General features: G+C 40.7%; 4 protein-coding genes across 5 annotated transcripts; 1 reads left to right on the forward strand and 3 right to left on the reverse strand.

Moving 5' to 3' along the window:
• Positions 1-11465: 11465 nt before the first annotated feature.
• LOC150029533 (uncharacterized) lies at positions 11466-11825 on the reverse strand. Its single transcript, XM_090295708.1, has one exon. It carries the CDS (start codon positions 11823-11825, stop codon positions 11466-11468), a length of 360 nt encoding a protein of 119 aa, XP_090151834.1.
• Positions 11826-17495: 5670 nt separating this feature from the next.
• On the reverse strand, positions 17496-74461 carry LOC150029534 (uncharacterized). The gene is made up of 5 exons (XM_090295710.1): positions 74284-74461; positions 53747-55122; positions 18493-18680; positions 17777-18405; positions 17496-17610 (listed from the first exon to the last, which is right to left on the reverse strand). Exons 2-5 carry the CDS (start codon positions 55017-55019, stop codon positions 17496-17498), a joined length of 2205 nt encoding a protein of 734 aa, XP_090151836.1. The 5' UTR covers positions 55020-55122; positions 74284-74461.
• LOC137815534 (uncharacterized) lies at positions 72323-74140 on the reverse strand. The gene is made up of 2 exons (XM_068618651.1): positions 74042-74140; positions 72323-73201 (listed from the first exon to the last, which is right to left on the reverse strand). Exons 1-2 carry the CDS (start codon positions 74138-74140, stop codon positions 72323-72325), a joined length of 978 nt encoding a protein of 325 aa, XP_068474752.1.
• A 9816-nt stretch (positions 74462-84277) lies between the features above and the next one.
• AT-IE (histidine biosynthesis bifunctional protein (HISIE)) lies at positions 84278-87586 on the forward strand. Of its 2 annotated transcripts, none has more exons than XM_068615933.2 (6): positions 84278-84443; positions 84632-84790; positions 86126-86371; positions 86469-86564; positions 86660-86808; positions 87079-87586. In XM_068615933.2, the coding sequence occupies exons 2-6, from the start codon at positions 84653-84655 to the stop codon at positions 87293-87295; spliced, it is 846 nt and encodes a 281-aa protein (XP_068472034.1). In that variant the 5' UTR covers positions 84278-84443; positions 84632-84652; the 3' UTR covers positions 87296-87586. The 2 variants fall into 2 exon arrangements, with proteins under 2 accessions (XP_068472034.1, XP_068472035.1); XM_068615934.1 differs by having other exon boundaries at positions 84280-84518.
• Positions 87587-144179: the final 56593 nt, after the last annotated feature.

Below are 144179 nucleotides of genomic sequence, written 5' to 3' on the forward strand. Positions count from 1 at the left end.
GAAGGACCCAAGCCCTCCTTATATAGGAGAAGGACCGGTCAAAGAGTACACAAGGTCCCTTCCCTATTACCTATTCTAGCGCCTATAGTGAAGACATGAAGAATTAACTTCTAGAAAATTCTAAACTAATGCCTAAAGATGCTTTACAACAGATGTATCTTAAGGTTTCCCTCTAAGCACCTTCCTAAACACTATTCTATATTATTTACAATTTTATAAAGAGAGATATTTAATTGAAGCCCATTCTTGAAAGCTTGTAGACTTCTTTGGCTTTAGGCTTAATCCTCTCTTTATTTTATGTCTTCTTTTAATTTTGAAAAGACTAGAAGGAAGAACTTCAAATGTATAGGTGAATGACCTCTTCCTTCATTAATAAAAGCCTCCTTTATTTGATTCTCATCACAATTTTAACTCATGAAATTGTTTATCAAAGATATCATAAGTGTTTAAATCAATAAATAGACCTTAGATTGTAAAAGAAGTATTAAACATATCAAAACACAATTTTAACACAGGAAATTGTTTTTCAAAGATATCATAAATGTTTCCATCAATTAATAGACCTTAGATTGTAAAAATTATATTAAACATAACAAAAAACAATTATAACACATGAAATTGTTTTTCAAAGATATCATAAGTGTTTCAATCAATTAATAGACCTTAGATTGTAAAAGAAATATAAAACATATCAAAACAAAATTTTAACACATGAAATTGGTTTTCAAAGATATCATAAGTGTTTTCAATCAATTAATAACAAAAAGAACAAGTTGCAAACATTTAGTAAGTAATACGCTTGTTTTAAATAGTTAAGATACTTTTAAACTGTTATTATACACAACATTGACTTTCTTATAGTTTTCTAGGTTCTAAAACCTTAGATTTTAAATGAAATATTTATTAAACATATGAAAACACAATTTTAACACATGAAATTGTTTATCAAAGATATCATAAGTGTTTCAACCAATTAATAGACCTTAGATTGTAAAAGAAGTATTAAACATATCAAAACACAATTTTAACACATGAAATTGAATTTCAAAGATATCATAAGTGTTTCAATCAATTAATCGACCTTAGATTGTAAAAGAAATATTGAACATATCAAACAACAATTTTAACACATGAAATTGGTTTTCAAAGTTATCATAAGTGTTTTCAATCAATTTATAACGAAAAGAACAAGTTGCAAACATTTAGTTAAGTAATACGCTTGTTTTCAACAGTTAACATATTTTAAAATATTATTATACAGAACATTCTCTTTCTTATAGTTTCCTAGATTCTAAAACCTTATACTGTAAATGAAATCTTTATTAAACATGTACCGCCCGAGTAGTCGGAAGTGATGACGTGGCAGCAAGCAATAGTATAGGCATGTCGAACGGGACACCTGGCTGGCAGAATGGAAGGAAGTCGGGGGGCTCGTGTAGTCGCCAGTCATTAAGTTGGCGTGCTCCGATCTCTAGCATACCTAAACCGGCGGTCACCAGGTTTGTGATGAAGTCGCCGGATGCGAACCCAGACGACCAAGTGATCAAAGATCGTCGAAAGGAGGACATCGCCGAAGGCTCAGGGAAGCTTGTTCCAGGCTTTCGAAACAGAGGATGAAGTCGTCAGATGGTCATTCCCTAGCTAGCCGGAGGTTGAAGTCGAGGAACAGCTTACCTGGGCATGTACGATGAAGCAAGTGAAGTAGATCATGATGGCGGCCGGCGAGACCACAGGGAAGGTGTGTATGAAGACACCCGTACTCGCCACGCAGAAGAGATCACACTCCAAGGCAGTTATGCGCTGAGTTGTTTCCTGCATAAGTAACTTAGCCGAAAGCCTGAAGAGTAAAAGGTGACGCCCAAGTCAAGGATGCTCCAGATGGTGACACGTGTACAGCTGGATACGAGCCACGTGTCCAGATGTGTAACTGTCAGGAGAGAGAAAATGCACAGGTATATAAGGAATCCTAACGAACTTCTGAGGTACGCACGTTTTAGAATACTTCTTTTACGCTTGCGAGAACTTAAGTACGCTGAGAGAGAATTTTGCACGGTTCCTGAAGTTCTTAGTTTTCTCTTAGTATTTTGGTGGTTTAGTCGCTGACTTGGGCGTCGGAGCGTGATCGGCCGCAGCGGCGCCGTTCTGTCTTTTGCAGGTTCTTGAGGTGAATCCAGGCGAAGGACGGAAGCTAACACGGCGCAAAGTCGATCCAGATTTGACGAGGCAAGGCTCTTGCGTCCTGGTCAACAGGCAGGATCATCAGGCACCCACCGTGGGGCCGTGTAAAACCTGTTCCCATCCACAGCGTGAGTTCTTGGAGTTTCTGCAGTTTCTGTGCGGTTGTGTGCTGGTGCAACCATCTTCCGCCATTCATTCAAGCTTTGTTCGGTAAATTCGTGTTTTCCACCGTTCGTTCGATGTTTTATTCGGAGAGTTGAGGTTTTTCCCCGTTTGTTTGAGTTCTTGTTCGGTGAGGTGAAGTTTTCCGCTGTTTACGCGAGTTTCAATCGGTGAGATCGAGGCTTCGCCGTTCGTTCGGATTTTCGACCGGTGAATCAGAGGTTCGCTCTGCGAAGGTCTTTGCTGTTGAGATTGCATTCTTGAAGTTCTTTGGAGTTCACGAAGTTCTAACCGGTTGACTGTTGGATCGATCGTTGCTGAAGGAGGTTTTGTTCGTCGCTCGTTGTGGTCTGCTAAGTTTTCATGAGAAAGATGAGAAGCAATCGTTCAAGTCCAGTTGTGCCAGTTGCTGCTGAAGGCGCCATGACTATGGCGCAGATGGTGGAGATCATGCGTGCGCTGCAGGCGAATGTGGAGGCCTCGCACATAGAGCAGGCAAAGATGCATGAGGACCTAGTCACCTCTCAGGCCAGGAATGAAGAGCTCAGCAGAGTGACTGAGGAGTTGCGCCAGGCTCTTCAGGAGCAGAGAGGGCGCCCAGTCGTTGAAGAGGTCGCACCGTCGTCGCCACCTCGTGTTTTCCCCATGCCATTTGCTCAAGTGATCACAGACACGCCGATCCCTGCGAGTGCGGTACCCGTGAAGGCTACTTTCACCGGCGTGGAGGATCCCTGAGGCACATCTCACCACGTTCCACACGCAGATGATGCTGTCAGGAGGCTCGGATGTTGTGTATTGCAAAATGTTTGTTAGCACGCTCCAGGGAACAGCGTTGGAATGGTTTGTGAGCCTGCCTACAGGTCACATAACCAATTTCTAGCAGTTTTCGAAGCTTTTCGTCGAGCAGTACATAGTGAACAAGGCGCCACCTAGGGTGTCTTATGACCTGTTCGACATAAGGCAGTACCAGGGAGAGTCCCTCAGGGACTACTTGAATCGCTTTGGGGCGCAGATGGTCCGCTCGCCAGCCAAGGACGAAGAGATGCTGGTATACGCCTTCAAAAAGGGCGTGCTGCCGGGACCTTTCTGCGAGGCACTGATCATGGCTCACCCTGCCACGTTTGCTGAGGTTAGGCGACTAGCGGTGGCCCACATCGCCAATGAGAGTGACGTCGCCAAGAAGAGAGGGAGCATGGCCCCCGCTAGGCCACGTGCCCAGACCAGGATCCAGCCACAGAGGGTGTTGGAGACAGCGGCGGCCAAGAGGGATCAAAGGACCCCCCATCCTTATGATCCAAGGAAAAATAAGGGCAGGGGCCCAGGGCGCCCCAGGGAGTACAATCGCCCGCCAAAGCATAAGTTTGTCATGGGGTTGGCGGACCTGATCGCCATCCCCAATATAGCAGCCAGGCTCAAGGCACCCGAGAAGGTGGGCGACAAGGTGTTGGGACCAAAACCAGACGCCTGGTGCGAATTCCACCAGGGGTTTGGTCACACCGTCGGCTCATGTTTGGCATTGGGATACCAGCTCGATGACCTGGTCAAGAGCGGTTTCCTGAATGATTACCTCCTGGACAGGAGGACGGGGGGCGCGTCGAGCTCCCAGCCGGCAGGTAGTGAGGCTCAGCAGCACGAGATGCCCACTCACGGAGAGATCCACACCATCGCAGGAGGTTTCTCGGGTGGTGGATGAACTGCGTCACAGAGGAAGAAGTATGCGAGGTCTGTGATGACGCTGGACATGTTCGAGGACCACTCGCCAGATGTGGACATCACGTTCACAAGGGAAGATCTCAGGGACGTTGTGCCTCATGACAACGATCCTATAGTCATCTCGCTTGTCACAGCGGGGAGGAAGGTCCACAGGGTTCTGGTGGACCAAGGAAGCTCGGCAGATGTGATGTTCTGGCCGACCTTCACACAGCTGCAATTGCCCCTTGACCAGCTGAGGCCCTATGGAGGGTGCTTGTATGGGTTCGCTGGCGATCAGGTGGAGGTCAAGGGGTACATAGAATTAAGAACTACATTCACGGATGAGGCGGGCTCGAGGACGGAGAAAATCAAGTACCTCGTCGTGAATGCTCCCTCAGCATATAACATTCTGTTGGGAAGACCAACACTCAACAGAATAGGAGTTGTGCCCTCGACCCGGCACATAAAGGTGAAGTTGCCGTCGATGGAGGGGGTGGTGATCACCATCAAATCTGACCAGAAAGAAGCAAAGAAATGCTATGAGAATAGCCTCAAGAATAAGAGGTCAGTGAGTTACATCACAACGACGCCGCCTCCCGGTGTGAAGCCCAGGCCAACAGGATGGCGAGTTGTTGATGCGGCGATGGAGGTGGTCGCCGGAGGTGATGTCACCATGCTGGATGCTGAGGCTGAGGAAGAGAGCGTCGATAGGGAAAAAGAGGTGAGGAACCGCCCAGAGGAAGCAAGGGAACTGGGAATCGCCAGGGCTTTTCAAGCCTTTTCAAGCCTTTTCATGCTAATTTCTTGAAAACCAATGTCTATCACTGCTATAGAGACTTATCTATCAAATATATACAATAAATTGATGCAACTACCACAAAAAAACTACTTTCAAGTCTTTTCATGCTAATTTCTTGAAAATCAATGTCTATCACTACTATAGAAACTCATGTATCAAATATATACAAAAAATTCATTCAACTACCACAAAAAAACTAGTTTCAAGTCTTTTCATCGTTATTCCTTGAAAACCAGTGTTTATCACTACTATAGAGATTCATCTATCAAATGTATACAATAAATTTATGCAACTACAAAAAAACACTAGTTTTGAGCCTTTTTCATGCTAATTTCTTGAAAATCAATGTCTATCACTATTATAAACTATCTAAAGACTCATCTAGCAAATATATACAATAAATTCATGCAACTACCACCAAAAAAAACTAGTTTCACGTCTTTTCATCTTAATTTCTTGAAAACCAATCTTTATCACTACTATAGAGACTCATCTATCAAATATATACAAAAAAACTCATGCAAGTACCACAAAAAAACTAGTTTCGAGTCTTTTTCAAGCTAATTTTTTGTAAATCAATGTCTATCACTATTATAAACTATCTAAAGACTCATCTATCAAATATATAGAAGAAATTCATATAACTACCACCAAAAAACAAGTTTGATATCTTTTCATGCTAAAGACCAAAAAACAAATGTCTATCACTACTATAGAGACTTATCTATCAAATATATACAATAAATTCATGCAACTACCACAAAAAACTAGTCTCAAGTCTTTTCATTCTAATTTCTTGAAAACCAATGTTTATCACTACTATAGAGACTCATCTATCAAATATATGTAATAAATTCATGCAACTAGCAAAAAAAACTAGTTTCAAGTCTTTTCATCCTAATTTCCTGAAAACCAATTGTTAGAATATATGGCCTTAAACGAGAGGGGGGTGAATTGTTTAAGAATTTTCGGAAACTTTTAAGCTTAGAATGAAAATTCTTCAAGGAAACCTTGATTAAGAATTCAGTTTTTCCAAAACATAAAGCAAAAGCACAATACTGGAAAAACAATCGGTTGTTTTACCGAAACAATCTGTTGTTTATACCAAATATCAATTTACAAAACTGAATTTAAAGAGATAGGGATAGAGAGATTTGTACACAGTTGTTTATACTGGTTCACTCCAAAACCAGAGCTACATCCAGTCTTCTCAGAACCCTGAGGAAATCCACTAAGCAACCACACCTTGATCACTTACACAACAACCAAGAGAATGACCTTGAACACCTCAAGAAACACACTCTCCTTGGTCAACACTAAGATTGTTGATCTTAAACCCCTCAAGAACACACAGCCAATCTCAGCAAACACAGAAACAAAACTTGTACAACAGAGTACAAGGATTACACTTGTTACAGAAGATAATCTGAAATCTATACAAGCAAAATCCTATTCCAACACTTTGATCAATCACAAACTCTTAGCAATCTCAGCTCTTTGAAAAACTCAAAAACTCTTAGCAAAAACTTATCAAAGATTCTTAATTGTCAAATCTATTTTTCTCAATTTATTCAAAGATGTAGTTTGTTATCAAATCTTAACAAACTCTTAAATTGCATTTTAAGATTGGTCAAAGCATTTAATGACTAGAGTGTAAGCAGTTAAAACATTTAAAGCTCAGTCAAAGGTAAAACAGTTTTTCTGTGATGGTCCCAAAACAAACAATCGGTTTTTTCTTCGAATCAATCGGTTGTTTTGGTACTTAACAGTTCAACCATTTTAAAAACAATTTTCAATCTTTTTCTCAAAACACCTAAGTACAAACAATCGGTTGTTTCGACAAAACAATCGGTTGTTTTAACTTAGTTTGAAAACATTTTGCTTTCACAAAGATTGAGATGCTTATGCTTTAGATTTAATCAAAGGGTGGATTACAACATCCAAACTACCCCAAAACTAAGCTAAACCAGCACAGCAACATCAAGCACAGCAGAGGCTTCAACATCCTTCAAAGGATTTGGATTCTTCAAAGCTTGAACATCGCTTGATTCAACACCAATCTCTATCACTACTATAGAGACTCATCTATCAAATATATATAATAAATTCATGCAAGTACCACAAAAAAACTAGTTTCCAGTCATTTCAGGCTAATTTATTCTAAATAAAGGACTATCACTATTATAAACTATCTAAAGACTCATCTATCAAATATATAAAACAAATTCATACAACTACCACCACAAATTAGTTTCAAGTCTTTTCATGCGAATTTTTTGAAAACCAATGTTTATCACTACTATGGAGACTCATCTATCAAATATATACAATAAATTTATACAACTACAAAAAAAAACTAGTTTCGAGTGTTTTTCATATTAATTTCTTGTAAATCAATGTCTATCACTATTATAAACTACCTAAAGACTCACCTATCAAATATATACAATAAATTCATGCAACTACCACAAAAAAACTAGTTTCACGGTTTTTCATGCTAATATCTTGAAAACCAATGTAGAGACTCAACTATCAAATATATACAATAAATTCATGCAACTACCACAAAAAAACTAGTTTCAAGTCTTTTCATCCTAATTTCTTGAAAACCAATGTCTATCACTACTATAGAGATTCATCTATCAAATATATACAAAAAACTCATGCAAGTACCACAAAAACACTAGTTACGAGTCTTTTCAAGCTAATTTTTTGTAAATGAATGTTTATCACTATTATAAACTATTTAAAGACAAGTCTATGAAATATATACAATAACTTCATGCAACTAGCACAAAAAACCAATTTCAAGTCTTTTCATGCTAATTTCTTGAAAACCAATGTCTATCACTGCTATAGAGATTATTCTATCAAATATATACAATAAATTCATGCAACTACCATAAAAAACTAGTTTCAAGTCTTTTCATGGTAATTTCTTAAAAACCTATGTCTATAACTACTCTAGAGATTTACGTATCAAATATATACAACAAATTCATGCAACTACCACAAAAAAAATGAGTTTCAAGTATTTTCATGCTAATTTCTTGAAAACCAATGTCTATCACTACTATAGAGACTTATCTATCAAATATATAAAATAAATTCATGCAACTACCACAAAAAACTAGTTCCAAGTCTTTTAATTCTAATTTCTTGAGAACCAATGTCTATCACTATTATAAACTATCTAAAGACTCATCTATCAAATATATAGAACAAATTCATATAACAAACACCAAAAACAAGTTTGATATATTTTCATGCTAAAGACAAAAAAACCAATGTCTCTCACTACTAAAGAGACTTATTTATCAAATATATACAATAAATTCATGCAACTACCACAAAAAACTAGTCTCAAGTCTTTTCAATCTAATTTCTTGAAAATCAATGTCTATCACTACTATAGAGACTAATCTATCAAATATATAAAAAAAAAGTCATGCAAGTACCACAAAAAAACTAGTTTCGAGTCTTTCCAAGCTAATTTTTTTAAAATCAATGTCTATCACTATTATAAACTATCTAAAGACTCATCTATGAAATATATACAATAAATTCATGCAACTAGCACAAAAAACTAGTTTCAAGTCTTTTCATGCTAATTTCTTGAAAACCAATGTCTATCACTACTATAGAGATTTATCTATCAAAAATATACAATAAATTCAAGCAACTACCACAAAAAAAAACTAGTTTCAAGTCTTTTCATATTAATTTCTTGAAAACCAATGTTTATCTCTACTATAGAGACTTATCTATCAAATATATACAATAAATTCATGCAACTACCACTAAAAAACTAGTTTCGAGTCTTTTCAAGCTAAATTCTTGTAAATCATTGTCTATCACTATTATAAACTATCTAAAGACTCGTCTATCAAATATATACAATAAATTCATGCAACTTCCACAAAAAAACTAGTTTCAAGTCTTTTCATGCTAATTTCTTGAAAACCATTGTCTATCACTGCTATAGAGACTTATCTATCAAATATATACAATAAATCCATGCAACTACCACAAAAAACTACTTTCAAGTCTTTTCATGCTAATTTCTTGAAAACCAATGTGTATCACTACTATAGAGACTCATCTATCAAATATATATAATAAATTCATGCAACTACCACAAAAAATATAGTTTCAAGTCTTTTGATCCTTATTTCTTGAAAACCAATGTTTATCACTACTATAGAGATTCATCAATCAAATATATACAATAAATTCATGCAATTACAAAAAAAACTACTTTCGAGTCTTTTCAAGCTAATTTGTTTTAAATCAATGACTATCGGTATTATAAACTATCTAAAGACTCATCTATCAAATATATAGATCAAATTCATACAACTACCACCAAAAAACTAGTTTGAAGTCTTTTCATGCTAATTTCCCTAAAACCAATGTATATCACTACTATAGAGATTTATCTATCAAATATATACAATAAATTTATGCAACTACCATAAAAAAGTAGTTTCAAGTCTTTTCATCTTAATTTCTTGAAAACCAATGTTTATTACTACTATAGAGACTCATCTATCAAATATATACAATAAATTCATGCAACTACAGCAAAAAAACTAGTTTCAAATCTTTTCATCGTAATTTCTTGAAAACAAATATTTATCACTACTATAGAACCTCATCTATCAAATATATACACTAAATTCATGCAACTACCACAAAAAAACTAGTTTCGAGTCTTTTCATGCTAATTTATTAAAAACCAATGTCTATCACTACTATAGAGACTTATGTATCAAATATATACAATAAATTCATGCAACTACCACAAAAAAACTAGTTTCAAGTCTTTTCATGCTAATTTATTGAAAATCAATGTTTATCATTACTATAGAGACTCATCTATCAAATTCATACAATAAATTAATGCAATTACAACAAAAAACTAGTTTCAAGCCTTTTCATTCTCATTTCTTGAAAACCAATGTTTATCACATTATAGAGACTCATCTATCAAATATATACAATAAATTCATGGACTAAGGTTAAGGACTTTGAACTGCTTGAAGCTAAACTGTGGGCGGTGTTGGTCAAAGTCTCTGCAACCAAAGACGAGGAGTTGGCCTCCCAAGCTGAAAACTTCGAGGCAACAGAGGAAAAGCTAGTCCAAGAGCCTACGACTGCGTTCACCGATGGGTTTGCTGATGCCGTTGCCCAAGCGACCTGCGCGAACCTAGGAATCAACGTCTTCGACTGCAGTTCTTTCAATGAGATAGAGGATGGCAAGATTGTGCCTCTAAAGGCTCCAGAGGATTAGCCTCTTTTTGTACCTTTGTTAAACACTACATATGTACATAATTGTCTTTTCTTAACTTTATAACTACTGTGAACCCCTTCCATATATTCTGAATATAATTGATCTCTGTAATGATTTCATTCTCTTATGCATTATTTTCTGCTTTTACTGCTTTCGATAACTTGTGTTTACGCTTCACTGACCATCGCCTTTTCTTGCTCTGGTCTGCGCTTTCTTTTTGCTCCTCGAGTTTCTTCTGCTTCTTTGACTTGTAATAATTTCAACTTGCTCTTTGCCTACTCTTCTTAGACCCTGAGGCACTTACTGCCAAAGGTATTACTGGCCTCATCATCGTTTGAAGATGAAGGAGGACTCATCTCTTCTGTGGCCTCGACATCGCTCGAGGGCGAGGAGGGCTTATCTCTTCTATGGCCTCGACATCGCTCGAGGGCGAGGAGGACTTATCTTACCTGCACTGGTTGTCCACGCTCAAGGAGACACCTGCTGAATGCGAGGTCGTATCATCCTCAGCGTGTCTAAACACTTGGGACAAAGTCACACTTTGGTGCCCACGCCTAAGGAGAGGCCTAATACAGCAGCGTCGTATCGTCCTCGGGGTGTCTAAACACCAAGGCAACTTAGCCCTTATCTTTGCGCACTTGGTGCCCACGCCTGAGGAGAGACATGCTGAGAGTAGTGTCGTATCATCCCCGGTGTGTCTAAACACCAAGATGACCATGGACTTTGGTGATTATGCCCAAGGACAAGGTTTCCCTAAGGATGGTGCTTCTCCTACATGACGTGTCTCTGCACCAAGTCACCTGGCTCTACACTGCTCCAAACTTCCTCACTGCTCGACGCCCACACTCGAAGGAAACGCCCCCCGCCACTTCCTTGCGAGGTGTCTAAACGTCGAACACTGGGGCTAGTCGTTCTTACCTGGGGAGGGTGCGTCCCGAAGGAATTTGTTAACCCCTGCTCAGGGACTAAACGCCTAGATTTTAAACTTTATTATACGTACCTTACAAACGTGTCACCCACGCCCGGAGAGTGTGCTCCCGCCACTCCCTTTGGGGTGTCTACACATCCAAGCTGGCTCGTTCGCTTAGTGTCCATGCCCAGAGGAGATATCCACGTCCCTCCAACTGAGGTGTCTAACACCAAGGAGGCGGGTTCGTTTCTTAATGAATCACGCCCCTTCCCTTTAGCGTTTCTTTACAATGCGAGAAAAGGAAAGATGAGACAATGTATTCTTGAACTTCTTTTTTACTTGGGTTACCTCATTAAAAAATCCCCGAGAGGGAAAAAGAGTGTCCCCTTTTAAACTGTGTACTACATAGTGTTTTTAGCTGAAATAAAACTTTAAATTGGCTGCGTTCCAGCTGCGTGGAATGGGGCCTCCTTCCAGAGTCTCAAGGGTCTGGTCCACTTGGGAGACAACTTGTTCTCCAACTCATAGGGATGAGCCTTCCGCATAACCAGGTCAGCCACTTGGAACTGCCGCGGCTTCACCTTAGAGTTGTACTCATGCTCCACTTTTCTCTTCACGGCTTCAGCCATTATTCTCGCCTCTTCTCTGGCCTTGTCCAACAGGTCTAGATTCACCCTTCTTTCCTCGTTGGACTCCTTTGCCACAAAGCTTTGAAAATGGGGCGAGCTCTCGTGAATCTCTACCGGGATCATGGCATCTGACCCATATACTAGGCTGAACGGCGTCTCCATGGTGGAAGATTGAGGCGTCGTGTGGTAAGCCCACACAATCCTTGGTGCTTCTTCCGCCCACGCCCCTTTAGCTTTCTCAAGTCTTCGCTTCAACCCCCTCAACAAAATTCTGTTCGCGGACTCCATCTGTCTGTTCGTCTGGGGGTGTTCGACAGACGCGAACACCTGCTTTATGCCTACTTCCGCGCACAACTTGCTCATTTGCAGGCTGGCAAACTGAGTGCCATTATCTGAGATGAGACGCCTCAGCATACCGAAGCGGCACACAATATTCTTCCACACAAAGTGTTGCACCTTATGTGCAGTAATCTGTGCCACTGGTTCTGCTTCTATCCACTTCGTGAAGTACTTGATGGCGACTATCAAGTACTTCATCTGCCTTATCGCCAAAGGGAAAGGCCCCAGAATGTCGATTCCCCATGTGTGAAAAGGCCACGAGCTATAAATCGACCTCAGCTCTTCTGGAGGCGCCTTGTGCCAGTCAGCGTGCATTTGACACTGCTTGCATCGCTGGGCGTATCTCGCACAATCTTCCCTCACCGACGGCCAATAAAACCCTGCGCGAATCACCTTAGAAGCTAATGATCTTCCTCCTACGTGGCTTCCACAAATCCCCTCGTGGAGCTCTGACATGATCCTCGTACACTCGTTGCTGCTTACACATGTCAGAATAGGGTGCGTGAACCCATGCCTAAACAGCACTCCATCGAGGAGGACGTACCTTGTGGAGTTTCTCTTTATCCTCTTGCCCTCTCCAGGCTCCGCTGGGAGAATCCCATCTGCAATGTATCGCCTATAAGGCGTCATCCACGTATCCCCTTCTTCCAAGGCACACACCTGCGCACAATTCTCTTCTTCGGGCGAGGCCGCCTAAGCGCTGACGCGGGGGCCCTCGCCGTGTCTTGAATCAACGACCGATGACTCCTTGGCTTTCTTCTTGACGTGCTGATATGGAGGATATCCACCCTATTATCTGCCACAAAATTTCGCGGCGCCTTGAGGGTTTCCCGGATGACTGTCCTCTGCCTTCCCCCTTGCCTGAGCTAGCCAGCTTGGCGAGCAGGTCAGCACGGGCATTTTGCTCTCTCTGGACATGCACCAGCTCAAACACAGCGAAAGCTCCCTTCAAGACTTGGACGTACCTCAGATACGCAGCCATCTGCGGGTGCTTCGCCCTCAGTGGCGATGTGTTCCATAGCACGACGCCTTATCTCAGCAAAGGTTCGGGGCGACTTCGGATGATCGACTCACAGAAAGGCCCAGGGCACATTCCCTTTCTGAACGCGTAGACGATCATAGGCTCCTCCGTGGTGCAACCCTTCACCATTTGCGCTCCGAAGCGATTGATGTATTCCTTCAAGGTTTCGCCTTGATACTGCTTTACGTCAAACAAGTCGTACGAAACTGGTGGTGGAGCTCTGTTTGCTAGGTACTGCTCCCTGAACAGCTGTGAAAGATGTGCGAAGGAGGTGATATGGCCATCTGGAAGGCTGATGAACTAGTCCATGCCCATCCCAGTCAACGTGCTCATGAAGAGCTTGCATCTTACAGCGTCGGAGCCGCCTACCAGCATCATCTGCGTGTGGAACACAGTGAGATGCGCTTTGGGATCTTCCATTCCCGTGAAAAGTCACTTTAGGACCTACGAACGTGTTAGGGATCGACTGCGAGAACGGCGTAGAGAACTCCCTCGGTGGAGTGAAACACTTGTGCTCATCTGCATCACGTAGCCCTAAGATGTTGCGCAACCCGCGGCGCAACTCCTCATTCGTACGGCATAGCTCTCATTTCTCGCCTGAGATGCCACGAGATTCGCCTGCATGCGCTCTTGCTCAAGCTTTGATGCCGCCATTGCTTCTTGAAACCTTGCATCATATCCATGACATGGTGCATGGTCATGTCTCCGCTCTTAGCGCGCGTCGAACTTTGTCTCGTTGTCCTCATTTTCAGCGGTTTTTTTGAAATCTTCAGGCTGTTACGGTGGTTCTTGACAAACTCTCTGGTGGAACCGAACGAAATTGCAGACGAACGTGAAACTGAAGAACGAACAGTTGAAAATTCAAGAAAACAAAGAAAATGATGGGAACAGAACTGGACTGACGAAACAAACGGTCAAAACTGAGCTCGATCGGAAAACGATCGGTGGAAATAAAGTAAACTACCAAAGAACCACGACCAACAGTGTATCTTCAGCAAACTTCAAACAAACACGAACAAACGGTGGAAACTGAGCAAACTTCCACGACGAACGGTGAACTGAACTAAACTTCAACAATCGAATGACGAAAACTTGAACTGAACCGAAAGCAATCGGTGAAACTGCGTAAACTTCCCGATGAACGGTGGAACTTGGAAGATTCTTGAAAATCTAACTCGAAAACTGCAACTGAACTCCTCAACAGTTGAGGTGGGACTAATGTTTTAGATCTGCCCCACGGTGGGCGCCAAATGTTCCTGCCGGTTCACCGAGAAAATCTTCGTGCATTGCTCTGACTCGCGAACAAGGACTCCTTCGTCTTAACCTCAGATCTCCACCCTACTCCGCCGTGAATACTTGAAATGAAGTGAGCAAAAGGGTGCCCTCGCGGCCGTTTGAACTTCGACTATCAAGTCAGCAAGCAAGAAACATCAAACACCTCCGTATTAGAGCACCATAACTGAATGCTCTGAAGGTGTGTAACTGAATCGTAGCTAACTTTTTCTCTCTCCAACCACTCGTGCGTACAGTGAGTAAGCGAGCGAATGATTAGAGCGTGTGTAAACTGTGTAAAGTGTCTAATGCGTAAAAACGTCTAAGTAATTAAACGTACCTCACTAAGCTTTCAGAAAGGCTTATATACCTTGAGTTTCAGTGCTTGCTGCCACGTGGCTTATCCGACTTAAGCGCAACTCCACGTGGAAGGCCTTACGACGCTGTAACCCAACTTAGGGAAATTCCAGCGTGTAAGTCTTCCTTCCTCGAAGTACATTCGGCGAAGGGGGTGACTCTCTGGGTGCCAACTCATGCGCCCCAGCCTCCAGTCACTCGCCCCGGGGAGTGTATCTACCTTCCTCTCGTACCACGCACATGGTTCACCCCTGGGCGTGCCCCTCTGCTGGGTCGTATTTGTCCCAGGGATTCTCCAGAGGTGGCGTGGGTACTTCACGAGTCAGGTTACTCCCTACTAGTACTGAGAATATGGCTTTGAAGCCACCTTTCTCTTCTCTTTATTACTGTTTTGAGGTACCGAGGTCTGAGGCCTCCTCGTCCGTACCGTGGCCTCTTATTGTGCCGCCCCCTCCACGGTCTTCCCTACCCGTGGGTATCGGGGGTTGACATTATCGACGCCTCATCCTAGCGATGCCTCAACCTGGCTACACCCAGTGCGGTCAACCTATTAACTTTCTTCCTTAGGGCCCCTTGGTGGGTCCCACCATATGTTTGACTTTGACTTTGGTCAACGCCCGGGGACGGGTCGGTACATACCTCATCAAAGACAACATGAATTGATTCTTCTATAGTCATCAACCTCTTATTGTAGATTCTATATGCATGACTTGTGAGAGAATACCCTATGAAGATGCCAAGATCCGCTTTCTCATCAAACTTCCCCAAGTTTTCCTTTCCATTGTTGAGAACGAAACAACTGCAGCCAAAAACTCTAAGATGATTGATGTTAGGCTTCCTCCCATTGAATAGTTCATATGGAGTCTTCATCAGAATGGGCCTAATAAGCACTTTATTCATCACATAACAAGACGTGCTCACTGCATCCGCCCAAAAGTACTTAGGAAGAGATGATTCACTGAGCATTGTCCTTGCTAGCTCTTCAAGAGACTTGTTTTTCCTTTCTACCACACCATTTTGCTGTGGAGTTCTTGGAGCGGAGAAGTTGTGCAGAATCCCCACCTTCTCACAGAACTTGCTGAACTTCTCATTTTGGAATTCTCCTCCATGATCACTTCTAATAGAGCCTATGTTGCAGTTCTTTGTATTTTGTAACCTTCTTGCTAGCTTCTTGAATGCCGAAAAGGCATCACTCTTTGATTCCAAGAAAAGAGTCCAAGTGAACCTAGAAAAGTCATCAACAATAACATGAGCATAATAATTTCCACCAAGACTCATAGTTCTTGAGGGTCCAAAGAGATCCATGTGAAGAAGTTCAAGGGGTTTTAAAGAAGAAACAACATTTTTTATTTTAAAAGAACTTTTCACTTGTTTCCCTTTTGGCACGTTTCACAAATGTGATCCCTCTCAAACTTGAGCTTTGGTAGCCCAATCACAAGATCCCTTGAAATTAGCTTGTTCAAGTGATTCGTGTGAATATGAGTAATTCTTCTATGCCAAAGCCAAGATTCATCTTGCTTGGTTAGAAGACATCCAATTGAACATGGTGAAGAGATATCTAGAAGATACACATTATTTACTCTCTTACCTACCAACATTACCTCTTTTGTGTTGGGTAGACAGATTTCACATGTGTTTGACTTGAACATCACTTGATATCCCTTGTCACATAGTTGGCTAATGCTCAGCAGATTATGCTTTAGACCTTCTACATAGAGCACTTCATGGATGACCAAGATGTCTTTGTCTTCTATGGATCCTCTCCCAAGAATCTTTCTATATTGTTGTCCCCATAGGTGACATGCCCTTCTTGCTTAAAGGAGATGCTCAGGAACTTTGATGTGTCCCCTGTCATGTGCTTGGAGCATCCACTGTCCAAGTACCATTGTTGCTTGCTCTCCTCCAAGGTTTCCTACAAAGAAGATTTTCAAGTACAAATGTTTTGTCCCCTTATGAATGTGGGTCCATTTTGTTTATATTCATCAATTGAATCTTTATTGCACTTAGGAATCCACTTCATAAAGCCTCTAGGAACAACAGATTTTCTGATTTTACAGAACCTCACCGAATGACCTCTTTTCATGCAATAGAAGCATGTAACAATCGGTTGTTCCGATGGTCCAATCGGTTGTTTTTCTAATTCCAGTTACATACCACCAAAACCAACAAAACAAACCATGTCCTTATATAAACTAAAAAAAAAAACTTTAGTAAACTAACCTCATACACTCCATTGGTTCCAAACACCAATCAGAATAGGAGAAAGAAACTGACCGGGAATTTGTAGACACCCAGGACCACACCTTTACTTGTACCAATGCAAAAACTTCAGATACATCTGCCACTCCTCCTTTGAAAATTAAGCGATTCCTGTGACTCCAAATTTCACTAACCACCCCTACCCAGATTGTGTTCCAAACTACCAGACCCGTCTCAGAAGAAAAGCTCAGCCTAAACTGATCAAAGTTCAGCTTCGGCTCAATGTGAGACACAAACAGAATCCCAAGCCATCTGTAGCATAAACACCAAACTCGCCAAGCAAAATTGCATCCAAAGAACAAGTGACTACCAGACTCTTCCTCATTCCCGCAAAATACGCACCACAAACTTTCTAACTACACCCCTCTTCTACTAAGATTAACCCTAGTAGCAAGCTTATTTTCCAACACCCTCCAAGCCAAAAGCCATGCTGAAGGAATTGCCTTGGACCCCCATAACTTACAGAAAATCGGCGAAGAAACCACCTCATTATCCTTCCTAATAAGGTTATACGCAGAGCTGACCTAAAAAATTGGAGACCCCCAACCTTCCAAATCCATTTATCAACCTCACCTGGGACAACCTCAACCCCAAGCAGGAGCTGGCTCAACTGATCCGTCATCGGATTCTCCCATTCGAAAAACGACCTCCTCCAATCGAGCTGCCAAACCATCTTCCGTTAGTCCAAGACCCCACCTCCTGCAAATTTGAGTCTTTGTTAGAGCTGATGGAGAAAAGTCTAGTATATACACTCTTCAGCGCCTCCCCCTTCAACCATCTATCCTTCCAGAAAAAGATATCCTTCCCATCGCCTACTTTCCACTCAAAATTGTCTTCGAAACTTCTCCCCCAACCCTCTAAAGACCAAACTTCCTTCAGATCTTTCCACCAAAGAGAGCAATTTCTACCTTTACCTTCCTCTCCCAAACCTCTCCAACCGCCGTACTTAGAAAAAAGGACTTCCTTCCAAAGGCCTACCTCAACCGAACCCAATCTCCAAATCCACTTCCCCAACAAAGCCAAGTTGAACTGCTTTGGATGTATGATTACAAGCCCCCCGAACTCACGAGGCTTACAAACCAAGTTCCAGGAAGCCCAAGCAATCTTCCTTCCATCTGCGCCCCATCCCCAGAGAAAATCCCTTTGAATCTTGATCAACTTCCTTTCCACCCCAGAAGGCAATTTGAATAACGACATAAAGAATAACGGAATAGCAGAAAGCACAGACCTTATCAGACAAATCCTCCCAGCCATCGACAAAATTCTTCCCTTCCACCTGCTTAATCTGGCCTGCACTTTCTCAATCACTTCGTTCCAAAAAGCACCGCGCTTATGACTTCCTCCAACTGGCAAACCCAAATAAATGAAAGGAGAAACCATCGTATCACAGTTAAGAATCGCTGCGAAACGCTGAAGTATGACCTGGTCCATCCCCGTTCCTCCGATCCTACTCTTCGCAAAGTTAACCCTTAACCCAAAAGAGAGCTCAAAACACTGCAAAATCGCCTTGATATTAAAAAAGCTTTTGGTATTTGCTTCACAAGAGAAAAAGGTGTCGTCTGCGTATTGTAACATATTTACCTTTACTTTATCCTTTCCGACCTCCAAACTGTCAATCAACTTCTTCTCTTCTGCTACCCTTGTCACTCCTGCTAACCCTTCTGCCACAATAAGAAAGAGAAAAGGGGCAAGCGGGTCGCCCTGACGAAGACCCTTTCTAGGAAAGAACTCTTTAGTTGGACTCCCGTTAACCAAGACAGACACCGAAGCTTTTGTGGGTTAAAATCCAATCCAGCTTTTCCAAAAACACAGTTTTGAGATGCCAAGACACTCTAAAAGTTGGATTGACCTTTAGAAAGCTTATCCACAGTTTTAACAAGATAGTGAACCTTATTTTCAAGATTTTCGCAAGAGTATTACATTTGCAAGAGGAGTTTCTGTAAATGATTTCAAGGTTTCCAAAATCTATTTTTGATTTCTTGGGAATGGAAGAATCAATGGCTAGTGTTCATGTGGGTAATTGCTCAACTAGAATAAGCTTGAGATTTCCAAACATTTGGTCGATGAACGATGCAAATGGCATTGCGGGCCGAATTTGGAGCAACAAAATTGTGGGGGATTCTGGTTATTTCAAGAGGATTGTTTTTAAAAGTTTTCACGACAGTAGAGTTGAAATTTCTGGCACAAAGTATGAGTATGGCCTACTTGATAGAGTGAGGAAGATGAGCCCAAGGGAGCGAGGTATCCAGATGTTTATTCCGCGGACATGAGATTTGACATGTCCGTTAGAATCTCTAAGAGGAGAGTGGCATGGGGTTATTGATGGCATTGAGCTCTTCTCTTTTGTGGTTTTTGGGTGGTTTGCGGAAGCTTAGTGGTTTTTTGATGGATCAAGGCCCTCCTAGGAGGTGTGGCTGCCTTGAAGGTGCATGAGAGTAGGGAAATTGAGGGAGGTTCGGCCAGCCCCCTTTGGTAGGTGAAGGATTGAAGATTAAGACCTAAATCTTGGGCAAGGGAGTAAAGTATGGCTCAAGTTTGGCAGCATAACAATACTCAATTTAATCTTGAAATTACATGAGGTAGGCTCCTCCTTTTATAGCCTAAGGAAGACCGTAAATAGCAAAGTAAATAAGAAGCAAATGTAACCTAAATGACATGCAAATGAGAAGCACATGGAGGCACATGGAGCACATGGCCTCCTAACCTTCACATGGTCGGTCCTAGATTAGTGGTAGGTTCTAGAAAACCGTAGCTAATCTAGGTTAATCCTTTCTTAATCCTAATTTGCAGAATTTAAACAAAGGTTCACAATGCTATGTTATTTGCACCACAATTAAAACTAGGCTACACTTGATGGGCCTTCTTGGAACATATATAAATATGTCTCCCTTCCATCCGTAGCTTGATCGAAATCTTCTTCCACTCTCTTGGACATGGACCTTGTGATTGGTCCTAAACGCTCTTGCCCTTGTCCTAGACGCTCTTGCCTTGGTCCTAGACGTTCTTGCCCTTGTCCTAGACGCTCTTGCCTTGGTCCCAGACGCTCTTGCCCTAGACGCTCTTGTCCTTGTCCTAGACGCTCTTGTGGTTGCCTTTCATGGAAGGTTGTGCTTGGCCCTCTTCCATCATCCCCTCCCCCTTGGAAAGGATTTGTCCTCAAATCCAAATTGTCTTCGTCTTCATTGGTACCTACATAAACATGAAATGCATCTAGAACAATGTCTTTGGACATCCTTTCTCATGTGTGGCCAATAAAATTTTCCTTTCAAAAGATCAAGGGTGATCCGATCGGTCATCGGTAGTCGATGACGTCAGCATCAGAGAACTACGTGGACTATTCGCAGGGTGACACGTGGGCTAAGTGGCAAAGAGGTAGGGGGACGACCGCCAAGAGAGGTGATCGGTGGTCAGTAACCAAGTTACCACCGACAGATCAGGCGGTAGAGAGGTCGGGGGACAGATCACCCAGAATGGTGATCGGTGGTCAGAAGCCAAGTGACCACCAGCAGACCAGTTCCCAGACTCGCGCCTGGAGGCAGAGCGCGAGTAGCGAATAAACACTGATCAGTCATCGGGTGTATTGTCATCGGGGTCTCGTGTTACACGCAGTTAAACTGGGACTAAGGTTCCCAGCGAGAGCGTTACGCATGGACCTCGCATGAGCACACCTCAAGGAACCATGCACGAGAGTGGCCTGAGGGAACTAGTAAGCCAGTCAGTGACTGGTGATTCCCTCAACCCATTACGTGCGTGTCATCCAGAAGGGTAAGTCGCCTACACAGAGAGTAACGTTCGGTGAGTGCGCCTAGACCAGCCACACCCGACGTCCACTCCTAAGAGTGTGCAATTTACCCAGATAAGAGAAGCACCCTAAGTTACTCCGCAAGGGCGTAGCTTAGGCGGACAAGGAGAGGCGCTAGAGCCCTTCCAGTAAGTGACACGCGTGTGGTTAGATGTGAGTTGCAGGCCTCCACGTGTCACCATCTGGGAGGGGTGCGGTCCAGACAAAAGAGCACTCCGTACCGCTAAAGGTACAGACAGGTGCAGCCAAGCGCAGACATGTGCAGACTCTCACGCTCCCCATTGCTGATTCTGAAGGTACGCTTTCTCTGAAAAGCATGACAGGGTTCTGACACATGCCAGAAAAGCATAACAGAATTCTGTTATGCCCAGGAGCAGGGAAAGAGAGATAAAAGGCAGAATCGGAGTGAGAGTAGGGGAGAGAGACAAAAAAATAGAGTGCAAGTTCTACACACACACATTTTGCTAAGTTTCCAGTTTCTGGTGGTTCTGTTGAACTAACTTGATCGTCGGAGTGCAAACGGCCGCTAGAGGCGCCGTCTGTGTATTTTGCAGGTCACATCTTGAAGCCATCTGAGAGAGAGAGTTCAGAAGGTGATTCTTCAGGAGACGCAGTCGCGAAGACAGGGCGGAAAGTGTTACGAAGCGATTCACCCACGTTCAAGTTGCCGGCAGGATCATTTGGCGCCCACCGTGGGGCCCGAGTGAATCGTTGTCCCATATATACCACAGTTTTAAAGCTCACCAGAGTTTTATCAGTTTCTCTGATAGAGAAGATGCCTAGAAACAGACAACCATCGCCTGCGCCATCCGCTGATGAAGGAGCTGTGACAATGGCGCAGGTCCTGGAAATGGTGCGCACGCTGCAGGATAACGCAGCAGCGTCGAAAGTCGAACAAGAAAGGATGCAGACGGAGTTGGCCGCGTCGCAAAGCAGGAACGACGAACTGAATCGTGTCAACGAAGAGTTGAGAAGAACGCTGCAGGCGCAGAGGGAGCACGTTGTTGACGAAAGGGTGTCTAGGCAGCCTTCACCTCCAAGGGCATTTCCCATGCCATTCTCCCCTGAGATTATGGGAACCATGGTGCCTTCCAACCTGGTGGGGGTAAAAGCGTCGTTCAAAGGGGTAGAAGACCCGGAGGCGCATCTGACGGCATTCCACACCCAGATGATGTTGTCTGGGGGCTCAGACGCTGTATATTGCAAGATGTTCATGAGCACACTGAGCGGAATCGCCATGGAGTGGTTCGTGAGTTTACCGGAAGGGCATATCACGTCGTTCTCTCAGTTCTCGAAGCTCTTCATTGAACAATACATCGTCAACAAGGCACCTGCAGTGGTGTCCTACGACCTGTTCGACGTGCGCCAATACCAGGGGGAGTCACTGAAAGACTACCTCAACCGTTTTGGAGCACAAGTGGTTAGACTACCCAGCAAAGATGAAGATATGCTCGTGCACGCATTTAAGAAGGGAGTGCTGCCTGGCCCTTTCAGTGAGTCTCTCATCAGGAGCCATCCCAGCACCTTTGCAGAGATCCGACGGCGTGCGGTGGCGCACATAGTGGCAGAAACAGAGGTTTCTGAGAAGAGGGGAAGTGCTGCACCACCCAGACCGCGTGGAGGGCAAGGAAAACCACAGCAAGCGAGGGTGCATGAGGCCAAAGAGGGGAAGAAGGTGCGGGAAAAACCTCGTCCCTATGCACCAGGCAAAGACCAGAGTAAGGGGCGTGCAAGGGAGAATAACGCACCCCCGAGATACAACTTCATGGTGGGGTTGGCGGATCTCATCGCCCTTCCCGCCGTAGCAGCAAGACTACGAGTACCAGAAAAGACAGACAAGGTACTCGGAAGGAAGAAGAATGAATGGTGTGAGTTTCATCAGGCCTTTGGGCATACACTTCATTCCTGCTTGGCGCTGGGACACCAACTGGCAGAGTTGGTGAAGTCTGGTTTTCTAGCAGATTACCTGCGTGAGCCGCAGGGTGATCGCGCGTCAGGATCCCAAACTGGAGAGCAACAGCATGAAGTCCCTGTGCATGGGGAAGTGCAGACGATCGCTGGAGGCTTCTCTGGTGGGGGATGCACAACTTCACAAAGAAGGAGATACACTCGATCTGTGATGGCGGTAGATGCAGTGAATGAGAGTCATTACCCTGAGGTGGACATTGTCTTCAGGAAAGCTGACCTACGAGACGTTGTCCCGCACGACAACGACCCTGTGGTCATTTCTCTCATCACAGCAGGAAGACGGGTGCATAGAGTACTCGTAGATCAAGGAAGCTCGGCGGATGTCATGTTCTGGCCAACATTCAACAAGCTACAATTGTCCCCTGATCAGTTGAGACCGTATACTGGTTGTCTCTACGGTTTTGCAGGGGATCAGGTAGAAGTGCGGGGATACATCGAGCTGAGGACAACGTTCACTGACGGAACGACAGCCCGCACGGAAAGGATAAAGTACCTGGTGGTGAACGCCCCTTCTGCGTACAATGTCCTGTTGGGGAGGCCAACGCTCAATAGACTGGGCGCAATACCATCGACAAGGCATATGAAGTTGAAGCTGCCGTCGATGGAAGGGGCCGTGATAACCATCAAGTCGGATCAGGCTGAGGCAAGACGCTGTTATGAGAACAGCTTGAAGCAAAAAATAAGTGTGTGCCATGTCACCACAAAACCACCACCAGGCGTGCGTGAAGAGCGATTGGCGGTCGGGGAAACACAAGGCGCTCAGAGGATGGAGAACGCCGCGGTGGGGGGCTCCCAGGTAGCCCAAGTTGAAGAAGAAGAGGAAGGCGCGATCACTCCTCGCGAGTCAGGGATCGCGAGAGCGGTCATTGCCAGTGAGAGAAGGCCCCACCCAGCTGAAGGATGGGTCGAAGTGGACATCGGGGGAAGAAAATTCAAGTTGGGGGAATCCCTCATTGAAGAAGAGCGAAGGCTGATCATGGGTGTGATTGAGAAGCACATGAATGCCTTTGCATGGTCAGCATCCGACATGCCAGGAATCGACCCCGATTTCCTCTGCCATCGTCTGTCGATGGATCCCATGGTTCGACCTGTGCGTCAGAGGAGAAGGAAATTCAACGAGGAGAAGAGGAAGGTGATCCACGACGAAGCGCAGAAGCTCCTTGCCGCAGGGCATATCAGAGAAATCCAGTACCCCGAGTGGCTAGCGAATGTGGTACTGGTGCGGAAGGCAAGCGGCAAGTGGAGAATGTGCGTGGACTTCACTGACCTCAATAAGGCGTGCCCCAAGGATTCTTACCCCTTACCCAGTATAGATTTTCTAGTCGATAGCGCCTCGGGGGGAAAGCTACTCAGCTTCTTGGACGCTTTCTCAGGGTATAATCAGATCAGGATGCACCCAATGGACGAATGCAAGACCGCGTTTATGACGGAACGGTCTTGCTACTGCTACAAGGTCATGCCATTTGGGTTGAAGAATGCGGGGGCTACCTACCAGCGGCTCATGGATAGGGTGCTCTCGCCCATGCTGGGAAGGAACGTACACGCCTATGTAGATGACATGGTGGTTACGTCCCAAGAGAAGGAGCATCATGCAGCTGATCTGGAAGAGCTATTCACCACCATTGCCAAGTATAGGCTGAAGCTCAACCCTGAGAAATGCATATTCGGTGTGGAGGCTGGGAAGTTCTTGGGTTTCCTCTTGACAGAGCGAGGAATCGAAGCTAACCCGGAGAAGTGTGCGGCGATCATGGCGATGAGGAGCCCAACGACGGTGAAGGAGGTGCAGCAGCTCACCGGTCGCTTGGCAGCACTGTCCCGATTTATGTCTGCTGGTGGGGAGAAAGGTCACCCATACTTCCAGTGTCTCAAGCGCAACAGCAGATTTCTCTGGACGCAGGAGTGCGAGGAGGCCTTCATTAAGTTGAAGGGATATCTGGCAAGCCCACCAGTCTTGCGAAAGCCCCAGGTAGGCATCCCTCTCCGTCTATACTTTGCCGTTACGGAGAGGGCAGTCAGTTCAGTCCTGGTGCAAGAGCAGGACCAGGCCCAGAGGCCTGTTTATTTCGTCAGCAAGGTGCTGCAAGGCCCTGAAACCAGGTACCAGGCCCTCGAGAAGGCTGCTCTGGCGGTGGTATTCTCAGCCAGAAGACTCAGGCATTATTTCCACAGCTTCACAGTGGTGGTGATGACTGATCTGCCTATCCAGAATGTATTGAAGAAACCTGATGTGGCAGGAAGGATGGTCAAGTGGGCAGTAGAATTGTCGGAATTCGATATTCAGTACGAGCCCCGAGGACCGATCAAGGGGCAGGTGTTCGCGGACTTCGTAGTCGAGCTATCATCCATCGCGACACCTGCAGAAGGGCTAGATTTCCGATGGGTGTTATCGGTGGATGGCTCCTCTAATCAGCAAGGAAGCGGCGCTGGGGTCATCCTGGAAGGGCCAAACGGAGTACTGATCGAGCAGTCCCTCCGTTTCGCCTTCAAAGCTAGCAACAATCAGGCGGAGTACGAAGCCCTGATCGCGGGAATGTTGCTAGCAAGGGAAATGGGAGCAAGAAATCTGCTGGCCAAGAGCGATTCGTTACTGGTCACTGGGCAGGTTACGGGGGAGTTCCAAGCAAAGGATCCCCAGATGGCAGCCTACCTGGAGTATGTGCAGCTCCTGAAGACGTCCTTCACTGAGTTTGAGTTAGTGCATGTGCCAAGAGAGCAAAATGCCCGAGCAGACCTGCTTGCCAAGCTGGCCAGCTCAGGCAAGGGGGGGAAGCAGAGGACTGTCATTTAGGAGACCCTGAAGGTGCCACGCGCGTTTGTGTCAGACAACCAGGTGCTTCATGTATACAAGTCAATGGAGCGTCTAACGATCGGTCATCGGTCGTTGACTCAAGAGACGCTGAGAGCGCCGAGGGTGAGATCGCGACCCTCAAAGATCGGTGAGTCGATGGAGGTCCACGCGGAGAAGGAACCCCACACCTGGATGACGCCATACCGGCTATAGTTAGAAGATGGTGTACTCCCGCTCGATCTGGCATAGGCAAAAAGAATAAAGAGGGGTTCAAGTAAGTTTACTCTCATAGATGGAAGCCTATTTAGATTTGGATTTTCTCACCCTGTGCAGATCTGTGTACACGGCGAGCAATGCACCAGACTCATGTCTGAGCTGCACGAGGGGGTATGCGGAAGCCATGTAGGTGGTCGCGCTCTGGCAAGTAGAGTACTCCGCGCGGGGTACTACTGGCCAAAGCTGAAGGAAGATTGCATAAGGTTTGCTCAGCGATGCAAACAATGTCAGCTGCATGCAGATTGGCACAAGGCACCTCCTGAGGAGTTGAGGTCCATCCATAGCCCGTGGCCATTCCATACATGGGGGATTGACATCCTAGGACCTTTTCCCCTGGCGACAAGGCAGATGAAGTTCCTCATTGTGGCCATCGAATATTTCACTAAGTGGGTGGAGGCAGAGCCAGTTGCACACATCACCGCACAGAAAGTCGAACACTTCGTCTGGAAGAACATCGTCTGCCGCTTCGGAATACCCAAGAGGCTGGTTTCCGACAATGGCACCCAGTTCACTAGTCATCAGTTGAGGAAGATGTGTGAAGAGCTAAAGATACAACAGGTTTTCGCTTCAGTGGAGCACCCACAAACAAATGGGCAGGTGGAGTCAGCAAATCGAGTGCTGCTCAGGGGGCTGAAGCGAAGGCTAGACAAGGCCAAAGGAGGCTGGGCAGAGGAGATCCCCAGAATTGTGTGGTCTTATCACACCACCCCACAGTCCAGCACCCATGAGACACCCTTCAGCCTTGTCTATGGGACAGACGCCATGATTCCTGTAGAGATACAGGAAAACTCCCCCAGATTCTTGAACTTCGTTGCTGAAGAGTCCAATGAAGAGCGTAAGGTGAATCTGGATCTGCTAGACGAAGTGCGAGAGGAGGCCAGAGTCAGTGCTGAAGCCGTGAAGAGAAGAGTAGAGCGGAGGCACAACTCTAAAGTGAGGCCCAGGCGCTTCCAGGAAGGTGATTTGGTGATGAGAAAGGCGCATCAGAATGACATGCAGAATAAGTTATCCCCAAAGTGGACAGGCCCGTACAGAGTGGTGGAGACATTAGAGAACGGAGCCTATCGCCTAGAGACTTTGGAAGGAGGAGCAATCCCCAGAACGTGGAACGCCACCCATTTAAAATTTTATTTCAGTTAAAATTGTACAGTAATGGCGTTCTCATGCTAAAGGACACATGCTTTGTTTGTGGTGGAAACAGTTGAACAGACAAGGGGGCACTCTTTTCCCTAAAGAGGGTTTTTAACGAGGCCACCCAATTAAAGGAAAATTTCCAGCATATAAAGTGTGCTCAAGTATTAAAGTTAAAATCCCCCTTGCCCCAGGTGCAAGTGCAGGTGATTGGTTAGGCCCTACTTGCCCTAGGCGCAAGTACTGGCACCGATCTAAGTCTTCCTCACCCCAGGTGTGAGCGCAAGCAGAAAGGTTTGAAAAGCCAGGGGTGCTAGTAAGACCAACAGAGGGAAAGGAAAGGTTTTGACAAAACGTCCTTACCCACTTGGCATGCACCAATATTGGCCCAGTAAAACTCTCAGTCAGAAAACCTTTCTCACCCCAGGAGTGAGACAGGGAGTGAGCGACTCAACCCGCCAAAGGGTGATGACCTCGGGGAAAGGGAAAGGGGTTAGCGAGAAACACTTCCTTTTCCCCAAGATGAGGCCTCACTTTGAGCAATCGATGTCAAGGTCCTTTATGCACTTAGCGCTAGAGCGACAGAGAAAGCTACGTAAGGACTAAAGAGCGATCACCGATGAGTCGTCAGTAATTGGCTAGTAGTACAAAGCAGCGCACGAGGACTGTTAAACACCAAGCTGAGGGAATAGCCAGTCGAGATCAAGCAGATCGCGCTAAGCCTGAGTTGGTTAACACTTAGTCGTGCGCAAAGAGTAAGAGAAGCAGATCGCGCTAAGCCTGAGTTGGTTAACACTTAGTCGCGCGCAAAGAGTAAGAGAAGCAGATCGCGCTAAGCCTGAGTTGGTTAACACTTAGTCGCGCGCAAAGAGTAAGAGAAGCAGATCGCGCTAAGCCTAAGCTGGTTAACACTTAGTCGTGTGCGAAAGGAAAGGTAAAGCCCCAGATCGCGCTGAACCTAAACTAGCTAACAGTTAGTCGCGCACATAAAGATCAGTGGAGTCCAAAGAAAATACAAAGAGAAATTGAGCAATTGAATCCGAGATATATCACCAGAGATGTTCATACAATTGTTAGTTACAAAGAGTTGAATGGTGCAGAAACATAAGGTGACAGAATGAAACTTTGTACAGAAGAAGTCAAAATTACAAAGGGGAAGAGATTCAGGGAGTAGGAGGCCTAAGTTTCCCATCTACCACCGAGTGATGAATGCTGAATTGCGCAAGGTCCAGGTCTGGGAGGACGCAGCGGACTTGCTCGAGCGCCAGCTCGAATCCATCAATGAGGGAATCGGCGCCCACGTTCATCAAGTCCTCTTTCTCCGCCTCCAGACTTCGCCTCGAAGCCTCTGCAGCATCCCTCTGCGTGGTAAGGGTAGCAAGGGAGGAGGCAGCCTCAGACAGCTGGCCCACTGCCTCCTCAAGCTTCTTTTCGGCGGCAGCAGTTGCCTCCTTGGCGGCCTTGAGCATCTCCACCCGCTGAGAATCCCGTTGGCGTAGGGAGGAGTTCTCAGCCTGTAACTCCTCCACCATCTGACTCCGTTCGAGCAAAGAGGAATTCTCAGCCTGTAACTCTGCCACCTTCCAGTCCAGAGGACCAACAGTCTGCCCCATCAAGATCTCCATCTTGATGGTCTCCTGGACCTGCAGCAAGTACTCCCTCCTGGCCTTCTCCACCATGCCTCGCATCAGCTCGACAGACCCCTGAGCGGCTTCAAGGTCACTGTGCAGCGACTCGTTGTCGTGCTCAAGTTCCTTCACCCTTTTCTCCAGGGCTTTCTGCCTGCGATGCTGGGTGGAGAACTCCAGCGAGAGCACCACCTGCTTGGCAAGGTGTGCGTCTATCTCCTCCCCGCTCCAGTCGACGAGCTCCCCATTGCTGATGTGCTGTCGCACCATGGAGATAACTCTACTGAAGTTCTCATGGTTGGCTCCAGTGTTGCTCGGGCGCGATCCAGACCCACCATGTTCAGCATTGGCGGTGGAGATCGTTATTGGAGGCGGGGCGCACTCGTTTTGAGCAGAAACACCCCCAGCAGGGTGAGCGGATGGACCAGGTGATTGGCCTGCTGGGGGGGAAGTTGGCGGTTGAGAGATTGGGGGCGATTTTTGGCCAGGAGAAGATGGGCATGCGGGTTCTGGGGCAAGTCGAGTAGAGGGAGAGGGAGGTGGTGAACCTTCCTCTACCTCTACCACCTCTATCCCTCCAGGCTGGAGAGACGAGACCCCCTCAGCCACTGCTTTCTTCCTCTGGCGGTGAATGACGGGGGAGCCTGAGCTTTCCTCTTCCACTGAGGCAGCAGCAGCAGCAGGTACCAGCGAAGAAGCCTTCACCAGTCTTTTCCTTTTCTTCCCTTGCTCAGGGCCTTCGGCTGGCGCGACCGAGAGCGGAGGGGCTTCGATTGGCTCAGTGGTGGAAGAGGAAGAGCCAGTCCCTTTGGCCGCTCGGCGTTTAGCGAGCTCCAACACCGCCAACCTCCTATCTTTCCCTGACATTGAATCTGCATAGGCAAGAAAGAGGGAAATTAGACAGCTAAGAGACGCGAGCAAGGTGAAAAGTATAAGAGCATGCATGAGGAGGTATAAATGTCCTAAGGGGCGGCAGAGAAAGAGCTACCTATATATTTCTTCAGGGAAACCACATCAAATTCATCCTTGATGAGGCGAGCGGAGTCATACTTGGCCCCTAGGAGTAGCCCACACAGCTCGCGCTCGTAGGGGGCCATGGTCTCGAGATCCTTGGGTTTTTTAAATTGAACCTGGGGAACCCAGTAGAGGGGGTACCCCTCGAGCAGATGAGGGCTTTGTGGGGTGGCAGATATCATATAAAATCTGCCCTTCCAGTCTTTGAAGGACTGCTGGTACAGGCCCAGAAGCACCCGTCCAGCAACCCCGTTCAGGCTGACCCAAAACCTATCCCCTGGTTTCTTCGCCTCAAAGAAGTAAAGGAATACCTCCACCGAGGCGTTGTGCCCAAAGTGGTTGCACAGGATCTGGAACGCCCGGATGAAGGCCCAGGCGTTGGGGTGGAGTTGGCAGGGCGCGACATTCAACTCCATCATCAGCTCTTTCTCGAAGAAGGTGAAGGGGAGTCGCAGCTTCAGCCTTTTGAAGATCGCGGAGTAAACGAAAACGAAGGGCACCCCATTGGTGGCCCTGTCGTCAGCGCAAATGGGCATCCCTCGGGGAGGGATGCGGACGCGGACGTGGAAGTCGTTTTCCCTGTCTATGGAACACGAGGGTTCGTCCGGGTCGTGGCTCAGAAGCGAGTTAAGATGGTCCTCAGGTAGCAAGATGGACGTTTCAGATAGCAACGCCAGAGGGGCCCAGTCATAGACCTTGGCGTTGTCATGGAATGAGGTGACAACAGGCGGTGGCGAAGCTGGTGCACTCGCGGAGGGCTGTGCACCAGAAGAAGAGGCAATGACACGAGCGGTCTGCTTCAAGCGAGCCATCGAGAGATAGCTGCAATGGAGGAAAACGAAGGGTCAGAAATAGAAAGGGAGAGAGTGATGGATGGTTCGGTGAAAAACAGAGAGAGGGAGTGAGGAAGAAATGCCCAGGTAAAGGAGAAAGAAGGGGAGGCAGAAGTCAAAGCGGAAACATGAGAAAAACCCTAGCGCGGGTTGAGAAGAAGAAAACAGGGAAGATGGATGCATGATGACTAGAATGATAAATACAATCGGTAAAGATGGCCAAAAAGGGGCCAGCGAAAAGAAAAACCATACCTTTGAATGATCGTAAGAGTCAAGGATCACAGAGAATTTGAAGAAAGATGGGTGCGCGGAAGAGAGGTTCGCAGAGAGTTTGGGAGTCAAATGAAGAAGATGAAGGAACAGTGGAAGGGCGCGCCAATTTGAATAAAAGAAACGCTAGCGACGCACAGCGCTGGCCGTTGATGGGGCCACGTGTCGCGAGATTAAGAAAGGAAGTCCAAACGTTAAAGAAGCAGCACGTGAGGTGGCACGTGAGGCGGCCCCACTTGCCACGTGGACTGAGGGCACGACCACTTAGTCTCTTCGCTGAGAACGAGTTCTCGACTCGAGACTGGGGGGCTTGTGATCCGATCGGTCATCGGTAGTCGATGACGTCAGCATCAGAGAACTACGTGGACTACTCGCAGGGTGACACGTGGGCTAAGTGGCAAAGAGGTAGGGGGACGACCGCCAAGAGAGGTGATCGGTGGTCAGTAACCAAGTTACCACCGACAGATCAGGCGGCAGAGAGGTCGGGGGACAGATCACCCAGAATGGTGATCGGTGGTCAGAAGCCAAGTGACCACCAGCAGACCAGTTCCCAGACTCGCGCCTGGAGGCAGAGCGCGAGTAGCGAATAAACACTGATCAGTCATCGGGTGTATTGTCATCGGGGTCTCGTGTTACACGCAGTTAAACTGGGACTAAGGTTCCCAGCGAGAGCGTTACGCATGGACCTCGCATGAGCACACCTCAAGGAACCATGCACGAGAGTGGCCTGAGGGAACTAGTAAGCCAGTCAGTGACTGGTGATTCCCTCAACCCATTACGTGCGTGTCATCCAGAAGGGTAAGTCGCCTACACAGAGAGTAACGTTCGGTGAGTGCGCCTAGACCAGCCACACCCGACGTCCACTCCTAAGAGTGTGCAATTTACCCAGATAAGAGAAGCACCCTAAGTTACTCCGCAAGGGCGTAGCTTAGGCGGACAAGGAGAGGCGCTAGAGCCCTTCCAGTAAGTGACACGCGTGTGGTTAGATGTGAGTTGCAGGCCTCCACGTGTCACCATCTGGGAGGGGTGCGGTCCAGACAAAAGAGCACTCCGTACCGCTAAAGGTACAGACAGGCGCAGCCAAGCGCAGACATGCGCAGACTCTCACGCTCCCCATTGCTGATTCTGAAGGTACGCTTTCTCTGAAAATATTGCTAAGGAAGGTGGCGACGAGAACCCTCAACAAGCCCCCCTGGTGCCTCTCCAAGCCGCAAACCTTTCCCTCGAGGTCACGAGGATGTGGGAACCTCTGACTGCTAAACTGAAGAACATAGCGGAGGACATCCCATCGATTATAACGAGGGCTGTGGAGAGCTCCACCAGGAGGCTTCAAGACGATCTCTACAACCTCAAGACCGAAAACAGCACAATGAAGGTTGAGGTGGAGAAGGTGGCCTTCAGCCTAACGCTCGCGGAAATGGAACATTCCCGAGTAGAGGATGCCCTAAGTACCGAGCTTAGGCTTGCGCGCAAGGAAGCTGCTGACCTTCGCCGCAAAGTCCATGAACTTGCCCAAGAAAAAGTTGAACTTGAAAGCAAAATCGTGCCTCTGCGCACCAAGGCGAGCGACCTGGAAGCTCACATTCAAGCTAATGCCGATAAGGTACAAAAACTGGAGCAAAGGTCAATCGACCGTGAAAAACTACTTGGGCAAGTGGAAAAAGCAAGGGATGACGCCATGGCTGATCTCACCGAGGCGAACAAGGAAAAAGAAAAGATGACTGCCGAGTTGACCCGAGCTCAAGCGGAATCCGAGAAGGTTGCCGACGACCTTCTTCATGCTCAAGAGACCAACAAACAACTCCGAAAACAGGTCGAAGAGCTGGAGCAACAGAACAAGGAGCTTAAGCAACAGATTGAAGAATTTCAAAGGCAAATTGAAGAACTTAAGCTAAGCTCCGCTCAGATTCTGGTTGCTGGATTTGATGCCGCTCGGGAACAATTCGCATGCCTATTCCCTGATCTCGACCTCAGCATGGTGTCGTTAAACAACGAAGTAGTAGATGGAAAGGTCGTTCCCGCCGAAGGCTCAACCAATTCCACCCCATCTGCTTCTTTATAAATTCACTTGTGTTTACCTTGTAAAAACTCTTGCATATGTGTTTTGAACAGTTACTTATTTCAATAGCGAAACTTGGATATTCTTTCTTCTGACTTCTTTTGAGCGCTTTCACCTTCTTTGTATGTTTAACTTTGCCGAGTCTAACTTAGCGATTTTGCAAACACGACCTTTGGCGTAACTGCTTCGAGCCGATTCAAACTTAAGCAACGATCGCTTTAAACAACTTGTACCCTTGAGGCACTAACCTGATCATAAGAAAAGTGTCCAAGCAACGAACTGTAACTCAATCGCGGTTCAAACAACGTCCCCTTCGACCTGCTTTATCAAACAAGTCTTTCAACCCTCTCGCCGTCGCTTGAACTTTTCCCGATCGCCAAAACCTCTTGGTAACACCAGCTTTTCCCAGCCTCGTGCTTTGGAAGTCATTTCTTTATCTGGGCAGAAATGCCCTTTGGGATCTTCCTTTACCCCCCTGAACTTCAGAACTGAAGACCGGCTGGCTAGGCGTTCTCTTCGAACCTACCTTAGCCACCTTTCAAGCTTCTTCCGCCCTTTTCGCCATACCTGAACTCGTTCAAGACGAGAAGGATTTTATCTTGCCTATACCCGCATATAAGCGAGAAGGTCTTTAACTCGCCTGAGCTCGCACAACGGCGAGAAGGACTTTATTTGATGCCTCAACTTGCCCAGGGTGTACATCTCCTCCCCCTGGATGCACTGAGGATCTTTTCTTTCTCTCGCCTGCGCTTGCTCAACGGCGAGGAGGTCTTTAATTGGCCTTGGCTCGCACAACGGCGATAAGGACTTTATCCGGTGCCTCAACTTGCCCAGGGTGTACATCTCCTCCCCCCTGGATGCACTAAGGACCTTTCTCGCCTGCACCCGCTCAACGGCGAGGAGGTCTTTAACTTGCCTCTACGTTGCCCCGGGAGTTACATCTTCTCGCTCCCAGAAACACGGAGGACTTTTCCTCTTTCTCGCCTGCACTCGCTCGACGGCGAGGAGGTCTTTCGTCTGGTGCCTCCGATCGCCAAAAAACGATGAGGACTTTAAAAACTTAACTGGTGCCTCTAATCGCCGAAAAACGATGAGGACTTTAAAAACTTAACTGGTGCCTCTAATCGCCGAAAAACGATGAGGACTTTAAAACTTAACTGGTGCCTCTAATCGCCGAAAAACGATGAGGACTTTAAAACTTTTTTAGAAAGCACGCGATATACATATTTTCTTGCCTTAGATCATGTACAAATGACAAGGTCTTTCTTCAAACTTTCGAAAATAGCACACATGCAATTTGGAAACACCTTATACTTCGAAAACTCTTCTTTTATTGGGCGGCCTCATTAAAAACCCTCCTTAGGGAAAAAAGAGTGCCCCCTTGAAACTGTTTTAACAGAGACATTGCAATATAACATTTGTGTTTGTCTTTACTTACAAAGCTCTTAGCTATAGTACAACTTCAGGTGTGTGGCGTTCCAGGTACGAGGGATCGCCCCTCCTTCCAGCGTCTCTAAGCGGTAGGCTCCGTTCCCGAGTGCCTCGGTTATTCTGAACGGTCCAGTCCACTTGGGTGATAGTTTATTCTCCATCTCGTACTGGTGGGCCTTCCTCATCACCAGATCGCCGTCTCTAAACTGCCTTGGCATCACCTTAGAATTGTACCTTCGCTCGACCCTTCTTTTCACCGCCTCAGCCTTCAGCCTTGCCTCCTCCCTGACTTCATCCAGCAGATCCAGGTTCAGCCTTCTCTCTTCATTCGAGTCTTCCTCTACGAAGTTCTGGAATCTCGGCGAGCTTTCCTGGATCTCCACCGGAATCATGGCGTCACACCCATAGACCAAGCTAAACGGGGTCTCATGGGTTCCGGACTGCTCGGTGGTGTGGTACGCCCAGACTATACGGGGCACCTTCTCAGCCCAACTTCCCTTGGCTTTCTCAAGCCTTCTCTTCAAACCTCTCAACAACACCCGATTAGCTGATTCCACCTGGCCATTCGTCTGAGGGTGCTCGACGGATGCAAACACTTGCTGAATTCCAACCCCTTCACAAAGCTTCTTCAACAGGTGGCTTGCAAACTGAGTCCCATTATCTGACACCAGGCGCTTAGGCACTCCAAACCGGCACACGATGTTCTTCCATACAAAGCCTTCGATCTTGTGTGCGGTGATCTGGGCCACTGGTTCTGCTTCAATCCACTTGGTGAAGTACTCAATCGCCACTACCAAGTACTTCATCTGCCTGATCGCCAGTGGAAAAGGTCCCAGGATGTCGATTCCCCAAGTATGAAACGGCCAAGGGCTATAGATCGACTTCAACTCCTCGGGAGGTGCCTTATGCCAATCGGCGTGCTGCTGGCACTGTTTACAGCATTGGGCATACTTCTTGCAATCTTCTCTCATGGATGGCCAATAGTAGCCTGCACGGAGAGTCCTCGCGGCCAGAGCTCGACCCCCGACGTGACTTCCACATATTCCTTCGTGGAGCTCTGCCATAATTCTCGTGCACTTCTCGCCGTGTATACATTCCAGGAGTGGGTGAGTGAATCCAAACCTGTACAGATCACCATCAATCAATGTATACTTGCTGGAATTTTTCTTTACCTTCCTAGCTTCTGCTGGATCTAGCGGGAGGAGGCCATCTGCCAGGCACCGCTTGTACTGCGTTATCCAAGTGTCTGGCTCATTGGTGGCGCAGACCTGCATCACGTCCACCTTCTCTCCTCGACAAGCTCTAACTTTCGGCGATCTCAGAGTTTCTTGCGTCAAAGACTTGTGGCTTCTCGCTGCTCTCTCCGTCGACCTGCTTATCTGAAGGACCAGGTGATCTGCTACAAATGCCCTCGGCGTCTTCAGAGTTTCTTGAATCACTGTCCTCTGCCTACCCCCCTTGCCTGAACTGGCGAGCTTAGCAAGCAAGTCAGCTCGGGCATTCTGTTCTCGGGGCACATGTACCACTTCAAAAGAGGCAAAGGAACTCTTCAATTCCTGCACATACGCCAAGTAAGCCGTCATTTGTGGATCTTTAGCCTGGAACTCGCCTGTTACTTGCCCTGTGACTAGCAGCGAGTCACTCTTAGCCATCAACACTCTGGCTCCCATTTCCTTAGCCAGCAGAATCCCGGCGATCAGCGCCTCATACTCTGCTTGATTGTTGCTGGCTTTGAAGGCGAATCTCAACGATTGTTCGATCAGCACGCCGTTGGGTCCTTCCAATATTACTCCAGCACCGCTACCCTGCTGGTTCGATGATCCATCCACCGAGAGTACCCAACGGAAGTCGTCACCTTCAACCCGCGTTGCCTCTGATGAGAGCTCGACTACAAAATCTGCAAAGATTTGCCCCTTGATCGGGCCTCGGGGCTCATATTTAATGTCAAATTCTGACAACTCCACTGCCCACTTCACCATTCTTCCCGCAACGTCAGGTTTCTTCAAGACCTTCTGGATGGGCAGGTCAGTCATCACCAGTATTGTGAAGCTGTGGAAGTAGTGGCGCAACCTCCTCGCCGAAAACACCACAGCTAGCGCAGCCTTTTCCAGGGCCTGATATCTCGTTTCTGGGCCCTGCAACACCTTGCTCACAAAATAAATAGGCTTCTAAGCCTGATCCTGGTCCTGGGCGAGCACCGCACTCACCGCCCTCTCAGTCACCGCGAAATACAACCTGAGAGGGATTCCCGCCAGTGGTTTGCACAGAACCGGCGGGCTCGCCAGATATTCCTTCAGCTTGACGAAAGCCTCCTCGCATTCTTTCGTCCAAGCGAACTTGTTATTGCGCCGCAGACATTGGAAATAGGGATGTCCCTTTTCTCCACTTGCTGACACGAAGCGAGATAGGGCTGCCATCCGACCCGTCAGCTGCTGGACTTCTTTCACTGTAGCAGGGCTTCTCATCGCCAAGATGGCGGCACACTTGTCCGGGTTGGCTTCTATTCCTCTTTCAGTCAAGAGAAAACCCAAAAATTTTCCAGCCTCCACGCCGAAAATGCATTTCTCCGGGTTGAGCTTCAACTTGAACTTGGCGATCGTCGTGAACAATTCTTCCAAGTCTGCAACGTGCTTGCTTTTCTCCTGCGAGGTCACGACCATGTCATCGACGTAAGCTTGCACGTTCCTTCCCAGCATCGGTGCAAGTACTCGATCCATCAGCCTCTGGTACGTGCACCCCGCGTTCTTCAGCCCAAACGGCATCACCTTATAGCAGTAGCACGACCTCTCCGTCATGAAGGCTGTTTTCTCTTCATCCATGGGATGCATCTTGATCTGATTATAGCCCGAGAAGGCATCCAGGAAACTCAGCAGTTTGCACCCTGCAGCACTATCAACCAGGGCATCAATGCTTGGTAAAGGATACGAATCCTTTGGGCAAGCCTTATTCAGATCGGTGAAATCGACGCACATGCGTCATTTCCCGTTGCTCTTCTTCACCAGTACGACGTTCGCCAACCATTCAGGGTACTGGACTTCCCTGATGTGGCCTGCAGCGAGGAGTTTCTGGGTCTCGTCCTTGATCGCCTGCCTCCTCTCTTCATTAAATTTCCTCCTTCTTTGTCGCACCGGTCTCACCATGTTGTCCATCGCCAGATGATGGCACAAGAAGTCGGGATCAATCCCGGGCATGTCCGCAGCGGACCAGGCAAACGCATCCAGATGCCGTTCAATCACCTTGGCGATCTGGTCCTGGAGATCGACCTCCAGAGATCTTCCGAGCTTGAAAACTTTCCCCCCGATCTCCTTCTCGAGCCACTGCTCGACGGGTTTGGGCCTGGATTCTCTGGCGATCACCGCCTTGGCGATCCCCAGTTCCCTTGCTCCCTCAGGGCGATTCCGCGCCTCTTCTTCCTCCAGGCCAGCATTCCTCTCCCCCAGCTCAGCATCTACCATCTCTACGTCCCTTCCGGCGGCCTCCTCTATTACCGGCGGTCTGGGCTTCACACCGGGAGGCGGGGTGGTCTATACATAGCTCACTGATCTTTTATTTTTCAGGCTATTTTCATAGCACTTTTTCGCTTCTTTCTGATCAGACTTTATCGTGATCACCACCCCTTCCATGGACGGCAGCTTCACCTTCATGTGCCGAGTCGATGGAATTGCGCCTATCCTGTTAAGAGTGGGCCTTCCCAACAGGATGTTATATGCTGAAGGGGCGTTTACGATGAGGTACTTGATTTTCTCCGTCCTCGACCCAGCCTCATCGGTAAACGTGGTTCTCAGCTCAATGTACCCCCTGACCTCCACCTGGTCGCCAGCGAACCCATACAAGCACCCTCAATAGGGCCTTAGCTGGTCAAGGGGCAATTCCAGCTGCGTGAAAGTCGGCCAGAACATCACGTCTGCCGAGCTTCCTTGGTCCACCAGAACTCTGTGGACCTTCCTCCCTGCTGTAACCAACGAAATAACTATGGGATCGTTGTCATGAGGCACAACGTCCCGAAGATCCTGCTTGGTGAACGTAATGTCCACTTCCGGCGAGTGATCTTCAAACATGTCCACTGTCATCACCGATCGCGCATACTTTTTCCTCTGCGATGCGGTGCATCCACCACCTGAGAAACCCCCTGCAATGGTGTGGATCTCCCCGTGGATAGGCATCTCGTGTTGCTGGGCTTCTCCACCTGCTGGCTGGGAACTCGACGCTCCCCCCGTCCTTCTATCCAGCAGATAGTCATTTAGGAACCCGCTCTTAACCAGATCGTCGAGCTGGTATCCTAAAGACAAACACGAGTCCAGGTTATGGCCAAAGCACTGGTGAAACTCGCACCAAACGTCCGGCTTTGACCCCAGCACCTTGTCGCCCACCTTCTCGGGCGCCTTCAACCTAGCAGATATGTTAGGGATAGCGATCAGGTCCGCTAGTCCCATGACGAATTTGTGCTTAGGCGGGCGATTGTATTCCCGGCGTGCTGGTTGTTGGCGTGCTGGCGGTTGGCGCGCTTGGCTTCTTCCCTTATTTCTCCTATCGTAAGGATAGCGAGTCCTTTGGTCTTTTCTGGCCGCCGCTGCCGTCTCCAGCACCCTCTGTGGCTGGATCCTGGTCTGGGCGCGTGGCCTGGCGGGAGCCACGCTGCCTCTCTTCTCGGCGACTTCGCTCTCGTCGGCGATGTGGGCCACCGCAAATCGCCTGACCTCAGCAAACGTCGCTGGATGAGCCCTGATCAAGGCCTCGCAGAATGGCCCTGGCTGCACGCCCTTCTTGAAGGCATAGACCAGCATTTCTTCATCCTTGGCTGGCGACCTGACCATCTGTGCGCCGAAGCGATTGAGGTAGTCTCTGAGGGACTCCCCATGGTACTGCCTTATATCAAACAGATCATAGGACACCCTGGGCGGTGCCTTGTTCACAATATACTGCTCGACAAAGATTTTCGAGAATTGTTGAAAATTAGTTATGTGGCCATTAGGCAGGCTCACAAACCACTCCATCGCCGTTCCCTGGAGCGTGCTCACGAACATCTTGCAGTAGACGGCGTCCGACCCTCCTGACAGCATCATCCGTGTGTGGAACGTGGTCAGATGAGCCTCTGGATCCTCCACGCCAGTAAAAACAGCTTTAACCAGAACCACGCTCGTGGGAATTGGCGTGTCGGTAATCGCCTGAATGAAAGGCATTGGGAAAACACGAGGTGGCGTCGACGGTGCCACCTCTTCAGCTGAAGAACGACCCTGCTGCTCCTGAAGAGCTCGACGCAGCTCCTCAGCTACCTTGCTGAGCTCCTCGTTCCTGGCGCGAGAGGCGACCAGGTCTTCATGTATCCTTGCCTGCTCCACGCGCGAGGCTTCCACAGTCGCCTGCAACGAGCGCATCATTTCTGCCATCTGCGCCATGGTCATGGCGGCGTCGCCTTCAGTTGCGACGGGAGCCACGGGACTGGAACGATTGCTTCTCATCTTTCTCATTAACTTCAGCGAGCCACAGAAATACGGCAAATAACACTTCAACCACGAACGAATCAGCGATCGATCGGAGAAGACTCAAGAAACTGTGCAAGAACCCAAGAACACCGCAAACCTTCGCAGAAAACCACCAAAGAACTCGAACTTCCACCAGACAGATTGCGCGCAAGCAACAAAAGACCTCACTCCACCGATTGAAAGACAAACGAACGGCACAAAACACAAACTCACCGAACGAAACTCAAAGAAACTGCAAACGACGGTTGCACCAGCACACAACCGCGCAGAAAACCTCGAAAACTTCCACGAACTCACACTGTGGATGGGAGCACGTTTTACACGGCCCCACGGTGGGCGCCTGATGATCCTGCCTGTTGACCGGAGCGCTGGAGAATGCCTCGTCAAAGGATCGACGTGCGCGCCGCTTCTCACTTCCGTTCCTCCTCTGGATCTATCTCAAGAACCTGCAAAGAAACGACACGGCGCCGCTGCAGCCGATCGCACTCCGACGCTCAAGTCAGCGACGGTATCACCAAATACTAAGAACTGGAACCGTGCAAACTCTCTCTCACAAACAGCTCTGTCACTCGCAAGCGTAAAGTGTATGAACTGAACGTGCGTACCTTAGAAAATCTGTTAAGAACTCTTATATACCTGGTGGTTTTCTCTCTCCTGGCAGTTACAGAATTGGACACGTGGCTCGCATCCAACTGTACACGTGCCATCATCCGGAGGCTCCCTGACTTGGCGCTGTTTCTACTCTCATTTTGGCTAAGTTACCTATGCATGGTACTGCCCAGTGCATAGCTAACTCAGGAGTGCGATCTCTACTGAAACTGGCGAGTTCGGGCCTTCATACACCTTCCCTGTGGTCTCGCCGGCCGCCCTCATAATATGCTTCTCTTTCATCTTTGGCGATGTGCTTGTTCTGGCGATCTCCGACTGCCTGGTCGCCTGAGTCTACATCTGGCGACTTCACCTTTCAACCTGGCGATCGCCTATTCTGGTAAACTGGAAATCGGAACACGCCAACTTAACAATCGGCGACCACACGTGCCTCCCGACTTCCTTCCCATCTGCCAACCTGGCGCCTTGTCAACACGCCTATACTGTAGCAGGATGCCACGTCATCACACCCGTCCACCAGGGCGGTACAAGATTTGATTCTGAAATTTGATATGCAAGATATTCACGATCTTAGCTAAAATCTGGCTTTGGAATCACTCAAAACGCATGAACCATTTTTTTTTAATAAATTTTTCAATTTCAGTGTTCAGTTACGCCAGCTGTAGCGCCTCAGATTTGCACACATATTTGACTCTTTTCAGCTAATTATTTTTTTGTCTTTTCTGTAACACTTCAAACTTGCATATTCCAGAGAATCAAAATTTTCCTAGAGTGAAAATATTTTTCTAGAACAAAACAATCAGCACAGAGAATGTGAAACAGGGGATTCTAGAAAAACTGAAAAAAACAGCAAGATACCAAAATTTAAACACAATGGAATTGAGAAAAGGAATTTGTGTAAGATCTAAACACAAATAGGAACTCAAACTAAAATTAAAAAGGCACCAAAAGATCAAATGAACAGCAGATTCAAAGCAAAAGCATATACCCAAAATCAAGAAACAATCAAGCCAATCAAAGGACTACTATGAATTGATAACATTGTGGATGAACATGACTTGACAAAACATATATGGATTCAGAAATTAAAGACTCAAAGAGCATAATATGAACCAAATTAAAAGTTCAATAAAGACTCAAAAACCTAAAAGAAAACAGCAACTCAAAGGTGTATGGAATCCTATCACAATTTGCACAAGAAATTGTTCAAGATCAATTGAACAAAGTGCACCAGTTGGATCTTCCAAATAGCACACCAAAACAAATTAAAATATAAAAAACAGCAGGACAATTATGGAAATAAGATGAACAACATGAAATAAAGAAGAACTAAAAATGAAAAGACCAAGAACAACTCATCTTGAAGAACCTAAGCTCATGATACCAAATGATGGCAAATTTCATGAAGGTCTTCTTGAATCATGTAAGAGATGGTGCGGAAGCAATGGATGAGTGTGTGCAAGATCCTCCTAAGAGTGATGTTGATCTTGAAGGTGCATGATATGTATGAACAATGGGATGTTCGGCCAGCCCAAGGAAAGGTGAAGGATGTGAAGTTTAGAGCCTAGAGTTCTAGGAAGAAGCAAAGCTTGGCACAAAATGGCAGCATAACTTTACTCATAATAAACTTGAAAATACAAGGTGCAGGCTCCTCTTTTTATAGGCTAAAGAGGACCATAATGCAACCCTAATGCTAATCAAAATGAAATGCAAATTTACATCACATGGAGCACATGGCCATGTGGAGAATCCTTCTAGAAAGTGACCAAATCTTTAGCAAATCTAGGTCAAGTCTCATGGAATCAAGTTTATGCTATTTACACCACAACTAATACTAAGCTACCCCTAATGGGCCTTCATGTAGCATAAACAAATCTGCATGGATTCGCTTGGCCATGGGCTTAGCAATTTGGTCCTAGACGCTCCTTTCATTGGCCTAGACGCTCTCCACCTTGGGCTACACGCTCCTCCCCTTTGGCCTAGACGCTCCTCCCTTAGCCCTAGACGCTCTTGGTTTGGTTTTGGATGCTCATGTCTTGGCTTTTGTCTTTCTTGTGAAGTTGTGCTTGGCCCTCTTCCATCAGAGCCCACTTAGGAATCTTGCTATGTTGGTTTCTTCTTCCTCTCTAATACATGATTTCATCATGTAAAGCTCCATTTTCTGCCTATACTCTTCTACACTCATATTTTTTTGTTGGAGTCTTTGGAGCTTGTCCATTAACTCCCTATGGTAGTAGGAGGGTATATGGCGACGTCTTAGGGCTCCCCTAAGGTCATTCCAATATTCAATGGGAGGTTCCCTATGAAGACGTCTATCTCTCTCTAGAGAGGTCCACCAATACATGGCATTTCCTTGAAAGCTAAGGGTAGCTCAGGGCACTTTCCTTTCTTCACTCAGCCTACGGCAAGCAAAGAGTTGTTCTACCTTCATCTCCCAATCTAGTTATACTTCTACGTTTTCTTTACCATAGAAGTGAGGTAGGTCTACCCTAACCTCCCTTGGGCTTTCTTGCTCTCTTTGACTATTTCTTCTAGGGGGTGGTTGGCAGTAATCATTGATTCTAAGGCTTTCCTCCCCTAGAGACTCATTATCTTTGGAGTGAGATGCATGAGTATGTGATTTTTTTGAATTTTGAGACTTCTCTTCCTTTGCTCTAGTCAATTCATTGATTTTAGACTCATTCTCCAATTATCTATATGAAATTAATTGAACGTCCTTTGCAAGTTGTTTCAAAAGAGATTTTATGGACTTCACATCACTTTCAATAGACTTTGAGGAGTGAGAAGACATGACTAGTGTTGAACCTTGTGATGTTCAAGTTTTGAAGAATCCAAATCCTTTGAAGGATGTTGAAGCCTCTGCTTTGCTTGATGTTGCTGTGCTGGTTTAAGCCTTGTTCTGGGGTAGTTTATATGTTGTAATCCACCCTTTGATTAAATCTCAAGTATTAGCATTCTCAATCTTTATGAAAGTAAAATGTTTTTCAAACTAAGTTGAAACAACCGATTGTTTTGTCGAAACAACCGATTGTTTTGTCGAAACAACCGATTGTTTATACTTAGGCGTTTTGAGAAAAAGATTGAAAACTGTTTTTGAATGGTTGAACTATTAAGTACCAAAACAACCGATTGATTCGAGGAAACAACCGATTGTTTGTTTTGGGACCATAACAGAAAAACTGTTTTTTGTTTGACTAAGCTTTAAATGTTTTAACTGTTTACGCTCCAATCATTAAATGTTTTGACCAATCTTTTAATGCAATTTAAGAGTTTGTTAAGATTTTATAACAAACTACATCTTTGAATAAATTCAGAAAAACAGATTTGAGAATTAAGAATCTTTTGACAAAGTTTTTCTAAAGAGTTTTTCAAAGAGCTGAGATTGCTGAGAGTTTGTGGTTGATCAAGGTGTTGGAATAGGATTCTACTTGTATTGATTTCAGATATTCATTTGTAACAAGTGTAATCTTTGTACTTTGTTGAACAATTTGTTTCTGTGTTTGCTGAGATTGGCTGTGTGTTCTTGAGGTGTTCAAGATCAGCAATCTTAGTGTTGGCCAAAGAGAGTGTGTTTCTTGAGGTGTTCAAGGTCATTCTCTTGGTTGTTGTGTAAGTGATCAAGGTGTGGTTGCTTAGTGGATTTCCTCAGGGTTTCTAAGAAGACTGGATGTAGCTCTGGTTTGGAGTGAACTAGTATAAACAACTGTGTACAATCTCTCTATCTCTAACTCTTTAATTTCAGTTTATTTGTTGTTTGCTGGTATAAACAACCGATTGTTTCTACGAAACAACCGATTGTTTTTCTGGTATTACAGCTTTTGCTTGCTGTTTTGGCTAACTGAATTGTTGAATCAATTGGTTACTGAGATAAATGCATTCTAGTTTTGAAAAGTTTGCGAAAACCCTCTTTAAACAATTTAGCCCCCCTCTAGTTTAAAACCATCTTTTCTAACAAGAACTTTGTGTATAGAAATGCTTTATGATCCTGCCTGTTGACCGGAACGCTGGAAACTGCCTCGTCAAAGGATCGACGTGCGCACCGCTTCGAACCTCCGTTCCTCTTCGAGATCCACCTCAAGAACCTGCAAAGAAACAGAGCGGCGCCGCTGCGGCCGATCGCACTCCAACGCTCAAGTCAGTGACGGTATCACCAAATACTAAGAGAACAAGAACCGTGCAAATCCTCTCTCACAGTCAACTCTTCAACTCGCAAGCGTAAAGAGTATAAACTGAACGTGCGTACCTCAGAAAGTTTGTTGATAACTCTTATATACCTGGCTGTTTTCTCTCTCCTGGCAGTTACAGACCTGGACACGTGGCTCGCATCCAGTCGTACACGTGCCATCATCTGGAGCCTCCTTGACTTGGCGCTGCTTCTACTCTCATTTTGGCTAAGTTACTTATGCATGGTACTACCCAGTGCATAGCTAACTTGGGAATGCGATCTCTACTGGAACTGGCGAGTTAGGGTGTCCTCATACACCTTCCCTGTGGTCTCGCCGGCCGCCTTCATAATCTGCTTCTCCTTCATCTTTGGCGATGTGCTTGCTCTGGCGATCTCCGATGATTAGGTCGCCTGAAACTACATCTGGCGACTTCATCTTTAACCTGGTGATCGCTGATTCTGGTAAGCTGGAGATCGGATCACGCCAATTTAACAACTGGCGACTACACGAGCCCCCGACTTCCTTCCCTCTTGCCAACCTGGCGCCTTGCCAACACGCCTATACTGTAGCAGGGTGCCACGTCATCACTCCCGACCACCAGGGCGGTACACAAGCCCCCCAGTCTTAAGCGAAGACTTGTCTAGCGAAAAGACTGAAAAAGTCACGTCAACACCGGTCTACGTGGCACTGACGCAGAATTCCAAGCGGTTGTACCTTCTGCTGCTCTGACGCTCCACCAAACCCCTCACTCATCGTTCGACGCGTGGCTTCATCAACGGCTCTCTTCAGTTGCCGTTTGCGCTTCCTAATCCCATTTCGAAAAAACCCTTAAACCCATTTTCACTCAACACTGTTCCATCACTTTCCCTCGCATTCACGAACGCTCTAACTTCCTTCTGCGAAAAACTCTCAGCGCTCTCCAGCATTCTGAATCACCATCAACCTTCATCGTCTTCCTGATCATCAAAAGGTACCTACTTTCCTTCTTCTGCTGGTTTTCCTTGCATTTTAACCGATTCGCATCATCCTATAACTGCCTGGTGCATACGCTGTGGGTTGTTTTTCCATTTCTCCTTCTGCGTAACTTAGGGCTTCGTCAATCGTCGCAACGAACCTATATTCGTTCGTTTTTCACCTTCCTTCTATGATCGAGTCAGCCTCTGTAACCCCTGATCATTTTTCCTTTCTTCTTCCTTTGCAGCTGCTACCATGACTCGCACAAAGATCACCCCGAATCCTCCTTCTTCATCACGAAACCTCCCTTCACAAGCACACGACCCACCACGAGTTCGTGGCGCTTCATCTTCGCAGGCTGAGAGGCCTGCGTCTTTCCGTCCTGTCCTGGCCCAGGCGACTCCACCTATCGCTGGAGGAGCCCCCGTTCCCCTGCCAGACTTCAAAACTTTGTATCCCTGGGCCAACTCGACCCTTCTGAGGGAGACATCCTCTGTGAACACTGCGGGAGCAGTTTTGCGGCTGACTAAGGGGGACGAGATTCATCAATCGTTTCACAAGGAGCACGACGAGAAGATGATGGTGCTGCCTTGCCCCCCCGATCTGCCTGTTTGTGCTGATGACAAAGTAAGCGCCGACGGGCCCTTCTGCTTTGTCTATACGACTTTATTCAAGAAGGTCAAGCTCAAGTTCCCTTTCACCCGATTCGAGAGGGAACTTCTTACCGAGCTCAACATTGCTGCCGCCCAGCTCCACCCCAACAGCTGGGCGTTTGTTCGAGCTTTTCAAGTGATGTGCGACCACCTGGGGTTGCCCGCATCGGTGGACGTGTTCCTATTCCTCTTCGAAGCCAAGCACCCAGGAGACCGCCTGTGGGTCAGCTTGAACGCGATTGCTGGGAGGTCCATCTTTGCTATCTTCCAGCAATCCTACAAGGACTGGAAGGGGAAGTTCGTCCAAGTGCGCACGAATGACAAGGACGCCTCCCTTCTCGACGGCTTCCCCTTGTACTGGGTGGACAAGGGGAAGAAAGAGTCCAAGAGCTGTTTCAGGAGACCTAGAAGTCCTGACAGCATGGGAGCATTGGACAGAGATCTCTGTCTCTTCTGGAAGAGGGTGGCAGACGCCAACATTACTTTCCTTACCACCACCTTGATCTGCTTCGAATTCTACGAAGACCAGCTAGAAATTCGAATAGGTTAGGACATTAAAAACTATTGTTTAAATACTGCTTCTGTTTAACTGTTTCTGGGCGTCTTGCGCGTTATGCGCAAAACTTTGGTTTTATCTTTCCTGCACATATCATCTGCTTGTGTACTACCTTATGCACTTATTTTTTCCTTGAGTTGACCCATGCATTTTCGTTCCATGCAGACAACATGTTGGGCAAAGGCATGCTCGCCCGAAACCATGGGTTGGCGACGGGTTCGCAAACGGTGCCCAACTCGGTGGTGGAGACAGCCATCGTCCAAGGGCGATCACCTCCCAAGGAACCTACCCAACGCAAGAAATTTGTCCTCAAGAGACCTAAAAGGAAAGCCCCTCAGGTGATCCACGAGGAGGAGGAAGAAGATGACGAAGCCACCGAAGACGGTTTGGTCTCAAAGAGGAAGAGGGTGGCACCTTCTTCACCGCCTGCTCCCCCTCCTCTTCCAACATCCACACCTCCATCGACGCCTGCTCCTCCTCCATCATCGCCACCCCCACCGGCTCCTGCCTCACCAGTCCAAGCGGTCCCACTGGCCACTGCGCCACCTGCAGCTGAGGCCCAAGAGCCAAACTTCCTGGAGGACCCCCCAAGCGCTTCTACACCATATGTGTCAGCTGGAAGGGGTCCCCCTTCAAACGCTTCAGCTGCAGAAGATGCTCCAATCGGGGATGAGGTTGCTCATACCTCTCCGATTCTGATCACCGAATCCTCGATTCCGTCGCCACGCCGAGAAGCAACTACTGAAGAACCCGCTAAGGAAGGTGGCGACGAGAACCCACAACAGGCCCACCTGGTGCCTCTCCAAGCAGCAAACCTCCCTTTGGAGGTCACAAGGATGTGGGAGCCTCTAACTGCCAAGCTGAAGACCATAGCAGAGGATATCCCGGCGATCATAACCAGGGTTGTGGAGGGCTCAACCAGGAGGCTCCAAGACGACCTCTTCAACCTCAAAACCGAAAACAGCACCATGAGGGTCGAGGTGGAGAAGGTGTCTTTCAGCCTGACGCTCGCAGAAATCGAACACTCCCGAGTGGAGGATGCAATGAACACCGAGCTCGGGGTGGCGCGCAAGGAGGCCACTGACCTTCGCCACAAGGTGCATCAACTTGCCCAAGAGAAGGTCGAACTGGAGAGCAAGATTGTGCCTCTTCGCGCCAGGGCGGTTGACCTGGAGGCTCTCATGAAAGCTGACGCCGCTAAGGTGCAAAAATTGGAGCAGAGGTCGATCGACCGAGAGAAATTACTTGGGCAAGTGGAAAAGGCGAGGGACGACGCCATAGCTGATCTTGCCGAGGCCAACAAAGAGAAGGGAGAGGTGGCTGCTGAATTGGCCCAAGCGCAAGCGGAATCCAAGAAGGTTACTGAAGACCTTCTCCAGGCTCAAGAGACCAACAAACAACTCAAAAAACAGGTTGAAGAGCTGGAGCAACAGAATAAAGAGCTGAAAGAGGAAACTGAAGACCTCAAGAAGCGGATTGAGGAACTTCATAGGCAAATTGAAGAACTCAAGCTAAACTCTGCTCAAATTCTGGCTGCTGGATTCGAAGCTGCGCGGGAAGAATTTGCTTGCCTATTCCCCGACCTGGATCTCAGCATGGTGTCGCTGAACAATGAAGTGGTGGATGGAAAAGTCGTTCCTGCTGAAGACTAATCAATTCTTCTTCATCTGCTACCTCTTGTGCTTTCCCTTGTATTATAACTTGTAATAAACATTTATGTCCCCTCGTATATATGCTCTAAACTGTTATTCATTGCTATCTGTTAATGACAAAGGTTTGCGCTTTTCCCTTTATAACTTCTTCACTCGCTTCAACTTTCCTTGCTTGTTTAATTTCAAAGAAATGACTTAGGAAAACGGTAGGTACAACCTTTGACTTAACCGCTTCGGATCACTTCAGCCCTAAGCAACAAACACTTAACAATTCGTAACCTTAAGGCAATTAACCTTATCGTAAAAATATCCTTCAAGCAACGAACTGCAACTCAGTTGCTGGCTTAAACATGCTCCACTCGACCTGCTTCATCAACAGGTCTTTTAACCTTCTCGCCGCTGTTTGAACTCTTCCCGATCGCCAATTGGTGACATCAGCTTCTTTCTAGCCTCATGCTTTGGCCATTGTTTCTTTGCATGGGGGCAGAGACGCCTTTTGGGATCTTTCTTTACCTGCCTGAACTTCAGAACAAAGACCGGTTGACGAGGCGTTCTCTTCGAACCTACCTTAGCCACCTTGCAAACTTCTTCCACCCTCTGCACCGTACCTGAACTCGTTCGAGACGAGAAGGATTTTATCTTGCCTAAGCTCGCATGTAGGCGAGAAGGTCTTTAACTCGCCTGAACTCGCTCATCGGCGAGAAGGTCTTTAACTCGCCTGAACTCGCTCATCGGCGAGAAGGTCTTTATCTTGCCTGAACTCGCTCATCGGCGAGAAGGTCTTTATCTTGCCTGAACTCGCTCATCGGCGAGAAGGTCTTTATCTCGCCTCTACATTGCCCCAGGGGTTACATCTTCTCGCCCCCAGAAACACGGAGGACTTTTTACTGGCGCCTCTACATTGCCCCAGGGGTTACATCTTCTCGCCCCCAGAAACACGGAGGACTTTTCACTGGTGCCTCTACATTGCCCCAGGGGTTACATCTTCTCGCCCCCAGAAACACGGAGGACTTTTACTCTGGTGCCTCTACATTGCCCCAGGGGTTACATCTTCTCGCCCCCAGAAACACGGAGGACTTTTACTCTTCCTCGCCTGCACTCGCTCGACGGCGAAGAGGTCTTTATCTTGCCTCAGAACGCGCGAGGGCGTTGAGGTCTTTCATCTGGTGCCTTCGATCGCCGAAAGACGATGAGGACTTTAAAACTTTAACTGGTGCCTCCAATCGCCGAAAAACGATGAGGACTTAAAAACTTTAACTGGTGCCTCTAATCGCCGAAAAACGATGAGGACTTAAAAACTTTTTAGAAAGCATGCGATATATCTTTTCTTGCCTTAAATCACGTACAAGCGACAAGATCTTTCTTCAAAACTCTTGGAAAAAAGCAGACATGCAATCTGAAAACGCCTTAAAATTCGAAAACTCTTCTTTTATTGGGTGGCCTCATTAAAAACCCTCCTTAGGGAAAAAAGAATGCCCCCTTTCAAACTGTTTCATCAGAGACATTGTAATATGACTTTGTGTGATGTGATTCCAATAGCCACATAGAACAAGATTCTTGACATTTTTAGGAATCACCTTGAGCTGGAAAATATAGAGGCACTTTCTTAGAGTTGGATCATGGTTCTAAGTCAAGAACTCACCAATAACAAGTACCAAATCCCAAACTCATTTGGATGAACCAAATATTGTCAAATTGAATCAACAAAGGAATTTAAAAAGAGAAGACCGAACAGAATTAAAATCTAAATCAATTGTACCGAACAGAATTAAGAAACAAAACAGAATATAGGTGCTGGAAATTGGAAGAACCGAAACTAAAACAACTCAAAACACAAGGCAACATGAACAATTGAAGAAGAAGAAAGGAAGGAGAAGAGAATGCTCATGAAGATGGAGGAATGGTTGGATGATCACGCCACTAGAAGTATGGATGCTCCTGGATGAGTGTGCAAGCCGCCACTTGAGGAAACCATGGTCCTTCAAGATAAGACTAGAGTAGAAGGCTCAAAAGCTCTCCAAATGCTCACTCCAATTTTGAGTATAGTTTCTTTAGATAAATTCAAATCTGAATTTTACAAGGAAGGCACCTCTATTTATAGCCTAAGGTGCTAAAAAAGAAAGCTAAAACAATTCAAAATTCCCTCCCAAAACAAACTAGAACCGGCGCTTATTTGCAAAGCAAGGAAGGTGTGATCCTTTCCTTCACTTTGGCACCCCCTATTCTACTTCTACACCTATCTACTAATACACCCCCCTAAAGCTCCTAACTAAAGCCTAAAAGATGCTATAACAAAAGAGGTTTCTAAGGTTTCCCTCTAAGCACCTTCAACTAAAGACACTACAAAAAGAGAAAATAAATGTCCTCTAGCTCCCAAGGCTTTGAACATGCTTCTTGTAATCCTTTGAGGTGGACTTTGACCTCCATGGGCGTCCTCCATTTGTGCCTCCACCTCTTCTTGAGCTTGATGAGTGGCCTCCATGTTCTCTTGGGCTTGATCTCCATCATACTCCCCGAGTTGGAGAGAATTCGACCACGAATTCTGGAGACCTACAGAAAAAGGAGTTAGATCGCTGACATTAAAAGTATGACTACCTAAGAATGTATCAGGCATATCTAACTCATAAGCATTGTCATTAATCCTCTTGAGGACTTGGAAAGGTCCATCCCCTCGAGGCATTAGTTTGGACTTCCTTTGAGTAGGAAAACGATCCTTCCTCAAATGAAGCCAAACCCAATCGCCCTCATCAAACAACAATGCTTTTCTCCTTTTATTGGCAAGTTCAGCATACTTGCCAACCTTCTTCTCAATTCTCTTCTTGATGTCTTTATGCAAAGTTTTCACAAAAGAAGCCTTTTCATCCCCATCTTTGCACAAGACATCTTCAAGAAGGGGAATAGGAAGAAGATCAAGAGGTGTTAGGGGATTAAACCCATAGACTACCTCAAAAGGAGAATGAGAGGTGGTAGAATCTACTACTCGGTTATATGCAAACTCAACATGGGGTAGTAAATTCTCCCACACTCTAGGATTCCCCGAAATAAAGCATCTCAATAGTTGTCCCAAAGTTCTATTCACCACCTCGGTTTGACCATCAGTTTGTGGGTGGCAAGTGGTAGAAAATAAAAGCTTAGTTCCAAGCTTGCCCCACAAGGTCTTCCAAAAGTGACTCAAGAACTTAGGATCTCTATCGGACACTATAGACCTAGGAATCCCATGCAAGCGAACCACTTCTTGGAAGAAGAGGTTTGCAATGTGGCATGCATCATCCACTTTGTGGCAAGGAATAAAGTGAGCCATCTTTGAAAAACGATCCACTACCACAAAAATGGAGTCCTTTCCCTTTGATGTCTTGGGTAAGCCTAAGATGAAATCCATAGATATATCTACCCAAGGCATTGAAGGGATAGGAAGAGGAGTATAAAGACCATGGGGATGCATTTTAGATTTAGCTTTGCGGCAAGCTATGCATTTATCACACAAACTATGAACATGTTTATGCATATGAGGCCAAAAGAAATGTTCATGCAACACATCCAAAGTTTTAGCAACCCCAAAATGTCCCATTAAGCCCCCCTCATGAGCTTCTCTAACAAGAGATAATCTAATAGAGCATTGGGGAACACAAAGACGTTTTCCCTTAAAAAGAAAGCCATCTTGAATAAAAAAGTCTTTGTGTCCTCCCTTAAGACACTCTTGATAGAGGAGAGAAAAATCAAGGTCATCATGATAAAGTTCCTTAATGTGATCAAAACCAAGATATTGAGAGGTTAAAAGATTTAGCAAGGTGTATCTTCTAGAAAGAGCATCCGCCACAATATTTATTTTGCCTTGCTTGTGTTTGATCACATAAGGAAATTGCTCAATGAATTCCACCCACTTAGCATGCCTCTTGTTAAGTTTGTTTTGGCTTTTCAAATATTTAAGAGATTCATGATCACTATGTATCACAAACTCTTTGGGAAAAAGATAGTGTTGCCAAGTAAACAAAGCCCTAACAAGTGCATATAATTCCTTATCATAGGTGGAATAGTTGAGATGACTTCCCTTCAATTTCTCACTAAAATAGGCTATGGGGTGGCCCTCTTGAAGGAGAACAGCCCCAATACCTATGCTTGAAGCATCACACTCAATCTCAAATGTCTTAGTGAAATTAGGAAGGGCCAAGATGGGAGCATTAGTCAATTTTTCTTTCAAAGTATCAAAAGCATTTTGTTGTGCTTCTCCCCAATGAAAGACCACATCCTTTTTCACTATGTCATTGAGTGGTGCGGCAATGGTACCAAAGTTTGGGACAAATCTTCTATAGAAAGAAGCAAGCCCATGAAAACTTCGGACCTCATTCAAAGATTTCGGTGTAGGCCAATTTTGAATGGCCACCACCTTTGTTTTGTCCACATGGACCCCTTTACAACTCACAACAAACCCTAGGAATTCTATATGATCAAGAGCAAACATACATTTAGCAAGGTTAGCATACAAATGTTCCTTCCTAAGGGTTTCCAAAACTTGCCTAACATGCAACCTATGGTCATTCAAAGATAAGCTATAAATGAGAATGTCATCAAAGTAAACCACAACAAACTTACCAATGAAAGGTCTAAGAACATGATGCATGAGGCGCATGAAGGTACTTGGTGCATTAGTTAAACCAAAAGGCATAACTAACCACTCATATAAACCAAAGTTGGTCTTAAAAGCCGTCTTCCATTCATCACCCGGTTTGATACGGATTTGATTGTAGCCGCTTTTAAGATCAATCTTTGAAAAGATTTTAGAACCATGTAATTCATCCAACAAATCATCTAGTCTAGGTATGGGATGCCTATACTTAATGGTTATGTTATTTATGGCCCTACAATCCGAACACATTCGCCATGTGCCATCCTTTTTTGGCACTAAGATGATAGGCATAGCACAAGGACTCATGCTATCTTGCACCCACCCTTTCTCAATCAAAGCCTCAACTTGTTGGCGAATTTCCTTGGTTTCACTTGGATTGGTCCTATATGCGGGACGATTTGGTAAAGAAGAGCCCGGTATCAAATCAATTTGGTGCTCAATCCCTCTCAAAGGTGGAAGTCCATTTGGAGGATCTTGAAACACATCTTTGAACTCCTCTACCAAATTTTCCAAGCAATGAGGACTATCAACAAGTGATTCTATGCTAAGAGTTCTAGGGATGGCTAAAAAAAGAGGATGATGAGCCACTAATTCCCTTTCAATGTCACGCCTAGACACAAGGAGTGTAGGCTTAGAACTCTTATCTTTTTTATCTTTTTTATCTTTTTCACTCTCCCTCTTTTTCTTCATGATAACTTGGTCCTCATGGACTTCTCTTGGAGAGAGGGATTTTAAAGTAACCTTGTGACCATGGAATTCAAAAGATAATTTGTTGGTAAAGCCATCATGTAAAACTTTTCTATCAAATTGCCAAGGCCTTCCCAAAAGAACATGAGTGGCTTCCATGGGCACAACATCACATAATACCTCATCTTTGTATTTTCCAATGGAGAAATGGATGAGGACTTGTTTATTAACAATTATTTCTCCTACTTCACTAAGCCATTGTAACTTGTAGGGCTTTGTATGAGAGATAGTAGGCAATCCAAGCTTATCTACCACTCTTGTACTAGCCACATTTGCACAACTACCCCCATCCACTATCAAGGAACAAATGTTGTTTTGAATAAGACATCTTGTATGGAAAATATTTTCCCTTTGACTTTCATCAAAAGGTTGTGAAACTTGTCCAAGAAGTCTTCTCACAACTAACAAGTCCCCTTCAAGTGGACATTCGCTCTCTTCCTCACTAGATGTATGAGAATGCAATGAATGCTTTGGAGAATCCGAATCATGCTCACTAACTACAATGCCCTCATGCATGTACATACTTCGTTTGGAAGGACAATTTGCAGCAATATGACCATAACCCATACATTTAAAGCATTTAGTGTTAGATGTTCTAGTGGGAGACTTAGGTCTAGAAGTTGATGGCTTAGATTCCTTGGGTTTGAAAGAAGAATCTTTGGAAGGATGTTTAGAAAAAGAAGTTTTGTTTCTCCAAGACTTGGAGTAGTATCCATCATTGGAAGCATTTTTAAAAGAGTTTTTCTTAGCAAGTTGGGCTTCCACCTTCATTGCAAGATGAACTAAAGAGCCCAATGATGAATACTCTTGTAACTCAACAATGTCTTGAATATCCTTCCTAAGACCACTCACAAACCTAGCAACCATGGCTTCTTCACTTTCTTCTAATTCAATTTTAAGCACAAGCGTCTCAAACTCCTTATAATATTCATCCACATTTAGCGTGCCTTGTTGAAACCGTTGGAGTCTCAACATGAGGTCTTTCCTAAAATGTGGGGGCACAAACCTAGCGCGCATATGATCCTTTAAAGAGTTCCAAGAGTCCACGGGAGGACCCTTGTGATAGATAATGTCCTTTACAATTCCATGCCACCATTTCATGGCATAATCACTAAACTCTAGGGTGGCTAGCTTGAGCTTATGCTCATCTTGGATCTCATGGATCTCAAAAATTTGTTCACACTTAGCCTCCCAATCTAAATACACATTTGGATCACTAGAACCATTAAAACAAGGTAGTTTGACCGAAGGAAGCTTGGACTTTGCATCATGGTAGAAGCCATTGCCGTAGTGAATTCTTTCCCCTTGGTGATGATGTCTTTGTCCATAGACTTGGGGTGGAGGTCTCCTTCTCCTATGCTCATCTTCACGGCCAACATCATTTGAAGAAGCTCTTGAAGATGGTCTATGAGAATGATGTCCATCATGGATAGAAGGAGATGGTCTAGTTTGTTGGACCTCCATCTTTTGCAATTTCTCCTCCAACCGTCTAATTGTTCTTTGAGCTTCATGTAATTCACCAATAATTGAAGCTTTGGAAGGAGAATTCTGCTTGTAGGATGCATCACTTGAAAATCCAGCCATTTGTAATTAAAAACAGCAAACACACAAAAACAGCAAACAAGTTAAAAATTAGCAAAAAAAACAGTGAGCTGTAATGAAACTGCCGAAGTGAACTTAAGGCTGAAAAAGATATCACTCTCAAAGAAATAATGTTCTTGCTCCAATCTGATCTTGAGGCCTTGGAATCCTCAAATGAAATATGTCAAAGCAAGCACACCAATCTTAAGAGCAAACCACCACAAAACCAAAGAAACAATAAAGACAAACAAGAAAAGGTATAAGCAAGGAAAAGGTAATTGCAAAAGGAATACTATATGTAAGACAAACTCAAAGAGTAAGAATGAAAGAAAATCAAGAAAATAAAGAACTCAATGAGAAAAGTAGGCACACAAAAGAATACCTAAGGAAAAGCACTAGAGTAGATGAAGAAAAACAAAAAATTTAGCTACTGGAAAAAAAAAAAAAATTATGCAAACTGTGTTTGATATTCACTGATTTAACTGGAACGTTGTAGAGCGAACTGGATTATGAAATTTATACCACAGAAACTTCAAGATGTTAACTCAATAATGGCACTGGAATCAATTAAAAACAGTAAGCCAATTGAGAGAAATAAATTTTTTAAAATCACTGCCAGATTACCGTATTTTTTTCGGCAGGAATGTACACTTTTTTTATTTTATTTATCATTTTTTGTGTACTTCATATTTTTGAATGATTCTTTTTTCTATTATTTTCTAACACTTTGAATATCTCAAATCCAGAATTTCAGAATTTTACAGTACGTAAATCAGTTGCAATAAGGAAAAACAGTAAGCACTTTTTTCAGAAACAGAGGAATCCTAATAGGAATAAAAAAACAGGATGATGAACTAGCAAAGACATAATAGAAAATGATGTATTGGAACTTGTATAGGTCTAGAATACAAGTATGAACTCAATTCTAAAAAGAAAATGCACAAAGGATCAACATCAATTCAGAAAATTATATGACACCAAAGCAAGAAACAATCAAAACAATAAAAGTACTACTAGAAGTAATGACAAATATGGAAAAACATGACTAAGACAAAACTTGACATGATTCAAAAATTAAAAGACACAACACAAATTGTAACAAGTGAAAGGAAGCTTAAGGTAAACTCTAGGAAGGATAATGCCATTCCAAAAGAGCAACCATACTCATAAGAATTATGAGTGCCATAAACCTTTCCACAAACACTTGGAGCAAAAGAAAAACAGCAACAATACTCAATTAAAATCCTAAAACAGAAACTTAAATTGCAAGAAAATTAAAGAGCTCTTGAAATAAAGTGCACACAACTCAACAATTAAACAAGAATGAACCTAAGACTCATGATACCACATGATGTGATTCCAATAGCCACATAGAACAAGATTCTTGACATTTTTAGGAATCACCTTGAGCTGGAAAATATAGAGGCACTTTCTTAGAGTTGGATCATGGTTCTAAGTCAAGAACTCACCAATAACAAGTACCAAATCCCAAACTCATTTGGATGAACCAAATATTGTCAAATTGAATCAACAAAGGAATTTAAAAATTGAAGACCGAACAGAATTAAAATCTAAATCAATTGTACCGAACAGAATTAAGAAACAAAACAGAATATAGGTGCTGGAAATTGGAAGAACCGAAACTAAAACAACTCAAAACACAAGGCAACATGAACAATTGAAGAAGAAGAAGGGAAGGAGAAGAGAATGCTCATGAAGATGGAGGAATGGTTGGATGATCACGCCACTAGAAGTATGGATGCTCCTAGATGAGTGTGCAAGCCGCCACTTGAGGAAACCATGGTCCTTCAAGATAAGACTAGAGTAGAAGGCTCAAAAGCTCTCCAAATGCTCACTCCAATTTTGAGTATAGTTTCTTTAGATAAATTCAAATCTGAATTTTACAAGGAAGGCACCTCTATTTATAGCCTAAGGTGCTGAAAAAGAAAGCTAAAACAATTCAAAATTCCCTCCCACCGGCGCTTATTTGCAAAGCAAGGAAGGTGTGATCCTTTCCTTCACTTTGGCACCCCCTATTCTACTTCTACACCTATCTACTAATACACCCCCCTAAAGCTCCTAACTAAAGCCTAAAAGATGCTATAACAAAAGAGGTTTCTAAGGTTTCCCTCTAAGCACCTTCAACTAAAGACACTACAAAAAGAGAAAATAAATGTCCTCTAGCTCCCAAGGCTTTGAACATGCTTCTTGTAATCCTTTGAGGTGGACTTTGACCTCCATGGGCGTCCTCCATTTGTGCCTCCACCTCTTCTTGAGCTTGATGAGTGGCCTCCATGTTCTCTTGGGCTTGATCTCCATCATTGTGTTTGTCTTTACTTACAAACCTCTTAACTATAGTACAACTTCAGGTGTGTGGCGTTCCAGGTGCGAGGAATCGCCCCTCCTTCCAGCGTCTCTAAGCGGTAGGCTCCGTTCTCGAGCGCCTCGGTTATTCTGAACGGTCCAGTCCACTTGGGTGACAGTTTATTCTCCATCTCGTACTGGTGGGCCTTCCTCATCACCAGATCGCCTTCTCTAAACTGCCTTGGCATCACCTTCGAGTTGTATCTTCGTTCGACCCTTCTCTTCACGGCTTCAGCCTTCAACCTCGCCTCTTCCCTGACTTCATCCAGTAGATCCAGGTTCAGCCTTCTCTCTTCATTCGAGTCTTCCTCTACGAAGTTCTGGAATCTCGGCGAGCTCTCCTGGATTTCCACCGGAATCATGGCATCACACCCATAGACCAAGCTGAACGGGGTCTCATGGGTTCCTGACTGCTCGGTGGTGTGGTACGCCCAGACTATACGGGGCACCTCCTCAGCCCAACTTCCCTTGGCTTTCTCAAGCCTTCTCTTCAAACCTCTCAACAACACCCGATTAGCTGACTCCACCTGGCTATTTATCTGAGGGTGCTCGACGGATGCAAACACTTGTTGAATTCCCACCCCTTCGCAAAGCTTCTTCAACAGGTGGCTTGCAAACTGCGTCCCATTATCCGACACCAGGCGTTTAGGCACTCCAAACCGGCACACGATGTTCTTCCACACGAAACCTTCGATCTTGTGTGCGGTGATCTGGGCCACTGGTTCTGCTTCAATCCACTTGGTGAAATACTCAATCGCCACCACCAAGTACTTCATCTGCCTGACCGCCAGCGGGAAAGGTCCCAGGATGTCGATTCCCCAAGTATGAAACGGCCAAGGGCTATAGATCGACTTCAACTCCTCGGGAGGTGCCTTGTGCCAATCGGCGTGCTATTGGCATTGTTTGCAACACTGGGCATATTTCTTGCAATCTTCTCTCAGGGATGGCCAGTAGTATCCTGCCCGGAGAGTCCTCGCGACCAGAGCTCGACCCCCAACGTGGCTTCCGCATATACCCTCGTGGAGCTCTGCCATGATCCTCGTGCACTTCTCGCCGTGTACGCATTCCAGGAGTGGGTGAGTGAACCCAAACCTGTACAGATCGCCATCAATCAATGTGTACTTGCTGGAATTTTTCTTTACCTTCCTAGCTTCCGTCGGATCCAGCGGGAGAAGGCCATCTGCCAGGCACCGCTTGTACTGCGTTATCCAAGTGTCTGGCTCATGGGTAGCGCAGACCTGCATCACATTCACCTTCTCTCCTCGACATGCTCTAATTCTCGGCGATCTCAGAGTTTCTTGTGTCAAGGACTTATGGCTTCTCGCTGCTTTCTCCGTCGACTTGCTTATCTGAAGGACCAGGTGATCTGCTACAAATGCCCTTGGCGTCTTCAGAGTTTCTTGAATCACCGTCCTCTGCCTACCCCCCTTGCCTGAGCTGGCGAGCTTAGCAAGCAAGTCAGCTCGGGCATTCTGCTCTCTGGGCACATGTACTACTTCAAAGGAGGCAAAGGAACTCTTCAATTCCTGTACGTACGCCAAGTAAGCCGCCATTTGTGTGTCCTTAGCTTGGAACTCGCCTGTTACTTGCCCCGTGACTAGCAGCGAGTCACTCTTAGCCATCAGCACCCTAGCTCCCATCTCCTTGGCCAGCAGAATCCCGGCGATCAGCGCCTCATACTCTGCTTGATTGTTGCTGGCTTTGAAGGCGAACCTCAGAGATTGTTCGATCAGCACGCCGTTGGGTCCTTCCAATATGACTCCAGCACCGCTGCCCTGCTGGTTCGACGATCCATCCACCGAAAGTACCCAACGGAAATCGTCTCCTTCAACCCGCGTCGCCTCTGATGAGAGCTCAACCACGAAATCTGCAAAGATTTGCCCCTTGATCGGGCCTCGGGGCTCATATTTAATATCAAACTCTGACAACTCTACCGCCCACTTCACCATCCTTCCCGCAACGTCGGGTTTCTTCAAGACCTTCTGGATGGGCAGGTCAGTCATCACCAGTATTGTGAAACTATGGAAGTAGTGGCGCAACCTCCTCGCCGAAAACACCACAGCCAGCGCAGCCTTCTCCAGGGCCTGATATCTCGTTTCGGGGCCCTGCAACACCTTGCTCACAAAATAGATAGGCTTCTGAGCCTGATCTTGATCCTGGGCGAGCACCGCACTTACCGCCCTCTCAGTTACAGCCAAATACAACCTGAGAGGGATTCCCACCAGCGGTTTGCACAAAACCGGCGGGCTCGCCAGATACTCCTTCAGTTTGACGAAAGCTTCCTCGCACTCTTTCGTCCAAACAAACTTATTATTGCGCCGCAGACACTGAAAATAGGGATGCCCCCTTTCTCCGCTAGCTGATACGAAGCGAGATAGGGCTGCCATCCGACCTGTTAGCTGTTGGACTTCTTTCACCGTAGCTGGGCTCCTCATCGCCAAGATGGCGGCACACTTGTCTGGGTTGGCTTCTATTCCTCTTTCAGTCAAGAGGAAACCCAAAAACTTTCCAGCCTCCACGCCGAAAATGCATTTCTCCGGATTGAGCTTTAACTTGAACTTGGCGATCGTCGTGAACAATTCTTCCAAGTCTGCAACGTGCTTGCTTTTTTCCTGCGAGGTCACGACCATGTCATCGACGTACGCTTGCACGTTCCTTCCCAGCATTGGTGCAAGTACTCGATCCATCAGCCTCTGGTACGTGGCCCCCGCGTTCTTCAGCCCGAACGGCATCACCTTATAGCAATAGCACGATCTCTCCGTCATGAAGGCTGTCTTCTCTTCATCCATAGGATGCATCTTGATCTGATTATATCCTGAGAAGGCATCCAGGAAACTCAGCAACTTACACCCTGCAGCACTATCGACCAGGGCATCTATACTTGGTAAAGGATACGAGTCCTTTGGGCAAGCTTTGTTCAGGTCGGTGAAGTCGACGCACATGCGCCATTTCCCGTTACTCTTCTTCACCAGCACGACATTTGCCAACCATTCAGGGTACTGGACTTCCCTGATGTGGCCTGCGGCGAGGAGTTTCTGCGTTTCGTCCCTAATCGCCTGCCTCCTCTCCTCGTTGAACTTTCTTCTCCTTTGTCGCACCGGTCTCACCAAATTGTCCATCGCCAGATGATGGCACAAGAAGTCGGGATCAATCCCGGGCATGTCCGAAGCGGACCATGCAAACGCGTCCAGATGCCGCTCAATCACCTTGGCGATCTGGTCTTGGAGCTCGACCTCCAAAGATCTTCCCAGCTTGAAGATCTTTCCCCCGATCTCCTTTTCGAGCCACTGCTCGACAGGTTTTGGCCTTGATTCTCTGGCGATCACCGCCCTGGCGATTCCCTGTTCCCTCGCTTCCTCAGGGCGATTCCACGTCTCTTCCCCCTCCAGACCAGCATTCCTCTCCCCCAGCTCAGCGTCCACCATCTCCACGTCTCTTCCGGCGGCCTCCTCTGTTACCGTCGATCTGGGCTTCACACCGGGAGGTGGGGTGGTTGTTACATAACTCACTGATCTTTTGTTTTTCAGGCTATTCTCATAGCACCTTTTCGCTTCTTTCTGATCAGACTTGATCGTGATCACCACCCCTTCCATGGACGGCAACTTTACCTTCATGTGCTGAGTCGACGGGATGGCGCCTATCCTGTTAAGCGTGGGCCTTCCTAACAGGATGTTGTATGCTGAAGGGGCGTTTACGATGAGGTACTTGATTTTCTCCGTCCTCGACCCAGCCTCATCTGTAAACGTGGTTCTCAGCTCAATGTACCCCCTGACCTCCACCTGGTCACCAGCGAACCCATATAGGCACCCTCCATAGGGCCTTAGCTGGTCAAGGGGCAACTCCAGCTGCGTGAAAGTCGGCCAGAACATCACGTCTGCCGAGCTTCCTTGGTCCACCAGAACTCTGTGGACCTTCCTTCCCGCTGTAACCAACGAAATAACTATGGGGTCGTTGTCATGGGGCACAACGTCCCGAAGATCCTGTTTGGTGAACGTAATGTCCACTTCCGGCGAGTGATTTTCAAACATATCCACTGTCATCACCGATCGCGCGTACTTCTTCCTCTGCGATGCGGTGCATCCACCACCCGAGAAGCCCCCTGCAATGGTGTGGATCTCCCCGTGGATAGGCATCTCGTGTTGCTGGGCTTCTCCACCTGCTGGCTGGGAACTCGACGCTCCCCCCGTCCTCCTGTCCAGCAGATAGTCATTTAGGAACCCGCTCTTGACCAGATCGTCGAGCTGATATCCCAAGGACAGACACGAGTCCAAAGTGTGGCCAAAACATTGGTGGAACTCACACCAGGCGTCCGGCTTTGACCCCAGCACCTTGTCGCCCACCTTCTCAGGCGCTTTCAACCTAGCAGATATGTTAGGAATGGCGATCAGGTCCGCTAGCCCTATGACAAACTTGTGCTTAGGCGGGCGATTGTATTCCCAGCGTGCTGGTTGCTGGCGCCCCTGGCTCCTCCCCTTGTTCCTCCTGTCGTAAGGATGGCGAGTCCTCTGGTCCTTCCTGGCCGCCGCCGCTGTTTCCAGCACCCTCTGCGGCTGGATCCTGGTCTGGGCGCGTGGCCTAGCGGGAGCCACGCTGCCTCTCTTCTCGGCGACTTCACTCTCGTCGGCGATGTGAGCCACCGCAAGTCGCCTGACTTCAGCAAACGTCGCGGGGTGAGCCCTGATCAAGGCCTCGCAAAATGGTCCCGGCTGCACGCCCTTCTTGAAGGCATAGACCAGCATTTCTTCATCCTTGGCCGGCGATCTGACCATCTGCGCTCCAAAGCGATTCAGGTAATCTCTGAGGGACTCCCCATGGTACTGCCTTATATCAAACAGATCATAAGACACCCTGGGCGGTGCCTTATTCACGATGTACTGCTCGACAAAAATCTTCGAGAACTGTTGAAAATTGGTTATGTGGCCGTTAGGCAGGCTCACAAACCACTCCATCGCCGTTCCCTGGAGCGTACTCACGAACATCTTGCAGTAGACGGCGTCTGACCCTCCCGACAGCATCATCTACGTATGGAACGTGGTCAGATGAGCCTCTGGATCCTCCACGCCGGTAAAGACAGCCTTAACCGGAACCACGCTCGTGGGAATAGGCGTGTCGGTAATCGCCTAAACAAAAGGCATGGGGAAAACACGAGGTGGCGTCGACGGCGCCCCCTCTTCAGCAGAAGAACGCCCTTGCTGCTCCCGAAGAGCTTGACGCAGCTCCTCAGTCACCTTGCTAAGCTCCTCATTCCTGGCGCGAGAGGCGACCAGGTCTTCATGTATCCTCGCCTGCTCTACGCGTGAGGCTTCCACAGTTGCCTGCAACGAGCGCATCATCTCTGCCATCTGCGCCATGGTCATGGCGGCGTCGCCTTTAGCAGCGACAGGCGCCACGGGGCTTGAACGATTGCTTCTCATTTTTCTCATGAACTTCAGCGAACCACAGGATGCAGCGAACAACACTTCAACCACGATCGAATCAGCGATCAATCGGAGAAAACAGCGCGAAACTGCGCAAGAAAACTCAAGAACACCGTAAACCTTCGAAGAAAACCACAACTTCACCAGAAACCAACGCTTCCCCGCGGACAACCAAACGAGCGAAAGAACTCGAACTTCCACCAAACAGATTACGCGTAAACAGCAGGAAACCTCACTCCACCAATCGAAAAGCCAAATGAACGGTGTAAAACGTGAATTCACCGAACGAAACTCAAGCAAACAGCGAACGATGGTTGCACCAGCACACAACCACGCAGAAAACTTCGAAAACTTCCAAGAACTCACGCTGTGGATGGGAGCAAGTTTTACACGGCCCCACGGTGGGCGCCTGATGATCCTGCCTGTTGACCGGAACGCTGGAAACTGCCTCGTCAAAGGATCGACGTGCGCACCGCTTCGAACCTCCGTTCCTCTTCGAGATCCACCTCAAGAACCTGCGGCCGATCGCACTCCAACGCTCAAGTCAGTGACGGTATCACCAAATACTAAGAGAACAAGAACCGTGCAAATCCTCTCTCACAGTCAGCTCTACAACTCGCAAGCGTAAAGAGTATAAACTGAACGTGCGTACCTCAGAAAGTTTGTTGAGAACTCTTATATACCTGGCTGTTTTCTCTCTCCTGGCAGTTACAGACCTGGACACGTGGCTCGCATCCAGTCGTACACGTGCCATCATCTGGAGCCTCCTTGACTTGGCGCTGCTTCTACTCTCATTTTGGCTAAGTTACTTATGCATGGTACTGCCCAGTGCATAGCTAACTTGGGAGTGCGATCTCTACTGGAACTGGCGAGTTAGGGTGTCCTCATACACCTTCCCAGTGGTCTCGCCGGCCGCCTTCATAATCTGCTTCTCCTTCATCTTTGGCGATGTGCTTGCTCTGGCGATCTCCGATGATTAGGTCGCCTGAAACTACATCTGGCGACTTCATCTTTAACCTGGTGATCGCCGATTCTGGTAAGCTGGAGATCGGATCACGCCAATTTAACAACTGGCGACTACACGAGCCCCCGACTTCCTTCCCTCTTGCCAACCTGGCGCCTTGCCAACACGCCTATACTGTAGCAGGGTGCCACGTCATCACTCCCGACCACCAGGGCGGTACACTTTACTTTAAGAAAGATGAGGAAAGCTAATGAAGGTAGTTTTCCAGGTAAGAGAGGTGAGTCACAATGGACTACTTAAATACCAAGTCTTTGCCTTAGCCAAAAACTATCCCTCAAGATCTTCACACAAATCTTTCTTTAGGTAAATTACTTAAAACACAATGAGGATGTAGAAATCAAATTTTATGCAACAAAAACAATGCAAGCTACCTAACAACTAAAACAATTTATCAAAGCTTTAAACAAGGCTAAGCAAAAGCAATCAAGCGAAACTAAGCAAAACAATTGGCGTAATGAAAACAATTAACAAAAGTTAAACTAGAAAGCTTAAACTAGTCATTCCTAGGTGAGGCTTCTTAGACACTTTGAGCTTTCGAAGACACACTCACCGTCTAATTGCGTGATTAAGCTACTTATTAACAAGAGTAAATTGCAAAGAAATTAAGTTGCACAAGTTAAAGTGCACTCCCATGACTTGTTGTTGCTCTTCTTGGTTGTGCCCTTCAAGGTGTATGGTGTAGTTTGGTATTGTGTTTGTTGTTATCCCTTGCCTTGATCCTCTTTGATTCAAGGAATTAAATTCTTCAATACAGTACCTATTAAGTAAAGCTAGACTCTCCTCAAGTCAAATCCCACTCAACAAGCACCAATTGATATTTATCCACCAACAAATTTAGAGGTCAAGAAAAGAAAGCAAGAAACAATTAAAATTTTAAAACAGCACCACTGCAATTGGATTTAATAATGTGACACAACTATAAGGAGTTCAGAATGAATTGGACAAGCAAATAAAAATAGGCACTCAAATCATGGATGGCACACAAAAGGAACCTAAAGATTGGCACTAGAATTGATTTGAAAAACCAAAACAGCACCACTGAAAATATTGTGGTCCAGAAAGCGTGACTTAAAATGATTTATGTTGAGCTTGCTATTTTGTATTTGTTTCTAAAAATTTAAACACAATCAACTCAGTTTCTTAACAAACTATTGGCGTTGGTTTCACTCCAATCACATGCGCCAATTAATTATGATAATTTTTCCAAAAACAGTGTCCAATTACCGCCAAGTGTAGCGCCAGAATGCACACTTCTTTTGTATGATTTATTTTTTTTTTCTATTTTATTTTTTCAACTGATTCTGTGCTAACACCTCAAACTATTGAAATCCAGAGGCTCATATTTTTCTTATGATTTATTTAATTTTCATAAAACAAAACAGCTAAAACAGATTTGTGAAAACAGAGGATTCTGAAATCTGGAATCAAAACAAAAAAATATACTTCAAAAACACAATGGAATTAATGTGATGGAATTTGTGTGGATCTAGCACACAAATATGAACTCAAACTAAAAAGAAAAATGCACCAAAGGATCAAATCAAAACAGAATTCAGATTAAGCACTCAAATCAAAACAAGAAACAAAAAATTCAAGAAAAGTACTACTAAGATTTGTTGACAAATTTTGGAATCACATGACTTGACAAAACTTATAGATTCAAAAAATAAAATGACTCAAACATATTAATATGAACCGAATAGAATTTCAATCAAGACTCAAACAACCTAAAAAATAAAAAATAACAACACAATGTACCAAGAATCCTACACAAAATTGAAATAAGATGCTCAAGAACAATTTGAACAAAAACTACCGATTGAAATGCATAGAATAGCATTCAAATAATATTAAAAACGTAGAAACAGCAAGACAAGATGAACACAAGATGAACAACATGAAAATAAGAAGAACTCAAGCAGAAAAATGAAAAGAGATACTTATCTCTTGAAGACCATAGCTCATGATACCAAATGATGGCATTGAGCGCTTCTCTTTTGTGGTTTTTGGGTGGTTTGCGGAAGCTTACTGGTTTGTTGATGGATCAAGGCCCTCCTAGGAGGTGTGGCTGCCTTGGAGGTGCATGAGAGTAGGGAAATTGAGGGAGGTTCGGCCAGCCCCCTTTGGTAGGTGAAGGATTGAAGATGACCTAAATCTTAGGCAAGGGAGTAAAGTATGCCTCAAGTTTGGCAGCATAACAATACTCAATTTAATCTTGAAATTACATGAGGTAGGCTCCTCCTTTTATAGCCTAAGGAGGACCGTAAATAGCAAAGTAAATGAGTAGCAAATGTAACCTAAATGAAATGCAAATGAGAAGCACATGGAGGCACATGGAGCTCATGGCACATGGGAGCACATGGCCTCCTAACCTTCACATGGCCGATCCTAGATTAGTGGTAGGTTCTAGAAAACCGTAGCTAATCTAGGTTAATCCTTTCTTAATCCTAATTTGCAGAATTTAAACAAAGGTTCACAATGCTATGCTATTTGCACCATAAATAAAACTAGGCTACACTTGATGGGCCTTCTCTGAACATATATAAATATGTCTCCCTTCTATCCGTAGCTTGATCGAAATCTTCTTCCACTCTCTTGGACATGGACCTTGTGATTGGTCCTAGACGCTCTTGCCCTTGTCCTAGACGCTCTTGCCTTGGTCCTAGACGCTCTTGTCCTTGTCCTAGACGCTCTTGTGGTTGCCTTTCATGGAAGGTTGTGTTTGGCCCTCTTCCATCAGTTATTTTGTTCCATTGGTTGTCAATGACCAGATCCAACAGTTGAACTCAGACGGAACCTTTCCTTCTTCCAGTTCTACACCCCCATCTAATTCTCCAAATTCTAGCAGCACTTGCTTGTACAATGTTAACTACAAAATCAGCATGAATCTACTACCTAATGCCAGGTTAGGTGCATAGAAGTCTATGTTAAACACAACAACAAATGTAACTGAGGTTGTTAATGTTTCAGCCGAGGGAATTTATGATGCTGAAGCTGGAAGCTTATGTATGGTAGGTTGCAGAAATCTTGGCACAAACACTATAAAAAAAATCACTTTTAGTGACCACCAAATTTTGTCACTAAAAGTACTATAATTGGTCGCTAGACATATATGCGACCGAATCGACCACCAAATAAAGATGGAAGCAAAAACCCTAGTCGCAAAGCATCTAGCGACCGAATTATAAAGTGGTCGCAAATTTGCGACTAAAATTTCGGTGGCTAACTCGGTCGCAGACAATTTAGTCACCAAAATTTAGGAACCAAATTAGCAACCACCATTTTCGATGGCTAAATCGATTGCAGAAAATTTGGTCACAAAAATTCAGAACCAAATTAGAGACCACTATTTTCGATGACTAAATCAGTGGTTGAAATAGAAGGTGATAACGACCACCTTTTTCGGTCACTAATGATTAAAATATTTTTGTTAATTACAGTGACCAATTCTCTTTCGATCGCTAAACAAGAACTTTGTAGATATAGTCACCAAATCAGTTTCGGTGGATATTTTTATATATATTATTAATACCTATTTAAAATACATTACTATCTTTCTTTTGAATTTTAACTTTTAGTTCTTAAAGGAATTAGGTTATTGAATTTAAAATTATATTTACAAAGTAAACCTATGGTTTTTACTTTACATTAATTTCAATTATCCATAAAACTTAGGGTTAAACTAAAATGATATAGATTATACTTGAAGAGAGACTGAGGTAGAAGAATGTAGACAAAAATATTTAAATATATACATGATGATTAATTATTAATTAATTGGTAAACAACTTTGATGTTAATGTTTTGTATGAATAAAATATTCCTTTTATTCTTCATTGTAACTCTCTTATTTTTTTTATTTTTTAGCTTTTCTTTGTTATGTTCTTGGTTAAGTTAAAAAAAAAATTGAAACAGTTTATTTCGGCACATTGAAATATTCAATTGTAACATATTTAAAAACTAAACTAACCATTTTATATATCTTGCTAGAAACAAAATACAAATCATTTGTTTTCGGTGAAATTTATTATAGTTAAAAACAAATTCTTAGTGTAAAAGAAAATAAATATTCATATATGTAAAAAAAACTTATTTAGACTAACAATCTGAAATATTTTCAATTTTGAATGTTACATTTTTATAAATAAAGCACAAATACATTAAGTAAACTTATGCAGTTATTTTACTTTCAACCATTAAACTTAATATAACAACGTATTTTATATATATAAATTATCAAGTCATTGATTACTCATATAACATATATAAGTCATTGATTTACTTCACTTTAGAAATATAAAACTTTAATAAAAATATTAAGTAAAGCATAAATTAAAGAAATAAAACTTAAAACCGTACACTATGCATATTCTTCAATCTACTTCTCAAGTTTCTCAAAATGATGCATGTAGGTGCACACCTAGTGAGTGAATGAAACTAACCTTTCCTCATTATTTTATTTATATAACCCATCCTTCTTTTCCACTTTTTGGCATACATTTGATTCCATCTAAATAAATAATTAATTAAATAAGTAAGAAAGTAACCTCACCCGTCAGTTTTCCTAACCTTGTGTTCTGCATATATCCCTATTTCCGAATTCATTCACGTTAGGCCAATTTTTTTTTTTTTAATCAGCAATAAATTAATAGAATAAAAAGAGACACTTAAGGGGTGTCTCAACCCTTATACATAAAACCTTCATAGTTTAAACAAACCCTAAACAAACAGCAATACAAAGCAGAGTTAAGGGAGCACTTAACACTAGAAAACATAAACTATAAAGGCTTCCCAAACCACAAGAATTTGATTAGCACATACACCAGCAGAAAACGGACTGTTAGAATATGAGAAAAGAGACCCCCTCCCATCCCTTTACAACATGACAAAGCCATCTACATCTTAATTAGGACCAAAAAAACCCACGGTAGTCCCAGTCACTATTGTAGGCAATACCCAGGTTTTCTTACATCATAACTACTGCGCATTGGTGATGACCTTCAGAAGCAATGTTGGCCATTTGAATTGCATCTGTAACACCTCAAGACACCTGTGATGCTTGAGGTTGTTTTGGCCAAAGCAAACACGATCCAGATACACACATACCTCCTTCATCCTAAATCTATTTCCTGAATATCTCAACTTCATTTATCCCCGCCGAACAGCATGCCGAAAACCAAATGGACTTAGGCTTCAACTTCCTTGGATCGTCGCACCTTCCATCAGAGTGACTTGATAACCATGAAACAAACATGCTTAGCACATCCTAACAGCACCCATTAACAGGTCACCCAAACCAGCACAGCATACAAAACTTAGCCCCTAACAGGGTCACCCAACCTATCATAGCACATCCTAACAGCACCCACCAAAGCTTCATGTCCTGACAGCTATCATCCCCTACCTCAACCAAACGTCAACCGCACCTCTGCTCATCCCGCCCACAGATGATACAGCTGGGATAGCCAGTTGCATAAATCAAGCTTTAAGCCACACCCGAACTCCACACTGGTAAGAAATCTGCATACCAGCAGCCAAAACCTGCACACCTGTCCAGACACAAAGACGCCAACAAGAAAACCAAAGACTGACAGTCCCTACTTAGAAGCCTGGGTAGTATACCGAGCACCCTCCCCTTACAACCGTTACCTCTAGCTAGAACCAGGACATCCAGAGACCACACAGAACCTTCACAATTCCACTTTTCATCCATATTGAACACCAGACACCAAAACTCAGTACACCCCCTGTTCCCACCTACATTGACTTCAGCTAACATCTGAATAGGGACGACTTCATTGAACAGATCCCCTCTCATGCGTGCCTACCTCAGATATCAGTATACAAGCTCTTGCCCTCCAATTAGCAGCTTTGCATGCACACACCAGGATTGAGAACCCAATCCGAAAAAGCATAGGTGAAGGAGTTTGTCCCAAACTTCAGCTTGAGCCACACTGAGAGTTGGGCTAGGTGAACAATCTCTTCTACATCAGTTGTCCCCTGCTTGAACACCACCAAATTTCTTTGGTCCCACATACTTCTAACAATAGCAACCCAAACACCCTTCCATATCTGATTCTGTTTGACACTCAAATGGGGCAGATAGAAACTCTCAAAGTGTGTTGAAATATCCTTATGCTGCACAAATGTAATGCCAAACCATCTGAAACAGAGTATCCATACCTTCTGCGCATAGGCACATTCTATAAAGAAGTGTTGTGTTGTTTCTTGTGTTTCTTTGCAGAACACACACAGAGAAGAACTTACAGCCAATCCTCTCCGAATCAGATTGTCATAGGTTGGAAGTCTCTCGATCAGGATTCTCCAAGTTGTATACAACGCTTTAGGGACAGCTATAGCTTGCCAGAGTGAAGGGAAGATGTCCTGCACTTCATTATTTGCTAAACTGCACAATATAGAGTAGGCAGACTTCACAAAAAACTCACCATCTTGTTCTCCATTCCACATCAAAACATCATTTCTATCTTTGCGAGGGGTCTTTCTCATAATAAGGCTATGCAACTCTTCCTCCATCGCACTTTCCCACGTGAACCTGAACCTTCTCCACCTTAGCCTCCAACTCCACCCATTATCCTCCCAAACACCCATTTCTCCCAGCACCTTACCTTGGTCCAACGAAACCGAATACAGCCTAGGAAACAGCACTTTGAGCTTAAGGTTCTCCACCCAAACATCTTCCCAGAACCTGACCTTATCCCCTGCTCCAACATTCCAACCAATCGATTTGTGGAACCATCCTGTCCCCTCCCCCTCACCAGTAGCCCTAGATAGGTCTTTCCACCACCAAGAGTAGTAGTTATTAGACACTTCATGTCCTACTCCCTCCCTATCATACTTAGAAACTAGGATCTCCTTCCATTTCCCTTTTTCCTCAATCAACATCCTCCATTTCCATTTTGCTAGTAAAGCACAGTTAAACGTTCTAATATCCTTGACTCCTAAACCCCCTTCCTCCTTTGGCTTGCACACAGTGTCCCAGCTGACCCACGAAATACGCTTATTTTCCGCCCCCCATGCCCATACAAACCTCCTCTGAATACTTGCAATCGTCTTGCATACTGACACTGGCGCTTTAAATAAGGACAAATAGAACAAAGGAACAGATGTTAGGACCGATTTAACCAAGCAGACTCTACTTGCTAGTGACAAGCATTTCCCCTTCCAGGCACTAAGTCTAGCTTTAACTTTATCCACCACTAGCTCCCAAAATTGCGTTCTCCTAGGATTCCCACCTACTTTTAAGCCCAAGTACTTGAAGGGAACCTGCATTAAACCACAAATGAGACTTCTAGCGTAGGTTTCTAACGAGCTCATACCAACCTTGATACCTGCCAACTTAGATTTATGGAAGTTGACTTTGAGACCAGATGCCAGCTCAAACATCCTAAGAATTGCCTTAATGGTAAAGACATTAGAGAAAGAGTCTTCACACATAAAGAGTGTGTCGTCCGCAAACTGCAGCATGCTACACTCTATCTCATTTCTCCCCACTTTCACTTCTCTTAAAAGGTTTTCCTTAGACGCAGAGCGTACTAGGCCCGCCAAACCTTCCGCCACAACAAGAAATAGGAACGAAGCCATGGGATCTCCTTGCCACAGACCCCTAGTCGGTCTAAACTCCTCTGTCGGACAACCATTGACCAGAACAGATATTGTTGCTGATTCTAAGCAGCCTTGCACCCACTTAATCCATCTCTCAAGAAACCCCAATCTATTTAACTTATCCAACAGGAAACTCCACCTGACCGAGTCATATGCCTTTTCGAAATCCACCTTCAAGAACACACCCCTCCTCCGCCTTCTTCGTACATCTTCAATCACCTCATTAGCCACCAGAACACTCTCTAGTAGCCCCCTACCTTGCATGAAAGCGGATTGGTTTTCGTCAATGACCATTGGTAGAACAATTTTGATCTGATTCGACATGACCTTAGTTATAATCTTATACATGGCTCCCACAAGAGAAATAGGTCTGTACTGATCAATTGTGGTTGGATCCTTTACCTTTGGGACTAGAGCAATAAAGGACGCATTACACCCCTTCGGAAGGATCCCTGTCTCATGAAAACTATGAACTGCTCCCATAACATCTTCCTTTAGGGTCTCCCAGTTGGCTTTAATGAAGTTAAAATTAAAACCATCTGGACCCGGGCTCTTAGTCCCCTCACAATTCCACACTGCCTCCCTGACTTCCTCCTTGGAGAACACCTCAATCATCCTCAAGCTTACCTCTTCAGGGAGAGATTTGAATTCCACAGCTCCAAGCCTCACTCCTAGATCAGGAGTAGCCTTAAATCTCTCCTCAAACACTCGCTTTACTTCCCTTCATACTGCCTCCAGTTCTTCACACCATTGATTATTTAACTCAACTTTTTAACTTCATTCTTGATTCTTCTCCATCTGATAGTAGTGTGGTAGAATTTAGAGTTAGAGTCCCCATATTTGAACCAGTTCGACCTGGCTTTTTGTCTATAGAGGGATTCCATCTTTTTCTCTACCAATTTTTGCTGGCTTACAAGTTCCAATCTTCTCAACTTTTCACCCTCCACCAAGTCAGATACGCCATCCTTGACATCAAGAACCTCAATCTCCTTCAAAATCCTGCGCTTTTCGTCCTCAAGATTCCCAAACACACTCTTATTCCACTCTTTGAGATCCAACTTTAAAAGTTTGAGTTTCTCTTTAACTTTGGTTATATTGTCGCCCTGCACCTCATAAGATCCCCATTTACCCCTCACCAAATCCTTAAACCCGGGCTCTAGAAGCCATGCATCAATAGATTTGAAAGGTTTTAGGCCCCAATCTTTACTCCATGATTTCACCACTATTGCACAATGATCCGAAACTTCCCTTGTTTGTATGTATTGCTTGCTCATAGGCCACACTTGGAGCCACTCTTCAGATACCATAATTCTATCTAGCCTACTTTTTGCGGATCCATTTGCCTTAAACCAAGTGTACTTCTTACCCACTAAAGGCAAATCCTCCATAGAATTGCTTCCAATGAAATCATTAAAGTCCCTGATTTCCTTTTTGTTGTTTGCATTTCGTCTAATGCCTTTCCTTTCCGCAGCGCATCTGACTGCATTAAAATCACCACAACAGCACCACACCTTATCCTGGTGGATACTTCTAATAACAGACACATCCTCCCATAAAGCCACCTTTTCACTCGGATTACAGGCAGCATAGACGTTAATTATGATACAAGAACCACGTTTAGCCAAAATGAATATTAACTTTTAAAACAAAGACATCATGAGAGGCAAACTAACACCAGCTCGACTTATTCCCTATCTATACCAAACATGAAATAAATTCCCCAAACCCAACAATCTTATAACCGAACAAAATTATACTATGAGTAAATTAAATGTTATATTAAATATATTTTTTAAAATGATAATTAAAAATCACTAATTATGGAATGTAAAAAATGGTTATTGTTAAATTACCTATATATTAAATGCTCACGTGCACAGATCCTCACCTAACAGTTTGTTCCAATTAATTTACACTTCTGAGTGTGAGTATGGATTGGAAGAAATAGTAGTCATCTAAAATCCTTTTATTTCTACTTTCCTGCCTTACATCTGTGTATTAATCTAATCCCTAAAAGATTCCAAAATGAGAAACTCTCAGCAGTTTTTTTTTTCCTCAGATATTCTGCTTCATATTATTCAGTTTTCAACATCAAGTGCAACAAAATCCACCATTGAAGCATGCAAGGAGTCAGTTTCAAATTGTCAGCTAAAATCATAATTGTATCAAGTTTATGAACTTCCTATACTATTCAACAAATCAATTGAATTGTCAATTCCAACCAGTATTATAGGAAAATTAAAAGTGAAATTTGCACCAAATAACTAATGATTTTCACACTATAATCAAAGGCTTGAAAAAAAACAACAAACACCAGCTGCTGTAGGTTTCTAAAAACTACAACATTCAACAATGAACCAATTCACCGATTCAAATACTAAAATTTGCACCGAAATTAGTATTCTATTTCAACAGCCCAAGATTGAATCAATTATGCAGCGAACCAGCACTCAGATGCAAATACACTAATTACAAACAAGATTAGATGTGCACAAATCCCTTTCCTTCGTCACAAGCATTGAAAACAACACCACCGTACTCGCTTCCACCACCTCTCCAACCTTCAACCTCACCATTAAAACACGCAACGCAACAAGAAAAATCTATTTGGTTTCAAAACAAAAAAAAAATGTGAAAACACAAAATTTGTTTTATATATAATCTTCAGTTACAATATAAATGCATAAATCGTATCAAAAGGCATAAATCACATACTAACCTAGACAATCACAAAGACAGAGTTGAAGGCAATGCAAAGCAACACCGTCGAAGATCGTTGTGTCGTGCGCCTAGTTGTTCATTCTCATTCTCTTTCTAGTAACATTTTTTTTAAGAAGAATGAAGAAAAGTGGAAAAATGAAGAATGAGATAAGCGAGAAGCGAGAAGCTGAAACAATGGCAACTAAATATAACAAGAGAGAAAATGAAAAAAATGAAGAATGAGAGAAGCGGGAGGAAACAAAAGAGGGGGAAAATTTGGATTTTTTTCTTTTAATTTTAATTATAAAAAATAAATGTTATTATTATTATTATTAAAATAAACAATTACATTTAGCGACCAAAAGAAATTTGGTGGCTAAAAAATAAACGTATTTGGTGGGTGATTCGGTGGCAAAAATAAATAATTATATTTAGCGACCAAAAGAAAATCGGTGACTAAAAAATAAATATATTTAGTGGCTAAACAATTATATTTAGCAACCGAAATAAAATCGGTGGCTAAAAAATAAACATATTTGGTCGCTAATTTAGTCGCAGATATATTTTTCCCAATTTATTCAAAACAGCCACAACTTTAGCGACCAATGATTTTGTCACTCTCATGTTCGGTCGCTGATTTGGTCGCAAAACTAACTATCATCATTAACAATTCATTCGGTCGCAGATTCGACACTAAGAATATTCGGTGACTATTTCGATCACAAATTGCGACCACATATTTTCAGTCGCTGAATTCGGTGACTAAATTGTTATTTTCTTGTAGTGAAAGAACGAAATACCATAAAAAAACTTCTCTGGATTGTGAGATTATAGTCAAGTTTCAGTTCCCTCCACTTGATACAAACAAAAATGGAGATTACATTAAAGGAAGTATAGTAAGCACACGAGAAAATTCAGATCCTCTCTACTTCAAACAGTTGGATGTGAATTCAGCTGCATTTTACACCGCCGAAGCATCACGAACCTTAAAAAAAGTAGATGTGGAGGTCATAATGATTCTAGTTTGCACCACACTAGCATGTGTTGTTGTGGGTTTGCAACTCTACCATGTGAAAAGAAATCCTGATATGGTTTCCTTAATCTCCTTTGTCATGTTATTGATTCTTACTTTGGGAAATATGGTACCCCTTGTTCTGAACTTTGAAGCCCTTTTTGCACAAAATCATGACAAGAAAAGCATTTTGCTCGGAAATGCTTGAAGTAAAGGAAATTTTTGTACGGCTAATTGTAATGGTGGGTTTCTTGTTGCAAATCCGTCTCTTGCAGCTAATATGGTCATCAAGAAAGGATGATACAAAACAAATGGACCTTTGGATGGCTGAGAAGAAGGTTTTCTATGTGATTTTTACCTTACATGCAGCAGGGTTATTGATTACATTTCTTGTACACCAAAACAATACCTTTCATGGTGATGTAGTGTCTTCTTCTGGTCTTTCACAACTTCATACCTTTTGGGAGAACTTGAAATCTTATTCAGGTTTGGTACTCGATGGCTTTCTCTTGCCTCAAATTTTGCTAAATTTGTTCAGGAATTCCAAGGGGAATGCTCTTTCTTGTGCATATGATCTCTTTGAGGCTCTTGTATATGTGGATGGCTCATCCTTATATGAGGATAAGATTGCAGACTATTACTCCACTGCTTGGGATATAATCATTCCTTTGGTAAGCCTTTTGTTTGCTGTAATCATCCATTTGCAACAACGGTTTGGTGGTTGTGATGGAAGAGGGCGAAGCACACCCTTCCATGAATGGCAAGAGACAAGTCAAAAACGTCTAGACCCCAAGGCAAGAGCGTCTAGACCATCCAAGACCAAGCTAGGAGCGTCCAAGACCAAGCTAGAAGCATCTAAGACCAAGCTAGGAGCGTCTAGGACCAAGCTAAAAGCGTCTAGGACAAGAAGACTTGGATCAAGCTATGAATGGAAAAGGGGCTATTAATATATATTCCGTGAAGGCCCATCATGTGTAGTTTAGCTTTAATTGGGGTGTAAATAGCATAGCCATGTGGACAAGTGTTTAAATTTTCTGCACATTAGAATTAAGGAAGCATTAACCTTGATTAGCTAAAGGTTTCTAGAAGCCTTTACTAATAAAGGACCATGTGCACCCATGTGCACCCATGTGTTTCACATTTTCCATTTCATTTGGCTTACATTTGTGTAGCATTTAGGTCATCAAATCTGGTCCTCTTTAGCCTATAAAAAGAGGAGCCTACACCTTGTATTGGCAAGATTAATGAGAGTAAAGTTATGCTGCCAACATTGTGTCATACTTTGCTTCTACCTAGTTTCTAGGATCTAATCTTCATCTTCATCACCTACCATAGGGCTGACCGAACCTCCCTCTTTCCATACACTTCATGCACCTTCAAGATCACCATAGCTCCTAGGAGGATCTTGCACATTTCAATCCATGGCTTCCGCACCATTTTTCACATGATTCTAAGAAGAGCTTCATGAATTTGCCATCATTTGGTATCATGAGCATAGGTTCTTCGAAGATGAGTAGTTCTTGGTCTTTTCATTTTGATTTCTTCTTTATTTCATGTTATTCATCTTGTTTCCATAATTGTCTTGCTGTTTTTTATTTTTTACTTTGTTTTGGTGTGCTATTTGGAAGATCCAACCGGTGCACTTTGTTCAATTGATCTTGAACAATCCTTGTGCAATTTGTGATAGGATTCCATACACCTTGAGTTGCTGTTTTTATTTTAGGCATTTGAGTCTTTATTGCACTTTTATTTGGTTCATTTTATGCTCTTTGAGTCTTTTAATTTCTGAATCCATATATGTTTTGTCAAGTCATGTTCATCCACAATGTCATCAATTCATAGTAGTCCTTTGTTTGACTTGATTGTTTCTTGATTTTGGGTAATTTTGCTTGATTTGAAACTGCTGTGATTTGATCTTTTGGTGCCTTTTATTTTTTAGCTTGAGTTCATATTTGTGTTTAGATCCTACACAAATTCTATTTCACAAATTCCATTGTGTTTAAATTTTGGTCTCTTGCTGTTTTTGTTTCCAGTTTTTCCAGAATCCCCTGTTTTACATTCTCTGTGCTGGCTGTTTTGTTCCATAAAATTATTTTCACTCATAGGAAATTTTTGATTTTCTGGATTATGCAAGATTGAGGTGTTACATAAAAGACAAAAAAATAATCAGCTCAAAAGAGTCAATAGAAAAAAAATGATAAATATTTTAAAAACAGTGTGCAAATCCGGGCGCTATAGTTGGCGTAACTGATCACTGAAATTGAAAAATTTATTAAAAAAAATGGCTCATGCGTTTGGAGGGATTCCAACGCCAGATTTTAGTTAAGATCTTGAATATTTTGCGTATCAATTTTCAGAGGAAAATTCTAAAAGGACAGCTCAGCATAAATTGGGGAAAAACACGTTCTCTGGCCCACAAAAATTTTCCAGTGGTGCTGTTTTTTATTTTGAAATCTATTCTAGTGCTATTCTTAGGATTCATGTTGTGTGCCTACTTTTATTTGAGTACCTTTATTTGCTTGTCTAATATTTCTTGGACCTCTTTCTAGTTGTCACAATCTAACTCCATTTGTGTGGTACTGTTTTCTTCAATTAAATTGTTTCTTGCTTTTATTCTTTGGCCTCTAAATTTGGTGCTGGAATTTATTCTCTTTTGGTGCTTAATTGAGTGGAAATTTGACTTGGGTAAGGTCTAGTCTTCTTGATAGGTGCTGGAATTGGAGAATTAAGTCCTTAATTCTAAGGGGAAGAAAGACAAAGGCAGAATCAAACACTTCTCAAAACACCACAAACACTTGGAGGGCCCAACAAGAAAAGACAACCAAGGAAGTGCCAATAGCAAAAAGAGGATCAACAAAGGGAGTTTTCTTAATTTCTTTGCAACTTAATTTGTGTTAATTACTTCTTTAATTACGTGATTAGACGGTGAGTGTGTCTTCAAGGGCTCCAAGTGTCCAAGAAGAGTCACCTAGGGCCGACTAGTGTAGAGTTTTTAATTAGCAATTGTTAATTGTTTTTTTTTAATTACATTACTTGCTTAATTAGTTTCGCTTTTGCAAATTGTGTTGCTTTGTTAAGTTTTGTTAATTCTTTTTGCTTGGTTAATTAGTTAGCTTGCATTGTTTTTCCTTGCATTAAAATCTGATTTCTACAACTTGATTGTGTTTAAGTGGTTTACTAAGAGAAAGTTTTGTGTGAAGCATTAAGGGATAGTCTTTGGCTAAGGCAAGGCTTGGTACTTAAGTAGTCCATTGTGACTCACCTCCCTTACCTGGAAGACTACCTTCTTTGACTTCCCTAAATTTTCTCAAGGTAAAATACTTGTATACACAAAGTTTTAGTCATGTCTTCTTCTTTTCATTCTACAAGTCTATTGGAAGTGAATTAAAATCTTTAAAAATTCTTTTGAAAGAAGTTTCACAAACTGTGCAATCAATTGCATATAGACAATTGGAGAGTGAGACTAAACTTAATGTTTTGACTAAAGCAAAGGAGGAGAAGTCTCACATTCTAAAAAAAATACCTTCTCATGCATATATCTCTAAAGATCGTGATTCTTTTTGGGAGGGAAGTATTAGAGTAAATGGTTATTATCAAGCACCCCCTAGAAGACATAGAAGAGATAGAAAAGAACAAGAAAACCCAAGAGAGGTTAGGGTAGACCAACCCCATTTCCATGGAAAAGAAAATATAGAAGCTTGCCTAGATTGGGAAATGAGGGTAGAAAAATTGTTTGCTTCCCATAAAGAAAGAAAGGAAAGAAAAATACAAAAGAAGAGAGGGGAAGTCGAAAGGGAAGCTAAAGAAAAAGAAGAAAAAGAAAAGCATGAGAAGACCCTTGAAGAACAAAAGGCGTGGGAGAAGAGTATTCCTTCCCACAAGGTCATTCAACAAGACCAAAGATTTAAAAATACCTTTGAAAATATGTGTCTTGTTGAACAACCTCAAAGCCTTACCTTTTGTAAAGGAACACTTGCAAGCGTAAGTGAAAAAGAAGAGTCTTTAAAAGAAGCTTGCATAGATAAAAATGAAATAGATTATTTCTCATATGTGTTAGGATATCACCAAGTGAATGTCAAGTTTTTTATAAGCATCTACAAAAACAAATTTTTATGTGAAGTAGGGCCTAAAGAAACTTGTCATGTCTTATTGAGACAACCATTGCAAAGTGTACAAATCCTTATAAACAATGGTTGTCACAACGAGACTATCCTTACACATAAGAGAAAAAGTCTTCATGAAGGAGAACTCATGGGACAAATTAGAGTTGATAAAACTCTAGAGCTTTTAAAAGGAAAACTTTTGTCCCCCATGAGAAAAGAAGTTCAAAGACATTACCTTAGGTACAATTCTTGTTTTCAAACTACACCCAAGGCAATGTCTCATGAACTCTATACTCCTTCACCTTTTGCAAATGATCCTTGGGAAGATACAAATTTCATATTAAAACTCCCTAGGACAACAAAAGGTTTTGATTCAATCTTCGTGGTTATGGATAAACTCTTCTCTAGAGAAGTGATACATCTTCATGGTTTATCCTCAAGCATAGTGTTGAATAGAGCTCCAAATTTCGCAAACCATGATTTGAGGATTTCCTTTGGAAAACTTGCAACTAAGTTGCACACTTTAAATTCTTATCATCCTCAAACGCATGATCAAAATACATTTGAAAATCTAGCTCTTTCTACTATGCCTAGAATAATCATGATGTGCACACACAACTCTAGAGATGAGCAAACATACCATCAAGTAGTTCACAAAACTACTTATATTTCTACTTTTAAAGTTATGTGTGTGCTAAATCATCTTTCTCCTTTTAAGTTGTTACCATCTCCTATAGGATTTATGCCTAAAGAGAAGGTAACCACAAATGAACATTTTAAAATACATAAGATGATTAGAGACCACACACAACCATTAAAAGAGAAACTTTGTCCAAGGTTGCCAAAACCAAAAGACAAACAAAAATGGCAACCTAGTAAATTTAATTTGCAAACTAACACCTATGCCTTATTTGATTATTTCTATAGGTGGACGTTTGATCCAGGAGGACAAGCTTTGGCGAAGCAAGAGGCTACTATCCGAGATCAAGCCTGAAGATCTGAGGATAGATCTTCTCAAAGAAGGAGGAGATGATGGACACCATCCAGCCACAACCATTCCCCTCGGAAGAAAAAGCATTGGATTTGAGGACAAATCCTTTTCAAGAGGGAGGGGATGATGGAAGAGGGCCAAGCACACCCTTCCATGAATGGCAAGAGACAAGTCAAAAACGTCTAGACCCCAAAGAAAGAGCGTCTAGACCATCCAAGACCAAGCTAGGAGTGTCCAAGACCAAGCTAGAAGCATCTAAGACCAAGCTAGGAGCGTCTAGGACCAAGCTAAGAGCGTCTAGGACAAGAAGACTTGGATCAAGCTATGAATGGAAAAGGGGCTATTAATATATATTCCGTGAAGGCCCATCATGTGTAGTTTAGCTTTAATTGGGGTGTAAATAGCATAGCCATGTGGACAAGTGTTTAAATTTTCTGCACATTAGAATTAAGGAAGCATTAACCTTGATTAGCTAAAGGTTTCTAGAAGCCTTTACTAATAAAGGACCATGTGCACCCATGTGCCATGTGCACCCATGTGCTTCACATTTTCCATTTCATTTGGCTTACATTTGTGTAACATTTAGGTCATCAAATCTGGTCCTCTTTAGCCTATAAAAAGAGGAGCCTACACCTTGTATTGGCAAGATTAATGAGAGTAAAGTTATGCTGCCAACATTGTGTCATACTTTGCTTCTACCTAGTTTCTAGGATCTAATCTTCATCTTCATCACCTACCATAGGGCTGGCCGAACCTCCCTCTTTCCATACACTTCATGCACCTTCAAGATCACCATAGCTCCTAGGAGGATCTTGCACATTTACATCTCTGGCTTCCGCACCATTTTTCACATGATTCTAAGAAGAGCTTCATGAATTTGCCATCAGTATCATTATGTCTAGGAGAATTAAGGGCAAAGAAGAATATGAAAAGGTTCCTATGGTGACTGAAAGATAGATCCAAAGAAATGTGGTAAATAAACCATTTTCCGATGCTGAGAAAACAGAATGACTACTGTTTGTAACATATGCACTGCTAAATTTGTAACATATTTCAAATTTTTATCATTGATTTTCCACTCTATAAAATTGCCATGTTACTCTAATTAATTACACTCAGTTATAAATGTTGAATTCCAGATTCAAAAGCACACTAGGATTTTCTTTTTCTCTAGGAAGAATTTGATAGATGAGTCTTTGAATGCTGAAGTTTCTCTCTGATTATTTATGGTTTCAACAGCACTGCAGCATCTAATATTTGGACTTTTTTGTGGTTATGATCTCCCACAAATGGCTATAGATCAAGTACCAAACTCAAAAAGATTTTGTTAATTTTTCTTATTAATTTTGACATTTAATATTACATCCCAATAACTTTTAATGAAAAATATATATTAATTTCTGACCCATTAATCTGAGTTAGCAACACCAAAAACTGCTCCTTCTGTCATAACTGAGTCATATCTTGTAATACAGTTTTAGCTTACAAAATTCACAGGCATATCTATTCCTTGTTTAGAACCAATTTTAACTAAAGGTTATCTGCAAGAGAAGGAACATGAAAAAGTAGTTGTTGTAACTTGTATACAAATGACTTTACTCATGACTTGCAGAATTTTTGTGCTGGAAAAGTCTGAAAATTTATGTCTTGTAAGAAAAAGAAATTAATAAAGTTTACGAATTATGTCACATTTTTTATGGGATGAAGAATAGAAATACACTCTCTAACCTATTTTTCATGATTGATTAAAATTTACTCTCGCATCCCATGATAACAGTAGTCTTTAATTAAATTGATTAATGTTTTAAACTTTTAATCAAACATTACTTTTCATTTTTAATTGGTTCCTAAATTAACAATTTTATCAGTTTGAATAAAAAATAGTGCATGTATTAAGAAGTGAACCTATTTCAGAAAAAAAAATCAAAAAATGGCAATCTATGGTTCTTAATATATATGAAAAATGTTTACAGCGTTACAAGGAAATAGATACATTAGTTATATATCCAATTTTTGTGATTTTGAATAAATTTTAATAAAAAATGTATTTAAAATAATGTATTATATTAGAGTGTATGTGTTTTATATAATTAATATTATAATAAACAAGTATAATGAAGAATAACCATTATATTTTAATGTACTATAAATTATTTAAATTTTGATAATTTATTTTAAAGAAAACAATTGGAATTTAATTTAAAGATGAAGATAAAAGAAGGTAGATTAAGAATGATAGGAAATTAGAAAGGTTATTTATATAAAGATATTTTAAAGCCATTGATATTTTTTTAATTACACGGGTATGCACATTTTAAAAATAAATAATGTATTTAATATGTAGTTGAAAGAGTATAAAATAGATTTATAAATAATTTTTTTATCAAAATATTATTAATGGCCACTTAACAATTGAACTTATATACAAATTGTTCTCGAACGAGTTTAGGACCTAGAGAATGATTCCTTCAACCTATACCTTTGATCGGTCCCTGATGTTTCAAGCTTCCTGCTTTGTCTTCCTTCTCTTTAGGTCGTCTGGCTCCACAGGCGGGGATAGTACCTGCAGAAGGCACTCCAACACTCAAGTCAGTCGAGGTGTTACCGGGTGTTAGAGTACTGTAGATAATGACGTACCTTTTTCCTTGAAATGCGTGCTATTTATATTACCTTAATGAGCCTTCATTGGTGGACCGAATTAGGAGGTTGGTTCATGTTTAGGGTTGCGCTAAACAACCTAGATTAACCTTGTTGACTTAGTCAACCCTTGGGTAGTTGCCAACACACGGTCGATCACGTGTCGTCATGTGATCTTCTCACCATGATTAGGTGGTTAGATGGTACGAGTGCTAACAGAGTCACTGAGTCATCTGATCGTACCAGTACACAGATAATTTTTCTATTTTGGATTATTAGAGTAATTAAAAATTCTTCATATGTATTTCATGAATGGAAATTTGAAAGTGAGTGGAGGCATAACACGGATAGTGTTCAATGTGCATATGTCCGTGCTATTTTTAAGTTTCAAGACTAGACTGTACTTTTTTTGACTTTATATAATTTTGGTTTTTATGTAGTCAATTATCATATATTTTATCTTGTTAGTTAAATTAAAAGATAATTACCCTTATGTATTTTTTAATGTTTAATCTAGTATCTAGTCTTAAAATAGAAAATTTATCTCTTTATCTCATTAAAGAAATACACCTCTTATTTTATTTATATTAACAAGATATATAAATATAATAGTAAGTTAATAAATTCAATCATATAATTTCTAAATATTTAGTTTACATTAGTTTAATGATTCACAAAAATATAACTTTTATATTCTTTATTATTTTATAAGACAAGTTATAATTTAATGACAAATTTATTTTTATATTATTAATATGTAATAATTTAGCCATTCAATTTTTAGAATAAAAAATTGTTGATTTTTTATTCTTTAAAATATTTTATTTTATTTTATTTAAATTTTAGTCGGTATATATTTTTAGATTAAAAGGAGTTGAGTGTAAACTAAAATAATTAGATTAATTTTAGGTACAAAATTCACTTAATATATATATTTATTATTTTTATAAATAAGTTAAATACATAGACTCTACTTTTGTTACTAATTATTAATTTTAAATATATTATTTACTGTAATTCTAATATTTTTTGGGAAAAAATATTTTTTTACAAATAATTAAATATAATTTACATCTATATAATAACATAATAAATCATATATTTATTGGTTCAAAAGGTTGAATTTAGAAGACTAACTCTTGATTTGATTTGGCTTCTAATATAATATGTAAAAGATTTTATTTATTTATTAATTATTATAATTATATTAAAATTCAGTAAAAAAATATAAAAATAAGAGAATATAAATGACCCATTACACGTGACATTTGCAAAGGAGTTGTTTAGGTATTAAAGAAGAAAACGAGGCCCAAACTTATCACGTGATTCTGAGTGGTCCTTTTCCGATCCAGAAACCCTCCATCTTTCACAGTTGAAGTGACGTGGTCGGTTCTGCTCAGGCCATTCTATCAATTCACTGTTCAATTGTTGCAAAGGTTTACATCGGAATCATTGTTTACTGTGTACTGTTTTTCGTTGAAAGCTGAAATTGAATATTTAAGATTTTATAGGTATGAATTAGTAGAGCAGAGTACATTTTTTTATTACTAATATTTTTCGAAATTGTGTGTTTGTGTATCCATCTGGTTAGATCAGTGATTCACTGAGAAATTGGTTGTTGCAGGTGCAGATTCCCTTGGAATCCATGGCTGTTTCGTATGTTCACATGGTTCAATCTGGCAGGGGTTTCCACAAGGGTAACCTGTCCTATGCCAATTGCAGTTACAAGGGGAGGAGGACCAACCGTTTAGTTTTTGCCTGTATGCAGACGTCAGACCCTAAGGTACTGGTTATTTGTGAAAAGAAGGAACCTAGTTTGTGTTTTTTTGCCAAGTTTTAAATTTACTGTTTTCAAAACCTGGTTTGGCAAGTTGATTGCATTGCACATTCTCCTTATGTGGTTTTATAGGTGAAAACAGTAAAGTTCTATGTGTGGGCTTACACTCCCATGGTGATGTCTGTTACTGAGATATTATTGTAATTGTATAATCAAGGCCAAAGCATACTAATGAAAAGAAATTTCTGTGTTATTGGCTATCGATTGCGGATGTTCGTTGTCTGGGATTTCCTATAATTCATCCTCTAATCCAAGTTTGGATAATTTCCTTTATATAAATAAAGAAAATAAGAAGGGGAAATAAAATAAGGTTCTCCCATATACTAAATTTAGCTCATGCACAAGTTCAAATAGAGTTTAGAGAAGCTAATGTGGTAGAACTTATGCAAATTAGTTTATGCATAAGTTAACTTTAGCTTATGAGTGAAGCATGTTTTATGTTGTTTCTTCTTATGCTCTTCTCTAGGTGTTTATGAATATTTTTGTTTACATAGCCAGGATCCGGAGTCTATGGTGACAAATTATAGAATCTGAAATCAGTGGGTTCAAATATATAAAAATTGAGGAGATGAAATACAAAATTATGAAGTTTTACTTGGTAGTTTTCTGTGTGAAAAAATTACTCATGATTTTTTTTAAATGGAGGGGATGCACTTCATATGCGCCCTCTCACTATTACGTATGTCTGCCACTTTTAGTAGTAGTCGACATACAATTTGGTTCTGCTTTGTCTTGTGATTTAGATTATCTAGGACAAGAACTGTCTCTGGTTTTTATTTAAAAAACAAATTATTGGTTGCTTAAGTATTTATATCAGTAGTTAAATAGTTGTGCTTTATTTGTTAATGGAGGTTTTCACGTGAAAGAGAATGAACTGGTAAACTTTGCTTCTTTACAATGAGGCTATATTTGGTGCAGACCAGAAACTAGAAGGTTTTTTTTATTTTATTAAATCACTATTTTCATTTATCTTTAAAGTTTGGGTTCTATTTCAGTTGTTTTATTTTCTATGTAATGTTGCAGTTCTCATTAAATTGTGGGTGTAGGTTTAGATTTATACATCTGGGTTTGAATAGAGTGGCAATTTTGTTCCATGCAATCAAGTCCCCAAATTCTCCTGCTTTTTATGTGATTGCTAATATGTTATTCTAACAATAACATTCCCTCTTGGGTGTTCTTGGTGGATTTTCTTAGCATTTATTATTTTCAATTTTTTGTTATTGTATTTTTCTTTTGATAGTATAACTCCATGTTTTTACATTGAAGCGTTAAACTTTTCAGGTAGATTCTTTACTGGACAGTGTAAAATGGGATAACAAAGGCTTAGCTGTGGCAATCGCTCAGAATGTTGACACAGGGGCCATATTAATGCAAGGTTTTGCAAACAGAGAAGCAGTTGCCACAACCCTATCTTCTCGAAAGGCCACTTTCTATAGCCGATCACGATCTACATTGTGGACCAAAGGAGAGACCTCTAATAATTTTATCAATGTTCTTGATGTCTTTCTTGATTGTGATCGTGATTCTGTAAGCACTTCCCTTTTTCTCATTGAATTATTTTTCCCTTTTTGCTTTTAGCTTCAGTGTATGTTGTTTACTTTTCCCCGTGATAATTACTTCTCAGATAATATACCTGGGGAAACCTGATGGGCCTACCTGCCACACAGGGGCAGAAACATGCTATTATACATCAGTTTTTGACTTGTTAAGACAGCAAGAGGTAACTAAAAACAATTAAAAAGTACATGTATTTGCCTTGTTTTTCTGGAGAGAAAGTTCAGCAACATTCAAATTGTTTTGGGTTATCTGTTACAGGATGAAGGAAATAATTTGGCATTAACCTCTTTGTATGCATTAGAGTCAACAATCTCGCAACGGAAAACAGAGTTAACAGGAGAAAATGAGAAGCCTTCATGGACAAAGCGATTATTGCTTAATGATAAGTTGCTGTGCTCTAAAATCAGGTTGCGTATAACTTGGCATGTTATTATGTTGAGTTGGAATTTTAATGAGGAAAAATAGATCCCTTTTTACCTGTTTGTCCCAAAAATACCACATTATACATGCTTTTCAGTCATTAAGAAGCCTTGTGGCTGATCCCATTGCTTCTGTATAAGACGCCTTTTACCTAAAACACCACTGTTATTATAGTTCACTTTTCTTGAAGGTACAATATGGATTAAAGGATTGTCTTTTTATGATCTCAGATTGTAACTCTATCTTTCTACTCACAGGGAAGAGGCAAATGAGTTGTGTCAAACACTGGAGAATAATGAGCACAAGTCGCGTACTGCTTCAGAGATGGCTGATGTACTCTATCATGCCATGGTTCTGCTGGCAAAGAAAGATGTCAAAATAGAAGATGTTTTGCAGGTTCTTCGGCTGAGATTTTCCCAATCTGGTATTGAGGAGAAGAGAAGCCGTGTATCCCAGAAACCATTGGATCATTAAATGTTCTGTGTTAAGTCTATATCTCAGACAATATATTTAGCTTTTGGCGACGTAACTGGATTCACTGTATGTGTTATTATCCGTGAGACCATACGGAATCGGGGACTTTATTAAATAGCGTAGAGAATGCCAAGAACACCATGTAACTGCTCTCCACCCATTTTTGCAGATATCAGTTTACACTATTTTAGAGGTTTAGATATTTATATTGCTTGGATGTTTATATCTAGCAAACTGCTAGTCTGTAATGCATTATCTTAAGTTGAGTAGAATTGATTTTGAGCTGTTAAATGTATTTGAGATATGTAGTTACTTTCAACCATGGATATAATAAAATGTGTATATGGTGAGAGGAGTTCATTTTAAAGATGAAAAAACATTCCAAGTTGAATTGTTGAGACTTGTGTGATCATACTGTGGCCATATGTTAGCTCCTTCACATTTCGTGGCACAAGCCAGAAAATCCTTGACATTGTGACAATTAACCATTCAAGAGATAACACTGTCCCCTCATTTACGTAGGCATTGCCCCCGTTTGCCTTTTGTCACCCTCTACATGCGAGCCACTCCTAATTATATCAGCTCAAGCACAACAACAGTTTGGAACCACTCCTAATGATATCAGCAGAAGCACTACAACAATTTGGAGCCTCTCCTAATGATAGTAGCACAACACAACAATTTGGAGGATTTTGCTCTACCCTTTTGTTCATATGAAAAGTAACCTATTTTCATTGTCTCTTATCAACAAAGATACCTCGTGTCTTTGCCACCTCCAACCACGGAGAGCATTCTGTCATCGTTGTTGTCGTTGAAGTACATCAAACTTTGTGAGTTATGTTTATGTCATTTGCATATTGTGGTTTTCTCATGGAGATTCTAAATTCTGTGGTTTGTGAAGTTTTTAAATTATGTAATCTATAAATATGTTGCGGATCCATAATTTTGGAAGTAGGAAAAATGGATTTGATGTTCCAAATTAACGAGATCGGAAAGCTTTTACACATTATATGATTAAAAAAAGTTTGTATAGTGGTTATGTTTATCAATCTAGAATGACTTTTCAGATTGAGCAATCTAGAAAGGTTTCTCAAAACTAACAATTCAAAATGCATATTCAGATTGAGCAATCCAAAATGCATTCTTATATTGATTAATTTGAAATTTATTCTTATATTGTGAAGTCAAACATGCATTTATATGTTGTTTTTATAATTTTTACTTTTTTTTATTTGACATATATGACAAGGATAAGGAATGGTGTTTTTCAACCTAATGAACGTGAAAAACCTACTACCTCAGTACGTAGGAGAAGTGAGGTTGATTCTCTAATAAGGGTTGTGTTTATGAATGTGTGCTTGTAATTGATACATATTTATAAGGCGAGCATAAGTATCATTTATGGGACATCATGGTAAGAAATTTATATTTGCTAAAATTTACAATTATCATATTAGTACAATGTGAGTTTGTTTGTGATAAGATATTGAATGTTATTTTTGAGGGATCGCGAAGGGGTTGAAGTTGGTGTTTCATGGATAGAAGTTGAATACATTCTAAATCTTACATGTATTGAGTTATAATTGAGAATTATTTGTTATTGTTGTTTTGCGACAATAATGGGAAGATAGAGTGTTGTTTGTGTTTGTGGAAAGGTGACATAAAGAGATCAACAACTTTCATCTATTGATTTATGAGATGACTATTACATTAGATGGTGTGTTCTCATTCATTCACATCCTTATAGTAGGATAATTTTGCAGTTACATCACTTTGGATAAAATATCTTGTAGGTTATGTCACACTATTAAAGGTGAGTAATTTTGTGATTGACATCGTTTACTATTGGTTTTTATTGTATAGTTATAGTTATTTTATTAACTTTGTGAATACTTGATCATGCAACAAACATGGATATACAAACACTTTCCCAAACATTGATCTCAAGGATCTAAATTTCAACTATGTTAAAAATGCTTCCTGTAGATATGTTATCGGTCAGACATTATTTACGTTTGGTGAAATTGGGTTTTAGCTTGATGGTTTGACCTAAATGTAATCAAATGGAAGTCGTATGAAGTCTCATTTTAGTAGGTTGTTTGAATGGATCTCCATATTCTATAGGTACATCCACCTAGGAACTTGAAGACATATTCATCTCCCAAAGCATGCATTATGCTAGTATGCATACATGAAAATCATCCCTTGTCCCCCAATCTACGTTGTCTGCTCATAGGGAATCTACTCCCTAGTTGGATGATTATTGGCCACATTTTGTTGACCACTTGCTTATGGATCTTATTGAGGTGACACATCCAATTGCATGTGTGGGTAGATACATGGACTAGTTTCTATTTGTATCACACTGTAGGGTATTATGTTGACACATTGTCTTTATAGATGACGATTCATTGTGATTACATGTTTGAAAGTACTTTTACTTAGGATAATACTAAAACCACACTTCAATTAGCTTGTGGAGTGAACAATAAAGGTTTAATTTTTATGTTCTTTAATGTTATTTTGTTTTACATGCTTTTAATGTACAAGAATTTTGATAATAGATACTAATTTATATAGGTGAATGTACTCATTTTAAATGATATATATATATATATATATATATATATATATATATATATATATATATATATATATATATATATATATATATATGATTGTCTAAATTATTATGTGAATCTAGCTAGAGTTTTAAAATGTACAAGTTAATTAAGAGGAGGAAACGTAAAGAACAAATTGAACTAAAAAAAATCATTATAGACTACGATTATGGTCAAAATTGCAGTTTATAAGCTGTTATAGACAACAATTTTGTTCATAACCATTGCCAATAGTTTGCTGAAACAAAAATAAAAAAATGTTCATTGGATATAGGTGACAATTCTTGTGAGAATCGTCGCCTATACTCGTCTAATCCTTTTTATTTTATTTTTGTGTTTGAAGTACACTATAGACAACAATTATTGAAAATCCTTAGACCAAAGAGTGGTCTTTCAGGATTGGTCGTTCTGTGTCATCACCTCCCACCTATTTTATTCTTATGGAAACCGTCGTATATATGAAAAAATATAGTCCTCGTCTATATAAGATGACTTTATAAGACATTTGTATAGATTACAATTTTCAAATTGTTGTTTAAGTGTTTTAAAAATTGTTGTCTAAAAACATTACTCTAGTGTGTGAATATTCAGTGGTGTAAGGATGATGAAAAAATCATCAGATATATAGAATTTCTGAGAAATATAAAGCCCATCAAAGAAATGAGAAAATTAAAGATCACGTATGGTGGTAACTACTTGTTTTCAAATGAAAAAATTCCCATCATCAAACTTAGGTTTATAGGAGTAGTGAAGGTGTGAGGAACATAAGATGTTGAAGAAAAAATTCATTATTTAACACAACAAAAGAAGATGAAACCAGAAAGAGAAATAAACTTTTGATACCAAGTAAGGAAACAAGAAGCAAAAGAAAGAAAAAGCAAAACAAAATACTTTTATTACCAAGAAAAACTCAAAATTATTATTACAGAATAGCAGAACCACAACTATATACAGTTAAAAGAAAGAACCAAGAAACATAGCATATGGTCATGCATGTATTCATTCATGCATGCTACGTAATACTTTTTCAACACCTTTATTCTACCAACACTCTTTGTTCCATACGTAAGCCAAAATTGTTACGTGATCAAGGACCAATAATAGAGGCTTATACGCACGAAGCAAAAATAAAATTTGAATCTTCAGTGTTTGCCCTTAAAACCCATTTCCCTTTACCAAGCTTGTGAACTTGTTATGGACAAGGTGGTTGCCATAAACACACGTCACTGCATGGAAGTTGTTGAAGTGAGAGGCTCTGGCATCATTAAAACATGCTAGGTTATAACTATTTTTTTTTTTTTTTCCATTGGACATTGGTATGACTTTTAGAATTAGTATTCCCCAACATTGTAGGTTGTTTGTGGATAGAAAGAGATAAAATGGAATGCTAATAATTGTTTTTTATTATTCTTTTCAAACGAGGGGGTTGTCCATGGAGTACTTTACACAAGGGGTGTTTAAATACATTTGTGTAAGCATGGTAATGTTTTGGATTTTTAAAAATCTAAATCATATCCAAACCAAACGAAACCATTAAAAGTGGTTTAAATTTAAATAAATCCAAATTGTTTAGAAACCCATTTTATAAATTTTGTGAAATGTTTTAAACCCAATTGTTTGCTTCGTTTTAAAACGGTTTTATGTACAAATTTGGTTTTAAGATAATTTTAAATTAAGCAAATTCAAAATTATCAATTTCCAAATTTTCAAACACCAAATGTTTGCTTTGTCTAAAATTTAATAATCAAAGCTATTCAATAACAATTAATACCAAAACGTATATTACATAAAGTTAGATTGACTTTTTTTTTTAAAATATGAAGTAGTTGGGTTTTAAACTTAATCAATTATAGTTTAAGAAAATCTCTCCAAGGTAGAAGTTAACATTCAGATAATTTATTATTGTTTTACTAATGATGAGGATTATTCATTGCCATAAATAATAACTATCATAGTCAAGGGGATAGACGCATTTAACGACTCAAATAAGAATAAGAAAAACTGATTGTGGTTCATATTAATTTTGATTTTTTATTAACAACTGTCACTTAAAAAAAAATATGTATGTGATGACGATTATTTTATATAAAAGAATATTTATAAACGTCATAATATATATGTGTGACGGTTTCATGTTAATGTGACAATCTTATTATACAAATCGTCGTAACACTCGCTATTTAACATTTTGTATAAAGTGACATTTTATATATGTAATTAATGTCACTCAAAATTTTCGTTATTTATTTAGTTGAGAAACGATTTCAACGTAAAACACGGCACATGTAAACGTCATTATATACCATATAAGATGATGTTTTTAATTGTCATTATTATAATAAAATTGTGAAAAAAATATGTTACTTTCAACTCACGTAATTTGAATATTAAATAAATAAAATTCAATCATAATCTCGTTATTTAATAATTCTGTTGTCGTAGTTAAACAACTAAACAAATTTATAATACCATTTAACTAAATATGTTTTCATAATAAAAAAAATTAAATACTACCATTCATTCATTACATTTACATTGAAAAATAAAACAAAGTTGATAGTTGTTCAAAAGCATACTAAGGTAAATACACAATATTTTTAAATATGATAACACATTGTTGGTAAAACTTTTTTCAATCTCCATACACAAAATATACATTATATTGTTCACAGAAATTTCTTCAAGCTCCAAATTCTTTTAGTTGTGTCTCCTCCAAAACCTGTTCTTCATCCCATATGAAAAGCAATCCTTAGTAGTTTTTTCAGGACCCTTCTACTGTTTGAATCACTAAATTCATATCCGGTGTCAGCACCTACCTTGCAACCCCTATCTCGTCCATAAAGATTTAAGCATCTTAAAGAAACTCCATTCACATTATCACCATCTTCCTCGACATTCATTCCTGTTATCGTTCTTCCTCAACCTCTAATTGAAACTCCTCAACTTGAATGACTTTAATTGTGTTCCACGAATCTCGCTCTACAATAAATTCTACAATAACTTGTTATCTTCATTTGATGCTCGATAAGGAAATTTTTTTCATTTTTCTCTTTATCTTCATGGTTGCTAAAAACATATTAAGAAATATTTGTGATTACCAATGATTTAATTTATTCAAATTTTTAGAACAAATATACCATATAATATTTTCTTAATATCTTTGAATATCAAATGAATTATCAATATATTCTATTCTTAGATATTAATTCAAACATATAATCAATATATTCAATTTAATCATTCATACTATCAATTATAATTTCTCTTGAGTATATTTATCAGAGTATATTTTGAAAACCATTTTAAACACAAATTTAATTATGTACAACTGTGTTTTCACAAAATACCTTCATATAAAGATATATCAACTAAGATTATAATGTTGTTAGTATATTGGACAAAATAGTCACAAGATATATTTGTTGAAACTCTTTAGAAAAACATTATAAGGATTTAATTCGAACATCGTGTTTTGGTCAAATATGATTTGTATAACTTAACACAATTAAAAAACGTTTAGAACATTTAAATAGCATAAGTAAACGTGAAAGAATTAAGTATGAAAACTTTTCTGTCACTTGTTCATCCAACGCATGATCTTCGTCTGTCATGTTCATTTGATCATCGTCTGGTCTTGGTGAAGCTTATGCTTCTTGGATGTCTTGTTTTTGTTATAGAAAAGCTTATGAGTCATTCTAATTTGTTATAGAAAAAATCTATATTTTTAAGGATTTTGTTTTGGATGTTATGCCTTGAATTGATTCGATTTATATAAATGTTGGTTGAGTCTTAGGGCAACTTAGATATGCTATTTTCTTTGGAAAGAAAATATTTTGAAAAATAATTTTCGGGAAACTTTATATTTTTCATTAAATAAAAGATATTTGGTGGATCGAATATTTTTTATCTTCAAGAGAAGAAAGACTATAGGTGATTTACGAGTTTTGTGAAAAAGATCGTTTGTGATATGCATGTAAAGATTGAATCGTCTTATGAAAATATTTAGGCTTAACTAATTGAATTAAATCATCCTAATGCTCATGCACAGAAAGTCTCTAATTTTTTAAAATCTTTCTTCTACAAAAGGTTTAATTAGTCAGTAGAGATAAACTGCATATCTACAATCCCCTTTAGGACATAGTCTCTTATAAAGTGATGTTTAATTTCCATATGCTTAGCCCTTGAATGCAAAATTGGATTTTTAGATAAAATAATTGCAACATTATTATCACATATAATGGGGATCATTGCTTCATGAACGTCGTAATTCTTGAACCACAATAGTTGTGTACAAAAGAGAGTTGCTGATACATACTTTGCTTTTGCTATGGAGAAAGAAATCATTGCTTGTTTCTTACTAGTCCATGAAGCAAGATTACCTCTGATGAAGTGACATCTTCCACTTGTGCTTTTTCGTTCTACTTTATCTCCAACATAGTCTAAATCATAGAATCTTTGGAGGTTGAACTTTAGAGGCTTAGATTGGAAGTTCCTTTTGTTGAACCAAGTGGTGTTCAAGCTTTGAAGAATCCAAACCCTTTGAAGGATGTTGAAGCCTTGGCTGTGCTTGCTGTTGCTGTGCTGTCCTAGATAGGTTTTGGGGTAGTTTGAGTATTGTAATCCACCTCTTGATTAAATCCAAAGCATAGGCATTCTCAATCTTTTTAAAAGAAAAATGTTTTTCAAACTAAGTTAAAAACAACTGATTGTTTTGTCGAAACAACCGATTGTTTATACTTGGATATTTTTAGAAAAGATTGAAAACTGTTTTTCAAATGGTTGAACTGTTAAAACCAAAACAACTGATTGATTCGATGACACAACCGATTGTTTGTTTTGGTACCATAACAGAAAAAATGTTTTAACTTTAACTGAGCTTTAAATGCTTTAACTGTTTACGCTCCAGCCTTTAAATGCTTTGACCAATCCATAAATGCAAATTAAGAGTTTGTTAAGATTTGATAACAAACAACATGATGCAAATTTCATGAAGGTCTTCTTGAATCATGTAAGAAAATGGTGCGGAAGCTATGAAGGTGTGTGTGCAAGATCCAACTAAGAGTGGTGTTGATCTTGAAGGTGCATGATAGGTATGATTATAGGGAGGTTCGGCCAGCCCAAGGAGAGGTGAAGGAAGTGAAGTTTAGAGCCTAGATTTCTAGGAGAAGCAAAGCTTGGCACAAAATGGCAGCATAACTTTACTCACAATAAACTTGAAAATACAAGGTGTAGGCTCCTCCTTTTATAGGCTAAGGAGGACCATAATGCAACCCTAATGCTAGCCAAATGAAATGTAAATGTGAAGCACATGGGTGCACATGGCACATGGGTGCACAAATGAGCACATGGGGAGGGGTGTGTCTAGTTTTTATGCTCACCCCCTCCATGGGCTTTCTAGACCGGCCTTGGTAAATTTAGAGGTTTTTTTAGAAACTCTAAGTTTACCTAGGTTGGTGTTTTAGGTGCCAAAATTAATTCTAAGAAAATTACAAATAAAGTTCCTATGCTAATTTTGACAAGAAATTAAAATCTACTCTACACTAGAGTTTATGGCATTTGAACATGTAAAAGAACGTCTTCTTGGATCCTCTTGGCCATAACTCTATGGTTGGCCCAAATCTACCCTTTGGTGGGCTTGCATGTGGGCTTGTGCTTGGGCCTCTTCCATCATCCCCTCCCTCTTGAAAATGATTTGTCCTCAAATCCATTGCTTCTTCTTCTTCATGGCTAGGGGAATGGATGTGGCTGGATGGTGTCCATCATCTCCTTCTCCTTGAGAAGATCTATCCTCAGATCTAGAGATTTGATCTCGGATAGCAGCCTCTTGCTTCTTCAACTATGCTTGCCCTCCCGGATCAAACGTCCACCTAGGGGAATTATCAAATAAAGCAAATGAGTTAGTTGAAGCAGTTATATACAAATCAATTTTATGAAGTTGCCATTTTTGTTTTTCTTTTGTTTTTGGCAACTTTTTACAATATTTCTCTTTTGATGGTTGCATGTGTTCTTTAATCCTCTCATGCTTTGTAAAATTTTCAATAGTGGTTACTTGTTCCTTAGGCATAATTCCTTTAGGAAGTGGTAACAACGCAAAAAGAGAAAGAGGACTATGTTCACATACAACTTCAAATGTAGAAATATTAGTAGTCTTGTGGACTACTCTATTGTATGCATGCTCAATAGAAAAAGGATACTCATCCCAAGAATTGTGGTTGTCTTTCATGGTTTCCCTAGGCATAGTAGCAAGAGCTATGTTTTCAATTTTATTTTGACCATTCTTTTGAGGATGATAAGAATTTGAAAAGGACAACTTAGTTGCAAGTTTTTCCAAGAGAATCCTCAAATGATGGTTTTCAAATTTTGGAGCTCTATCCAACACTAAGTTTGAAGAGAAATCATGAAGACTTGTCACTTCTTTAAGGAAGAGTTTATCCATGTCCATGAAAATGGAATCAAAACCTTTTGTTGTCCTAGGAAGATCTAATATGAAATTTAGGCTTATGTCTTCCCAAGGATCATTTGCAAAAGGTGAAGGAGTATAGAGTTCATGAGACATCGCCTTAGATGTATTTTTAAAACACAGAATGTATCTAGGGTAATGTCTTTGAACATCTTTTCTCGGGTGACAATAATTTTCCTTTTAAAAGCTCTAGTGTTTTATCAACTCTAATTTGACCCATGAGTTCTCCTTCATGAAGAATTTCTCTTTTATGTGTGAAGGTAGTCTCATTGATACAACCTTTGTTCATGGAAATTTCAATTCTTTGCAAAGGTTGTCTCAATAAGACATGACAAGTTTCTTTAGGCACTACTTCACATAAAAAATTGTCTTTGTAGATGCCTATAGATGACTTGACCTTCACTTGGTGATATCTTGGCATGTATGTAAAATAATCTACTATATTTTTACCTATGCAAGCCTTTTTTAAGGATTCTTCTTTTTTTTCTAGGCTTGCAAGTGTTCCTTTACAAAAGGTAAGGCTAGGTTGTTCAACTAGAGGTATATTTTCAAATGTATTTTCAACTTTTCCTTCTTGTTGAATGACCTTGTGGGAAGGAACACTCTTCTCCCACGCCTTTTGTTTCCCAAGGGTTTTCTCTTGCTTTTCTATTTTTACATTTTCTTCACTCTCTCTAGCTTCTTTTTCTTGGCTACTATTCTCATCTTTGTCCCTTAAGATCATAGATCTTTCATTTAAACATTGATATGCTAATTGATCATTGCCAAGGTATTCTAAACATGGAATTTCTCTAGCTTGAGTGTGAGAGTTATGCTTGGTTAGGTTTTCTTGTCTCTCTTTCCTAGCTCTCCTAGGGAATTGTTGATGATATTCATTTTTCCTAAGACTTTCTTCCCCAAGATAATCATGATGTTTAGAGCTAGATGCATGAGAATGTAATTTTTTTGAAAATTGAGACTTCTCATTCTTTGCTTTAGTCAAAACATTAAGTTTAGTCTCACTCTCCAATTGTCTATAAGCAATTGATTGCACAGTTTGTGAAACTTCTTTCAAAAGAGTTTTTAAAGATTTTAATTCACTTCCAATAGACTTTGTAGAATGAGAAGAAGAAGACATGGCTAAAGCTTTGTGTATACAAGTATTTTACCTTGAGAAAACTTAGGAAAGTCAAAGAAGGTAGTTTTCCAGGTAAGGGAGGTGAGTCACAAAGGACTACTTAAATACCAAGCCTTTGCCTTAGCCAAAAACTATCCCTCAATGTCTTCACACAAAACTTTCTCTTAGTAAACCACTTAGAACACAATTAAGTTGAGAAATCAAATTTTCAATGAAAGAAAACAATGCAAGCTACTAATCAACAAAGCTAGTCGGTTTAACACAAACTTAACAAAATAACCATGCAAAGCGTCACTAACTAAGCAAAAGAAAAGATAATTACAAACAATTAACAATTGCTAATTAAGAATTCTATACTAGTCGGCCCTAGGTGAGGCTTCTTGGACACTTGGAGCCCTTGAAGACACACTCACCGTCTAAAACGTAATTAAGAGGTAATTAACACAAATTAAGTTGTAAGGAAATTAAGAAAAACTCCCTTTGTTGATCCTCTTTTTGCTAAATGCACTTCCTTGTTGTCTTTGCTTGTTGGTCCTCCAAGTGTTTGTAGTGTTTTTCAAGAAAGCTTGATTCGGCCTTGGCTTTGTTTCCCCTTAGAATGAAGGTCTTAATTCTCCAATTCCAGCACCTATCAAAAGACTAGACCTTACCCAAGTCAAGTTTCAATTCAATTAAGCACCAAAGGAGAATAATTTCCAGCACCAAATTAGAGGTCAAAGAACAAAAGCAAGAAACAATGTAATTGAATAAAACAGTACCACCAAAAGGGGTTAGATTATGACAACTAGAAAGAGGTCAAAGAAATATTAAGCAAGCAAATAAAAGGTACCAAAATAAAGGTAGGCACACAAAAGAATCCTAAGAATAGCACTAGAATTAGATGACCAAATAAAAAAACAGCACCACTGGAAAATGTTGTGGGCCAAAAACGTGTTTTTCCCCAATTTATGTTGAGCTGTGTTTTTAAGATATGATTCTGAAATTTGATATGCAAGATATTCAAAATCTTAGCTAAAATCTGGCTTTGGAATCACTCAAAACGCATGCACCAATTTGTTTTAATAAATTTTTCAATTTTGGTGTTCAGTTACGCCAACTGTAGCGCCTCAGATTTGCACACTGATTTTAAAAGATTTATCATTTTTTTTCTGTTGATTCTTTTGGACTAATTCTTTTTTTGTCCTTTCTATAACACTTCAAAATTGCATATTCCAGATAATGAAAATTTTCCTATTAGTGAAAATATTTTTCTGGAACAAAACAGTCAGCACAGAAAATTTGAAATAGGGGATTCTGGAAACTGGAAACAAAAACAGCAAGATACCAAAATTTAAACACAATAGAATTTGTGAAATAGAATTTGTGTAGGATCTAAACACAAATAGGAACTCAAACTAAAATTAAAAAGGCACCAAAAGATCAAAGAACAGCAGATTCAAAGCAATTAAAGATACCCAAAATCAAGAAACAATCAAGCCAAATAAAGGACTACTAAGAATTGTTGACATTGTGGATGAACATGACTTGACAAAACATATATGGATTCAGAAATTAAAGACTCAAAAGCATAATATGAACCAAATTAAAAGTGCAATAAAGACTCAAAAGCCTAAAAGAAAACAACAACTCAAAGGTGTATGGAATCCTATCACAATTTGCACAAAAAATTGTTCAAGATCAATTGAACAAAAGTGCTTCGGTTGGATCTTCCAAATAGCACACCAAAACAAATTAAAATGCAAAAAACAGCAAGACAATTATGGAAATAAGATGAACAACATGAAATAAAGAAGAACTAGAAATGAAAAGACCAAAAGCAACTCATCTTGAAGAACCCAAGCTCATGATACCAAATGATGGCAAATTTCATGAAGGTCTTCTTGAATCATGTAAGAAAATGGTGCGGAAGCTATGAAGGTGTGTGTGCAAGATCCTCCTAAGAGTGGTGTTGATCTTGAAGGTGCATGATAGGTATGATTATAGGGAGGTTCGGCCAGCCCAAGGAGAGGTGAAGGAAGTGAAGTTTAGAGCCTAGATTTCTAGGAGAAGCAAAGCTTGGCACAAAATGGCAGCATAACTTTACTCACAATAAACTTGAAAATACAAGGTGTAGGCTCCTCCTTTTATAGGCTAAGGAGGACCATAATGCAACCCTAATGCTAGCCAAATGAAATGTAAATGTGAAGCACATGGGTGCACATGGCACATGGGTGCACAAATGAGCACATGGGGAGGGGTGTGCCTAGTTTTTATGCTCACCCCCTCCATGGGCTTTCTAGACCGGCCTTGGTAAATTTAGAGGTTTTTTTAGAAACCCTAAACCCTAAACCCTAAACCCTAAAAAAACCTCTAAATTTACCTAGGTTGGTATTTTAGGTGCCAAAATTAATTCTAAGAAAATTACAAATAAAGTTCCTATGCTAATTTTGACAAGAAATTAAAGTCTACTCTACACTAGAGTTTATGGCATTTGAACATGTAAAAGAACGTCTTCTTGGATCCTCTTGGCCATAACTCTATGGTTGGCCCAAATCTACCCTTTGGTGGGCTTGCATGTGGGCTTGTGCTTGGGCCTCTTCCATCACAACATCTTTGAATATACTCAGAAAAACAGATTTGAGTAATAAGTTTTTTTTGAGATTTTGTGTTTTTCAAAGAGTTGAGATTGCTTAGAGTTTGTGATTGATCAAAGTGTGTGGAATAGGATTTCGGCTTGTATTGATTTCAGATTATCTTCTGTAACAAGTGTAATCCTTGTACTCTGTTGAACAAGTTTCGTTTGTGTGTTTGCTGAGATTTGTTGTGTGTTCTTGAGGAGATCAAGATCAACAATCTTAGTGTTGGTGTGTTGGCCAAGAGAAGTGTGTCTTGAGGGGATCAATGTCACTTTCTTGGTTGTGGTGTAAGTGATCAAGGTGTGATTGCTTAGTGGATTTCCTCAGAGGTTTATGAGAAGACTGGATGTAGCTTTGGATTTGGAGTGAACCAGTATAAACATCTGTGTGCATTCTCTCTATCCCTAACTCTTTAAATTCAGTTTTAATATTTGTTAACTGGTATAAACAACCGATTGTTTCTGCGAAACAACCGATTGTTTTATTGTTGTTGTGCTTTTTGCTTTGTGTTTTGAAAAATTAATTTCTCAATCAAGGTATTCGCGAAGTATTTTCATTCAAGGCTTAAAGCCATATATTCTAACAATTGGCATCAAGAGCTTGGTTTTTTTGAAAGTTATTCAAGTTGATCCAAAAATCTTTTTTCTAAGGCTGGAAAACTATCTTTTGAGGAAGGTGCTTCAATCTACAAACCACCTTTATTCTGTGTTTTGAATTACAAATATTGGGAAGCCAGAATGGAAATCTTTGTGGAATATATTGATCAAGGAATTTGGGATTCAATTGAGAATGGTCCTTACATTCCAAAGCTTAAAAAGAATGGTTCTTTAATTGCAAAACATAGGTCTCAATGGCCAATGGTGAATGTAAAATGGCCAGGCTTGATTGTACTACTCAAAAGATAATAGCTTCTGCACTAGATACTAATGATTTTTTCAGGATATCAAAATGCAAAAATGCTAAAGATATGTGGGACACACTCAAGGCTGCTCATGGAAACAATGAACAAAAGGAGGCAATATCAAAGAGTTAAGAAAGAAGGAAAAGAAGGCAAAACAAGAAGAGCCTCAACCTTTACTTCATGCCCAGAAAGGAGGATGATTCAAGTAGTGTAAGTTCATCAAACTCCTCAAACTCTGAAAATTATGGTCAATTGCTTCAAGCCTTTCAAGAAACGCATGAAGAAGCCAACCGATTGGCCCTCTTGAACAATCGGTTAAAGGAAAAGAATAGCTGGCTTGAAAACAGAGTAAAGACACTGGAAGAGGAATTAGAAAATTCAAAAACAGATTTTGAAAACCTTGAAATCATCTACAAAAACTCCTCTTGCAAGTGTGATACTCTAGTTTGTGAAAATTGCGAAAATCTTGAAAAGAAGGTCTACTATCTTGTTAAAAGTGTGGATAAGCTTTCTAAAGGTCAATCCAACTTTGAGAGTGTTCTAGCATCTCAAAACTGTGTTTTTCGAAAAGCTGGATTGGGTTTTAATCCACAAAAAAAACAAGATAGATTTTCAAAATCATTTTCGAAAATGCCAGAAAAACAATCGATTGGACCATCGAAACAACCGATTGTTACATGCTTCTATTGCATGAAAAGAGGCCATTCTGTGAGATTCTATAAAATCAGAAAATATGTTGTTCCTAAAGGTCTTATGAAGTGGATTCCTAAGGGCAACAAAGCTTTAATTCATGAGTGTAAACCAAATGATGTGAATGCAATAACAAGAATACATGATTCTTTGACATTCTTAGGAACAACTTGAGTTGGTCATGAATTGGCACTTTAGTTAGAATTGGATCAAGGTTCTACTTCAAGAACTCACCAAGACTTTGCACCGAACCAAAGCTCACATGGAAGTCCATGTATTGTCAAATTGAATCACAACCACAAGAATTGAAGAAACAACAATTGAACTCAGCCAATGAAAGGAAAATACCGAACAGAATTGAAAATACAGCAAAGGCACCGAACAAAATTGAAGAACAAGTAAGCTAGAACATGAACATGAAGAAGAAACAAAGAATGAGAATAGAAAACTTATGGAGATGGAAGAATAGGTGAGTGATCACGCCACTTAGAGTGTGGATACTCCAAGATTAGTGTGTTGCCGCCACTTGAGGTTCACCATTGACACCCAAGATAAGACTTGATGGTGGAAACCAAGTAGAGGATGCTCAAGCCCATGAAGCCCAAGCCCAACAAGGGGCCCAAGCCCAACGAATTACTAGGAGCATGGCAAGAGCTTTAGGACAAGAGTATAATAAGATGGCTCTTCTTATTTCTTTTATAGAATAGGGGTGCGGATGTAATAAATAGGTGTAAGTAGTAAGGGAGTCTAGGGGGGAGTGTAGATAGGAGTTAGGAGGTGCCAAACTAGGAAGGAAAGTCACACTTCCTTCATTGTCTAGTTGGCGCCGAATTTGAGTAGCAATTTGAGGTTCATTTGGATTTGCATTTCAGCACCTCATAGGCTATAAATAAGGTGCTTCCCTTTGTATTTTTCAGATTGGAATTTTGAAGTAGAGAGACTATACTCAAATTTAGAGAGAAATTGTGAATCTTGAGTCTTCTTCTTCCTTTGCCTTATCTTGTGAGCAATGGTGAGCTTCAAGTGGCGGCACTCCTTCACTTATCTTGAAACTAAGCTCCAAGTGGCGTGAATGGCTTCTCCAAGTCTCAAAATCCAACAAGCTCCTTTCTATAAGTGTTCTTCTTTCATTTTCTTTCAATTCCATTCGGTACTTTAGCTTTTCTTGGTGTTTCCTTTCATTTGTGCCGATTAGATTTGTGTTTCCAGCTTTGCTTTGCAATTTCTGTTCGGTGCAGTAGCATTCTTTCCATTTTCTGTTCGGTTTCTATTTGTGTTCTTCCATTCTTTGTTGTTTGATTCCATTTGACAATATATGGACCTCCATATGAGTTTTGGTTGGTGCAAAGTCTTGGTGAGTTCTTGAATTAGAACATTGATCCAATTCTAAGTAAAGTGTCATTCATGACCACTCAAGTTGCTCCTAAGAATGCCAAAGAATCATGTATTCTTGTTGTTGCATTCACATCATGTGGTATCTAGAGTCTAGGCTTGTTTTTGCTTAAATTTTGAGTTGTATTGCACTTTACTTTCAAGAGCTCTTTAATTCAAGTTGTTTACCATTCTGTTTTAGGATTTATTTTGAGTTTCCTTGCTGTTTTTCTTTTGTTACACCAAGTGTTTGTGAAAAGGATTATGACACTCATTGTTCATATGAGTATGGCTGCTCTTTTGGAATGACACTCTCCTTCCTAGAGCTGACCTTATGCTTCCTTTCACTTGTTGTTATATCTTGTGATATGTCTTTTAATTTTGTAATCATGTCAAGTTTTGTCTTAGTCATGTTATTCCATAATTGTCATTACTTCTTGTAGTACTTTTATTGCTTTGCTTGTTTCTTGCTTTGGTTTACTTTCTGTTTTTGAGTTTATTGCTTGATCCTTTGTGCATTTTCATTTTTAGATTTGAGTTCATGCTTGTATTCTCATTCTATACAAGTTCATTTACATACTTTCCATTATGTCTTTGTTAGTTCATCATACTGTTTTTCATTCCTAAATAGGCTCCTCTGTTTTCTTACAAACGTGCTACTGTTTTCAATTTACTGCAATTAATTGGCTCATGGAAAATTTGTGAAAATTTGGATTTACATTCTTCAAAGTGTTACAAAAGCATAGAAAAAAGAATTATTCAAAAATTCCAAGTACACAAAAAATGATAAATAAAATACGGAAAGTGTACAATACTGCCAAAAAGAATACGGTAATTGGGCAGCAATTTTGAAAAATTTATTTCTCTCAATTGGCTTACTGTTTTTACCTCATTCCAGTGCCATTATTGAGTTAAGACATTGAAGTTTCTGTGGTTAATTAGTCACATTCCAGTTCGCTTTCAATCATTCCAGTTAAATCTGTAAACATAGCACAGTTTGCATTTAAATTTTTTTTCCAGTAGCTGTTTTCTGTTTTCTTCAATCTACTCTAGCGCTTTTCTTTAGGACTCTTTTTGTGTGCCTTCTTTATTCATTGAGTTCCTTATTTTCTTGATTGTCTTTCATTCATATTCTTTCTAGTTTGTCATACATTGCTCTCTGTTTTTTTGGTTTAGCTTTTATTGTTTCTACCTTTTCTTGCTTGTCTTTTTGTTCTTCTTAAAGTTGTGTGGAGACTTGTTCTTAAGTAAGTTGGTTTGCTGTGACATATTTCACTTGAAGCTACTCCATTCCACAAGAAAGGCTTGGTTGCGGACAGAATATTTTCTTGGAGTGGTTTGAGTGCTTTCTTGGGCATTTTTCCAGCAACCTATATCTCACTTTTAATTGTCTAACAAGTTTCTTTCATTGTATTGTTTTCTGTTTTGTGTATTTTCTGCTCATGGCTCATTTTTCTAGTGGAGAGTCCTCCAAATCGTGTTCACCCCAAAAGGCAGCCCTTTATGAAGACTTAAAGAATGCCAAGCAATCCAATGCTCACTATCTTCAGGTGATAAGGAAAATGGAGGCACGGCTCCAAAGTTTGGAGTTAAACCAAGAAGAAATACATCAAAACCGTGAGAGAAGAACTCCTCCTCCTATTCGGCATTCTTCAAGGCACTCCCATTCTTCTCATGGTTATTATGAAGACAATCCAAGGCCAAGACATCATCACCATGAAGAGAGGCGCCAACATGTGGCTGGCCCTTGTTCTCCTAATGTAAAACTTTCTAGTTTTAGTGGTGAAAGTGATCCCAATGTATACTTAGGATGGGAGGCTAAGGTTGACCAAATTTTTGATGTAAATGGTGTTAGGGATGAGCATAGGGTTAGGTTAGCTTCTTTAGAATTTTTGGACTATGCCATGCAATGGTGGCATCAATACCTCATGGACATTGACCTACACAAGAGGCCGCCTGTGGTCTCTTGGAACGATTTGAAAGCATGTTTACGCGCTAGATTCGTACCCCCACACTTTAGGAAAGACCTTATGTTGAAACTCCAACGGTTTCATCAAGGCACGCTAAGTGTGGATGATTACTTTAAACAACTAGACATGCTTTTAATTCGAGTTAATATGGATGAGAGTGAGGAAGCTAAGATAGCTAGGTTTGTGAGTGGCCTTCGAAGGGACATTCAAGACGTGGTAGAGTTACAAGAATATTCTTCTTTGGAAAATGTGGTGCACCTTGCTAGCAAAATTGAAAATCAACTTGCAAGGAAAAATGCTTTCAAAAATTCTTCTAAGGATAACTACTACCACTCTTCTTGGAAAAATAAAAATAACTCTTTTTCAAATATCCCTTCTAAGGACTCTACTTTCAAACCTAGAGAGTCTAAGCCTTCCACTTCCAATTCTAGGCCTAAATCACCACATAAGTCGTCTAGTAAGAAGTGTTTTAAATGCTTAAGCTATGGACATATTGCTTCTAATTGCCCTTCTAAACGAGCTATGTATATGCATGATGGGGTAGATAGTAGTGAGCATGGGTCCGAATCTTCTAGACATTCCTCACCTTCTAGATCCCCAAGTGAGAGTGAAAGTGAAAGCCCACATGAGGGTGACCTATTAGTAATAAGACGCATGCTTGGACAAGTGTTAAAACCTTTTGATGAAACTCAAAGAGAAAATATTTTTCATTCAAGGTGTCTTATTAATGATAGAGTATGCTCTTTGATTGTGGATGGGGGGAGTTGTGCGAATGTGGCAAGCACAAGAGTGGTAGACAAACTTGGATTGCCTACCATCTCTCATGCCAAGCCCTACAAGTTACAATGGTTGAGTGAGGTGGGTGAGATAGTAGTGAACAAACAAGTCCTCATTACATTTTCCATTGGCAAATATAAAGATGAGGTCTTGTGTGATGTTGTTCCAATGGAAGCTACTCATATACTTTTAGGTAGGCCATGGCAATTTGATAGAAAAAAAATTCATGATGGCTTTACCAACAAAATTTCTTTTAACTTCCATGGACACAAAGTCATTCTTAAGTCTCTCTCTCCAAAGGAAGTACATGAGGACCAAGTCAAAATGAGAGAAAAGAGAGAGAAAGAAAAAGATATAAAAAATTCCAAGAGAAGCCTTCTCATATCTTCCCAACAAGTTAAAAAGGTAATAGTTACTCACAAGCCTATTTTTTTAGCTATTCCTAGACCTATTGCATATGAGTCGGCTAAGGATAGTCCCACATGTTTGTACCATTTGGTAAAGGAATATGAAGATGTGTTTCAAGATCCTCCTAAAGGCTTACCACCTCTAAGAGGGATTGAACACCAAATAGACTTCATGCCCGGGGTTTCTTTACCAAATCGCCCTGCATATAGGACCAATCCCCAAGAGACCAAAGAAATTCAAAGACAAGTTGAGGATTTACTAGCTAAGGGGTGGGTACAAGATAGCATGAGCCCATGTGCTATGCTTGTCATACTTGTCCCAAAAAAGGATGGGACATGGAGGATGTGTACGAATTGTCGCGCTATAAATAACATCACCATCAAATATAGGCATCCCATTCCTAGGTTAGATGACTTGTTGGATGAATTACATGGGTCTAAAATATTTTCCAAAATTGATCTTAAGAGTGGTTACAATCAAATTCGAATTAAACATGGTGATGAATGGAAAACCGCTTTTAAGACCAAATTTGGTTTATATGAGTGGTTGGTCATGCCTTTTGGCTTGACTAATGCTCCTAGTACCTTCATGCGACTCATGCATCATGTTTTAAGAGCATTCATTGGCAAGTTTGTTGTGGTTTACTTTGATGATATTCTTATTTATAGCTTGTCTTTAGAAGATCATGAGTCACATGTTAGACAAGTTTTAGAAACCCTTGGGAAGGAGAAATTGTATGCTAATCATGCTAAATGTTTCTTTGCATTAGATCATATAGACTTCCTAGGGTTTGTGGTTAGTCATAAAGGGGTGCATGTAGATCAAACAAAAGTTGTAGCAATTCAACATTGGCCTACACCCACCAATGTCAATGAAGTACGAAGTTTTCATGGACTTGCTAGTTTTTATAGGCGGTTTGTGAAAGACTTTAGTACAATTGCCGCACCTTTAAATGCCATAGTAAAGAAGGATGTGGTTTTTAAGTGGGGACAAGAGCAAGAAAACACTTTTCAAACTTTGAAGGATAAATTAACTAAGGCCCCCATTCTAGCCCTTCCTAACTTTGCTAAGACATTTGAAATAGAGTGTGATGCCTCTAATATAGGCATTGGGGCCGTCCTCCTTCAAGAAGGACACCCCATAGCTTATTTTAGTGAGAAACTCAAAGGGAGTCATCTCAATTACTCCACTTATGATAAAGAACTTTATGCTCTTGTTAGAGCTTTGCAAAATTGGCAACATTATCTTTTTCCAAAGGAATTTGTGATCCATAATGATCATGAGTCCCTTAAATATTTGAAAAGCCAAAGCAAGCTTAATAAGAGACATGCTAAGTGGGTGGAGTTTATTGAGCAATTTCCTTATGTGATCAAACATAAACAAGGTAAAATTAATGTGGTTGTCGATGCTCTTTCAAGAAGATATACCTTGTTAAATGTTTTGAATGTTCAATATTTAGGCTTTGATCACATAAAGGAACTTTATCATGATGAATTAGATTTCTCTCTAATCTATCAAGAGTGTTCCAAGGGAGGTCACAAAGACTTTTTCTTACATAATGGTTTTCTTTTCAAAGGAAAAAGACTTTGTGTTCCCCAAGGATCCATAAGACAATCTCTTGTTAGAGAGGCTCATGAGGGTGGGCTTATGGGACATTTTGGGGTAGCTAAGACCTTAGAAACATTGCATGAACATTTCTTTTGGCCTCACATGCGCAAATCCGTACATACTTTCTGTGATAGATGTATAGCATGTAGGAAGGCTAAATCTAAGGTCCAACCCCATGGTTTATATACCCCTCTTCCTATCCCTACAATGCCTTGGGTTGATATTTCTAGGGATTTTATCTTAGGACTACCCAAGACATCGAAGGGTAAGGATTCCATCTTTGTGGTAGTGGACCGTTTTTCTAAAATGGCTCATTTTATTCCATGCCACAAAGTGGATGATGCATGCCATATTGCAAATCTCTTCTTCAAGGAAGTTGTTCGTTTGCATGGACTTCCTAGAAGTATAGTATCCGATAGGGATTCTAAGTTCTTAAGTCACTTTTGGAGGACCTTATGGGGGAAACTTGGCACAAAACTTCTGTTTTCTACTACTTGTCACCCCCAAACTGATGGTCAAACCGAAGTGGTTAATAGAACTTTGGGTCAATTATTGAGATGATTTATTTCTGGGAATCCAAGGGCTTGGGAGGATTTACTACCTCATGTTGAATTCGCTTATAATAGGGTAGTAAATTCCACCACTAACCATTCTCCTTTTGAGGTTGTTTATGGGTTTAATCCCCTCACACCTCTAGATCTTCTTCCCATTCCTGTACTTGATGAGGTTCTATGAAAAGACGATTTTGAAAAGGCTTCTTTTATTAAGGATTTGCATAACCGCATCAAGTTACAAATTGAGAAGAAAGTTGGTAAGTATGCTGACACTGCCAACCAAAGGAGAAAGGCATTAATCTTTGAGCCCGGTGATTGGGTTTGGCTTCACTTGAGAAAGGATAGATTTCCTTCTTTAAGGAAGTCCAAACTTATGCCTCGTGGTGATGGCCCTTTCAAGTCATCAAGAGGATTAATGATAATGCCTATGAGTTAGATATGCCCCCTACTTACCTTGGTAGTAATTCTTTCAATATTACTGATCTCACTCCTTTTGCTGCAGGTTTCCCAAATTCGTGGACGAATTCTCTCCAACCCGAGGAGTATGATGGAAACCAAGTAGATGATGCTCAAGCCCATGAAGCCCAAGCCCAACAAGGGGCCCAAGCCCAACGAATTACTAGGAGCATGGCAAGAGCTTTAGGACAAGAGTATAATAAGATGGCTCTTCTTATTTCTTTTATAGAATAGGGGTGCGGATGTAATAAATAGGTGTAAGTAGTAAGGGAGTCTAGGGGGGAGTGTAGATAGGAGTTAGGAGGTGCCAAACTAGGAAGGAAAGTCACACTTCCTTCATTGTCTAGTTGGCGCCAAATTTGAGTAGCAATTTGAGGTTCATTTGGATTTGCATTTCAGCACCTCATAGGCTATAAATAAGGTGCTTCCCTTTGTATTTTTCAGATTGGAATTTTGAAGTAGAGAGACTATACTCAAATTTAGAGAGAAATTGTGAGTCTTGAGTCTTCTTCTTCCTTTGCCTTATCTTGTGAGCAATGGTGAGCTTCAAGTGGCGGCACTCCTTCACTTATCTTGGAACTAAGCTCCAAGTGACGTGAATGGCTTCTCCAAGTCTCAAAATCCAGCAAGCTCCTTTCTATAAGTGTTCTTCTTTCATTTTCTTTCAATTCCATTCGGTAGTTTAGCTTTTCTTGGTGTTTCCTTTCATTTGTGCCGATTAGATTTGTGTTTCCAGCTTTGCTTTGCAATTTCTGTTTGGTGCAGTAGCATTCTTTCCATTTTCTGTTCGGTTTCTATTTGTGTTCTTCCATTCTTTGTTGTTTGATTCCATTTGACAATATATGGACCTCCATATGAGTTTTGGTTGGTGCAAAGTCTTGGTGAGTTCTTGAATTAGAACATTGATCCAATTCTAAGTAAAGTGCCATTCATGACCAACTCAAGTTGCTCCTAAGAATGTCAAAGAATCATGTATTCTTGTTGTTGCATTCACATCACTTGATGAAGGCACCAAAGCTCTTCTAATTTCTCTCTCAAATTGAGTAGAGTTTTCTTACTTCCAATTCCAAATCTGATTTGTACAAGCCAAGCACCTTTATTTATAGCTTATAAGGTGCTGAAATACAAAGTTAATCAAATGCAAATGTGCCCCTAAATGACATGTAAGTTCGGTGCCAACTAGTGCATGAAGGAAGTGTGACTTTCCTTCCTAGTTTGGCATCTCCTAACTCATATCTACACTCCCCCTAGCATCCCTTACTAAGTTCACACCCCCCTAAGCTTCTAATATTTCTAAACTACAACTAAGGATGCTTTTACAAAAGAGGTTTCTTATGTTTCCCTCTTAAGCACCATCTAACAAAGATATTACAAATAAAGAAAACAATTGTCCATTATTTCCTAAGGCCTTGAACATGCTTCTTGTAAGCTTTTGAGGAGGATAAATAACGTCTTGCACATCTACCTCTTGATCCTCTTCCTCTTCTTGTCTTTGTTGATTGGCTTCTATTTGTCCTTGGCCTTGATCTCCATCATACTCCCCGAGTTGGAGAGAATTCGCCCACGAATTCTGGAGACCTACAGAAAAAGGAGTTAGATCGCTGACATTAAAAGTATGACTACCAAGATACGTATCAGGCATATCTAACTCATAAGCATTGTTATTAATCCTCTTGAGGACTTGGAAAGGTCCATCTCCACGAGGCAGTAGTTTGGACTTCCTTTGAGTAGGAAAATGATCTTTCCTCAAATGAATCCAAGCCCAATCTCCTTCCTCAATGCTTTTCTCCTTTTATTGGCAAGTTCAGCATACTTGCCAACCTTCTTCTCAATTCTCATCTTGATGTCATTATGCAAAGTTTTTACAAAAGAAGCCTTTTCATCACCATCTTTGCACAAGACATCTCCAAGATTCGGAATAGGAAGAAGATCAAGAGGTGTTAAGGGATTAAACCCATAAACAACCTCAAAAGGAGAATGAGAGGTGGTAGAATTTACTACACGGTTATAGGCAAATTCAACATGAGGTAGTAAAGTCTCCCACACTCTAGAATTCCCGGAAATGAAGCATCTCAATAGTTGGCCCAATGTTCGATTGACCACCTCGGTTTGACCATCAGTTTGTGGGTGGCAAGTGGTAGAAAATAAAAGCTTAGTTCCAAGCTTGCCCCACAAGGTCTTCCAAAAGTGACTCAAGAACTTTGGGTCTCTATCGGACACAATAGTTCTAGGGATCCCATGCAAACGAACCACTTCTTGAAAGAAGAGGTTTGCTATATGACAGGCATCATCCACTTTGTGGCAAGGAATAAAGTGAGCCATCTGTGAAAAACGATCCACTACCACAAAAATGGAATCCTTTCCCTTTGATGTCTTGGGTAAGCCTAAGATGAAATCCATAGATATGTCTACCCAAGGCATTGAAGGGATAGGAAGAGGGGCATATAAACCATGGGGGTGCATCCTAGATTTAGCCTTACGGCAAGCTATGCATTTATCACACCAACTATGAACATCTTTATGCATATGAGGCCAATAAAAATGATCATGCAACACATCCAAAGTTTTAGCAACCCCAAAGTGACCCATTAAGCCTCCCTCATGTGCTTCTCTAACAAGAGATAATCTAATAGATCCTTGAGGAACACAAAGACGTTTTCCCTTAAAAAGAAATCCATCTTGTATAAAAAGAAATCCACATGGACCCCTTTGCTACTTAAAACAAACCCTAGGAATTCTATAGAGTCAAGAGCAAACATGCATTTAGGAAGGTTAGCATACAATTGTTCCTTCCTAAGGGTTTCTAAAACTTCTCTAACATGCACTCTATGGTCTTTCAATGATAAGCTATAAATGAGAATATCATCAAAATAAACAACAACAAACTTACCAATGAAAGGTCTCAACACATGATGCATGAGGCGCATGAAAGTGCTTGGTGCATTAGTTAAGCCAAAAGGCATAACTAACCACTCATACAGACCAAAGTTGGTCTTAAAAGCCGTCTTCCATTCATCACCCGGTTTGATACGGATTTGATTGTAGCCGCTTTTAAGATCAATCTTTGAAAAAAATTTGGAACCATGTAATTCATCCAACAAATCATCAAGTCTAGGTATGGGATGCCTATACTTAATTGTAATGTTATTGATAGCCCTACAATCCGAACACATCCTCCATGAACCATCTTTCTTAGGGACAAGGATGATAGGCATAGCACAAGGGCTCATGCTATCTTGAACCCAACCTTTTTCTATTAAAACTTCAACTTGTTGGCGAATTTCCTTGGTTTCACTTGGATTGGTCCTATATGCTGGACGATTGGGTAAAGAAGATCCCGGGATTAGATCAATTTGATGCTCAATCCCTCTCAAAGGTGGAAGGCCTTTGGGAGGATCTTGAAAAATATCATTAAACTCCTTTACCAAATCTTCCAAACAATGAGGACTATCAACAAGTGTTTCTAACTTAAGAGGTCTAGGGATAGCTAAGAAAATAGGATTGTGAGACACTATTTCCCTTTGGACCTCATGCCTAGACACAAGAAGTGTAGGCTTAGGAGTTTTTTCTTTTTCACTCTCCCTCTTTTTTTTCATGATTATTTGGTCCTCATGGACTTCTCTAGGGGAGAGAGATTTGAGAGTAATCTTGTGACCATGGAAATCAAAAGAAATTTTGTTTGTAAAGCCATCATGTAAAATTTTTCGATCAAATTGCCAAGGCCTTCTTAAAAGCACATGTGTGGCTTCCATGGGCACAACATCACACAAGACCTCATCTTTGTACTTGCCAATAGAGAAATGGATGAGGACTTGTCTATTCACAACTATTTCACCAACTTCACTAAGCCATTGTAACTTATAGCGCTTGGTATGAGAGATAGTAGGTAAGTCAAGCTGATCTACCACTCTTGTACCAGCCACATTGGCACAACTACCTCCATCCACTATTAAGGAGCAAATGTTTTGAATAAGACACCTTGTATGGAAAATATTTTCCCTTTGACTTTCGTCAAAAGGTTGTGAAACTTGGCCAAGGAGTCTTCTCACAACTAACAAATCACCTTCTAGTGGACTCTCACTCTCATCTTCACTTGATTTCCTAGAAAAGGACACATGCTTAGGAGAATCGGAACCATGTTCACTAACTACAATGCCATCATGCATGTACATATTTCTTTTAAAAGGGCAATTCGCAGCTATGTGACCATATCCTAAACATTTAAAGCATTTTTTATTAGACGTTTTTGTTGGGGATTTAGGCCTAGAAGTAGATGGCTTAGATTCCTTGGGTTTGAAAGAAGAATCTTGGGAAGGAAATTTTGAAAAATACTTTTTGTTCTTCCAAGATTTGGAGTAGTAACCATCATTTGGGGATTTTTTAAAAGAGTTTTTCTTAGCAAGTTGGGCTTCCACTTTCATTGCTAGATGAATTAAAGACCCAAATGATGAATACTCTTGTAATTCCACAATATCTTGGATTTCCTTCCTTAGCCCACTAACAAACCTAGCAATCAAAGCTTCGTCGTCCTCACGTATTTCTAACTTACATAAAAGCGTTTCTAATTCTTTATAATAAGCATCCACACTTAGCGTGCCTTGTTGAAACCGTTGGAGTTTCAACATAAGGTCTTTCCTAAAGTGGGGCGGTACAAATCTAGCGCGCATTTGAAACTTAAGAGAGTTCCAAGAGTCCACGGGAGGACCCTTATGAAACATAATGTCCTTTACAAGTCCATGCCACCATTGCATGGCATAATCACAAAATTCTAAAGTAGCTAACTTATACTTATGCTCATCTTGGACCCCATGTAGGTCAAAAATCTGCTCACACTTGGCCTCCCAATCTAGATAGATGTTAGGATCACTATCTCCATTGAAGCTTGGAAGCTTGACCAAAGGAAGTCTAGCTTTAGCCTCTCGGTAATATCCATTGTCACGGTGGTCTCTCCCTTTAGGATCATAGCCATGAAAGGAATGAGTTGGCTCCCTTCTTCTTCGTACTTCTTCACGGCCAAAAGCATTGGATGAACCCCTAGATGAATGTCTATGTGAATGGTGCGCTGCATGGTGAGCATGAGAGGGTCCAGCTTGTTGCATGTCCATTTTTTGCAACCTTTCCTCCAATCTTCTAATATGGCGTTGAGCTTCTTGTAATTCACCACGAAGAGAAGCTTTAGAAGGTGAATTCTGCTTGCAAGATTCCTCACTAGAATATGGAGCCATTTTATCAAAGAGAAACAACAAACACAAAACAGCAAACAAAGGTTAGGAAACAAAGTTAGCTAAAAGAAATGGGAACCAAAACCGAAGTGAAGTGGTCACTGAAATTCACTCTCAAAGAAAGAATGCTCTCTGCACCAAGCTTATCTTAAGGCCTTAGTAATCCTCAAGTGAAAAATGCCAAAGCAAAAGCACATAATCTTGAAAGTACTTCACCACAAAACCAAAGAAGAAAGAATGACAAACAAGAAAAGGTATAAGCAAAGAAAGGTAATTGCAAAAGGAATACTATATGTAAGACAAACTCAAAGATTAATGAATGAAAGACAAGCAAGAAAATAAAGAACTCAATGAAGAAAGAAGGCACACCAAAAGAGGCCTAGAAAAAAGTACTAGAGTAGATTTAAGAAACAAAAACAGAACTACAAGAAAAAATGTTGTATGCAAACTGTGCTATGTTTACAGATTTAACTGGAATGATTGGAAGCGAACTGGAATGTGAAAAATTAACCACAGAAACTTCAATGTCTCAACTCAATAATGGCACTGGAATGAGTTAAAAACAGTAAGCCAATTGAGAGAAATAAAGTTTTCAAAATTGCTGCCAAATTACCGTATTTTTTTCGGCAGAATTGTACACTTTTCGTATTTTATTTATCATTTTTTGTGTACTTGGAATATTTTAGTACTTCTTTTTGCTATGCTTTTGTAACACTTTGAAGAATGTAAATCCAAATTTTCAAAAATTTCCAGTGAGCCAATTAATTGCAGTAAATTGAAAACAGTAGCACATTTGTAAGAAAACAGAGTAACCTATTTAGGAATGAAAAACAGTATGATGAACTAGCAAAGACATAATGGAAATTGTGTATAGGAACTTGTATAGGTCTAGAATACAAGCATGAACTCAAATCTAAAAATGAAAATGCACAAAGGATCAAGCAATAAACTCAGAAACAGAAAGTAAACCAAAGCAAGAAACAAACAAAGCAATAAAAGTACTACAAGAAGTGATGACAATTATGGAATAACATGACTAAGACAAAACTTGAAATGATTAAAAAAAAAATTAAAAGACATACCACAAGATATAACAACAAGTGAAAGGAAGCTTAAGGTCAGCTCAAGGAAAGAGAATGCCATCCCAAAAGAGCAGCCAAACTCATATGAACAATGAGTGTCATAATCCTTTTCACAAACACTTGGTGTAACAAAAAGAAAAACAGCAATGAAACTCAAAATAAAGCCTAAAATAGAATGGTAAACAACTTGAAATAAAGAGCTCTTGAAAATAAAGTGCAACACAACTCAAAAATTAAGCAAAACAAACCTAAACTCTAGATACCACATGATGTGAATGCAATAGCAAGAATACATGATTCTTTGATATTCTTAGGAACAACTTGAGTTGGTCATGAATTGGCACTTTAGTTAGAATTGGATCAAGGTTCTACTTCAAGAACTCGCCAAGACTTTGCACCGAACCAAAGCTCACATGGAAGTCCATGTATTGTCAAATTGAATCACAACCACAAGAATTGAAGAAACAACAATTGAACTCAGCCAATGAAAGGAAAATACCGAACAGAATTGAAAATACAGCAAAGGCACCGAACAAAATTGAAGAACAAGTAAGCTAGAACATGAACATGAAGAAGAAACAAAGAATGAGAATAGAAAACTTATGGAGATGGAAGAATAGGTGAGTGATCACGCCACTCAGAGTGTGGATACTCCAAGATTAGTGTGTTGCCACCACTTGAGGTTCACCATTGACACCCAAGATAAGACTTGATGAAGGCACCAAAGCTCTTCCAATTTCTCTCTCAAATTGAGTAGAGTTTTCTTACTTCCAATTCCAAATCTGATTTGTACAAGCCAAGCACCTTTATTTATAGCCTATAAAGTGCTGAAATGCAAAGCTAATCAAATGCAAATGTGCCCCTAAATGACATGTAATTTCGGCGCCAACTAGTGCATGAAGGAAGTGTGACTTTCCTTCCTAGTTTGGCACCTCCTAACTCATATCTACACTCCCCCTAGCATCCCTTACTAAGTTCACACCCCCCTAAGCTTCTAATATTTCTAAACTACAACTAAGGATGCTTTTACAAAAGAGGTTTCTTATGTTTCCCTCTTAAGCACCATCTACCAAAGATATTACAAATAAAGAAAACAATTGTCCATTATTTCCTAAGGCCTTGAACATGCTTCTTGTAAGCCTTTGAGGAGGATGAATAACGTCTTGCACATCTACCTCTTGATCCTCTTCCTCTTCTTGTCTTTGTTGATTGGCTTCTATTTGTCCTTGGCCTTGATCTCCATCACCAAATGGACCCACATTCATAAGGGGACCAAATCTTTGTACTTGAAAATCTTTTTTGTAGGGAATCTAGGAGGAGAGCAAGAAACTACGGTACTTGGATAGTGGATGATCCAAGCACATGACAGGGGACAAATCAAAGTTCCTGAGCATCTCCTTTAAGCAAGAGGGTCATGTCACCTATGGGGGGAGAGGATCCATAGGAGACAAAGACATCTTGGTCATCCATGATGTGCTTTATGTAGAAGGCCTAAAGCATAATCTGCTGAGCATTAGCCAACTATGTGACAAGGGATATCAAGTGATGTTCAAGTCAAACACATGTGAAATCTGTCTACCCAACACCAAAGAGGTAATGTTGGTAGGTAAGAGAGTTAATAATGTGTATCTTCTAGATATCTCTTCACCATGTTCAATTGGATGTCTTCTATCCAAGCAAGATGAATCTTGGCTTTGGCATAGAAGAATTGCAAATATTCACATGAATCACTTGAACAAGTTAATTTCAAGGGATCTTGTGATTGGGCTACCAAAACTCAAGTTTGAGAGGGATCACATTTGTGAAGCATGCCAAAAAAGGAAACAAGTGAAAAGTTCTTTCAAAATTAAAAACGTTGTTTCATCTTTGAAACCTCTTGAACTTCTTCACATGGATCTCTTTGGACCCTCAAGAACTATGAGTCTTGGTGGAAATTATTATGCTCTTGTTATTGTTGAAGACTATTCTGGGTACACTTGGACTCTTTTCTTGGAATCAAAGAGTGATGCCTTTTCTGCACTCAAGAAGCTAGCTAGAAGGTTGCAAAATACAAAGAACAGCAACATAGGCTCTATTAGAAGTGATCATGGAGGAGAATTTCAAAATGAGAAGTTCAGCAAATTCTGTGAGAAGATGAGAATTCTGCACAACTTCTCTGCTCCAAGAACACCACAGCAGAATGGAGTGGTAGAAAGGAAGAACAGGTCTCTTGAAGAGCTAGCAAGGACAATTCTTAGTGAATCATCTCTTCCTAAGTACTTTTGGGCAGATGCAGTGAGTACCTCATGTTATGTGATGAATAGGGTGCTTATTAGGTCCATTTTGAAGAAAACTCCATATGAACTCTTCAATGGAAGGAAGCCTAACATCAACCATCTTTGGCTGCAGCTGTTTCGTTCTCAACAATGGAAAGGAAAACTTGGGAAAGTTTGATGAGAAAGCGCATCTTGGCATCTTCATAGGGTATTCTCTCACAAGTCATGCATATAGGATCTACAACAAAATGTTGATGACTGTAGAAGAATCAGTTCACGTTGTCTTTGATGAGGTAGATCGACGAAACAATCAAATCCCAAAGACCAGTGTTGAAGAAGATGAACAGAGCATCAGTTTGGAGAAGCTGGAAATCTGTGCAGAAAAATAACCGGTTGATTTGCAGAAACAACCGATTGAAATTCTGCAACAGAGTGAGCTGCCCAAGGAGTGAAGGATTCCTAGAGATCTGTCAGTGGATAACATCATAGGGCAGATAAAGGAAGGTGTCTCCACACGTAGCTCCATCTCAAACTTCTGCAGGCACACAGCTTTTGTCTCTCAAATTGAACCAAAGTCAATTGAGCAAGCTCTCAAGGATGAGAAGTGGGTTGAAGCTATGCATGAAGAGTTGAATCAGTTTGCAAGGAATGAGGTATGGTTTCTTGTCCCTAAAACTGATGAAATGAATATTATTGGTTCGAAATGGGTTTTCAGGAACAAGCTAGATGAAGATGGTGTGATCACAAGGAACAAAGCAAGGCTAGTTGCCAAGGGCTACAATCAAGAGAAGGGTATAGACTATGGTGAAACTTTTGCTCCTGTTGCTAGATAGGAGGTTGTGAGGCTGCTGCTGGCTTTTGCTTGTATGAGTGGTTTCAAACTCTTCCAAATGGATGTCAAGAGTGCCTTCTTGAATGGCTACATCAATGAGGAAGTTTATGTAGATCAATCACCAGGCTTTGAAGATCATAAGTATCCCAACCATGTCTTCAAGTTGAAGAAAGCTTTGTATGGACTGAAGCAAGCTCCAAGACAGTGGTATGAGAGGCTTAGCAATTTTCTGCTATCTCATGGTTATGAAAGGGGAATGGTAGACAAGACTCTCTTCATCAAAAAGTCAAATGCAGAAATAACTCTTGTGCAAATTTATGTTGATGACATCATCTTTGGTGCTACACAAGATAGTTTGTGTGAAGAGTTTGTGGCTGCAATGAAAGGTGAGTTTGAAATGTATATGATGGGAGAACTGTCTTTCTTTCTTGGATTGCAGGTTAAGCAAACAAAGGATGGAATCTTTCTATGTCAATCAAAGTATTGCAAAGAGATTCTCAAGAAATTTGAAATGGAGAGTTGCAAAGAAGCAAGCACTCCAATGTCATCAAGTTGTTACATGGATGTTGATGCTGTTGGAAAGAATGTAGATCAAACAAAATACAGAGGATTGATTGGTTCTTTGCTTTATCTAACAGCTAGTAGGCCGGACATCATGTTTGCAGTGTGTCTATGTGCAAGATATCAAGCAAATCCTAAAGAGTCACACTTCAAAGTAGCAAAATGAATTCTGAAATATCTCAAAGGAACATCATCTGTTGGTTTATGGTATCCTTCTCACTCTCCAATTCATTTAATTGGTTATTTAGATTCTGACTTTGCAGGTTGCAAGCTAGATAGAAAGAGCACAAGTGGCACTTGCCACCTTCTTGGCTCAAGCCTAATCTCATGGCATAGCAAGAAGCAAGCATGTGTTGCTCTTTCTACTGCTGAGGCTGAATATATTGCTGTTGGAAGCTGTTGTGCACAGATTTTGTGGCTCAAACAAGAACTTGCAAACTTTGGATTACAAATCAACAAGGTTCCTTTCATGTGTGATAACACAAGTGCCATCAATCTTACCAAAAATCAGATTCAACACTCAAGGACCAAACATTGAGATAAGGCATCATTTCATCAGGGATCATGTAAACAATGGGAACTGTGAAGTGAAGTTTGTGGAGACCAAACTACAGTTATCTAACATCTTCACGAAACCATTACCAAAAGAGAGGTTTTTCTTCCTAAGAAATGAGTTAGGTATCCTTGATCTTAATAATCTCTCCTAAATCTGTTTTGATACATGCTAAAAGTCTATTTGTGAAGACAAAATAGGGGGAGAATTAATCGGTTCTTGTATATCTTTATCTGAAACTGTATAAACTGTTAAAATATCTGATTTAAAGCTGTTTTCTGCTGCTGCTGATAGAAACAACCGATTGTTTCATGTAAACAACCAATTGTTTATCATGTTTTATGCTTTGAATGTATAAAAATCTAACATGCTGTTGTAAGAAGCATTGGATAGTATAAATGCTATTTTTGCAGGAACTGCTTCAGATTCAATCAGATCAAACACAAGCACCAGGAATTTGTTCAAGCTTTGAAGAATCCAAACCCTTTGAAGGATGTTGAAGCCTTGGCTGTGCTTGTTGTTGCTGTGCTGTCCTAGATAGGTTCTGGGTAGTTTGAGTATTGTAATCCACCTCTTGATTGAATCCAAAGCATAGGCATTCTCAATCTTTTTGAAAGAAAAATGTTTTTCAAACTAAGTTAAAAACAATCGATTGTTTTGTCAAAACAACCGATTGTTTATACTTAGATGTTTTTAGAAAAGATTGAAAACTGTTTTTCAAATGGTTGAACTGTTAGAACCAAAACAACCGATTGATTCGATGAAACAACCGATTGTTTGTTTTGGTACCATAACAGAAAAACTGTTTTAACTTTGATTGAGCTTTAATTGCTTTAACTGTTTACGCTCCAGTCTTTAAATGCTTTGACCAATCCTTAAATGCAAATTAAGAGTTTGTTAAGATTTGATAACAAACAACATCTTTGAATATACTCAGAAAAACAGATTTGAGTAATAAGTTTTTTTTGAGATTTTGAGTTTTTCAAAGAGTTGAGATTGCTTAGAGTTTGTGATTGATCAAAGTGTGTGGAATAGGATTTCGGCTTGTATTGATTTCAGATTATCTTCTGTAACAAGTGTAATCCTTGTACTCTGTTGAACAAGTTTCGTTTGTGTGTTTGCTAAGATTTGTTGTGTGTTCTTAAGGGGATCAAGATCAACAATCTTAGTGTTGGTGTGTTGGCCAAGAGAAGTGTGTGTCTTGAGGGGATCAAGGTCACTTTCTTGGTTGTGGTGTAAGTGATCAAGGTGTGATTGCTTAGTGGATTTCCTCAGAGGTTTTTGAGAAGACTGGATGTAGCTCTGGGTTTGGAGTGAACCAGTATAAACATCTGTGTGCATTCTCTCTATCCCTAACTCTTTAAATTCAGTTTTAATATTTGTTAATTGGTATAAACAACCGATTGTTTTACTGTTGCTGTGCTTTTTGTTTTGTGTTTTGAAAAAATAATTTCTCAATCAAGGTATTCGCGAAGTATTTTCATTCAAGGCTTAAAAGATTGCGAAAACTCTCATTAAACAATTCCCCCCCCCCCCCCCCATCTAGTTTAAAGCCATCTATTTTTAATGAATGGAGAGTTTTTTAGAGCTCTAATGGTCACTTTGGTTCTATAAATAGAGAGCTCTTCTTGTACATTTCTAAGACTTGATTTATTAATGAATTTCTGCCAGTTTGGTATTAGAATTTCTCTAATGTCCCACTTTTATTTTTCTCTCAATCTCTAAATGTAGAAGCCTTAGAAATTGCTGGAAGGTTGGCCTAAACTCTTACCTAACACCATTCTCCTATCTCACGCCCAAAAATCATTCATGTTCTTATCCATTTTCAATCAATTTTTTTTACTGACATCTCTTCTCCATTTATCAGAATCACCCAAGACCGAAGAGCTTAAGGAGGAGCAAAAAGAACTCCATCAATATCTACAATGCTTTTTTACATCATCGTTTATGAGGTCGGGACCTTCGTGGGTGTGGGGAGGATTTCAGCATTCAACGCCTCCTCCAGGATTCGACCTCATTCGACATTCAAAGGTACTTCGTAAACCTTAGAAACTTTGGTTCCCTTGCTTTCTTATTGCCATAGTATTTGGAGGATTTATCCACCTCCTCCTTCTCGGGCATTAGCTTTGCCCAAACTTTGTTTCGATAATTCTTGAATTCTTCCAAATGCATGAACTTTGTCGTCCTCTGTCGTAATTTGTTTAGGTTTGCAGCCGATTTCTTGCAAAGACTTTCAGTGAAAGGGCCCGACCTCAGTGTCGTTACCATGTGGTGCATGGATACTTCAGGGCTCAAATTTCTTAAGTTCAAGGTTACCACTCCATGAACGTTATGAGGGATTCACCTTTGTCTTGGTGAATGTTCACCAACGCGATGGATGTTAGATGCTGCGATTGGCTTGTGGCGAACTGAGTTCCAAATTTCGTTGCCAGTATATCGAAACAATCAATCGATAGTGGTGGCAGACAGATGAACCAGTTGAGTTCCCCTCCCTTCAGTAAGGTGGGAAAGACTCGGTTCATAACAACGTCAACAATGGTAAACAAACTCATTTGAGTAATGTATATGTCGAGGTGTTGTTCGGAGACGATATTTTAATAAAAAAGTTATTACAATTTATAAGGGAAAACGACTATTTTGTTTTTGGATGTGAATTTCACATAATAGGGAGGCTGCTCCATTTCTATATGAAATTGATTCTATATTAAATTTTGATTTTCCTATTGATTTTTATATTTCTATCATTTTATACATTTTTTTAGTTTAGAATATCATCCCGTCGTATCGGTCTATAGTCAGATCCTTCCACTTGTGTGGTAGATGAGCCTCCATAATACCATCCACAAAGGGGTATCATTTAACTCCTCTAGTTGCGTAGGTATTGGTTGATATTGGATTCGGCAATCTCACTGCCAAAGTGAGGGGTTTTTTATCATAGCTGATGGGAAAGTCATCGAGGTGACCTTTAGGTTGTGTTACGTTCGACCTCCTCCTCTTGTCGGCCTTTAGACCCCTCGGCCAACTTCTTTCTCATCTCCTCATTTTCCTATGTGAGGGTTCATACCTCCTTTTCATTTCACTTTTTCATGTCAGCCAGCTTCCAATGTTTCTCGCTCTTCGTTTTTCTTGCTCCTTGCTGATACCAAATTTTTTCACTAAGTCCTTCTCGACCCCATGGTGAGCATTAATTGTACTTATAAAAAGGCTTGAAAGGTGTCAGTCCACCCTTAAACTATCTAAACTACTATTGATTCTGGTTGATGATGTTGTGCGATCTTTGATTTTCGGACGGAGTAGGTGGTGTACCTGCAAAAGGTATTTCGATGTCTAAGTCAGTTCTCGATAGTTAAGTGTAATAAATCTTGTTTAATGTATACTTTTGTCTTAGTTTGTATGCCTATTTATAGGATAGTGATGAACCTCTAACACTTTAGATTAAGATAAGTTATCAGATTAACCTTTAAATTTGAGGTAAAATTTCGTATCGTGATTACATTAATCATTTTGTGTTAAAGGGATATTCGTGGAAGCTATATGAATTATATCCGCCACCCAAACGCCAACTATATTAATCTTTGTGGGGTCTAAAAATTATAATTTATTAATTTTTTTATTAAAATTTTTACAATATGAATCTCAATCATATATTTATATAATATTTTACACAATCACCGAAATTTATATTGAGATAGATAGGTAGCGACGTGTTCTCTAACATTGTCACTTTCAGATTCTCTACTGTAATATTAGATTGGGCATGCTTTTCTCTAAGCCATTGAAACACAATGAAAATAGGTCTTGTACCAAACAATGCTTCTAGATCCTCTAACGGAATATAATAAAGGATCTTTTACATTTTTGCAAGCAAATGCATCATATTACATATCAAAGGTATCTATAGGTCAAATTGGTTATACAGCACACATGTCATTTCTGTGGGGAGATTCCAAGATCACTAGAAATAGAACTATACCATTTGTGATCATTAATTCAACATTCTTGTTTGTACTTTTTTTTTATTTAATAATACTCTTTTTTTTAATGTAATGATGTACCTGCCTAGCATAAAATTGTATAAAAAAACTAAAAAAATTACTTCATAAGAATTTTATTTATCATTCTATTTATATTATTATATTATCATAATATAGTTATAAAAATTAGAAATGAAGAAGCTTTGCATCATGCTTTCCTAGGTTTTCACGGAACCAATTTAATGTCTACACCCGACTTTCAACAAACTAACATTCTCATCACACTTTGAATACAGTAATTTCTCTTCCTACAATAAATTTCGTAAGCCCCACTCTAACCCCCTTACTCAATGCTTCAAAATGACGTTTCATAGTATACACCACAACATTTATAAATTTTATAATTCATATATCACAAAATAACAAATTTAGTTAACCGACAAGTACTTTTTGTTATATATTATTTATTTAATTTAAATTTAAAATATTTTAATAATAATATATTTTAATTAATGTATAAAAATTCTTATAAGTATATTTAAGATAATACAATAAATAGAAGAATAAATACTTAGATTACTATAATAATAACATATTTTATTTTTAATATAATAGAAATAATACAGTTTTAGTATAATAACTTGATTTTTTTTTTTTAAATCTGGCAGTGGTTAATATAATTAAACATGTGGTTGATCTTTATTAATTATTTTACTAAAAACAATTAACACATTAACTCTGAAAGAACTACTAAAAATAATTTTAAATTTACAAAAAAAAGGAAAAAACTCTCTTTAAAATTAATTACATATTAATATTAATTTTAATTTTTCTTGTAATAGACGCAAGTGACAAACATTACAGATTGTGTTCAATAATTAGCTCAGTTCAACTAAAACTAAAATAATATTTTTTTTTTTAAATTATAACCTTTTTATATTAAAAAATATGTTACTACCTATTTTCCTCAATCAATTATTTATTTTAAATAAAAATTATACAACTGTGTACAAAATATTTTAGTAATCGGAAAGTATATTTATTAATAAAATAATTAAAAAATATTAAAATAAAAAAATAAAAAAAATTGTATGTTCTGTATATACCTCTCTCTCCACTGTCACTGTCACTGCGTTTTCTGGGTTTACATTTTTAGCTTTTGAAAAGACATGATTGTTTATGTATTAAGATTTAAAAGAAATATCGCAGGAGCAAATCATACCATAACAATGCCTTTCTATAGGTTGCTTCGTGCCCTTCTATTATTATTCTTAAAAACAGCTTTATTTTGGATTATTATTTTTTACTATCATTTTATAATCAAAATATCGTCTAAGGTTATTCAATAGACGACGACTTAAGTCGCCATCGTCTATATCTCTGTATATAAACGATAATTTACTAAAGAGTCATAGTTTATTAAATAATTAACTAGAAGAAAATTATTAATTAAATATTAATTTTAGTTACAAATAATAATTGGTTATTATATTGATTAAACTAGATATTAATCTAGTGATTAAAATTTTATTTGATATCTAAATTAATTTTTATTATTAATAAAATTTATAAATTAGTTTTAAAATTCATATTTAATTAGCTACCACCAAAGTTTTAACTACCAACTATTTTTATATTCTAAAGTTGGTATCTAAACGCTTGGTAATTGTTATATACCAATTTAAAAATTAATTTATAAATTTTATTAATAGTAGAAACTACTTTAAATATCAATAACTTTTTTAGTCTATAAAATAACATCTTATTTAGTCAATGTAATAACTAATTATTTTGTCTTTAAAATTGATTTCTATTTAATAATTTTCTTGTAATGATTGGTTCTGTCCATAACTGTCGTATAACGTGCCTGAAGCACAATACAGAAAAGGTTTAGAAAAGGATATAGGCGACAGTTCTCATAAACTACAATTTTGGCTATAACCGTAGTCTGTAATGCTTTATTTTTAGTTTAGTTTGTTTATTGCATTTCTTCCTCTTAGTTAATTTGTACAATTTAAAACCCCAACCAGATTCACATAACAATTTAGACAATCATATATACATATGATAAATCGTTTAAAATGAGTACATCCAATTATCTATTGTCAAAATTACATTAAAATCATGTAAAATAAAATAACACTAAAATCATATAAACTAAACCTATAATGTTCATCATCCATCCTAAAGTGTTATAGAATCAAATGAAATATGTGTCCAAATGTTCCTCACATGCAATTAACCAAAATTATGTAAAATATATGAGACGAAGATTACAAGTTATGTACTAATGAACTAATAAAAAATCACTGCTCTTCTCAAACAAGCCAACTAGACAATTCAAAATTGAATATAATTATTGTCACTACAACTTTCTCTGTTTTTTTTAAAATGTTTAAAAAACACACATTTACAGTTGGAGGACTAGTAAACAAAAACGGAAAACTATGAATCTCTCAATGAAAATTTCCAAAATGTAATAATTTACCAGGGGTCAGATACCCTCGACCCTCTGGACCCAATACGAATAGGTATTAACCAATTACAATCATACATGCAGTTCAAAAAAAAATTATTCTAAATATACAATTACAATTAATAATATAACTAATAATTTAAACAATAATCTAACTAATGATCTAAACAATAATATAAATAATAACATTACTAAGCTATCTATTAATCTAAATAGTAATCTAACTAATGCTCTAAATAATAATATAAATAATAATTACATGACTAATCTAACTAATAATTCATTACAAATAATAATGACAAAAATTAAAATAAAAACCCTAAAACTACTAACCTGGTAAGGGAGCAAAGGTTGTGGAGGATCTGAAGACCTTCAGAGGTCACGCAGAGCTACGACAGCGAGAAAAAGACAAGCAATAGTTTTGAAGTTGGGAACCCAACTCGTTCAACACTGAAAATGGAGAAGAATGACTGAAGAAAACACATAAAGTATGAAAAACAACATAAAACACAATAAGTGTTGGGTATGAAGTCAAGACCAATTGGGTTGGACTGACTAGACACCATGTTCAGTGAGTGAGTTTAATCATTGTACACAGTTGAAGCGCAGGTGAACATTGTTCCGTAGCTTCAAGTGGGAGATTGTTGGGTATGAAGCCATGACCAATTGGGTTGGGCTGACTAGACACCATATTTAGTGAGTGAGCTTAATCATTGTGTCTCTTTTATAATCTCTATTTAAAGAGATCATTGTACTTGTAATTGGTGTGCAATAGGATAGAATGAAAACCTAATAGTTGCCCGTGTGGATGTAGGTTGCAGTTGGCGACCGAACCACGTTAAATCTTGTGTTGTTTATTTTTTTGCAGTTGAATCGTGATTGTGTGTATTGCTTCCGCGTGCATTTTTCCCATCAATAAGGAAGACACATTACAAGGAATGAGAGCAAAGAGAGATAGTAGAGAAGATAACAATGACAGTAGCAAAAAAGAAAGTGTTAAGACGAAAAGGCCTGGAAAGGGAAATAAAAAAGCATATTGACGACGATTATGATCTAATAATAGTAGTCTATATGGAACACAACGTTATAGGTGACAATTGCCTAATAAACCGTAGACTATAATGTCCATTATAGATGACAATTTTCCACCAAATTGTAGTCTATATTCTCTGTTTTCAAATAGGCGACGATTATAATTAGAATCGTCGCCTATATGTTGCTCTTATTTACCAAATTGTCACCGTGATTTTTTAGATGACGTTCCACTTAAACTGGTGTCTATAGATGTTGTCAAACTCTTTTTTTGCACTAGTGTATCTTAATGTGTAAAAATTAGGATTATTAGTTTTTAAATATTATAATAGTTTAATAACAAAATACCGAAGTGATCAGAATAGATTAATATAACTTTAATTTTGGTTTTGATAATTATAAATATATATAAAGTGGATTCTTTAATTATTACACTCTTCATCTATCTAAGGTACGTTTATTGACCAACATTTTATGAACCACATGCTAGAGTCTCTAACGCTTATTTTATTTATACAAAGAATATAGAATGTAAACGGTATATAATTAATTTCTATATAAAAACAATATATAGTTGGTAAGTTGTATTACAATTACACATGTTTTATTAAAAGAAATAAATGATTTAATTCATAATTGTTATATGTTTATATGTAGCAAGAAGTGGCAACTAACAATACTTAGATTATTGATCTCAAAATGGCATTGAGAAGGGAAACCACGAGTGATTTGTACTTATAACTTAGGGTAGCTTTTGTACTCAATTGTATCAATTTGTTGATTAGTGTAACCCTTCTAAAGTTTTGGAAGAAGATTTTAGAGTTTTTGACCATGATGGATTATTTTTTTTGTTTTTTTTATCAAAATGGGGTCCGTTTAAAAAAAATTATAAATTTAGGCAAGTTGTGCCAATTCGACACGACTTCATAAGCACAAATCGTCCCAATTAGACACGACTCTACCATGTCATATTGAAGTCGTGCCAACTTGGCAAGACTTTTGCCACGTCATAATTTTTTATTATTATTTTTTAATTTTATTGTTTATATATTGGGCCACAAATTTCGTTATTTAAAAGGTCCCAGTATACAGTCTGCACAATATTTTAAAGGCTTATGAGGTCCAATTTAATCCAGTTCGAAAACAGGATTATTGGTCTACTTACACGGGACCAAATTCTTACCTGACCCCATCATGCGTCGACACATTCGTAATGAAATGGATGATTCAATTCCAAATAAGCCAAAAAAATGTTCATATTGTAGAACGAAATGTCACAGTAGAAGCAACCGCACAGAAAAACTTAATAATAAAATTCAATTCAAGTTTGATTATTAATTTTCTCATTTTCTTTATCTATGTATTTATTTATTTATAACACTCTTAGAACATTTATTTTCTTTATCTATGTATTTATTCATTCAATTCAAACATGATTCATACACGATTATCCAATTTTTTGTTCCTTAAAACTAACACTCTTAGAAAATTATGTATCAAATTAATTTTTAACATTACAAAACTTACTACCCAATATATAAACAATAAAATTAAAAAAATTAAAAAAAAATGACGTGGCAGAAGTCGTGCCAAGTTGGCACGACTTCAGTATGACAGGGCAGAAGTCGTGCCAACTTGGCACGACTTCAATATGACATGGCAAAGTCGTGTCTAATTGGGACGATTTGTGCATATGAAGTCGTGCCGAATTGGCACGACTTGCCTAAATTTGTAATTTTTTTCAAACGAACCCCATTTTGGTAAAAAGCAAAAAAAAATAACCCCATGATGATCAAAAACCCAAGATTTGATTGTAGCCCAAGAGTGAAAGATGAACCAAATTTTTTTCTTTTGTTTTCCTTATAGATGTTATTTGAGTTGAACCAAGTGGTGTTTAATGTTTTGAAGAATCCAAATCCTTTGAAGGATGTTGAAGCCTCTGCTTTGCTTGATGTTGTTGTGCTGGTTTAAGCTTTGTTCTGGGGTAGTTTATATGTTGTAATCCACCCTTTGATTAAATCTCAAGCAATTAGCATCTCAATCTTTATGAAAGTAAAATGTTTTCAAACTAAGTTGAAACAACCGATTGTTTTGTCGAAACAACCGATTGTTTATACTTAGGTGTTTTGAGAAAGATTGAAAACTGTTTTTGAAAGGTTGAAACTGTTAAGTACCAAAACAACCGATTGATTCGAGGAAACAACCGATTGATTCGAGGAAACAACCGATTGTTTGTTTTGGAATCATAACAGAAAAACTGTTTTGTGTTTGACAGAGCTTTAAATGCTTTAACTGTATACGCTCCAGTCATTAAATGCTTTGACCAATTTTTAATGCAATTTAAGAGTTTGTTAAGATTTGATAACAAACTACATCTTTGAATATATTAAGAAAAACATATTTGAGAATTAAGAATCTTTTGACAAAGTTTTTCTAAAGATTTTTTCAAAGAGCTGAGATTGCTAAGAGTTTGTGATTGATCAAGGTGCTGGAATAGGATTCTACTTGTATTGATTTCAGATATTCATCTGTAACAAGTGTAATCTTTGTACTCTGTTCAACAATTTCGTTTCTGTGTTTGCTGAGATTGGCTGTGTGTTCTTGAGGTGTTCAAGACCAGCAATCTTAGTGTTGGCCAAGGAGAGTGTGTTTCTTGAAGTGTTCAAGGTCATTCTCTTGGTTGTTGTGTAAGTGATCAAGGTGTGGTTGCTTAGTGGATATCCTCAGGGTTTCTGAGAAGACTAGATGTAGCTCTGGATTTGGAGTGAACCAGTATAAACAATTGTGTACAATTTCTCTATCCCTATCTCTTTAAATTAAGTTTTGTCATTTAAAAACTGGTATAAACAACCGATTGTTTCGTTAAAACAACCGATTGTTTTTCCATCTTTGTGCTTTTGCTTTTTGTTTTGAAAAACTGAATCCTTAATCAAGGTTTTCTAAAAGAATTTTCATTCTAAGCTTAAAAGTTTACTAAAATCTTTCTTAAACAATTCACCCCCCCACCCCCCCTCTCGTTTAAGGCCATATATTCTAACAATTGGGATCAGAGCTTGGTTCTTGAAAGTTATTCAAGTTGATCTAAAACTTTTTATTGCTGGAAAACTATTTTTTGAGGAGGGTGCTTCAATCTAAAAACCACCTTTTTTTTGTGGATTGAATTATAAGTTTTGGGAAGCAAGAATGAAAATCTTTATTGAATCTATTGATAAAAGAATTTGGGACTCAATTGAGAATGGTCCTTACATTCCAAAGTTCAAAAAGGATAATTCTTTCATTGCAAAACACTTGTCCAAATGGAAAAATGATGAATGTAAGATGGCTCAGCTTGATAGGACTGCTCAAAACATTATAGCTTTTGCACTAGATACTAATGAATTTTTCAGGATATCAAAGTGCAAAACTGCTAAGGAAATGTGGGAGACACTCAAGGCTGCTCATGAACCAAAGGAAGCAATGACAAAAAGTCAAGCAAGAAGAAAGAGAAGACAAAATAAGAAAAGCCTAAATCTTTGCTTCATGGCCAGAAAAGAGGATGATTCAAGTAGTGTAAGTTCATCAAACTCTTCAAACTCTGAAAATTATGGCCAATTGCTTCAAGCCTTTCAAGAAACGCATGAAGAAGCCAACCGATTGGCTCTCTTGAACAATCGATTAAAAGAAAAGAACAGCTGGCTAGAAAATAGAGTAAAAATACTGGAAGAGGATTTAGAACATTCAAAAATGGATTTTGAAAATTTGGAAATCATTTACTAAACTTCTCTTGCAAGTGTGGTACTCTAGTTTGTGAAAATTGTGAAAATCTTGAAAAGAAGGTCCACTATCTTGTTAAAACAATGGATAAGCTTTCTAAAGGCTAATCAAACTTTGAGAGTGTGCTAGCATCTCAAAATTGTGTTTTTGGAAAATCTGGATTGGGTTTTAATCCACAAAACAAACAAGATAGATTTTCAAAATCATTTTCGAAAATGCCAGAAAAACAATCGATTGGACCATCGAAACAACCGATTGTTACATGCTTCTATTGCATGAAAAGAGGCCATTCTGTGAGATTCTGTAAAATCAGAAAACATGTTGTTCCTAAAGGGCTTATGAAGTGGATTCCCAAGGGAAATAAAGCTTTTATTGATGAGTATAAACCAGATGGACCCACATTCATAAGGGGACCAAACCTTTGTACTTGAAAATCTCTTTTGTAGGAAATCTTGGAGGAGAGTAAGCAACTTTGGTACTTGGACAGTGGATGCTCCAAGCATATGACAGGGAACAAATCAAAGTTTCTGAGAATATCCTTCAAGAAAGAGGGTCATGTCACCTATGGAGACAACAACAAAGGAAGAATTCTAGGAAGAGGATCCATAGGAGATGAGGACAACTCAGAATTCTTGGTAATCCATGATGTGCTCTTTGTTGAAGGCCTAAAGCATAATCTGCTGAGCATTACCCAACTCTGTGACATAGGGTATCAAGTGATGTTCAAGACAAACACATGTGAAATCTGTCTACCCAACACCAAAGAGGTAATGTTGGTAGGTAAGAGAATTAATAATGTGTATCTTCTAGATATCTCTTCACCATGTTCAATTGGATGTCTTCTATCCAAGCAAGATGAATCTTGGCTTTGGCATAGAAGAATTGCTCATATTCACATGAGTCATTTGAACAAGCTAATATCAAAAGATCTTGTGATTGGGCTGCCAAAACTCAAGTTTGAGAGGGATCACATTTGTGAAGCATGCCAAAAAGGGAAACAAGTGAAAAGTTCTTTTAAAACCAAAAATGTTGTCTCTTCCTTGAGACCTCTTGAACTTCTTCACATGGATCTCTTTGGACCCTCTAGAACTATGAGTCTTGGTGGAAATTATTATGCTCTTGTTATTGTTGATGATTTCTCTAGGTACACTTGGACCTTGTTCTTGGAATCAAAGAGTGATGCCTTTGCTGCATTCAAAAAGCTAGCAAGAAGACTACAAAACACAAAGAGCAGTAACATAGGTTCTATAAGGAGTGACCATGGAGGAGAATTTCAGAATGAGAAGTTTGTCAAGTTCTGTGAAAAGTTGGGGATTCTACATAATTTCTCTGCTCCAAGTACACCACAGCAAAATGGAGTTGTAGAGAGGAAGAACAAGTCTCTTGAAGAGCTTGCAAGAACAATGCTTAGTGAATCATCACTTCCTAAGTATTTTTGGGCAGATGCAGTGAGCACCTCTTGTTATGTGATGAATAGGGTACTTATAAGGCCCATTTTGAAGAAAACTCCATCTGAACTTTTCAATGGAAGGAAGTCCAACATCAGTCACCTTAAAGTCTTTGGTTGTAGTTGTTTTGTTCTCAACAATGGAAAGGAAAGCTTGGGAAATTTTGATGAAAAAGCTGACCTTTGTATTTTCATTGGTTATTCACTCACAAGCCATGCATATAGAGTCTACAACAAAAGGTTGATGACTGTAGAAGAATCAGTTCACGTTGTCTTTGATGAGGTAGATCGCAGAATAAGTCAGATCCCAAAGATCAGTGCTGAGGAAGATGAACAGAGCATCAGTTTGGAGAAGCTGGAAATCTGTGCAGAAAAACAACCGGTTGATTCGTAGAAACAACCGATTGAAATTCTGCAACAGAGTGAGCTGCCCAAAGAGTGGAGGATTCCTAGAGATCTGTCAGTGGATAACATCATAGGGAAGATAAAGGAAGGTGTCTCTACACGTAGTTCCATCTCAAACTACTGCAGGCACACAACTTTTGTCTCTCAAATTGAACCAAAGTCAATTGAGGAAGCTCTCAAGGATGAGAAGTGGGTTGAAGCTATGCATGTAGAGCTAAATCAGTTTGAAAGGAATGAGGTATTGTTTCTTGTCCCTAAAACTAATGAAATGAATATTATTGGTTCGAAATGGGTTTTCAGGAACAAGCTAGATGAGGATGGAGTGATCACGAGGAACAAAGCAAGGCTAGTTGCCAAAGGCTACAATCAAGAAGAGGGCATAGACTATGGTGAAACCTTTGCTCCTGTGGCTAGATTGGAGGTTGTAAGGTTGTTGCTGGCCTTTGCATGTATGAGTGGTTTTAAACTCTTACAAATGGATGTAAAGAGTGTCTTCTTGAATGGCTAGATCAATGAGGAAGTCTATGTAGATCAACCACCGGGTTTTGAAGATCACAAGTGATGGAGATCAAGCTCAAGAGGACATGGAGGCCAATCAACAAGATGAAGAAGAGGTGGAGGCACAAATGGAGGACGCCCATGGAGGTCAAAGTCCACCTCAAAGGATTACAAGAAGCATGTTCAAAGCTTTGGGAGCTAGAGGACATTTATTTTCTCTTTTTGTAATTTCTTTAGTTGAAGGTGCTTAGAGGGAAACATTAGAAACCTCTTTTGTTTTAGCATCTTTTAGGCTTTAGTTAGGAGCTTTAGGAGGGGGGTGTATTAGTAGATAGGTGTAGGAGTAAATAAGGAGGTGCCAAAGTGAGAGAAGGGATCACACCTTCCTCATGCTTTGTTTTAGGCGCAAATTCTAGAAGCTTTTTAGGAGGGAGTTTTTTAATTTGTGTAGCTTACTTTTCAGCACCTTAGGCTATAAATAGAGGTGCTCTCTTTGTAAAATTCAGATTGAAATTAATCTAAGAAAACTCAACTCAAATTTTGAGTGAACTTTGGAGAGCTTTTGGAGCCTTCTTCTCTAGTCTTATCTTGATGGATCAATGGAGTCCTCAAGTGGCGGCATCACTCTTATCTAGGAGCATTCCACACTTCTAGTGGCGAGATCATCCAACATTCTTCCATCTTCATGAGCACTCTCTTCTCCTTCCTTTCTTCTCTTTCAATTGTTCATGTTGTCTTGTGTTCTTGAGTTTTTTGGTTCGGTTTTTTTGTTTTTCCAGCACCTATGTTCTGTTCTTGCCTTTAAATTTCGATTCTGTTTGGTTCCTTTTAGTTTCTCCTCTTTTTTGGTTCAATTTGACTAAAATTGGTTCATCCAAATGAGTTTGGGATTTGGTACTAGTTTTTGGTGAGTTCTTGTCTTAGAACAAATGATCCAACTCTAAGAAAAGTGCCTCTATAATATCCAACTCAAGGTGATTCCTAAGAAGGTCAAGAACCTTTCTCTATATGGCTAGTGGAATCACATCAACAAGTATCCCAACCATGTCTTCAAGTTGAAGAAAGCTTTGTATGGACTGAAACAAGCTCCAAGGCAGTGGTATGAGAGGCTTAGCAACTTTCTGCTATCTCAAGGTTATGAAAGAGGAATGGTAGACAAGACTCTCTTCATCAAGAAGTCAAATGTAGAAATAATTCTTCTGCAAATCTATGTTGATGACATCATCTTTGGTGCTACACAAGATAGATTGTGTGAAGAATTTGTAGCTGCAATGAAAGGTGAGTTTGAAATGTCTATGATGGGAGAACTGTCTTTCTTTCTTGGATTGCAGGTTAAGCAAACAAAGGATGGGATCTTCTTAAGTCAATCAAAATATTGCAAGGAGATTCTCAAGAAATTTGAAATGGAGAATTGCAAAGAAGCAAGCACTCCAATGCCATCAAGCTGTTACATGGATGCGGATGCTGCTGGAAAGAGTATAGATCAAACAAAATACAGAGGTTTGATTGGATCCTTGCTTTATCTAACAGCTAGTAGGCCGGACATCATGTTTGCGATGTGTCTATGTGCAAGATATCAAGCAAATCCTAAAGAGTCACACTTCAAAGCTGCAAAAAGAATTCTGAAATATCTCAAAGGAACATCATCTGTAGGACTATGGTATCCTTCTCACTCTCCAATACATTTAATTGGTTATTCAGATTCTGACTTTGCAGGTTGCAATCTAGATAGAAAAAGCACAAGTGGCACTTGTCACCTTCTTGGCTTAAGCCTAATCTCATGGCATAGCAAGAAGCAAGCATGTGCTGCTCTTTCTACTGCTGAGGCTGAATATATAGCTGTTGGTAGCTGTTTTGCACAAATTCTATGGCTCAAGCAACAACTTGCAGATTTTGGTAGCAAGGTTCCCTTGATGTGTGATAACACAAGTGCAATCAATCTCACCAAAAATCAGATTCAGCACTCAAGGACCAAACATATTGAGATAAGACATCATTTCATCAGGGATCATGTACAAAATGGGAACTGTGAAGTGAAGTTTGTCGAGACCAAATTGCAGTTAGCTGACATCTTCACAAAACCATTACCAAAAGAGAGGTTTTTCTTCTTAAGAAGTGAGTTAGGTATTCTTGATCTTAATAATCTCTCTTAAATCTGTTTTTGGTACATGTTAAAGTCTATTTGTGAAGACAAATAGGGGGAGAATTATTGGTTCTTGTATATCTTTGTCTGGTATTGCATAAAATGTTAAAATCTCTGATAAAAAAGTGTTTTCTGCTGCTGCTGATAGAAACAACCGATTGTTTATTAAGTTTTATACCTTGAATGTGTAATAAATTGTCTTACTGCTGTAAGAAGCTTTGGACAGTATAAATGCTATTTTTGCAGGAACTGCTTCAGATTTAATCAGATCAAACACAAGCACCAGGGATTTGTCTTCATCAAATAGGGGGAGATTGTTGAACCAAGTGGTGTTCAATGTTTTGAAGAATCCAAATCCTTTGAAGGATGTTGAAGCCTCTGCTTTGCTTGATGTTGCTGTGCTGGTTTAAGCTTTGTTTTGGGGTAGTTTATATGTTGTAATCCACCCTTTGATTAAATCTCAAGCAATTAGCATCTCAATCTTTATGAAAGTAAAATGTTTTTCAAACTAAGTTGAAACAACCGATTGTTTTGTCGAAACAACCGATTGTTTATACTTAGGTGTTTTGAGAAAGATTGAAAACTGTTTTTGAAAGGTTGAAACTGTTAAGTACCAAAACAACCGATTGATTCGAGGAAACAACCGATTGTTTGTTTTGGAATCATAACAGAAAAACTGTTTTGTGTTTGACTGAGCTTTAAATGCTTTAACTGTATACGCTCCAGTCATTAAATGCTTTGACCAATTTTTAATGCAATTTAAGAGTTTGTTAAGATTTGATAACAAACTACATCTTTGAATATATTAAGAAAAACATATTTGAGAATTAAGAATCTTTTGACAAAGTTTTTCTAAAGATTTTTTCAAAGAGCTGAGATTGCTAAGAGTTTGTGATTGATCAAGGTGCTGGAATAGGATTCTACTTGTATTGATTTCAGATATTCATCTGTAACAAGTGTAATCTTTGTACTCTGTTCAACAATTTCGTTTCTGTGTTTGCTGAGATTGGCTGTGTGTTCTTGAGGTGTTCAAGACCAGCAATCTTAGTGTTGGCCAAGGAGAGTGTGTTTCTTGAAGTGTTCAAGGTCATTCTCTTGGTTGTTGTGTAAGTGATCAAGGTGTGGTTGCTTAGTGGATATCCTCAGGGTTTCTAAGAAGACTGGATGTAGCTCTGGATTTGGAGTGAACCAGTATAAACAATTGTGTACAATTTCTCTATCCCTATCTCTTTAAATTTAGTTTTGTCATTTAAAAACTGGTATAAACAACCGATTGTTTCGTTAAAACAACCGATTGTGTTTTCCAGCTTTGTGCTTTTGCTTTTTGTTTTGAAAAACTGAATCCTTAATCAAGGTTTTCTAAAAGAATTTTCATTCTAAGATTAAAGGTTTACTAAAATCTTTCTTAAACAATTGACCCCCCCCCCCCCCCCCCCCCCCCTCATTTAAGGCCATATATTCTAACAATTTGATAGACTATCTACTTTCTACTATGAAAAGTCTCTTGAAGCTCTATTTAACCACTCCTTTAAAGATTACGTGTACCTTCGTTGGTGTTAGAGATAATCTCTTAAGGTTAGTTCTTGATAGAATAAAAGGTAATAACGTAATTGATAAAAGTTAAAATGTTGTAAAATTCATAGTAAATTAGCCATGCATTTTGCATAAAATGTATGGAAGAATGATTTGGAAAGCATGTCAAACTTTCACAAAGTCATATGGACTAAGAAAAGTCATATGGAAAGTCACTATGTCCCCTAATTGAAGATTTGAAGTTAATGTGGGACCAGAGTGTTGAAGTATTTGATGAATTTGCTAATGAAACTTTCAAGCTTCATGCCATGTTATTTTGCACCATCAATGACTTTCCGACATATGGTAACTTATCAGGTTATAGTGTTAAGGGTCATAAAGCATGTCCAATATGCGAATAAGACACGGCTTCTCAACAATTGAAACATGGAAGGAAGACAATATATCTTTGGCATTGGAGGTTTATTAGAAGTCATCATCCTTACCAGAGGTTGAAAAAAGCCTTTAACGGACACCAAGAGGCTAGTGGTCCACCAACTCCATTAACTGGTGTTGAGGTTTACGAAATGGTAAATAACATAGACCACACATTCGGTAAGTAAAAAAACAAGTCATCTGTGACAAACATTTGGAAGAAGAAATTAATCTTCTTTGATCTTCCGTACTGGTCGAGGTTAGAAGTCAGACATTGTATAGATGTAATGCATGTTGAGAAGAATGTGTGTGATAGCTTAATTGGTACACTTCTTAACATTAACGGGAAGATGAAAGATGGTCTAAATGCTCGTTTAGATTTGATTGAGATGAACATACGAGGTGAGTTGACACCCATAAAAATGGGTAAGTGTACATATTTGCCCCCAGTCTGTTACACAATGTCAAAAGATGAAAAAAAAAAGTTTTTGTCAATGTCTAAAGGGTGTGAAGGTGCCACAAGGACATTCCTCAAATGTGAAGAGCCTAATGTTAATGCAAGATTTGAAGTTAATTGGGTTGAAGTCTCATGATTGCCACAACTTGATGCAATAATTGTTGTCGGTAGCTATTCATGGGATCTTACCCAAAAATGTTAGACATACCATAACCCGTTTGTGCTCATTCTTCTCTTCCATCTATTGTAAATTCATTGATCCATCAAAACTAGATGAACTTCAAAATGAAATTGTTGTTATCTTGTGTGAATTGGAGATGTTTTTTCCTCCATCTTTTCTTGACATCATGGTTCATCTAGTGGTGCATCTGGTAAGAGAGGTTAGATTGTGTGGACCAGTGTACTTAAGATGGATGTATCCTGTTGAGCGGTATATGAAAATTTTGAAAGGTTATGTGAAAAATCATTATCGTCCAAAAGCTTCAATGATTGAAAGGTACATAGCTGAAGAAAGTATTGAATTTTGTTCAGAGTACATGTCAAAATCAAATCCAATAGGTCTTCCAGCTAATTCATGGCACCACAGGCGTTCTACAAGTAAATGTTTACGTGGTGTGAATATTGTAAGCAAATCTCGATCAGAAGTCTTGCAAGCACATTTGTATATATTGAATAACACAGATGAAGTTATACCTTACATAGAAGCTCATAAAGCCATTATGAAGGCAAATAACCTAAGACAAGTAGAGAAATGGGTATTGATGGAACATAATAAAAATTTCATGCCTTGGTTTAAAGACCAGGTGTTAAAGGATTCAACGACATCAAAGACCTTGACCTGGTTGGCTGCTGGATTGAAGTTTGATGTCATTTCATGTAAAGCATACAAAGTGAATAATTGTATATTTTTCACGAAGTCTATGGATGAAAAGAGTACAGTTCAAAATTCTGGTGTTACTCTTGAAGCCGAGTCAATGCAGTTTTCGACTTCGAAAGATACAAATCCAGTACTTGGATCAATGGCATACTATGAGTTTATAGAAGAGATATGGGAGGTTGACTACACAAAGTTTTTCGTTCCAGTTTTCAAGTGTAAATGGGTTGACAATAAAAGTGGGGTTAAAATTGATGAATCAGGATTCATACTAGTGGACTTTCGAAAGATAGGGTATCAAGATGAGCCATTTATAATGGTTCAACAAGCATCTCAAGTTTTCTACGTGAAAGATACTACGTCAGAACTTTGGTATGTCGTTTTACACGGGAAAAAACAATGGGAGACCATAGATGATATTGAAAATGGTGACCCCCGTTCATTCACACCAATGATAATTAATAAAGATGACGATGTACTTAATGATGTACATGCAACCCGTAAAGACCACAGTGAATGAATTTACATATGAACATTCAACCCACATGCAACCCGTAAATATGCATTTAGAATTTTATGTATTATTTTTATATGATTTTAATTCGACGTAGATTAACTAATGTTTGTTACCTAATTTTTTTAACAGAGACATGGATGACGATCAGACTCCAATTAGACCTTGATCCAAACGAGGTAGCAGAGGACCTACATGATTGAAGCGTCTCGTATTGAAACGTGTTGTTGGTGAGAAGACACATGTTGACATTGACGTCAACACTGAAGTGGCTTTTGGTCCTAATGCAGATGAGTTTATGAGCTATCTTGGAGTTGTTTCTCATGAGAGGCTCTCCATTTTGATTAATTCATGGGATGAGGTGTCAGAGGTCGATCCGAACATGATCTAAGAGGATGTTCTGGTAAGCTTTACATTATTATTGTTACCATATAATGCTTTTTAATATTCATTGATTAATTTTAATTTGGTGATGTTATTTTCCAGGAAAACTTTGAAATTCCTGATGTGGAACCGCTTTGATCAAAGATTATATCCAATATCGAACTTAAATTTCGTCACTTTAAGTCAAGACTGACTTCAAGATATGTTTTTGGCGACCTTAAAGACGAAAATCCATGTTTAAAGTACCAACATATTGATGAAGAGACATGACGTCTTTTTAAAGAAAGTCGTGAACGTGAGGCTTGGATGGTAAGTGAAGTAACTTAACTATTTTTATTTATATAACATTAATAAGTTTATCTTATTTAATTCATTTTGTTTATTTCTGATCCTGCCGACAACTTGCGCGTGGAGGAATCGCTTCGTTGCACTCTCTGCCCCGTCTACGCGACTGTGTTATCTGCAAAATCACCCTCAGAACCTTATCTAGGATCTCCAAACGCGACCTGCAAAACACACAGACGGCGCCTCTAGCGGCCGTTTGCACTCCGACGACCAAGTTAGATCACAGAACCACCAAATGAGAAAAACTAGTAGTGTGTGTAAAACCCTTGCTCTCTCTCTTTTTCTTCCCTCTCTGATTCTCTTTTATCCCTCCCTCTGTATCTGGGCCTAACAGAATTCTGTTATGCCCCTCTGGCATGTGTCAGAACCCTGTTATGCTTTCTGAGACAACGTACCTCCAGAATCAGTAGAGTGTGAGTGTCTGTGCGTGTCCGCGCGTCTCTGCGCTTGGCTGCGCTTGTTTGTACCTTTAGCGGTACGGAGTGCACCTTTATCTGGACCGCGCCCTTCTCAGATGATGACACGTGGAGGCATGCGACTCACATCTGACCATACACGTGTCACTACTTGAAGGGCTCTAGCGCTTCTCTTTGTGCGCTAAGTTATTCCCTTGCGGAGTAACTTAGCATATTTCTTCCATCTGGGTAAATCGCATACTCTCAAGAGAACGCCAGGTGTGGCTGGTCTAGGCACACTCACCAAGCGTTGCTCTCTGCGTAGACAGCTTACCCTTCACGCACGTAATAGGTTGAGGGAGTCACCAATCACCGATCGGTTTACTAGCTCCCTCAGGCCACTCTCGTGTGTGATTCCCTGATATGTGCTCATGCGAGATCCATGCGTAACGCTCTCGCTGGGAACCTCAGTCCCAGTTTAACTGCGTGTAACACGAAACGGCGATGACTGATCGATGCTCTATTGCTTCTCGCGTTCTGCCCCCAGGCGTTCATCTGGGAACTGGTCTGTTGGTGACCACTTGGTTACTGACCACCGATCACCGTTCTGGGTGATCTGTCGGTTGTCCCTTGATTACTGACCCCCGATCGCCGCTCTTGGCGATCGCCTCCCTGATCTCTCTGTCACCTGGTCCACGTGTCACCCTGCGAGTGGTCCACGTGGTTTTCTGCTGCTGACGTCATCGACTACCGATGACCGATCGGATCACAAGCCCCCCAGTCTCGAGCTGTGACCTCGTTCTCAGCGAAGAGACTGAGTGGTCGTGCCCTCGGTCCACGTGGCATGTGGGACCGCATCACGTGCCACCTCACGTGCTGCTTCTTTAACGTTAGGACTTCCTTCCTTAATCTCGCGACACGTGGCCCCATCGACGGCCAGCGTGGAGTGTCGCTAGCGCTTCTCTCATTCAAATAGGCGCGCGCCTTCACTGTTTATTCATCTTCTTCAACCAACTCTTAGACTTTCTGCGAACTCTCTCTCTGCGCACCCATCTTTCTTCAAGTTTTCTGCTTCCAAACCTCTCGCGATCACCCAAAGGTATGGTTTTTCTTCTTCCTGGGTCTATTTAGGTTATTTTTACCGATTGCATTCATCTTTCTCGTTATCATGCATTCATCTTCTCTGTTTTCCCTCTCTCGACCCGCACTAGGGTTTTTCGCGCTCTTGCTCTGATTTCTGCTTCTCCTTCTTCCTCGTTTCACCTGGGCATTTCTTTCTCCTTCCCCTTCTCTGTTTTCACCGAACCATTCATCATTCCTTCTTCTTCCATTCATTCTGACTTTTCGTTTTTTCTCCATTGCAGCTATCTCGCGATGGCTCGCTTGAAACAAACCGCTCGCATTATTGCCTCGTCTTCTGGTGCACAGCCTTCCGCAATTGCGCCAGCTCCACCTCCACCCGTTGCAACCTCCTACCATGACAACGCCAGGCTCTACGACTGGGTCCCCCTGGCGTTGCTTGCCGAAACTTCCACCCTACTACCCCAGGGCCACCTCACATCCCTGCTGAGCAACAACCCCGATGAGCCTTCCTGCGCCATCGACAGGGAAAACGACTTTAACATCCAAATCCGCATTCCTCCTCGAGGGATGCCCATCTGCGCGGACGATAGGGCCACCAATGGGGTGCCCTTCGTCTTCGTCTACTCTGCCATCTTCAAAAGGTTGAAGCTACGCCTGCCATTCACCTTTTTCGAGAAGGAGCTGATGATGGAGTTGAACGTCGCGCCCTGCCAACTCCATCCAAATGCCTGGGCTTTCATCCGGGCATTTGAAATTCTCTGCAACTACTTCGGGCATAACGCCTCCGTGGACGTGTTCCTCTATTTCTTCAAGGCGAAGAACCCTGGGGTCAGGTCCTGGGTTAGTCTGAACGGGGTTGTTGGACGGGTGCTCTTGGGCCTGTACCAGCAATCCTTCAAAGATTGGAAGGGCAGGTTCTACATGATATCTGCCACCCCACAAAGTCCAACGTTGCTCGAGGGGTACCCCCTCTACTGGGTTCCTGCGGTTGAGTTCAAGAAACCCCGGGACCTCGAAGCCATGGCCCCCTACGAGCGCGAGCTATGTGGGTTGTTCCTGGGGGCCAAGTACAACTCTGCACGCCTCATCAAACATGAGTTCGATGTGTTGGCCCTGAAAAAATACATAGGTAGCTTTTCTTCTTCCACCTCTTAGGATACTTGCACATTCTCATGCATGATTGCGTACATTTTGACTTACTTGCATAACTAGGCCATCTAACTCTTCTTTTTCCTTTCGATGTAGATACCATGTCAGGGAAGGACAGGAGGAAAGCTTTGCTGGAGCTTGCCAAACTCCGGGGGGCCAAAGGGACTGGCTCCTCTTCTTCCACCACCGAGCCTATTGCAGCCCCTCCTCTCTCGGTCGCGCCAGCTGAAGGCCCCGAGCAAGGAAGGAAAAGAAGGAAGCTGGTGAAGGCCTTTCCTTCACCCGCTGCTGCTGCTCCCTCAACAGAAGAGGAAAGCTCTGGCTCTCCTCTTGTACACCGCAAGAGGAAACTGCCAGTGGTTGGGGGGGCCTCATCTCTTCAACCTGGAGAGATCGAGGTGGTGGAGGTAGAGGAAGGTTCATCCACTCCTCCCTTTACTCAACCTGCCCCAGTGCCCACGTGCCTTCCCTCTCCCCGTCAACAACCCTCTCCAGCTCCTCGACCACCATCTCCCCCCCCAGCAGGCCAATCTCTTGGTCAATCTGCTCCTCCTGCTGGGGGCGCTTCTGCTCATTCGGGAGGTCTCCCACCACCACTGCCAACCTCCTCTGCTGCTGCTGAATGTGGTGGGTCCAGCTCGCGACCAAGCGTCTCTGGGGCTAGCCACGAGAACTTCAGCCGGGTCATCACCTTGGTTCGACAGCTCATCAGCAACCGAGAGCTCGTCGAATGGAGCGGAGATGAGGTGGACATGCACCTGGCTAGGCAGATGGTGCTCTCTTTGGAGTTTTCCACCCAGCACCGCAAGCAAATAGCCCTGGAGAAGAGGGTAAAGGAGCTTGAGCATGACAAGGAGTCACTGCAAAGTGACTTCGAAGCTGCCCAAGGGTCCGTAGATCTGATGCGGGGCATGGTGGAAAAAGCTAGGATGGAGTACCTAGCGCAGGTCCAAGAGACCATCAAGACTGAGATCTTGATGGGGCAAACCGTCAACTCACTGGACTGCGAGGTGGTGCAGCTGCGGGCCGAGACCTCCTCCCTACGCCAACTGAACTCTCAATTAGTGGGGGAGCTCGAGTCCACAAAGGAAGCGGCCGCTACTGGGGAGAAGAAACTCGAGGAGGTGGTGGGCAAATTGTCTGAAGCCAAGGGCCAATTGGAGGAAGCTGCCTCTTCCCTTGCTGCCCTTACCACCGAGAAAAATGCTGCGGAGGCCTCAAAGCAAAAACTGGAGGCTGAGAAAGCCGATCTTATAAACGTGGGTGCTGACGCCCTTACTGACGGGTTCGAGCTGGCGCTCGAGCAGATCCGATGCGTTCTCCCAGATTTGGACCTCTCGCAATTCAGCATTTATCACGAAGTGGTAGATGGAAAGCTCACCCCTCCTCCTTGAGTTCTTCTCTTTTTTTGTAAATTTATACTTCTGCACAACTTTTTTAGTACTTGGAATTTGTATAAAACTTGGCGTGAATACATACTCGTTTCAGCTATAAGCTCCTTCTCTTGTACTTTCTTGAGCTTCACCTTTCTTTATGCACACGACTAACTATTAGCTAGCTTAGGTTTAGCGCGATCTTGTACTCTTTGATCTTGGCTTCTACTTTGATCGCGACTAACGACTTCCTTAGCTTTGTCTTTAACAGCTCTTGTGCGCTGCTTTGTACCACTAGCCAATCACTGACGACTCATCAGTCGTCATTCTTCGGTCTTCACTTAGCTTCTCTGTCGCTCTAGCGCTAAGTGCATAGAGGACTTTGACATCGATCGCTCGAGGTGATGCCTCGTTTTGGGGAAAGAAAAGTGTTTCTCGCTAACCCCTCGTACCTTCCCCAAGGTCATCACCCTTTGGCGGATTGGGTCGTTCATTCCCTGCCTCACTCCTGGGGTGAGAAGGGTTTCAAACTAAGAGCCTTACTGGGCCAATATTGGTGTATGCCAAGTGGGTAAGGACATT

Source organism: Phaseolus vulgaris, chromosome 1 (assembly GCF_051622355.1).
Source record: "Phaseolus vulgaris cultivar YP4 chromosome 1, ASM5162235v1, whole genome shotgun sequence".
NCBI classification, from domain to species: domain Eukaryota; kingdom Viridiplantae; phylum Streptophyta; class Magnoliopsida; order Fabales; family Fabaceae; genus Phaseolus; species Phaseolus vulgaris.

Excerpts from the sequence above, each read along its gene's own strand:
- AT-IE (XM_068615933.2), top strand. The coding sequence starts at position 84,653 with ATGGCTGTTTCGTATGTTCACATGGTTCAATCTGGCAGGGGTTTCCAC. Across the intron at positions 84,791-86,125 it reads TGCAGACGTCAGACCCTAAG|GTAGATTCTTTACTGGACAG; the intron begins GTACTGGTTATT and ends TAAACTTTTCAG. Across the intron at positions 86,809-87,078 it reads TTGCTGTGCTCTAAAATCAG|GGAAGAGGCAAATGAGTTGT; the intron begins GTTGCGTATAAC and ends TTCTACTCACAG.
- LOC137815534 (XM_068618651.1), bottom strand. The coding sequence starts at position 74,140 with ATGGTGAGGTTGAAGGTTGGAGAGGTGGTGGAAGCGAGTACGGTGGTG. Across the intron at positions 73,202-74,041 it reads ATTTGTGCACATCTAATCTT|TTAATATTCATTTTGGCTAA; the intron begins GTTTGTAATTAG and ends TTGTTTTAAAAG.
- LOC150029533 (XM_090295708.1), bottom strand. The coding sequence starts at position 11,825 with ATGGAGACGCCGTTCAGCCTAGTATATGGGTCAGATGCCATGATCCCG.
- LOC150029534 (XM_090295710.1), bottom strand. The coding sequence starts at position 55,019 with ATGGAGGTCCAACAAACTAGACCATCTCCTTCTATCCATGATGGACAT. Across the intron at positions 18,681-53,746 it reads CTACAAGTTACAATGGCTTA|CTTCGGTGTCTGTCTTGGTT; the intron begins GTGAAGTAGGAG and ends AACCCACAAAAG. Across the intron at positions 17,611-17,776 it reads AAAGATCTGAAGGAAGTTTG|GAGGTGGGGTCTTGGACTAA; the intron begins GTCTTTAGAGGG and ends TCAAATTTGCAG.